The following is a 144179-nucleotide window of genomic DNA, read 5'->3' on the forward strand; positions in this document are numbered from 1 at the left end:
AGGGGGCAGTATTATAGTAGTTATATTCTTGTACATTCATATTCAAACCTTTCAGAATTAATATTATTGTCGGATCCGCTTACCTTAAAAGCAAAACAAAACCTTAAATGTCCTGTACATCACTGCAGAGGTTTTGTTCCTTTCTTTACAGGAAGCCAAGTGTGAATCTTGATCTATATTTGGAAAGCCCCAGCCATGGCAACCAGCGTACGCCGCACAGGCAATGCAATAGCTGTGATACCCAGGTGAGCAGATTTCACCTCAGGTGAGGGCGGGGTTGAGGAAGGGGGCGTGGCCTGGCATTCCTCCCCTGTGCTGTCACTCACATTGGCTCAGTGTGCAGCAGCTGCAGATCAGGGCGATACTGGAAGGAGTTGGCTCTGCTTGCCAGGAATGTATAGTGAGGATTTCTTCAGGAAGACCCCCCTGGATGCAGACTCTGGGGGCATCTGAGGAGTTGCGGGGCCCTGCGGGGAGGGAGGCTCCATAATCTGGATCTCTGCTTGGATTTTGCATATACTTTATTGGAGTAATAACCATGAGCTCCGAGGATTTTAGGAGAGTGGCTTTCAGGAGGAAATCCAACCCCTGCCTGGGAAGTGCAGCTTTAAGGGTGTATCAACCGGTGGACAATGGAGATGAAGGTGGTGAGTACGGCCAAGGGCAAAGCCTAAGCCTATTATATAATGGTGCACACAGCTGTGTATATAGCTGACAACGCCGGTGACAACCACCCTGTGTGTCTCCTATCAACAATATACAACCGCAGCCTATCTGTGTCTGGGAAAGCTGGGTGATCAGAGTTGCATAACCGAAATCTTAAATTATAGTGATAATCTCTCTATCCTGGTATAACTAGTGTGACTTTTCTTATCAGGGCTGTAGGAAAGTTGAGTGACCTATGGGAGGTGAATGGTCACCCAGCTTTCCTGGGCTCTATAGAAGAAGGCGACCCCAGGGCAGGATGTTATACCCGTGTGATCGCTGTAGCTGTGCCCTGTGGACTCACGTCTGACTCACTGTGTCAACTCCGGTGTCATCACAGCTTCACACCAGGCTCAGCCTGCTATATACGGCTGTCACTGCCGTATACTGTATACATCTATACTGTGTGAGGGGGCTGGGGAATGGCGGTATGACCTGTATATTATCCGCTCTGCAATGATGTTGATGAATAATCCACCCGCTGCACTTAATAATAATAATAATTATTATTATTATTATTAGTAGTAGTAGTAGTAGTAGTAGTAGTAGTTGTATTTGTGACCAAGGCTGAAAGGGGTTGTCCACAACTGTATAAAAACATGGCTGTTTTTATCCAGTAACAGCGCCTCCCCTGTCCTTGGGTCACATATGGTATTGCAACTCAGCATTAAAATAAATGTGGAGCTGCAATACCACACACAACCTGCTGACAGGTGTGGCGCTGTTATATAAAGAAAGAAGCCATACTTACGTAATCTTGGACAGCCCCTTCCTGAGCCCCACCAGGATAGTAAACCATGTCCATGATTATGCTGGAGGTGAATATGTAGGTGCTGTAAAAATAAGGAATTACAATTAAAGTGGTATTCCCGCAAATAATTTTGTTCATTCTAATTTTTTTTTTTATTACATTTCTTTAATAAAGTTATATAACTTAGTAATATTACTTTATTATAGAAAATGTAATTTAAAAAAAAAAAAAATTACATCTAATGGTAGCTGTAAGGAGTGACACGACCTCTCTGCTGCCACCAGTGGCTGTGTCAGTAACTGTGTGGCTGCTTAAGCCCTGGTCCTGGCACAGATACATATCGCTAGTGATACCAAGCCTCCCCTGATGTCTATATAATACATATTAACATTAGAATACACATTACATTGGGGGGAGCTGTCTATGTCACTAGTGCTGCAGCCTCCCCTGATGTCTATATAATACATATTAACATTGGAATACACATTACATTGGGGGGAGCTGTCTGTGTCACTAGTGCTGCAGTCTCCCCTGATGTCTATATATTACATGTTACCATTAGAATAGATATTGCACAGGGGAAAGCTGTCTGTGTTAGTAGTGCTGCAGGTGCGGCACAGTGTAGCAGAAGTGATTGACAGTTATCCCCGCTCACACTGTGTTGCAGCTTCCCCAAGTGTAATGTCTATTCTAACACTAACATGTATTATACAGACATCAGGAGAGGCTGCGGTACTAGTTACACAGACAGCTTCCCCAAGTGTAATGTCTATTCCAATACTAGCATGTATTATATAGACATCAGGGGAGGCTTCAGCACTACTGACACAGAGAGCTTCCCCTAGTGTAATGGCAATTCTAATGCTAACATGTAGGGCCACTTCTGCCACGAGGCAAAATTAATTTATTGCTCAGGGCGGCTGCTTTCAGGAGCCACTGAAGGGCGGCAGATTTTATGGAGTGGCCACTGTCTGCTACACACCACTGACTTCATTGACCCCATGACCTACAAATGATAGCTGGACACATACATAGAATGCAAGGAGGTCATGACTGTGCATGACCAGTCTGACGTATGGTGCGGCTAGATTGTGTATGTACTCATAAGACTTAAAATCAGCCCTGCTAACATGTACTATATAGACATCAGGGGAGGCTGCAGCACTAGTGACACAGACAGCTTCCCCAACTGTAATGTCTATTGTAATGGTAACATGTATTATATAAATATCAGGGGAGGCTACAGAACTAGTGACACAGACAGCTTCCCCAAGTTTAATGTCTATTCTAATGAAAACATGTATTGTATAGATATCAGGGGAGACTGCAGCACTAGTGACACAGACAGCTTCCCCCAGTGTAATATCTATTCTAATACTAACATGTATTATATAGGATCAGGGGAGACTGCAGCACTAGTGACACAGACAGCTTCCTCCAGCGTAATGTCTATTCTAGTACTACGATGTATTTTATAGGAAACAGGAAACAAGGGAGGCTCAGTATTACCAGCAATATAAAACTATGCCAGGATCAGAGCTTGAGCAGCCCTGCAGTTTCCGACATAGCCATTGGTGGCAGCAGACTAGCCGTTTCTTCCCTTACTGCTGCCTTTATTGTAACAATACTTAATAAAGTTATAGTACGAAGTTTTATAACTTTATAATATAACTACTTTCCATTCACATATTTGGACCCTTGCCCGGGTGTGGATCTGAGGACTCGAGCAAAGGGCTATCAGTCTAGGTGATCAAAGAAAACTGCATGTATTACACTAGTGTGAACCTGGCTTAGCTAGGAATGGCACCAAGCTATTCTTCTCCTTCTTGCTCTTTAGGACCTTCCAGAGAAGCAGACTATGCTGGTTATGGCTCTATTCCTTTAAAAAAAAAAAAAAACATCAATCATGACTGCTCTTTTCCAGAAACAGCGCCACACTTGTTCATAGGTTGCATCTGGAATTGCAGGTAGTTTTTATTAGAATGAATGAGGCTGAGCTGTAATACCACATATACGCTGTGGACAGGGGTGGCGCTGTTTCTAGAATAAAGCAGCCATGTTTGTCTAATGTTACTTTTCTCCGCTATAGTTCGCTCCAGGTAACTCCTCCATGTTCACACTTTGTTGTTTGTGATGTAAGCAGACAGGAATGGAAGGTGACATCTCCGGCGGTCCCTGTCGCTGCTCCTCATACTTGTTTTGTTGTGACTGTCAGTGCGCGTTATGTCTCTTTATACATTCCTAGGCCTCCGCTTCCAGGCGTGAGAACGATGCAGGTCATGTGCCTTTGTTATATGGCGGAATAAAGTAAATTCACAAGAGTCTAAGACATCCTGGTCTGTGTCTCATGTTTTCGCATTGTTCCTCTGTACCTTTACATTTCGAAAAATAACATGTTAAAGGGGTACTCCCGCAATTTTTTTTTTATTTATTTTTTTTATATCAACTGGTGTCAAAAAGTTATACAGATTTGTATTTACTTCTATTTAAAAATCTCCAGTCTTCCAGTACCTATCAGCCACTGTATGTCCTGCAGGAAGTGGTGTATTCTTCACAGTCTGACATAGTGCTCTCTGCTGCCACCTCTGTCCATGTCAGGAACTGTCCAGAGCAGTAGCAAATCCCTTTACAAAACCTCTCCTGCTCTGGACAGTTCCTAACATGGACAGAGGTGGCAGCAGAGAGCACTGTGTCAGACTGGAAAGAATACACCACTTCCTCAGGACATACAGCAGCTGATAACTACAGGAAGACTGGGGATTTTTTAAATAGAAGTAAATACAAATCTATATAACTTTCTAGTACTAGTTGATTTAAAAGAAAAAAATATTTTTGACGGAGTACCCATTTAAAGGAATTTGGAAACCCCCCCAACAAACGCCCATTTTTGTGGTCTGGCTTCTTGGGTACTTCTGAAATTGGGACTTCCAGCAAATATGGGAACTAAACTGAGAAGAGGGGGATAACACACAATAGTCGCTCAGTAGGAATAATAGAGGGACGTCAAAATCCAAAGTTCTAAGAGATGTTCCAGAACTCCATGAATGTTGGGTCGTTGTCGCAACGTGGTCCCATTCACTTACATGGCAATCTTTGACCACTTTAGATTCCCTCTCGTCTTCCAAACACATGAATTAGTTCAATGTCCTTTTCACAGGACTTTTTATAGCCGACATTGCTGGGCATTGTAGTCCTCCGGGTTAGGTTCTGGAAAGTTTACATTCAGGGAGGGAAATCGACATCTTCAGCCATGGCCGGGACGGGATCGATGTTCTGTCTGCTCGTATAAATTCATGGCCAGGGGACGTGGGCGGTGACTGCTGTTATGTAATGGTTGTAGACTCTCTGCTCAGACACGCTCGCTCACGAACACAGAACTGTGCCATTATACCTGACCTAGATGGAAAAGAAGTATCCACACCCCTCCCGCCCCTCATATCTCCTGTCTCGCTGAATGAAAGTATATTACATTATCATTACATATATTACATGAGAAAAAGAAGTAAGTGAACCCTTCAATTTAATACTGGTCTAGAATCTAAACCCCTTCTGTTGATTGACATTCATGTACAGAACGTCAGGGTGGGCTGTGTGGAGCAGGCACTGGAACTAAGCCTGCTCCATAGCCTACTGTGTTAGATAGGATGCCTGCTCCATAGCCTGCTGTGTTACATAGGATGCCTGCTCCATAGCCTGCTGTGTTACATAGGATGCCTGCTCCATAGCCTGCTGTGTTAGATAGGACGCCTGCTCCATAGCCTGCTGTGTTAGATAGGATGCCTGCTCCATAGCCTACTGTGTTAGATAGGATGCCTGCTCCATAGCCTGCTGTGTTAGATAGGATGCCTGCTCCATAGCCTGCTGTGTTAGATAGGATGCCTGCTCCATAGCCTGCTGTGTTAGGACGCCTGCTCCATAGCCTGCTGTGTTAGATAGGATGCCTGCTCCATAGCCTGCTGTGTTAGATAGGATGCCTGCTCCATAGCCTGCTGTGTTAGATAGGACGCCTGCTCCATAGCCTGCTGTGTTAGATAGGACGCCTGCTCCATAGCCTGCTGTGTTAGATAGGATGCCTGCTCCATAGCGGCTGGCTTTACTCCCCAAAATGGTCGGTGACCTGCCAGGTTGCCATTGGTCCCTTGGGTCCCTTTGCGAGGTTGCCATTGGTCCCTTGTCACGGTAGTCCTGAGTGGCAATTGACCCACCTGGACTATCAGTACTGCCACCAACAGAAAGGGGAAAAGTGACCCGAGGTGTGCAGCTAGTGTGTATGGGTGCTGGTGAGGATAAAGAATGACGGAGTCCCAGTAACATAAAAATTAGAACAGCTTTACTGCCCAGTCTCTTGGCAGTACAATACACTTTGGTAAAATAGATAAATCTTCAAATAAACTTTAGTGCTTTACTCGGTTTCTGCTTGAGGAGGTTCTTGAAGAAGTAGAGAGGTAGTTGTAGAGGTGCTTGAAGAGTTGAAAGTAAAGTAGAGGAGAAGAGTTTGTTGAGGGAGTTCTAACCCAATGTAGCAATGTACTCTGCCGGAACGTAGAGAATATTTGTAGAGTGAAAAGTTACTTGTACCTGTGTATGGACTTTAGTCTGACCACTTTCTGCCCTACAGTGTTTAGTGGCCCGTCCTAATAGGGTGATACAAGCCCCAGTTGTGGTTATCTGGGTGTCGCAGTTACATTCACTGCGAGATAGGATACATAGACCTTCCTTGGTACCTATCCAGGCTAGTTCCTCTTGTGACTCAGGATACTGCCTTGCACTTTTTAGACTGGTTCACAGTGTTGGTCAGATGTTCCTAGACTCTTCTACCTTTGTAGTGTTTAGCACTGCACAGTAGATATAGTAAGAATACTGGAAGAACTGGTTGCCTCTATCCACATCTGTACACGTGTCATAGAATAGACTACACCGGACTGAACTTTTGTCCCGGACAAGGGTCCTGACAGAAGCCAGGCCCTGGCTTGGTTACAACAGGGACACTTGCTCTGTGTGTCTTCTCTCTGTGAGAATCTGGATAATACTGAACTTACTTTCTCCACCAAGTAACTAACTTCCTATAGGGGCTAAGTTATCTACCCTGTGAGTGGTGGGCAGGAGTGTGTGAAGAATAGAGAAGAAATATAAGAGGCTGAGAGTAGAAAGCAACTCCTGTCGGACAATAAGAACACATGGTACATAGAAAACATTAACCCATCTGGACCTTCAGCTGTGCAACTCCTAGAAATACATGTACATATAAAAGATACTGACATCTAGTGGTGAAACTATAGAAATACCTTCATCACTGCTTAACCTGGAGTGAGAAGCTTTTAGAGAGGTGCAAAGGAGAGATACAAACACCTGTGGTGGGACACCACATGGGACACCTGCTCCATAGCCTGCTGTGTTATATAGGACGCCTGCCCCATAGCCTGCTGTGTTATACAGGACACCTGCTGTGTTATATAGGATACCTGCTCCTATATAAGACAGTGACTAGACCCCAATCCCTACTGTTTAAAGGGGTTACCGGGACCTTTTTATTAAAGGCCTCTCCTTAGATCAGACCATCAATATATGATCAGTAGGTTTCAGATATCCGACATCCTCATCGATCAACTACCACAGCCAGTTGGCTAGGTGCCATATATTGGATCCCAACAGTTGAGATATTAATGGCCTATCCTGAGGGTAGTTTATCAATTAAAAAAAGTCTCAGAAATCCCCTTTAACCACTTAGATGCCATGCTCACATCTCTAAATGAAGTGGACAGTTCCACCTGTTTAGGCCCCTGTAATGCAAAGTTAGCATCTAGAGAAGCTGTCATGGCAGAACACGACCTACTGAGGTCCTTCAAGTCTGCCATCTTGGTACCGCTATTACACCGAACCACATGGCTCCCTCTAGTGGTGGTGGCAGGAAGTCAACATGGTGTCTATGTCTGTGCATCATTGTTTGTATTGTCAGTAGTCATGGAATTTTTTTCCCCCTCTATCCCATTGATGTAAAGGTCAGGAAATTTTTGGACTTCCTTTAAGCCAGCAGATCAGCACTATACAGCATGAAATACATATGACAATGCGTAGGGGGGGGGAGTTATTTTTGCTAAAAAGGAACTGTAAATCTGAATTCCTCTTTTGTCAAATATCACCTGTATGTCTCATGATCCACAGGACATCCCTTAGCTGTTTGGTTATTGCCTCATATGTTGTAGCTAAAAAAAAGCTAAAAAAAAAAAAAAAAAAGCTAGAAAAAAAAAAAAAAGATACAGAGCTCCAAAACTTCTCTATAGATATCCTGACTATAAATAGAATTCCAACTGCCTTAAGTGGTTGGAATTCTATTTTCCCTTAAAAAATATCTAAAAAATAAAATAAGACATAACTGGATTGGTGCATTTGTAAAGATCCATAAATAAAAAAAAACAACATAAATTATCCCAATGGGTGAATGCTAAAAAAAAATTATAATTAAAAAAAAATTCATAAGTGTTGTTTTTTGCTTATCCACCTTCCAAAAACAAGAAAGCTAGGCAATCAAAAAATCCTATTAACCTAAAAATTTTATTTTTTTCCCCCCATGTTCCCGAGGAAAAATTAATAAAATGTAATCAATAATTTGTACTTACACCAAAATCGTCAGCAAAAGTGACACCAGTAGATAGAGAAGACAATACGTGAAGCTCGCAGCTCAATCTCCACCTCCCTGTGGATTGACTTTTGATCACAGAGGCCACAGAGCAGGCTTACAAATGTGTCCCATACAAAGAATAGGGTCTAGGATTGTTCATTGTGTGTATGTCCATGAGGTTTTGCCGTAAAGTGTATCACTAAATGCTGTTAAAAAAAAAACAGTTCACTCAAGATGGGTTCTTCCATAACAAAGTACTAAAAACTAATCTAGGTGATACATTTTCTTTGACAAAAAGTTGTATTATGCGAGTGGAATTTAAGAGGTGGATTCTTTAAGAGTTGGATAGCTCTGGCTGGGAGTGTGGCCACATTTTCAGTTCTCATTACGGACCTACTGGAACTTCTACTGGATCCTCTGTTTACACCTGCATTGTTACAGAGCATCACTACACTTGGCATCGGACTTGGACTAACGTAGGAGCCGCGAATCATCTCCACTCCATGAGTCTCCAAGTCTTCCACTGTTCTACTTACCCAGGTATTAGTTTTTCCCCCTGTGACGGTGTTTTTTTCTGGTGGACTTCTTTTTGACTGATGAAGTATCTCTATTTGTGGTCCTCTCGTTTAGTTTTTCTTTTATGTGTTTATTGGATATACCATTATAGATATTTAGATTTATAAGAATAACTCATTGTTGCCCAAAGCAACCAATTTAATTTCAAATTTTAAAAAATTGACAGTTATTCAGTTTTGTTTTTTTAATTTGTGTTTGAGTAGATCTTTTTACATGGCGGCCATTCAACAAAGTAATGAAGTCAGCCTATAATGTAGCCAGAGCTCTGCCGCCGCCTCCTTCTTTATCCAGGAGCTGCAGGCGACTTGTGATAATAAACTTTTTTGTTAGTTCCTTCCAAGTGCTGAGCAGTTCATTGCCAACTAAAACATTCTTAAGGGAATTGCAGTACTAATCTAGCGTATAAACCGGTTGGTCATGTGCCCAGAATTTTGCTTTAATAAAAGCTTTTGTCTCAACCGGTCCATCAGGAATTGTGAGCTGTACGGGAGATTTCTCTCAGTCACTTGGGCATGAATTATAATGGGCAGTAGCTTTCAAATATATAAGAGAGTGCTTGGAAACTACTTATAGCTGGGCCTCCCGAATGGTCTAGAAGGTTCCTTATAACCACAACTGGGTCAGGTCCTAAGTATTTTGGGTTTTCAGGGCCAGAGGTGATTACTGGTACTGCAAGGTGCCCACACAAGTTATACTGAATCAGCCACACCTGCCACCATACTACCGTCGGCCAACTGTCTAAGGCAGCAATGGGGAACCTTCGCCCTCCATCTCTGGAGGCCGAAGGTTCCCCATGCCTGGTCTAAGGTGTATGGTGGCCTCCCGACTGTCCACCAGGTTGGTCGTGTTGGATATTTTCAGAACCTTTTGTTCTCGGAGGTGTACACCATCTCCAGATAACTTCCCATAGACAACACATGAATATTTGTCCATGTCTAATGTTCATTGTATGGCCAGGTTGAGAGAGACAACCATTGGATGAACGAATATTCAGCAAACTATATAAAGCTGGTGAACATTAAAAAAATTCCCAAGCTCAGACAAACCTATACTAGGTCATTAGTTTTGTAAGGCTGGATAACCTTTTTGATAAATTTTTATCGGCTAACGTATTCTGACAATTGACTGCAGTATCCGATAGACTCATACAGCTATCTGCATCCAATGATCATTGAAACCAGTAGAGGATACAGAACTCCTAGAGTACTATATGACAGAGGCCTCGAAAATGGCTTCTGTCTTCTCTTCAGGATATGGGCTCCCAACGTTCAGTTAGGTTTAGGGACCAAGACTGCCCTTGGTAACTATATTACAGGTGGTGCTTAAGTGGTTAATATCAATATGGCTCTCTTTATGGTTTCCAAATGGTTTCACCCAAAACTTTCCCATGCTTACGTATTAGGGATCAATATAACAAAAACTGTGTTGAGTGGGGTTTCTTTGGGATGATTTTAATGACCCACCTTCAATCTTTACGAGACTTGTCTAATTTTAAACCAGTTCTCCAAGAAAAATTATAGCTGACATCTGACACCCATACTTCAGGAAACCCTTGACACCCAGATGTAGACTATGTACAGAATGGTGTTACTGCAGCTCAGATCCCACCGGCGCCATGCCTCTAAAGTCACCTCCAAATGGGGTTGTCTTCTTCTGGACAGTTCGGCCCCTTTTATTGTGTGAAAACCTACAAGATTCTATGGTGGGCAACTTGGCCCTATGTAGATGACAAGTAATGGACAAAAAATGAAGTAGATGACTACATCAACCAACAAGAAGATAGAAGCTTCACCAGTTTGCCACCACTATATAATGAGTCATAACTCAATGTTATATATAACTATTAAAGTACTCGGTAACGTGTCATTATAGACCGATATCTCCACTAGGAACCTCATGGAAGGTCATCATCTCCAAATAATGTACTGCTCCCTTGTTGTTTCTTGGAAGATTAATACCTTCAATCCCTGGATCCACCTTGGGTGTTCCTAAATTCTCCGGGTGTGGTCTATGTTTTTCAAGCCGTGTCGCATCGGAAATTTTACAGAGCTCCAGATCTCCAGGGTTCTTGGCGTCTCGTAGATGCCTGGGTGACAATCTCAAGTTTTTGTTGTATAATTTGGTGATATTGAGCACCATCTTTATGGTCGGTGATGGTGTATTATTATATTTTTATGTTCGGGAACTTGGAATGAAGCCATGTCTTTGGAGGTGATCTGTTCTGGGTGCGGAGCTCTTTCATCCTGTCTGTGTGATAACCCAGGTGAATATTTGATGCAATTTTTTCTATTCTGTTTATCTATATGGAGGATCCAGTTCTTTGGGATCTATACACCTTCAGTAACTGCCAACAGTTCTCTCTCCCATCCTCCCCACACTTATGGATGTTCTACATGGCTGAATGTTCATGTGTTCCCAATGAGGAGGGGTAAGTTACCACAAAGCACCATCTTACCCCCTCCGAGAACAAAAGAGTTGAGTAGTAAAAATCCATCATCTGTCGGAGATGAATCGGGAGGCCCCTATATGCCTTATGCTAGTTCAGCTGACCTAGTATTAACTGTATGACCACCAAAAGGGTCCCTCTTTAAGGCCTCAGATGCCATCTTAGCTGCTTGCCAACCCCACAGGAAGAAAAGGTGGCTATGGGTGATTAGAAGACAGAGGTCACTGTCACCCACTGTCTAGTTGCCATGCTACCACAATTGTTATTGGCTGTGGCATCTAAGGTGCTAAATGGCTGGGATCTGAGATATTTCTGATCCCAGTTCTTCATGGTGGGTGTCAGCTGAAGTAAACAGCCAGCACTCAATATATAAGGAGCAAAGTATGCTCCTGAACATACCCTATGAAACCCAACATGTACACCAAATGATGGTTGTTTGTTTTGCGCTTTGTTCTTAAAGGGATTGTCTAGGTTTAGGCAAACGTGGCAATTTTTTTTCCCAAAAACAGCACTTAAGTTTGGGTGTGAATGGAATCATGTAGTACCACAAAAAAAAAAACTGGCGACAGTGGTGGCGCTGTTTTTGTGTTATTCTAATAAATAATATTAATTTTAAAAAATTTGAAATATAAATCTGCACAAAATTTATTAATACCATATAGTGTTAAAAAAAAAAAAGAAAAAAGTAGATACACGTTTTAACTTTCTTGGTCCTCCTCCTTATTTAAGGGCACCGCTCCAATCTCCTGGCTTGTTTCCACGACTTTGCCGCCTGTTCGTACTTGGTGTTTCCTAATCCTGTGCATATGGTTCAGATAAGAGAGTCATTTATTAATCTGGTCTCAAAGTTCACTCTCAAAGAAATCCATGAGAAGTCAAAACCTCTTATTTCCTGATTAGTTTAATTGCCAAAATTTTAACTTGCCAAAAATTTGAACGTTTTAAAATTTTTCAAAAATGTAACAGTTTCTACAACAGTAACACATAAAAGAGGATGTAGATCATTGGCTGGCCGATATAATTCATATAACTGTATTAATATAAAGGGGATCTGGAGCTCCGGATCAGTTCTGTTTTTTTTTTTTTCCAACCGCTATTAACATAAATTCCAAAATAAATCAGGATAAAATTTTACGCCTATTTTAAGTAAAAAAACGAGAAGGCCGGACGCGGCGTGTGATGTGGTGCAGGGAGACACTTGTAGAACAGAACATTAATAAATTAGAAAGACAGAACTTCCCTTTCTCGAAAAGTGTGAAAAAAAAAAAAATCTATAGAAACCTCTCACGATGGTCGAGACGCAACATTGTATCTGTTTCTTAACCCTCAACTTCTTGACATTGTGGCGCGTCCTAAACTAGTTTCATGTTGATGAGCAATAGCGATATAAAGATGCCTATAGACCAGAGACGGGGAACAGGCAGGCTCAATGAGCAGATCGCCGATCACACTGATCAATGCTATGCCTATGGCATAGCAGTGATAAGTGATAAAAATGAAAGTATTCAATGTACAAGTCCCCCAAAGGGACTTAAAATGTATTTAAAAAAAGTTAAAATCACTAACACACTACCCCAAAGCCCCTCCCCCAATAAAAGTTTAAATCACCCCCCATCCCATTATATAAATAAAAAATATAAAAATAAATAGATAAACATATAATATACCGTAGCGTGCGTAATTGTCCGATCTATTAAAATATAACAAGCGTCATTGTGAACGGTGTAGACGAAAAGAGGGAAAAAAGTGCGCGGATTACCGATTTTATGTTACATTATATATAAAAAAAATTATTAAAATGTGATCAAAACGTGCGATCTTCACAAATATGGTATTAATAAAAACTAGAGATCATGGCGGAAAAAATGACACCCCATACAGCCTCATAGGTAAAAAAATAAAACCGCTATAAGCGTCACAATAGTGCCATTTTATTAATATTTAATTGCCAAAAAAAAGGATTTCATTAAAAAAAAATATATAACATTAGAGAATCTGTGTAACCTGCATATGGTTGTGTTCAGACTGACCTATAGAGTAATAGTATAATGTCGCTTTTACCATATAGTGCATTACGTAGACACAGGAACCCCCCAAACGTTACTATATTGCATTCTTTTTTACGATTTCACCAATTTATTTCTTCATAAATAATATATTTGGAATTCCATCATACATGTTATGGGAGAATGAAAGACGCCATTACACAGTACAACTATTCCTGTAACAAACAAGCACTTACATGGCCTGTAGATAGAAAACTGAAAGTGCTGGAGCTCTTAGAAGGGGGGGAGGGAAAAACGAAAGCGCAGAGATTATAATTTGCGCGGTCCACGGGGTCATTTTGGGCCTGGTCCTCAAAGGGTTAAATCTCTTAGTTATGGTCTGCGTTCACACTATTGTGAAGCCTGTGTCCACTCTATTGGAAGCTCTGACAGATTTGACAGAAAATATTGTGTGGCATATAGGGCTATTGTACCCGTCTGTGATGGGCACCACAACAGAATCTTGGGGTCAGTGGGGCACCACCGGAGTCTGTTGCTTGGCATCATGGTTTCCATTCCATTACAGTGGGTTCCAGATTCCTGTCTGGTTGCCTGAGAATTGTTTTATGGCCGACGATTATTAAAGGTTTATGATACATACAGGAAAAGACAGAGACCGTTACAGCAGGGGGTGTGTATACTGAGGCACCGAAGAACACCTGTCTGGGAGATTAGGGCCAATCTTATATCAACTGAACAGAAATGGATCTGTCTATGATTAGGCAATGATTACACCAAGATCCCAATCCTTTATAGGAATATGCAAAAGAAGAGCCCGTGGAGCCTCATTGAAGAGTCTCAAAACACAGGACTAGCCAGATATCCCTCCAGGAAGGACCCAGCCGAGGGGCGGCTCCTGTTAGGATACTACCAAAACCACCATATTAAGTGGCCCTATAAGTCAATGTAATGACAGGGGAAAAACCAAGGCCAGGTAACCATCCACAGACAGCTGTTTCGGGGTGTTGCCCCTCATCAGTGTGGAGCAGGATTCTGGCTAGGTGGGAGCAATGCCTAGTAGGGCCATAAGAGGGATATCTGGCTAGTCCTGTGTTTTGAGACTCTTCAATAAGGCTCCATGGGCTCCTCTTTTGCATATTCATGTTTCCCAGGGGGAAATGCACCTAGGACTTCACTGCATTGAGCACTTTCATTAGCAGCCGGCAGTGTTGTCGTTTGGCTGGTCTTCCTGAGATCAGCGATCTGTTTCTCTTATAATCCTTTAAAGGGGCAATCCCCCCTGCTGGGATCCTCCATGACCTGTGGTTGAACGTAATTTTCCTGCAGTGCCCCCACAGGAGGAGTTAGGTATTACACAGAACTCATTCAAATCAGTGCACTGTCCATATAATGCAAGGGGCGCGCGGGGTCCTCCAGAGCAGGAGACGCTCTTTGTATATAATGGATTATTCGATTAGGGTCCTGATCAAGTGATCCCCTCTATTTCCCCAGGATTTCCCATGACAGTATGTGTAATAGTGTGTTCTTTTAAGGTCAAATTCACACGTCTTTGCATTGGAAATGACCAAGATGGGATGGCTAGATAGATAGATGGATAGATAGATGGATGGATAGATGGATAGATAGATAGATAGATAGATAGATAGATAGATAGATAGGGAGAGAATTATCAAACATGGTGTAAAGTGAAACTGGCTCAGTCGCCCCTAGCAACCAATCAGATTCCTCATTTCATTCCTCACAGACTCTTTGGAAAATGAAAGGTGGAATCCGATTGGTTGCTAGGGGCAACTGAGCCAGTTTCACTTTACACCATGTTTGATAAATCTCCCTGAACTGTATATTACAGTTTCTCCAGCAGATGGAGCTATAACAGAGTGAATCTTCCTCCATAGAGATGACACACTATATGTTCTGCTCCTAATAGTTTGCACATTGATCAGGTTCCTTTCTGCACTTCATCCCAGAGACATTAAATCTTGCAGCGTTTTATTAATGTGGTAATTGATAACGTCTGCTTAGTGTGAGGACGTTGTGCTGCGGTTGTGGCGGTGGACTCCAGTATAATCGTGGCCCAGTGCCTTATTCATATAAGTAAATCCTCTAGATTCCATGTGATCTATGAGGCTCTCAGTTTGTGGCATGCTGCAATTTGCCAAAGTCAAAAAAAAAACCTGTGTTTCAATATTTTAAAACTTTCCTCAAGCCTATCTTCTGTTCTTAAAGGGACTGACTAGTTTAAACAACGCATTTTCCTATACCCTTATACTCTTTTTCATGGCTGCAAAGAGCGTCTCTCGCACTGGAGGACCTATCCTGTCCCGCAAAACATTGATGTGAATGGACACAGTGTAATACTCCATTTCTCCTGTGGTGGCGCTGTAAGGAAATTGTACAGTCGTCATAAAGTTTGTCTTTTGTTCTTTTGTCCCACAAATGACTCTTAGTATGTGGAGACAGGGTCCTAGAGACCTTCTTTGGCTTCAAAAGGGTTCTCCAGTGAAAATCTTTTTCTTTCAAATCAACCGGTTTCAGAAAGTTATATAGATTTGTAATTTACTTCTATTTAAGAATCTCCAGTCTTCCAGTACTTATCAGCTGCTGTATGTCCTGCAGGAAATGGTGTATTCTTTCCAGTCTGACACAGTGCTCTCTGCTGCCACCTCTGTCCATGTCAGGAACTGTCCAGAGCAGGAGAGGTTTTCTATGGGGATTTGCTGCTGCTCTGGACAGTTCCTGACATGGACAGAGGTGGCAGCAGAGAGCACTGTGTCAGACTGCAAAGAATACACCACTTTTTGGTGGACATACAGCAGCTGATAAGTACTGGAAGATGTGATATTTTAAATAGAAATAAATTGCAAGTCTATATAACAGATCAGGATCAGTGAGTCCATTTTCCGTTCAGAACATATGACATATCATCAATTTGGAAGTAAATCAGAACTTGCAATACCAATTCCAGCCACTGGGGGGGGGGGGGGGGGGGGGCAGCAATGGATTTCCTCTCTGTGCATCCTTGGCAACACTTTTAAACCCTCTTTGCTGGTGGAGTTTTTTTTTGTCTTTTTCACTTGTCCATGGTATTGGGGCATCCCTGGCATACAGATAAACCTACTATGGGGGTTCAAGACCTGTATGGAAGGTGGGCTCATACCTGCAAAGCACCGATTCCTGATAGTATATGCCTAGCAGTGATCTGCAGACCCTTCCCACAAGACTTAGGACCTATCAAAACTTAAAGGGGTACTCCATTATATTTTTCCCCCTTATACAGATTACTTCTACTTAAAAATCCCCAGTCTTTCAGTACTTATCAGCTGCTGTATGTCCTGCAGGAAGTGATGTATTCTTTCCAGTCTGAAACAGTGCTCTCTGCTGCCACCTCTGTCCATGTCAGGAACTGTCCAGAGCAGGAGAAGTTTTCTATGGGGATTTGCTCTGGACAGTTCCTGACATGGACTGAGATGGCAGCAGAGAGCACTGGAAAGAATACACCACTTCCTGCAGGACATACAGCAGCTGATAAGTACTGGAAGACTGGAGATTTTTAAATACAAGTAAATGACATATCTTTCTGGTACCAGCTGATTTAAAAGAAGGAACTGTTTATAATACCAAATCCAGCCACTGGGGGCCACCACAGATTTATCTTCCTGTGCTTTTTCCCCTTTCCCTGGTGTTGGAGGACTGTGGTTACAGCCGTCTTATATAGCTGTAAACAGAATAGGGGGGTATGACATAGTGATCACTATAAGCGGGGCCTCCCTTTAATATTGCCCTTAGTCCTCCTCACTGGGTAATGCCACTCAACTAGGAATCAGCGTCAAGGAGGATTAGGAGGCCCAATTTAGGGGAGATTTATCAAACATGGTGTAACGTGAAACAGGCCCAGTTGCCCCTAGCAACCAATCAGATTCCACCTTTCATTTTCCAAAGAGTCTGTGAGGAATGAAAGGTGGAATCTGATTGGTTGCTAGGGGCAACTGAGACAGTTTCACTTTACACCATGTTTGATAAATCTCCCCTAAATTGGGCCTCCTAATCCTCCTTGACGCTGATTCCTAGATATTGATTTTCCATCCTGAAGTTGGATGAAGTCCCTAAGAAGGTCCTCCGAGAGCTCCCCCTCATATCACTTGTTATTGTGGAGAAAAAGGACTCTCTCGGGCCGAGGCGTGAAATGGAGCCTTCCTTGTATGGCTGAGGCCCAGCGCGTCTCCTATTCATCCCTTGTGCTAATTTACTTTGACAGATGAATGGGACAGGTTGGGTTTCCACAAAAACGGCCATGTAGGTCACGCTGGAGCAATGCATTATGGGAAGAACCACCCCGCGTCTCCCTAATACTAATATAGTGTGGAATCAAGTGGTGCTGAAAAGTTAATGGAAATATAAGACTTCTCTTACATTGATGTTCTTCTTTAACGAGAGTGTGAGATATGGGAATGGTGTGTGTGTGTGAATATATATATATCTATATAGTGTAATATGTGTGTGTATATATATATATATATATATATATATATATATATATATATATATATATATATATATATACATATACGGAGTCTGGTTTGTATTTTAGCACTATAGCTCATCTATATTTAACTGACTAGGGCTGAGCTGCAATACCAGACACGGCCTGTGGATAAGGGTAGTGCTGTTGCTTTAAAAACTCTCTCTAAATAGAAAACAGGATCGGCATACTTGAGAGGGAGGAATGTATATTGCCTTAGGCCCCCTTCACATGTCCGTTGACATTTTCACGGCCAAGAAATGCTTCAAGAAACCATCAGTGTTTCTTGACCATAAAAACAGATAAGATTTAAAAAAAAAAAAAAAAAACATACTCACCTGCTGCAGCGGTCCCCTTGTACAGATTCTTCTTCCCTTTTCTGACTCGCCGTATGCATGAGCGACGTCCCTGGTACTCTGTAACGCTAGGGGGGAAGCAGCGGCCTCTTGTGGCCGGAGGTGTAGTGTTGCCTCCGGCCGCAAGAGTTATTGACAGGGCTGGGAGCCAATGGTCTATCACAGCGCCACATTTAGCTGCATGTGCTCCTGGTTAGGGCCAGCATCAGCACACTGCGGCAGTGGCCCGGGCTGCCACGCAATTTATACAGGATTCTAGATGTGCATCTGGACATGTCCTATATTTTTTCCAGAACTAATTTCTGGCATGGACACCTTTCAGGAAAAATCTTGAAGGGTGTCCCTGCCCAATAGAACCATATGGGTCCGGAAATTTAACCAGAGAAGAAATTCAGGTAAATCTCACGGATGTGTGAAGGAGCCTACGATGGGAAAACATAAATATGTTTGTCCTATTCTATTCAGCGTCCGTCTGTGTGACGTTCACATCTTTGTCGCTGTTATCGTCACTGTAACCTGCTCTTTATCTATTGGATGGCTGTACTCCCTCCTCACCGTGTATTACATAATGGCGTTTGCCCAGTAGAGGATTATTGCAGCACTTACACAGTTAAAGGGAAGCAGAGTTCAGTTAGCGCTCGGAGCTGCGTACGCTATACGGCACAGTCATTTCAAAGTTGCTCGGATCCTTTTTTTTTGTTTGTTTTATGGAAGTTGCTGAAAAAGGGAAACAGCGGCGGGTTGTGAAACTCCTCCGATGACTGTGGCCGTTGCCCTGTGTATAGCAGCTCAGGCCTGGGTAGCAGGACATTGAGATGCATGGGCGTATTCCCATCCCTGCAGAAAGTGAAAGGTCAGCCAGTGTGGTGTGTCTATGGAGGGCGGCAGGAGAGGGTCACACACAGTGGGGATTGTAGGAAGCTTATTGGCTCACATGGCATCCTCCATGATATAACAAGGCTAACATCTTTTCTTAGCACTCAGCTTTGTGCTGTTCCTCAGTTGTTCCTCCTGGTAACATATAAATAAACAAAAACTGGGATGTCTCCGTTTCTTTAGTCAATAGTCCCTACACCATGTGACCGCATCTAATGAGTTACGGATTCTGTCCACTCGTGAAAAGTGACGTCACGACTATGTTGTGTGATGACAACAGTAAGCGGTGAGGAATAGGGTATATGTGCACCTAGCAAACAGTAATATAAAGGCATGCAAAGTATTCACTTAAAAGGGGAACTCCGGAAAAAAAATTTTTTAAATCAACTGGGGTCAGAAAGTTATACATATTTGTAATTCACTTCTATGTAAAAATCTCAAGTCTTCCAGTACTTATTAGCTGCTACATGTCCTGCAGGAAGTGGTGTTCTTTCCAGTCTGACACAGTGCTCTCTGCTGTCCATGTCAGGAACTGTCTAGAGTAGTAGCAAAACCTCTCCTGCTCTGGACAGTTCCTGACATGGACAGAGGTGGCAGCAGAGAGCACTGTGTCAGGCTGGAGAGAAGGATTCATCTCCATTACTACAGACATGCGCGCTCCTCATCTTAAGATTTGCAAACAAAAAGTTCCTTTTCACAAAGACCAGGGAACCTTTCTCCTACAAGAATGAAGTTGACATTTTCCAGCTCTGAGAAATTTCCTGTCATTTAGATAAATTAAGAAATACGACACCGTTTTCACGAGACTTCAGATCTGCCCTTATTCCCCGGAGAGTAAAATACTTTACTAGGGCCAAGTTTTTTGTAAAAAATTTTTTTCAAAAGTTTACTTTGTTGAATATTAAATAACAAAAGTGTTAAAAAAAAATTCTCATTAAAAATTTTGGAAAAACAATGGAAATCATTTGGATCCATCTTGTATCTCGATAGCTAAGAATGTATTTATTTATATGGAGAAGATGGTGGACATTATTCCATGATGGTCCATGATGGAACTCGAGTTCTTCAGGAGAACGTTGTAGATAGTGGGTCGATCCCCCTAAGGGCATCACGCTTTGCATTTATGGTGGTGGTGGGTGACGTGATGATATCGGAGGACTGGCTCTGGCTTGGGATACAATCAGTGTTGTCATGTAGCCATTTCCATCATTTCAAGTGCCCAATAAGGATTTTGGTCTTATGTTATTGGTCGAATTGGACTTTATCTTCTCTCTGTAGGTGGCCATACACCCTCTATAACTTGTTTATTCAGCCGTTAACTCTCCAGTCCTCCTCATACACGGGAAAGTTTACTACGGCCGAGCAGTCCTGTGTTCTCTTTGGGAAGGGGAGGGTTAAGCCACAGCCAGGAGCTCTGGTTGCGGCTTCTCTCTCAGAAAACGAAGGGGGTCAGGCAGTGATTTTCCATCACGTCCCAATCCCTATCTCCCCCTATATCATCTTCGGTACCTATACACCTTATACTGATGACCAAAGTCCCTACAAGTGGTTGTTACAGTATAAGCTATATCGGAACCTTTTAGGGACTATATTGTTAGTTAAAAAGTAACCTACACCACCAAAAATGAGTGGACTATATTACATTTGTGTCATTGAGTAGGTGTCTTCCAGCCAGGATCCATCCTTGGTCCAATTTAAACCCTCTTTTGTTTACTCCTTACACAATCACAAGTAGTCTTCTACCCCTTGCTTCCCCTCGAAATATTCCGGAGCAAACGGTCATTACTTTTTCTCGAAACCCCTCTCGTCTAAGCTCCTTGACCACTGAAAGCCTCCATACTGCCCTGCGCTGAACCTTTCCTTAATGCTCCATGAGGGGTATTTGACCCTATTGCCCAAAGTGCATGGTGTAACCGAGACACATTATTTTGGTGCCTTAGGTAGATATAAGGTAAGATGGTGGCTTGTCTGTCACTCTTCGAGGTGATCAGCAGTGCCAAACCCAACATGACGCCCTGGGCCATTGACTACATCCTACCTTCCCCTAACCATGGTGCATGTTTGTAGTGGTCACACGACCTGTGTACGTTAAGTGGGTTTCGTCAGGTTTCTTGACCATTATATCCTCAACTAAGGTACCATTTCAGTGTTTGTCTACATAGAAAACGGAAGCAAAAACTTGTGGTGTATACCTACCCCCCCCCCCCCCATGGTATTCTACGGAACACTGTACGGATATATTTATCTACTACTGTAGGAAGAATCCACACTCCATACGTAGCGAGGAAGCCGGGAAGGTAAGGGGGAAACTTTGAACAATCCAAAAACGACGAGTCCGAGGGACCGTTTCCTCCTTGTTTTGAAATGCTCTCGCAAGTTTCCTGTGGTTGCAAATTGTTCACAGCTTTACAAAATGTAGAGTATTTCCTATAGAGCCGCCTTCATGTCACCGGAGTGGCCGCCCGGCTCTATCTACTCGTACGGTACTGAAGGAGGATCTGTAGTGGACGGTTGGGCAACTTTTTTGCAGTTTTTCCTGCAGAAATGTAGAGACACCCAACGAGACGCGACTCATGGGGGGGTGTGAGTATGGCCGATTTTTTTCTTTTTTTTTTACTAGAGGCTTCTGGGTCCTAATGCCGGTCACTAGTGTCCTCTTATGTGTACGGGGGATCTTTGGGTCTGGATGCACCTCCAACCTCTCGATAGCTGTGCCCCCCCGGATATATAAGGTTTATCTTTAGCGATATGTACACCCACCAGTTCCTCTTTAGCCTCTGTGGTTTGGCTTTAGTACATGTGCAGACGACTTTGTTTCTTATCGTTCTTGTATTACTATTACGTTGTTGTTGCTTTTTGAGCTATTGGTGTTTTTGGGGTGTCAAAAAACAGATGTTAGAATTTACTTGATAACATAAGAACCGGTATATGTGCTTGGATATATTAGGGGGTGGCGGTATCCTTAAAGGGGTATCCCCACCATAGACATTCACGACATAAGTCGCTGATGGTGCTGCCACCTCTCTTGCCAGTTATAGAAGCGGCTCACAAGTTCCCGTAATACACTTTAAGGATGAGAGCTACGTGTAACTTCCTTTTAATTTTTTGGTCTCTATAGACTACAAAACAAAACCTCCACACTCCTTATATCCCATATATGCAATAACTGTTTATAGTCGGAATACCCCTTTAAATAGTCATGGTCTAGAACCATAGAAGAAGCCCCTACATCTAATATGACTTATATGTCCTCTGTTTGCCATGTTAAAGGGGTACTCCACTCAAACATAACTTTTGATATATTGCTGCCCATGGTGAGACTAGCAATTCCTTCCATTCCTGTTATTATCTATTCAGTCTCCTTCCCCCAGTTCTGAGCTGCTGCTGTCTACTGAAGACACAAAAATCTGTGTGTGAGCTTTTCTCTCTGTCCTCCCCTCCTCCCCCCTCAGAGATGGCTGATGTAAACAAGTCCCTGGCAGGCTGTATCTGCAACATTGTAGCTTCTTTGTAATGCTGGGAGGGTTATTCTGAGGTCGAGTTGCTGATGAATTGACTGTGATTATCCCTTCCAGCATTACAAAAAAGCTACAATGTTGCAAGCCTTGCAGGGACTTGTTTACATCAGCCATCTCAGAAGGGAGGGGGGAGGAGGGGGAGACAGAGAGAAAAGCTCACACACAAATTTTTTGTGTCTTCAGTAGAAAGCAGCAGCTCAGAACTGGGGGAAGGAGACTGAATAGATAATAACAAGTATGGAAGGAATTGTTAGTCTCACCATGGGCAGCAACATATCAAAAGTTTTGTTTAAGTGGAATACCCCTTTCAGTTTTTCTTAGTCTGTTCACATTACTATTAGAGGCAGAAGTTTTGCCGGATTTAACAGTAAATAAAGGACGGTGCGTTGTGATATTCTTCTCTTCCAAACAACGGACACCACAACGGACTCCCAACTAAAAGTCAATGGGTTCGTTTTTTGCCCGTCGTTTTGTGGTTTCCATCTTGATTAGTATTGAGCGAACTCGAACCCCAGCATCCTACAGATTTATACTACCGCCATATAGTGCCGAGGTAATAACAAAATTAGAATAAAAGCAATAAAAAATACTCAAAATGATACTAGTGGCGTCAAACTAGCGGGCTACTAAAGGTGAGAACCACAGAAGCAAACAAAATTTTTATGTTGTGGTATATGACGGTAGTATTTATTGTGCTGTTGTACTGTAGTATTACAAGAAGCTCTATGGCAGTATAGTGTGAGCTCTTAAAGGAAGTATTAAATAGATTATTGTATTATTTTTTTTTTTCAACATTACGTGATGGGTTATATGCGTTGTTATTATCTTGCTGCTATATGTACTATATCATCCAAAATCCTAGTGTGGAAAGAACTTGAGAAAAGTGTCCGTGTTTGGCAATTTTTCCGAACCCCAACGATCTGCATTTGATTCCTGGTGTCTGGACAAGTCTGATGCCATCCTTGGATTTAGAAAAGAGCAGTTTCCTTGAATCTTAATAGAATGTGAACGGAGTATCAGAATTTCAGATTCTATAGTACCACCATATAGCGCTAGATAATAATGGCGCATATAACCATTATGTAGTGTTCAAAAATACAGTAATCCAAATAATAAATTCTTGCCATATAGCATCCACAAAATACTGTACAACAGCACAATAAATACTACCGTCATATACCACTATATAAAAATTGGGAGATTTTGTTTGCTTATGGGGGCCCCACTTTAAAGGGGATGGCCTTAATAGTTCAGTGTACAGTATTAGCAAGTGTACTCACTGTATATACTGACAGCAGCTCCCTGTGTACTCACTGTATATACTGACAGCAGCTCCCTGTGTACTCACTGTATATACTGAGAGCAGCTCCCTGTGTATTCACTGTATATACTGACAGCAGCTCCCTGTGTACTCACTGTATATACTGACAGCAGCTTCCTGTACTCACTGTATATACTGACAGCAGCTCCCTGTGTACCTCATAGAACTAAAATCAGACTCTCCTCCTCCAGGCTGTGCTGTCCTGCTCTGTTTAGTCACAACTGGTAACTAAGTCTGTCTATAAGATGGCCGACATGGAGGAGCATGTGACCATGCCCCGCCCCCAGTGTCCTCCATAGACAAACACAGGCTCAGTGGTAGACACAGGGAGCTGCTGTCAGTATATACAGTGAGTACAGGGAGCTGCTGTCATTATATACAGTGAGTACACAGGGAGCTGCTGTCAGTATATACAGTGAGTACACAGAGAGCTGCTGTCAGTATATACAGTGAGTTCACAGGGAGCTGCTGTCAGTATATACAGTGAGTACACAGGGAGCTGCTGTCAGTATATACAGTGAGTTCACAGGGAGCTGCTGTCAGTATATACAGTGAGTACACAGGGAGCTGCTGTCAGTATATACAGTGAATACAGGAAGCTGCTGTCAGTATATACAGTGAGTACAGGGAGCTGCTGTCAGTATATACAGTGAGTACACAGGGAGCTGCTGTCAGTATATACAGTGAGTACACAGGGAGCTGCTGTCAGTATATACAGTGAGTACACAGGGAGCTGCTGTCAGTATATACAGTGAGTACACAGGGAGCTGCTGTCAGTATATACAGTGAGTACAGGGAGCTGCTGTCAGTATATACAGTGAGTACACAGGGAGCTGCTGTCAGTATATACAGTGAGTACACAGGGAGCTGCTGTCAGTATATACAGTGAGTACACAGGCAGCTGCTGTCAGTATATACAGTGAGTACAGGGAGCTGCTGTCAGTATATACAGTGAGTACACAGGCAGCTGCTGTCAGTATATACAGTGAGTACACAGGGAGCTGCTGTCAGTATATACAGTGAGTACACAGGAAGCTGCTGTCAGTATATACAGTGAGTACAGGGAGCTGCTGTCAGTATATACAGTGAGTACACAGGCAGCTGCTGTCAGTATATACAGTGAGTACACAGGGAGCTGCTGTCAGTATATACAGTGAGTACACAGGGAGCTGCTGTCAGTATATACAGTGAGTACACAGGAAGCTGCTGTCAGTATATACAGTGAGTACACAGGGAGCTGCTGTCAGTATATACAGTGAGTACACAGGTAGCGGCTGTCAGTATATACAGTGAGTACACTTACTAAAACTGTACACAGAACTATTTTACTTCAACCCCTTTAAGTACCCCCCAGTTTGCTGCCACTACTACTGTTTTAATGATTTTTTTTATTGTTTTCTTCTCCTTATGTTGTTACCCTGGCACTATATGGCGGTATCTGTAGGACGTTGTACCTCTGGATCTGCTTAATCTCTTTACTGGGAACAGTCTCTGTTGTTTCTCCAGCTCTTTCTCCGTTGTATAAACCATCAGGGACGTTGATTTATACGGCCTGTAAACTACTGATCCCAGATTACTATCGCTGGGGACTGGGGCCATATTTGGTCCGAGACTCTCTGTAGCTTCTGGGGGCGAGGAGGAGGCCATCGCACCCTGTCAGGGGGGTATTCCATATCTTTACTACGTGTTCTGTAAACGGATACAATACAGGACCAATGGCGGTATGTATGATATATAGCTTCAATGCAAAACCTGCACCTACCATGTGTCTATATAATACCGCATTACTGGTAAGTGACAAGATGGCTATGCATTGATCTAGCAGCAGGGGGCGACACTAAGCGGCCAAGCATTGACTAGAAAGGACTTGATATATCCATACATTATACACACACCTTCGATTTTACTAAACACCATGCAATGCCTCATCTCGCCTGCGGGGGCACTGCAGGAGAATGAAACACTTTCTTTAAGGTTTATAACCGGGGATGATTCTGTGATCAGCTTACATATCTATGAGCAATACCCATTAAAGAGGTTGTTTACTATTTTTCGATCAGATCAACTGGTGTCAGAAAGTTATATATAGATTTGTAATTTACTTCTATAAAAAAAAAAAACTTGTCTTCCAGTACTCATTAGCCGCTGTATGTCCTGCAAGAAGTGGTGTATTCTTTCCAGTCTGCTGCCACCTCTGTCCAAAGAAGTAGCAAATCCCCATAGAAAACCTCTCCTGCTCTGGACAGTTCCTGACATGGACAGAGGTGGCAGCAGAGAGCACTGTGTCAGACTGGAAAAGAATACACCACTTCCTGCAGGACATACATCAGCTGATAAGTACTGTACTATATAACTTTCTGGTACCAGTTGAGTTGAAAGAAAAAAAATTGGGTGAACAACCCCTGAACAACTTCCCTTACATGGAACATGTTCATTTTCTTAAAGGGGAACCTGTTGTCACTTTTTATGCTGCCCGAACTGTGAGTCATCGGGGTCATCCCCGGCAGCTACTATGATATAGACGTTATACTGTGTAAGTGCCCTGTTATTCTTTGTATATACTGTAGCACAATTATAACTCCCAGGCAGTGGTCCTTATATTTACTGTATGAGAAGTAAAGTGAGAAAGGAGAAGTTGTACTGTGCAAGTTTGACACCTGCTACTTGTGAAAGGGAAGTGGCGCTGTGCATTCACTGCAGTACTGTGCAAATATCCCTGCATACATACAAAGAAAAACAAATCTTGAGGGGGACCTGTTTCTCCTTGTGGAGACCACCGGTGTCCTATAGACAAGGCAATGCATCCTGGGAAAGAAATATGCAGATTAGCTCTCCTCCAAGAGGTCTCTCTAGTGCCACCTACTGGAACTAGAACAAAAAATTCAAGATTCTGTGCAATGCTTATGAATCAATATTAAAGGGATGTACACGATTAGAAAATGGCGGTTCCTATGTTATAGAAACAGCGCCACCCCTGTCTGCAGGTTGCGTGTGGTGTTGCAGTTGAACTTCATTCACTTAGAGGGGTTGTTCACTATTTTTTTTTTCTACTTTCAAATCAACTGGTGCCAGAAAGTATCAGAAATTTGTAACTTACTTCTATAAAAAAAAATCTTCCAATTAAGTCTTCCATTACTTATCAGCTGCTGAATGTCACGCAGGAAGTGGTGTATTCTTTCCAGTCTGGAAATCAGGAGATGTTTTCTATGGAAATTTGCTACAGCTCTGGACAGTTCCTGACATGGACAGGGGTGGTAGTAGAGAGCACTGTGCCAGACTGGAGAGAATACACCACTTCCTGCAGGACATACAGCAGGTGATGAGTACGAGAAGACTGGAGATTTTTTAATAGAAGTAAATTACAAATCTCTGACACTAGTTGATTTAAAAGAAACTTTTTTTTTGTGAACTACCCTAAGTTGAGCTGAACTGCAATGCCAGACACAACCCAAGGACAAGGGTGGCGCTGTTTTTGGAAGAAAGCAGCCATGTTTTCTAATCCTGTACACCTCAAAACACATGATCCTAGGGTGTCATGATGCTCAGACAATCGCTGATCACCTATGATTTGCAGCTGTAATCTGTGGGGGAATCTTATCAGAAAGTATTTGATTTCCCTGCAGCGCCCCCGCAGGAGAAACGAAGCATTACACAGAAATCAATATGCTTTATATGTAATACTCTTTGTAATAGATGAAAATCCTCAATTAGGGACCCCTGCGGTAAGTACTTCTCAGCCATAGTCTGAATGGGAAGTTGTACTGAGCATTTTCTACTTGCTTTGTGAGGTCAAGTTGCTGATGAACTCACTGTGATTAACCCTCCCAGCATTACAAAGCAGCTACAGTGTTGCAGATACAGCCTGCCAGGGACTTGTTTACATCATCTGTCTCAGAAGGGGGGGGGGAGGGGGAGACAGAGTGAAAAGCTCACACACAGAAAACAGCAGCTGAGAACTGGGGGAAGGGGACTGAATAGATAACAAGAATGGAAGGAATTGTTAGCCTCACCATGGGCAGCAACATAGCAAAAGTTATGTTTGAGTGGAATGGGAAGTTGTACTGAGCATTTTCTATTTGCTCTCATGCTCTCTCTCATGCTGCGTTTACACGGAGCGATAATTTGCCCAATCGATCGCAATAACGATTTTTCTTACGAACTTTCTAACGATTTTTCTAATTTATTCATCTAAACACTGATCGTTATAAAAAAAAATCGTCGCTTCAAAATCGTTTGGGCAAATTACTCGATCGTTTAACGATTTTGAAGCAACGATTTTTTTTTATAACGATCATTTTTTAGATGAAAAAATCGTTCGAAAAATTGTTAGAAAGTTCGTAAGAAAAATCGTTATTGCGATCGTTTTTAGGAGCTTAAGCCCACCTCACACATAGGGTCCTATTACACGTAGCGATTTTTAACGATTAACGACTAATGTTGGTATCACACAGGCCAATGGGGGCCCGATAATACCTGTAAACGAGCAGCGATCTTGTTTACAGGGCCTATTACACTCCCCGATTATCGTTTAACAAGGGCTGCAAGGACATCGTTACCGTGTGCTCTAGCTTCAGAGCGGCCTGTCAGCTGACAGGCTGATCAGCCAATCACAGGCCAGGACCGCCGCGGCCTGTGATTGGGTGAGCGGCCTGTCAGCTGACAGGCCGCTCTGAAGCTAGAGCACGTGGTACCAGGGGAGAAGCGGACCGCAGAAGCAGCCCTGGAGCGTGGATCGGTAGTGTAGATCGTTAGTCGCCGGCCGCGCACCGCTATTACATGTAGCGATACGCGGTCAGCGCCCGACAAATATAGGCCCTAACCTATTTTAACGATCAACCGATGATTGTTGTCATCGGCTGATTGTTGTATTTATTACACGGAGTGATAATCGTCGAATCGGGCCAATTATCGTTCCGTGTAATAGTGCTCTTATGCTGCGTTTACACGAAACGATAATTGGCCCGATCGTACGAATAACGATTTTGAAGTAACGATTTTTTTTTTTATAACGATCAGCGTTTAGACGGAACGATATATCGTACAGAAAAATTGTTTTGCGATCGCTTAAGCCTATCTTGAACATAGATTAAATTGGTGAACGACTATTTACACGGAACGATCTGCGAATTTTTTGCGACCAATGACGATATGAGAACATGTTCAAAGATCAAAATAAACGTTTTCTCGTTTGTCGCTTGATCGTTCGCTGCGTTTACACGTACGATTATCGTTCGAATTCGATCGTTATTGCGCAAATTCGCACGATAATCGTTCCGTGTAAACGCAGCATTACAATAAATGATCGCAAGCAAGATTTTTTATCGTTAACCTGAATTCGTTCACCATATTACACAGAACAATAATCGTTAGTCACGGACGTTACTACGATCGTTTATTCCTTCTGATCCCAGCAAAACAATGAACAACAAATGCGGAACGAATTTGGAATTACAGCGAACGATTAGCGATAATTTTAGGTTCAGATCTAGATCAACGAAATACGAACGATTTTTCGATTGTTGCCTGCAATTACACAGAACGATTATCGTTTAAATTCGATCGATATAACGATTTTTCGCACGATAATCGTCCCTTGTAATTGGGCCCATAGAGTCAACCTCTGAAAGACTGTTTACACAAAGCGAATTTTTAGCAAACGACACGTTGAAAGATCAAAATGAACGATTTCTTGCTCGTCCCTTGGTCGTTCGCTGTGTTTAGATCGTTATCGCGAAAAATTTGAATCGCAGCATCAGTTAAAAACATCATCCAGGGGCGTTATAATTTTCAGCTGTAATCTGTGGAAAAACCTTTTTAGAAAGTATTCAATTTCCCTGCAGCGCCCCCGCAGGAAAAGTGAAGCATTACACAAAAATGTATATGTTGTCTATGTAACGCACATAGATGCTCTTAGAATCCTGAACTGGTGGTAAGTACTTCTCAGTCATAATCTGAATGGGAAGTTGTACTGAGCATTTTTTTTTGCAGCGCCCCCCATAGGAGAAATAAGGCATTACACAGAATTTGGTATCTATATAAGGGATGGAAACCTTCAGTCCTCCAGCTGTTGCAAAACTACAACTCCCATCATGCCTGGACAGCCTTCGGCTGTCCAGGCATGATGGGAATTGTAGTTTTGCAGCAGCTGGAGGGCCGAAGGTTCCCCCATCCCTGATCTATATAATGCATCCTGATTTAGGGTAAGTATCTCTCAGTCTGAGTGGGAAGTTGTACTGAGCAATTCTCTACATCTTGCATCCATCCCGAATCCAGAAGGAAATGCTCATCCAGAGCCCCCCCCCCCCTGCGACGTCCATGTGTGGTCTGTGAACGGACGGGAGACAATAGTTTGCCGTTTGGCACACGCAATGTTTTGTTCCTCCCTTTGCAGTAGAAATGAAGAAGGAAGAGAGAGAAGAAGAAGAAGAAAAAAAATCCTTCTTGCTGACAGACAAAGTCCTGGCCGCCGCGGCTCGGGGGGTTTCGCTGTCTCGCTCGCCTTCCAGTCTTTTATGCTGGAAAAAAAAATCCGGCACCTGTCGGCCAAGCTGGGCTCTAGCCAGGGGCGGCTCGTCCCTTCATTAAGAAATGTGCAAAGCGCAGGGACAATGAGTGGAGCCGGGAATAAAAAGCCCCAATAGGCAGGAGCGTCGTGCCTCATCCAATGGAGTAAGCTGAGGCCGGTTACCACGGATATCGCCATCTGTTCCCTCCCCACTGGAATGTGGAGCTCGCTGGAGACAAGCTGGGAAGCAGCAGCAATCCACTGAGGGGACGGAGACCTGCAGCCTGGGACTGGCCTCCGACCAGGACCCCATGACGGACCCTGCCGCTGATACCGATCACCCCCAGGTAAGGGATAGATGGTGGCCGACATAATGCAGAGAAGCCCCCCAATCCCTTTGTTGTCTATGACTCTATGACTGACTGATGGTCTACCTGCTGGGGGGTGTGGTAGTGTTCATTGCAGCTATCCCTTATATCCTATCCCCTATATCCCCAATATATCCCCAATATATCCTATCCCCTATATCCTATCCACTATATGTTCCATCCCCTTTATCCTATCCACTATATCCTATATCCTATCCACTATATATCCCATCCCTTATACCCTATCCCCTATATCTTATCCACTATATGTTCCATCTCCTTTATCCTATCCCCAATATATCCTATCCCCAATATATCCTGTATCCTATCCACTATATATCCCATCCCTTATATCCTATCCCCAATATATCCTATCCCCTATATCCTATATCCTGTCCACTATATGTTCCATCCCCTTTATCCTATCACCAATATATCCCATCCACTATATATCCCATCCACTATATATATATGATCCCCTTTATCCCATCCCGTATATATATTATCCCCTTTACCTGTCCCCTATATCCCATCCCCTATATATGCTATCCACTATACATCCCAACCCCTTAATCCTATCCCATGTATATCCTATCCCCTATTTCCCAACCACCATATGTTATCTCCTACATATCCTATCCACTGTATATACTATGCACAATATATCCTATCCCCTATATATCCTATCTGCCATATATCCCATCCCCTATATATATCCCAAACCCTATGTATCCCATCCACTATATCCTATCCCCTATATCCCATCTGCTTTATATACTATCCACTATGTATCCTATCCCCAATATATCATATCTCCTATATACCATCCCCTATGTCCTACCTGCTATATCCTGCCCCCTATATGCTATCCTCTATATCCTGCCCCCTATGTGCCATCCGCTGTATATACTACTCCCTATATGCTATCCGCTGTATATACTATCCGCTGTATATACTATCCCCTATATGCTATCCCCTATATGTTATCTGATGTATATACTATCCTCTATACACTATCCCCTATATCCTATCCCCTATATGTTATCCGCTGTATATACTATCCTCTATACACTATCCGCTGTATATACTATCCTCTATACACTATCCTCTGTATATACTATCCCCTATATGCTATCCACTGTATATACTATCCCCTATATGTTATCTGATGTATATACTATCCTCTATACACTATCCCCTATATCCTATCCCCTATATGTTATCCGCTGTATATACTATCCTCTATACACTATCCACTGTATATACTATCCTCTATATACTATCCCCTATATGGTGTTCTCAATATAATATCCCCTATATGCTACCTTCTATATACTATCCCTTATATCCTACCCCCTATATCCCATCAGCTGTATATACTATCCCCTATATCCTACCCCCTATATCCAATCAGCTGTATATACTATCCCTATATACTCTCCCCTATATGCCATCAGCTGTATATACTATCCCCTATATACAATCCCCTATATGCTATCCTCTGTATATACTATCCCCTATATGCTTTCTGCTGTATATACTATCCTCTATATACTATCCCCTATATACTATCCCCTATATCCTCTTCCCTATATGCCATCAGCTGTATATACTATCCTCTATATGCTATCCTCTGTATATACTATCCCCTATATGCTTTCTGCTGTATATACTATCCCCTATATACTATCCCCTATATCCTCTTCCCTATATGCCATCAGCTGTATATACTATCCCCTATATGCTATCCTCTGTATATACTATCCCCTATATGCTATCCTCTGTATATACTATCCCCTATATGCCATCAGCTGTATATACTACCCCCTATATGCTTTCTGCTGTATATACTATCCCCTATATACTATCCTCTATATCCTCTCCCCTATATGCCATCCCCTATATCCTACCCCCTATATGCCATCCGCTGTAGGCAGGATGAGGTCTTCAGGATTTGGTGCATTATGTGTGGCGAGCCCCCCATTCACAAGTTGTGTGTCTCCTCCCCATGTCTCGGCCTCTTGCCCCCCGGTCGTGGTCGTGTCCCCGTGTAGGCGGCCATTAGAGAGTGAAGCTTTCGGGATAAGGAGTGCATGCCTGGCATATTTCTCCAATGCCGATAACAATTGGGTCCCTTGTTCCGCTCTAATGCAGAGAGATGTATGGCTTCTTAGAGGGGAAGTTCATGCTCCATTGGGTGCCCCCTACTTTACTGGGCACAGTCTATGGATCAAAATGATCAAATCGTACCCCCAAATATACATAGTTTTACCCCCAAATCTGCCATTTGCTTTACCCCATTTATCGAAATCTTTCCAAAAACAGCGCCACCCTGTCCTCAGGTTGTTTGAGGTATTACACCACTCCGTCATTTCAATAGAACTGACCTGCAGTACCGCCCCCAACCTGAGGACAGGGGTGGCGCTGTTTCTGCAAGAAGGCAGCTAATCCTGGATAATTCAGCAGAACGGCTGCTCTAGCGAGGTATCTGATATAGAAGTATATGTATATAACAGGAAAGTTGTGTGATAGGTCCTGGTGTAAATCATGGCTGTCACCCAGCTTTCCCGGATACAGATAGGGGGGCGAGTAAGGTGTTTTAGGAGAGGTTGTTTGCTGGTTCTCTTGGCACTTGCGGCAGCTCGGAGTTGTAGATACTATTTTTGTGTGTATTGCACAACCAGGGTCTTGTGATGTTTTTGGGGATGTGATACTGTTGTGTCAGTGAAGTTACGGAGAACGTGAGCCGGAGTTTACGGTCAACACTGTATATATAGGGGTCTGGGGGGGATTGTAAGATAATATGGGGGTCCCCTATACAGGACTCATCTATGAGGACCATATCAGTGATTTAAAGGGGAAGCGTGCAATACCTTATTTGTCCTGCGGTGTCACTGCAGGAAAGCTAATCACTTCCCCCATCGATCATACAGGTGATCAGTAGCGATCACAATGGTGGGATATAAGCCAAATATACCACAATCTTCAATGAAGTTCCTCCAATCTGGCATCTGATAATCCAAAAACTCTGATAATCCGGCACATAACTGAGACATAATGATCAATGATTAAAGGGGTTCTCCACAAAGAGCGCCACTCTTGTCCTCAGGTTTTTGGTGGTATTACATCTTGACTCTATTCACTTGAATGAAATTGAGCTGCAATACCACACACAACCTGAGGACAAGGGTGGCGCTGTTTGCTGATGAAAGCAGCCACGTTTTTCTAATCTTGGACAATCCCTTTTAATTCATATAATTTTGTTTTTTTTGTGTCGTCCAATAATCCAGCATCTTCTGATCCGGATGCCTTTATGACTATATTCTCATCCCTCTGTGTATACGATCCCCCCCCCAAACTATCCTAGATTATAGGGATAACACATAGGGGGAGATTTATCAAACATGGTGTAAAGTGTTGCCCCTAGCAACCAATCAGATTTCACCTTTCATTTTTCAAAGAGTCTGTGAGGAATGAAAGGTGGAATCTGATTGGTTGCTAGGGGCAACTGGGCCTGTTTCACTTTACACCATGTTTGATAAATCTCCCCCATAGTCTTATTGATCCTTTCTCTGACATCATGCGGAGAGATGAGGTCATCTGACCTATCGTTGCAAAGGGGTTAGTCAGAATTAGAAAAACATGTCCGCCTTCATCCAGGAACAGCGCCACCCCTATCTTCATGTTGTGTGCGGTATTACATCTCGGTTTTATTCACTTCAATGGGAATGAGCTGCAATACCACACACAACCTGAAGACGGGGGTGGCGCTGTTTATGGAAGAAAGAGGCCATGTCTTTTTTTTTTTTTATCCTGGATAACCCCGTCGACTAATTGTACAATGATGGTCTATGTCTAGGGGATAGTCAGTCAATCTGGACACCTATGGATCGATTAAAATAGATTAAATAAGCTCAGAGTGGGGTCTGACCTGAATAGAGAGGGGATGAAGCTTTCCCCGCACAAGGTTCTGGTCTGCTGTTAATACTATTCACTTAAATGGGGCTGTGCTGCAGTTCCCTTCACAACCAGATGACCAAGGAGGCGCTGTGACATGAAAAAAATAGTGAAAGGTATATAGCACTATACTCTGCTCATTCTTATGACTTCAGTAACATCAGAATAAAGCTGATCCACACAATCCCTCAAATTTTTTTTTTTTTAACATAGTACATCTGGGTAGTCACCAGGTTCAGGAGGGGTGACATTTGGGGATGACAAAGCCTTCTGGCCTGTTCTCTGTACCATGGGACGTGTATGGGAACCACCCTGCATTCTGAGTCACCGCAGTGAAGCTTTTTAATTCCGCAGCTCGATGGCCGCTGTTTAATTGTTTCAGAATGTTCGGCGCAGCTGAAGTGTTGGGGGATCTGGCTCCGGCGTCCTGGGTATTCTCCGTCCTTGGAAAAAATCTGTTTAATAATGGATGTGAGGGGATGAAGTCGTAGAGGCGTGAGGCAGAGGGATATGCTGATAATGTAATCTCCACGTGGGCTGAGAACGTCCCGTAACTGAGGTCAGATGGTCAGAATTATATTCCTTTAGTATAATGCAATTGTTCGTCAATGCATAATAAAGGCCGTGTAACACTCTGTACAATCAAGTACTTTGCAGAGAATCATGGGATAGCAATTCACCCCCCTAGTGTGCTATAACATATGGGTCTGCCTGGTAAAAGATGCCATGTGACCGGTTAGTTCCAGTGTGTAGGAGCGCCCCAGTGTGTTGCTGACTGGGTAACATTTCCTAATGCTCGTCCTTTTATAAATGTTGATGCTGACATGACATAACGCAGTCACCTTATGAAGCAAGTCATTAATCTTCTAAATAACACCGTGGTCATGTGATCCGAAATAGGCATTTTTCTTCCTGACTTTGTGCTTTTTTGTGGGGGGGGGGGGGGGGGTATTCTGCAGCATGATGGATACTGGACGTTTCCACTAAAAAAAACAGATGGCAAATAACTACTATAAAACTGCCCCGGATGTACAAGAATGTAACTACTATAATACTGCTCCTATATACAGGAATATAACTACTATAATGTGTATAAGGTAGATGAAGACAGCACTCACCCGGTATAAGACAGCTCAGTTTATTCCATGTATCGCTGGTGGCAGGGAGGGAGAGGTGAGGACGCGCACTGGGACGGCCGTTTCGGGGACACGCCCCCTTTGTCGACCAGGTAATGACGTCATGTGAAAGGAGGTGTGCTATATACACAGGTAACGTGCACGTGATCAATTAGGGGAAAAAAGTTATGTGTTAAACATATAACAAATAACAAAGACATTTACACAAAAACACTGAAATCGTTCCGCTCATTAAGGCCGAGCGGGCCCGTAGCGTTAAGTCGGGAGATCCAGAGGGACTCTTTTCTCAAAAGTGTCTGATGCTTATCAGCTCCCTCTGGTACAGAATTTACTCTTTCTAGTCCGAGAAACTTTAGGTTCTTGGTATCACCGTGATGGACTGTCCGTACATGCTCTATAAGGCGTGGGACGCCTTTGCCCGTCCTCACAGAGTAGGCATGTTCTTTAAACCTTACCCATAGGGGTCTCTTAGTCTTCCCTATATAGTATGACCCACAGCTGCAGATTATCGCGTATACTACGAAGGAAGATTTACAGGTAATAAAGTCTCTAATCAAGCATTCATAGCCTCCCAAGCAAATGAAGGATACATTTAGTAATTGAGTGCAATACTTACACTGGCCACATTTTCTGTTGCCTTGAGGCAGTGTCTTAGACAGCCAGTCAGTATTCTTTATTTTTAAATTGGAGTTACTTAGATGGTCAGCTATTGTTTTATTCCTTCTATAGGAGACACATGGCTTCCTCTCCGCGATTTCTCTGAGGTCAGGATCTGACTCCAGAAGGTGCCAGTGTTTTTTAATGGCCTCCTGTATAGCGAAATTATTCGGGGAGTTCTGAAAAATGAAATTAAATCTCCTATCTAGAGAATTGTGCTTAGCTGTATGTGACAGAAGGTTGTCCCTATTCTGTATACTGGCCCTATGTCGTGCTTCTTTTACTATGGTATCAGGATATCTTCGTTCAGCAAACCTCCTCTCCATCTCCGCAGCCTGTTTATTAAATGAATCATTTGTAGAATTCACCCTGCGCAAGACCGGGAGACCAGACTATTCTGGACCATTAACTCCCTAAGAGCTTACGAAGAAAATAACAGAGTTCCGAGAGGCCTGCGGTCATATAAGATGCCATCCTTATATCAAGATGACCCGGAATTTATCCACGCCTGGCAGATGGCACATCAGAAACATGCCATGCACCTAATGTCTATCACACTCCAGCGACACTGCAAAGAGTATGAGATTATCACCACAGATCTATGCAAGGCTAAGCATGAACTACGCAATAGGGTCTCGGATGAGCAGGCCAACACTTTCTTCGCCAGACTTGAGACCAAGCTTATTGCCCTCCAAAATGAGACAAAAGATAGAAAGAAAGACAAGTTTATGAGGGACAAACTTGATTATGACACCCAGCATGTGTTTGATTGGAGCCAGAAACAAAGAAGAGGTCCTCCTAGACGCAAATACACGAGTGATATATGCACCACGGAGTCGGAATCCAGCGGATCAGACGACTATACCAGCAATATAGAGATGAACCCCGCATCCTCCTCGAATCCATCCCGTGCCGCCCCTTTAGGAGGAAGACCAGAAGGGGGGGCCAGAAGTGGAGGTCAGCGAGGAAGAGGAGACAAGAAGAGAAAGAACGTCTCGTGGAAACGTTAGAACCACCCAATAATGTGATTAACATTTCAGGAACTGATATCCCTCCGGACTGCCTTCAAGTCTTATCCAAGGGACTTAATTTTGGTCTTGTGGAGAATTTTGACCCCATAGGGTTTGAAGTTGACCTTTTTAAAGCTATTAGAAAGGTCAACTTAGTTAAGTATTTCGCTACCAATAAATTTACATCCCAACAGCAGAACCAAGTGTCTAGATGCTCCATAGGGCCCTTAGGGTTCCAAGCACCTATAGGCTTCAATGCTGAGGAGATTGAATGTCTGCGTTTCCTAGCAGACGTCCCTTCTCCCCCTGATACCTCCTCCAATACTGCAGTTTCTAGCTTCACCGGGGGGAAAAAATCTACCTTTACCCCACAGGTGACACCTGGAGGGCCACTTGACCTTTTTCACAAATCCGTACTCAGGGATGTCAAAGCACTTAAATATCCACCCGTTTCCATGAATGTCACGGATAGGGAAAATAGAGCTATCCGCTGGTTGAAGTCACGTCAAGACCTGGTTATACGTAGGGCCGATAAGGGAGGGGCAGCTGTTATAATGTCAAAAGCGTACTACAACACTGAAGCCCAACGCCAATTAGGGGATAGAAACACATACATTGTTTTAAACAAGGACCCTATGATAGGCATACAGGAAGGACTCAGAAAGTTGCTTGCCAAGCATACGAGAGAGGGTGCAGTGGATAGGAAATTAGCAGAAAAACTCCTCCCAGATGCCCCTAGACCGCCCAGGTGGTACTTCTTACCCAAGGTACACAAGTCCCTGGAAGTGCCACCTGGGCGTCCTATAGTGTCAGCCATTAACTCCGTGACTGAAAGCCTGTCCCAATTCCTAGACTGGCTCCTTAACCCGATCCTTAAAAATACTCCAACTTTTTTAAAAGACTCCAGTGACTTTCTCAAAATTCTTGATGACACTACATGGACGGATGAATGTGCTTTGGCCTCGATTGACGTGGAGAGCCTCTACACCCGCATCCCTCATGATGCGGGTGTGGAGGCTGTCAAGTGGTACGTCGCTCGGGGCAACAACCCTACTGTCATGGTCAATTTCATTGGTGAAGCTTTACGTTTTATTCTCACCAACAACGTGTTCCGCTACGAGGACAGTTGGTATCGACAGGAGATCGGTACTGCCATGGGCACGCCGGTCTCCTGTACTTATGCCAACTTGTTTCTCGCCAAGCTGGAACACGATGTTGTTTTCTCCACCACCAACCCCTATATTAAGTTTATTAAATCTTATCATCGCTTTGTCGATGACATTTTTATTGTTTGGCAGGGCACAGAGGCACAATTTTCTGAGTTTATTGAGTTTCTTAATACACATAACCACGTTAATATGTTTTTTACATCCAAATTCGGTGGCAACTCTCTTGAATTCCTGGATGTTCAAGTTAATATCCGCAATAACGAGATCCACACCTCGGTGTACAGGAAACCTACCTCTTGCAACTCTCTTCTCCATTTCGGCAGCTCACACCCTGCGCATGTCAAGAAAGCAATCCCCTATGGCCAGATGCTGCGCTTGCGCAGGGTGAATTCTACAAATGATTCATTTAATAAACAGGCTGCGGAGATGGAGAGGAGGTTTGCTGAACGAGGATATCCTGATACCATAGTAAAAGAAGCACGACATAGGGCCAGTATACAGAATAGGGACAACCTTCTGTCACATACAGCTAAGCACAATTCTCTAGATAGGAGATTTAATTTCATTTTTCAGAACTCCCCGAATAATTTCGCTATACAGGAGGCCATTAAAAAACACTGGCACCTTCTGGAGTCAGATCCTGACCTCAGAGAAATCGCGGAGAGGAAGCCATGTGTCTCCTATAGAAGGAATAAAACAATAGCTGACCATCTAAGTAACTCCAATTTAAAAATAAAGAATACTGACTGGCTGTCTAAGACACTGCCTCAAGGCAACAGAAAATGTGGCCAGTGTAAGTATTGCACTCAATTACTAAATGTATCCTTCATTTGCTTGGGAGGCTATGAATGCTTGATTAGAGACTTTATTACCTGTAAATCTTCCTTCGTAGTATACGCGATAATCTGCAGCTGTGGGTCATACTATATAGGGAAGACTAAGAGACCCCTATGGGTAAGGTTTAAAGAACATGCCTACTCTGTGAGGACGGGCAAAGGCGTCCCACGCCTTATAGAGCATGTACGGACAGTCCATCACAGTGATACCAAGAACCTAAAGTTTCTCGGACTAGAAAGAGTAAATTCTGTACCAGAGGGAGCTGATAAGCATCAGACACTTCTGAGAAAAGAGTCCCTCTGGATCTCCCGACTTAACGCTACGGGCCCGCTCGGCCTTAATGAGCGGAACGATTTCAGTGTTTTTGTGTAAATGTCTTTGTTATTTGTTATATGTTTAACACATAACTTTTTTCCCCTAATTGATCACGTGCACGTTACCTGTGTATATAGCACACCTCCTTTCACATGACGTCATTACCTGGTCGACAAAGGGGGCGTGTCCCCGAAACGGCCGTCCCAGTGCGCGTCCTCACCTCTCCCTCCCTGCCACCAGCGATACATGGAATAAACTGAGCTGTCTTATACCGGGTGAGTGCTGTCTTCATCTACCTTATACACAGCGTATTACTCCCTCATCGTCCTGCACCCCCGGCGCCCAGCCGTTCATATCGCGGTGTATCCTGCATATTCATGTCCGCAGATCCATAGACACTGGATTACTGTTTGGTGGTGCGGGTCAGCTGTTTCTCCTCCTCGCAATAACTACTATAATACTGCTCCTATATACAGGAATATAACTACTATAATACTGCTCCTATATACAAGAATATACCTACTATAATACTGCTCCTATATACAAGAATATAACTATTATAATACTGCTCCTATATACAGGAATATAACTACTATAATACTGCCCCCTATATACAGGTATATAACTACTATAATACTGCTCCTATATACAAAAATATAACTACTATAATACTGCTCCTATATACAAGAATATAACTACTATAATACTGCTCCTATATACAAAAATATAACTACTATAATACTGCTCCTATATACAAGAATATAACTACTATAATACTGCTCCTATATACAGGAATATAACTACTATAATACTGCTCCTATATACAAGAATATAACTACTATAATACTGCTTCTATATACAAGAATATAACTACTATAATACTGCTCCTATATACAGGAATATAACTACTATAATACTGCCTCTATATACAGGAATATAACTACTATAATACTGCTCCTATATACAAGAATATATACTACTAATAAAATTCCCTTTTACAGACTGATATAAGACATTGACTGGGGACAATTTGTCTTTGGTTGCAATGACCTGACTCCCCATCTTCCTGCAGATGTGATCATATACAATACACTAATTTCCAGATAATAGGAATCCATAGAACTTATATTAAGGTCAGACTGAGCTTAGGGGTAGAAGTGGCCTAATACAGAGGGTGATGAGGATGACTCTATGTGTAGACTATAATGGGTGCAGAGGGTCCTTTGTGGAGATGCATTGGGGGATAAGTAATGGCTGCAGACAGGTCAACTCTATGGACTATGTACAGCAGGCCGAAGAATCTGTTGCATGACGGATATAGCGGAGAAAAGGTTCATACAGTGACCCAGCGCTGCCGACAACAATGGCCCTTTGTGTGAGGTAGAAGGTGGTTTAATCTGTAACCTATTTAGGTTTTTCCGGCAGATGAAATCTTTCACATGGAAACTCAATGTGATTGCTATAGTTCAGCCGTTGTGTATTCCTGTACTGTAACAGGGCTGAGGTGGTCTGTGGGTATTTTTAACTATTGTTTAAATATCCCATATGATAATTGTTTTATTTACCTATTCATATATAACTACTATAATACTGCCCCCTATGTACAAGAATATAACTACTATAATACTGCTCCTATATACAAGAATATAACTACTATAATACTGCTCCTATATACAAGAATATAACTACTATAATACTGCCCCCTATATACAGGAATATAACTACTATAATACTGCCCCCTATGTACAGGAATATTCTACTATAATACTGCCCCCTATATACAGGAATATAACTACTATAATACTACCTCCTATATACAAGAATATAACTACTATAATACTGTTCCCTATATACAAGAATATAACTACTATAATACTGCTCCCTATATACAGGAATATAACTACTATAATACTTCTCCTATATACAGGAATATGACTTCTATAATGCTGCTCCTATATACAGGAATATAACTGCTATAATACTGCCCCCTATATACAAGAATATAACTACTATAATACTGTTCCCTATATACAAGAATATAACTACTATATTACTGCTCCTATATACAGGAATATAACTACTATAATACTGCTCCTATATACAAGAATATAACTACTATAATACTGCTCCTATATACAGGAATATAACTACTATAATACTGCTCCTATATACAGGAATATAACTACTATAATACTGCTCCTATATACAGGAATATAACTACTATAATACTGCTCCTATATACAGGAATATAACTACTATAATACTGCTCCTATATACAGGAATATAACTACTATAATACTGCTCCTATATACAGGAATATAACTACTATAATACTGCTCCTATATACAGATATATAACTACTATAATACTGCTCCTATATACAGATATATAACTACTATAATACTGCTCCTATATACAGATATATAACTACTATAATACTACTCCTATATACAAGAATATAAGTACACAGTAAGTGCTGAGGGGTTACACTGGTCTTCTGTATGGACATTTTGTACATCGTTCAGCTGAGAAGAAGTGAAAACCATCCATCTGTCTCTGGACAATTTATTATTTTATCACCCAACTTGATTGGAGACATAAAACAAACATAAAAGTAATTTGCCAAATATATTAACTATAGAGTGAGGAATTGGATTGTACAATACAGTGAGATGATTATATTATTATATGGCAGTATATCTAAGGAGATATAAAACTAGGGTTTTTCGGGAAGTGACATAGCTGTAATGGCAGTCTATGCAGGTATCATGTATACGTGTCCCAATTTTTTGAATCCTCATTGGATGCCGGGTCTAGGGCAGGTACTACATATTTGCCAAAAACAGTACAATAAAAAAATGATGCCATATACTTACCCTAAAAGATAATCTGGGTCTAAGTTTTGTCTCACATGGTATATTCTGATCATCTCTGGTCAATAACCGCTAACCTACCTGATCACTTCAGTGCCTACTATCTGTTCCCTGCACTATCTCCAGTGACCCACAAAGGGATCTACCATGACTTCTCATCAAGTTATCACCTCTTCGTACTGGTCACAGCTTATTACAATCTCTCCCCCTGTAATGTCTCCAGTGTCTACAGGGGGATATATATTATCTTTTCTCCAAATTAACACCCCTTCTTACCAGTTACAGCCTGATACTACCATCTGTTGCTTGCACTACCTCCAGTGACCACAGGGGGACATACCATGACTTTCAAGTTATCACCTCTTCTTACCATTCACAGCTTATTACAGTCCCCCCTCCTGTAATGCCTCCAGTGACCACAGGGGGATATACAGTGACTTTTCATAATGTTATCACCCCCTAACCAGTCACAGCCGTTTACTATCATCTGTTCCCTGCACGACCTCCAGAGACCAAAGGGGGATATATTATCTTTTCTCCATATTATCACCCCTTCTTACCAGTTACAACCTGATACTACCATCTGCTTCCTGCAGTACTTCCAGGGACCACAGAGGGATCACAGAGGGATATATATTATCTTTTCTCTATATTATCACCCCTTTTTACCAGTTACAGCCTGATACTATCATCTGTTCCCTGCACTACCTCCAGTGACCACAGGGGGACATCCATGACTTTTCATCAAGTTATCACTTCTACTTACCGGTCACAGCTTATTACAATCTCTCCCCCTGTAATGCCCCCAGTGTCTACAGGGGGATATACATTATCTTTTCTCATTATTATCACCTCTTCTTACCAGTTACAGCCTGATTCTACCATCTGTTCCCTGCACTACCTCCAGTGACCACAGGGGAACATACCATGACTTTTCATCAAGTTATCACCTCTTCTTACCAGTCACAGTTTGTTATTACAGTCTCTCTTCCTGTAATGCCTCCAGTGACCACAGGGGAATATACAGTGACTTTTCATAATTTTATCACCTTCTAACCAGTCACAGCCTTTTACTATCATCTGTTTCCTGCACTACCTCCAGTGACCACAGGGGGATATATATACTATCTTTTCTCCATATTATCACCCTTTCTTACCAGTTACAGCCTGATACTACCATCTGTTCCCTGCACTACTTTCAGTGACCACAAGGGGATATATATTATCTTTTCTCCGTATTATGACCCCTTCTTACCAGTTACAGCCTGATACTACCATCTGCTCCCTGCACTACCTCCAGTGACCACAGGGGGGATATACAGTGACTTCTCCTTATCACCCCTATACTGTTACTGTTTCCTTTCCCCCTAAATCTGGGATCAATGCCCGCCAACTAATGCCGCCATTGACGTCAGAGATTTTTTTTTCTTACTACTGATAAGCCTTCGACCTTTGGAATTTCTTTCCATTGGTTTGCTAATAGCTGAATAGCTGAATGTAGATTCCAGGTTTTCCTTAGCGAGCACATTTGGCAGCTCTAATAATGTACCTTAGAGCGATAAGATAAGGAATATTGCTATAGAGCGGTATTCAAAGAATTACAAGCTCTGCATACAGGATGTATAGTGTGACTATATGGAGACGTGGAATCGGCCCTTGGTAACGTGTTACAGGTATAGTATGAGGGCATCCAATAATACCCGGGTGAAGAAAAATCATAGGAGGTGTCCAGGATTAGAAAAACATGGCTGCTTCCTTGCAGCAACAGCGCCACACCTGCTTACAGGCTGCGTCTGGTATTGCAGCTCAGTAAAGTTCAGTGAAAGTTAGTAGGATCACTGCAATGGCTTTTAGACTACCCTATTTGGTGTCACCGCTCTATGTAGCACAGCCTCACTTTAAATGCTTGTCGATGGAACAGGAAAGCTTTTACTTCACGGTTTTGTATCCATTAGAGAGATGGGGGGGGGGGGGGCGGAGTCGTAAATGACACCAGCAAGAAAAATCATCATCTGACCCCTTTGTTTTGGGAGAGATAAGCCACAGTCAGAGCTCTGTTGCTGTGCATTACCTCCCCATATAAAAAACAGAAACACTTGGCCGTGTTGAACGTTCCGGTGTACAGGGAGGTCGGGGGCCGGTAACTGATGGCCCAACGATCACTTATTAAAGGTATATGACCATCTTTACTGTCAGCTCTCCTCCCGTACCACCTCCAATGATCCTGAGGTAGGGGGGATACGGAGACTTTCAGAAAGTTATACAGATTTGTAATTTACTTTAATTTATAAATCTCTGTCTTCTTGTACTTATCAGCTGTTGTATGTCCTGCAGGAAGTGGTGTATTCTTTCCAGTCTGACACAGTGCTCTCTGCTGCCACCTCTGTCCATGTCGGGAACTGTTCAGAGCAGGAGAGGTTTTCTATGGGGATTTGCTGCTGCTCACTGAGTTGTTTGCTTTGATCAGTCCTGGTAGCTGTGTGAACTGATGTGCTTACACATATAAGTGACGCATGTGAACCCGGTTGTGTCTCTCAGGCCCGGCCCTCAGGCTGTCAGGTTTTAACATTTTTTATAAAAGGTTATGCTAAAATTGTATGAAGGCGTACATGAGGGTAAAGGGCTGGGTCCCCTTTGGGTTTGGCTTTAGGGTTGTCACTCTCCCATCAGTCAGGACAGTAGAAGACTGTGTACTCTATGGCAGTGCTGCGGATCTCCAGCTGATGCAAAACTACAACTCCCAGCATGCCCTGACAGACTATGCTGAGTAATAGTATTTTTGGGGGTTGGTTCTTTCTGGGCAGTGGCAGGTTAATATTAAGGTCGTGACTTGGGCCGGGTTTTCACAGGTTACCTATCTGTCAAAGAGGGCACCCTGCCAGACCGAACACTGTTTGCTTCTACCGACCTTCTCTATTCCTGCAATGTCAATAAGGAAGAATTACACCCAGTGAATGTCCCGGCGTTGGACAAGCTGCCGTACGCTGTATACTGCTCCTCGATGGTTACACGGGGACCCCGTCACTCAGCTGGTGGACTGGCAAACACTGCCACTAGGTACTACCCTGAATAGGTGAGTGCCACTTTTCTGCTGTAAGTTCCTAGTGCTGTAGGTTGATGTTCGTGTGGGTTCATCCTGAGCTTCCTGGTTCATGAATATTTAGCAAGAACTACCAATTCTTGTGACACATAGGGAGAGATGTAGAAGAGGAGGGGTGGAGGTTACAACGCTGGATAATTATGTGACTATAGACGTGTATACCATTCAGGGGCTGGGGAAAGCGGAGTATACATAGTCTGACTATAAATATTATTTTTTTAACAATTTTTAAAGGGGTTCTCCATGGCTGTGTTCTTGCTTAAGAAACAGCACCACAGTTTGGGTGCGGTATTGCAACTCAGTTCTATTGTAGTAATTGTAATGCCGCACACAACCTGAGGATTGGGGTGGCGCTCTTTTTGCAAGAAAGTTTTTTTCCAATCCTGAATAACCCCTTTAAGGAGAACCTGTTTTAGTAAATGTTAAAGGGGTAGTCTGCATTACCCTAGTCCGCATAGATACGGACAACCTGTATATAAAAACAAATCCTACTAATAAGAGGGATAGTAACGCTCAGTTGTCTATTTAGTTGAAGTAACAGAGGGAGGATAGAAGGAAGACCATAGAACTGCAGGCATTTACTAAAACAAAGAGAGGAGCCAGAAAGCGGAGTACTGCTGCTGCTGCAAAAAAACATCCTTACTAATAATAGGGGTGGTACATGGTGATCGGGGTGTATCCACGGGAATCCAATCTTTTGGCAAGGATTTGCCCCTTACTAGCAGAAAGAGGTTTAGCTTCACTCCCCTTTCTCCTATCCCCAGCATAGACGTAAAGATTTTCTCTACCAGCAGCCACCACTAGGGGGAGCTTATGTCTACAGTACATAAATCATAGTCCAGTGAATCTATGGTGTGTATTGTGCCAAATGTATCAGATTGTGTCACGGATGATCCCATGTACGCGTTAGTTTAGCACGTTTCACGACTCTTCTTAGCCACACCTGTTTCTTGAAGCTTGAGACCCCCCCCCCACTGACTTTTTTTTTAATAACATACATTGTATCATTTGTATTCGGCTTTAGATAGTACCTGGCACTATGCAGCCTTTCACAGTCTCTGGTGCGGAACCTCGATAGAGCGACACACACAGATCAGGTGTTGTAGGGCGGCATTCCTGCACTCTGTCCCTAGGTCGTGTGACATTCCAAGGTCGTGATGTCACTGCCACTTCCTTCAAGGAGCTGTCTGCTGTAAAGCGTGTGATTTTACACCATATCGCAGCCAGTGCAGCTAACAGGACTTTCTGGAGAATTTTTTAAAATAATAATAATACTAATAATGATGATATTATTATTATTATTATTATTATTATTATTAGTTGTTATTATTAGGGATAACCCACACAGTGATGTTACAGTAAGGTATAATACACACAGTGATGTCACAGTACAAGGGAGAATACACACAGTGATGTCACAGTACAGGGATAATACACACAGTGATGTCACAGCACAGGGATAATACACACAGTGATGTCACAGTACAGGGATAATACACACAGTGATGTCACAGTACAGGGATACTACACACAGCGATGTCACAGTACAGGGATATTACACACAGTGATGTCACAGTACACGGATAATACACACAGCGATGTCACAGTACAGGGATATTACACACAGCGATGTCACAGTACAGGGCAGGGGCGTAACTACCACTATAGCAGCCATAGCGGCTGCTATGGGGCCCGCCGCATCAGGGGGCCCCATGGCCTGCTCCTGCAATACACTGGGCCCCCTGAGCCGTCATCATTTGCAGCACCGGGTGGCCCTGCTGGTCTCCTGGGTTTTGCAAATGTCCCTTTAACTGCAAGCACTCCTGACCAGAGCTAGCAGTTATGTAGTTATGACTTCACTTGACCGTTTAGTGGTCAGTCGGGGGGGGGGCCCTTTTAAAAGTTTGCAATGGGGCCCAGCCATTTCTAGTTACGCCCCTGGTACAGGGATATTACACAGTGATGTCACAGTACAGGGATAATACACACAGTGATGTCACAGTACAGGGATAATACACACAGTGATGTCACAGGACAGGGATAATACACACAGTGATGTCACAGTACAGGAATAATACACACAGTGATGTCACAGTACAGGGATAATACACACAGTGATGTCACAGTACAGGGATAATACACACAGTGATGTCACAGTACAGGGATAATACACACAGTGATGTCACAGTACAGGGATAATACACACAGTGATGTCACAGTACACACCGCCATATCATACTACAGGGAGAACACATCCTGTGGACTCCTCTGCTGCCTCCTCTAGCAGTCTCTGCGGACTGTCAGCAGCCATAAACCTCTGGGAATGTAAAGTGTCATTGTGCAGCGAGAGTCTAGTGAGGAGGAAGTAGAGAGACTCCCAGCTGGGAGGAGTGTGCATTGTGTACAGCATAGAGTACAGCAGAATGTGAGCCACCGGCGAGAAGGCAGCATATAGCCAACATTTACCCCTTAAAAAACAATATTCCTGACCGCCAGCATTTCACCGGATCCCTCAGTGAACTCATTCCTGCTTTTCTAACTTCTCCAAAACTTTTAGAGAGACTCTAATCAGTAATGTATCCGACCAGAGGGAAGCAGGCGGCAGGTGAGTGCTTGTGTTTGTGTCGATGTAGCAGAGTCGAGTGTGTTGATTATCCTATGTAGCAGAGCTGATCTAGTTATCAGTAGCACAAAGCTGTCACCTGTCCTCATAGTTTGTTACAGTGTATGTATATGTGTGTGTGTGTGTATGTGTGTATATATATATATATATGTGTGTGTATATTTATTTATTAATTATAGTTGTAGAGCTATGACGACACTGACTTGTTGTCTTGTTGTAGCGGAGCTGAGTTTGTACATTTTACACATTCCGACCATTACAGATTAGCGCTATGAAACTACAACTCCCAGCATGTCCTTAGTTCCTTTACCCTTATCCACCAGGATTACTTTGACCTTGAAGACCTTCTATATCCAGGATGAGGACTTTGTTTTTTTTCCAAGGCACCATACACCGCAGCTTATTCATTAACTTTTATAAAGCCTTGTCACTTTCTCTAGTCTCCGCTTTAAGGTTGTAACTATCATGCTGTTTTGCCTCTCGTATGCAAGTTAGGGGGGTGGTAATATTGTATTTTTGTTAGTTAAAAAGTTTTAATTTGAACCATAAAACATTTTGACTCTCGACCACCATCACAGCAATCCATAGGAATCTGTAGTCACGGTCATAGTTCCCCATTGTTCCTATTGCCTGTGGCATCTAAGGGGCTAAATGGCTGGGATTGGAGATATCTCTGATCCCTATGTATGACATTCTATGCTAATTAGTATCCAAAGATCTGGGTGAATTTATCAGTGATTTATCAGTGATTGTGACACCATGGGTGTCTTGTAAAGCTGATTTACTACCTGCGACTCTTCTACACTTGTCTTCCTGTATGATCTTCTGTAAATGTTCTACGACGCTCGTGAGACTCTTCAATGTTTGTACGTGGCAATGTTGTCGTGACAACCCATAAAAGCTACGGCGTGCTTGTGGTCTACCAAGAGTGGTCAGACTTAAAGGGGCTGTCCAGGTGTCTGTAAAATTCCCCAGATCACCAGCTATATTAAAAAATGTTGTGTGGTAAAACCCCCAAATCCTCTTCCTTCTATATTCTTGGGTCTAGGCAGCTGAGATATGAGGTGCTGTTTGTTCACTTTGGCAGCTCTACAGTGTGTGACTCTGTGCGGGACTCCTTTATGTCTCTGATAAGCAGCACAGTCATATGTTTGCTCGCTGCTTGGAGCGTGGTCCCTTTAAGATGTTTACTCCCCATTACTGCTTGCCTACAGGGAGGAAAGGTCAAGCAGCAAGTGCGAGCTACAGTGTTATGTAAGTGGCGGCCGCCAGACGCTGAAATATTCATGTAATCTCCTTCCTGGTGGTTACAAGTACCAGGATGAGGACCGGGGGCTTACTATGAACATAAAGATCTGGAGTCAAGGCGACCCATTGGTTCGGAATACTCCACTGTTCAGCCAATGGCATTAAAGGGGTACTCTGGTGAAAAACTTTTTTCTTTCAAATCAACTGGTGTCAGAAAGTTACATAGATTTGTAATTTACTTCTATTTAAAAATCTCCAGTCTTATCAGCTGCTGTATGTCATGCAGGAAGTAGTGTATTCTTTCTAGTCTGACACCGTGCTCTCTGCCGTCACCTCTGTCCATGTCAGGAACTGTCCAGAGCAGGAGAGGTTTTCTATGGGGATTTTCTACTGCTCTGGACAGTTCCTGACATGGACAGAGGTGGCAGCAGAGAGCACTGTGTCAGACTGGAAAGAATACATCACTTCCTGTAGGACAGGATGAATGGGGCATGTGGATATGTATAGGATTGCCTGGGGTCCACCCACAAGAGCATAGTCCTAGGTCCCCCGTGTTACGACATGGACCATGAGATAGTGGAATACCGCCCTTTTAATGCTGAATCTAACAACGCCCCCCACGTGTTAACTTATAATGTCTGCGCCCACCATAGATACACTCCCCGACAGGTGCCAGGCCGGTCTTGTCATTCTCGTCTATCACGGTGCTAATACAGCTTTATCATGAAGAGATAAGAAACCGAAGACAGGCTGGTTGCTATGGATGACAACCTTACCCTTGTGTTGCTAGGCAGTATTTCCCTAGCAACCAGTCTTGATGGCCAAACCTAACGATTTTAGCGGGATTGGCTGACTATGTAATGTGTATGGGGGTCTCCCAGCTCTTCCCTGATGAAAGATGACGGGGGGAAAGAAGGATCAGGCAGTTAGATTTTATCATGCCTGATCTTTGTGAATGCGGCAGTCCATAGGCCGCTCTCTGAGTTGTCGGCTCTGTGTATCTGTCCCTTCTCTATGGGAGCCCGGAGCTTCCCACACAGTTGGGTGGAAAAAATGTTTTTATGGACTAAAAATATTCACTTTGAAGCCCGAATGTGTTTACGGAACGTCACAAATAAAAATGGGAATGGTGGTTATTCTCCTCATGCTTCCTTATATACCACTGTGAGTGGCAGATCCTAATGATTGACAGAGTGCCATGTGATGGGCAGTGTAATATTCAGACTATATTCTGTAATGAGCAGAGTGCCTCCATAGTGATAGTGAGACTATTAAATGTGATGGGCAGTGTGCCCCCCATAGTGATAGATTATGTCATGAGATGGGCAGAGTGTCCCTATAGTAAAAGTCAGACTGAGTTGTGATGGGCAGAGTGCTCCCACAGTAACAGTCAGAATATGCCATGTGATGGGCAGAGTGCCCCCATAGTGACAATGAGAATATTTCATGTGATGGACAGAGTCCTTCCATAGTGATAGTAAAACTATGTCATGAAATGGGCGAAGTGCCCCTATAGTGACAATGAGACTATGCCATGTGATGTGCCCCTATGTGCCCTCATAGTGGCAGTAACACTAAATTATGTGGTGGACAGAGTTCCCCCATAGTGACACACTATACTATCTGATGGACAGAGATCTCCTGTAGCGATAATAAGTCCTATGTGATGGATGTGGATGTGGTAGCCTTCCTGGTGATTGTCTACCCCATGGTATAGTGTGACTATGGGGACACTCTGTCCATCACATAGACAGAATCCCTCTGCAATGACAGATATATTGGGTGACTATCACTACGCTGTGTCCATCACATGGTATAGTCTGACTGAGTGTTCCCTTGTCATTACCATGTGACTGACAGAGTTCTCCCATAACCATGTCTATAATGTCTGATCTATATTGGCCAACATTCTGGTAATTATAGCGTTTATCCCAGATAAAACAGAGCCCGGAATGACCAATGGTTTGGGACTGGGGTTAGAGAACCCCCATAACCAAATGTCTAAAAAAAAAGAAAGCTAAACGTCTCCTCGTCAGTCTTTTACTTTGCTACCCGAGTGAGGTAATCCGCCAACAAGCGGCCATGTCACTCCCTGTCCCAAAACCGATGGAACCAGGAGGGTGTAGTTCACCGGAAGGTGCGGTCATTGATCAACGTCTCTGACCCAACTTTGGAGATTGGGCAACTATATTAGTTGCAAAAAATACACTTTTTACAGAGCAAACAATCCGACTCCATTTCTCAAGAGACTGTTTACATCCCAATGTATGAGAGAGTGCAGATCTGCCTCCAGCTGTTACTTGTAGCACCCAGTGCTTGGTAGAGGTGGAGTCTCTGGCACCTAGTCCCCATTTTTCTTCCAGACATCTGGAGCCTCTTGATAATGGTCGAAACAGGAGATGTAAACAGTGTCCGAGCTCCATAGGAATATGCAGAGTTTCCTATAAAAAACTGGGAAAAAAAAATTCAGATCTCGTACACACTCATTATACTATAGGAAGCCAATACAACCAGCAGAGACACCTGTTTACACATGTGCAAAAAACTACAGATGTGTCACACAAAAAAGTGTGCGGCCTATTTCTAGAGGGGTGATGGGTGACACAAACCTTCTCCTCCAGGCCAGAAGACACCTGCAAAGATCCAGGATCGGTGTAGCCCCCCCCAACCTTTGTGGAAGCTTAGGGGGAACCAGAACTGCTCCTGACTAGGCTGCCCATCCCAGTGTCCCCCAAACGTTAAAAATAGTGACCCGGGGTTGTGGAACCCGATGGCTGCACAAACCTCCCCTTGACCTCCAGAAGGAACACCGCACCCTGAAAGATTCTTGTGACAAACACATGTGAAAAGTGAACACACAACCGAAAAAAACAATAATCAAATGTGGACCGTGTCATACAGCTCAGATCTATAAAAAAAAAATTACTCATAATGACCAGCAGCTAGAAGAGCGGGGTCTTAGGGGCATGAGAAGGGTATACGTGTGTGAAATGAGGCATTCCAGAGCTTCTTAAAGGAGAAGTCCGGTGAAAATTTTTATTAAAGTATTGTGTTGCCCCCCAAAAGTTATACAAATCACCAATATACACTTATTACGGGAAATGCTTATAAAGTGCTTTTTTCCTTGCACTTCCTACTGCATCAAGGCTTCACTTCCTGGATAACATGGTGATGTCACTTCCTGGATAATATGGTGATGTCACTTCCTGGATAACGTGGTGATGTCACGACCCGACTCCCAGAGCTGTGCGCGCTGTGGCTGCTGGAGAGAATGATGGCAGGGGGATGCTCAGTGTCCCTCCAGTGCCCTGTGTCCCTCAGTTTCCTGTGTCCCTCAGTGTCCCCCTGCCATCATCCTCTCCAGCAGCCACAGCCCGCACAGCTCTGGGAGTCGGGTCGTGACATCACCATGTTATTCAGGAAGTGACATCACCATGTTATTCAGGAAGTGACATCACCATGTTATTCAGGAAGTGACATTACCATATTATCCAGGAAGTGACATCACCATGTTATCCAGGAAGTGACATCACCATGTTATTCAGGAAGTGACATCACCATGTTATTCAGGAAGTGACATCACCATATTATCCAGGAAGTGACATCACCATGTTATCCAGGAAGTGACATCACCATGTTATCCAGGAAGTGAAGCCTTGATGCAGTAGTAAGTGCAGGGAAAAAGCCCTTTATAAGCATTTCCCATAATAAGTGTATATTGGGGATTTGTATAACTTTTAGAGAGGCAATACAATACTTCAATTCAAGAGGGCTGTAATGTTTCCTCGCTCCCCCTCCTATACCTGTACCTGCCTAAGGGTCAGCTCACACTGAGGAATCGGCACCAAAATTGCGAGGGGAATCCCCGTCATGGACTCCGTTCGGAATTCCGCCTGCCTCAGCACCTCAATGTAAGGTATAGGGCACTGCCGCTCTCCGTGGCCACAGCTGCTCTCCACAGAGAACTTGCAACGGGGATTCCACTCACAATTTCGGCGACGATTTGACCCTAAGATGGAAGCCGAGCCCTGTTTTCATATCTACCTGTGTGCAATTTGTATGTACAGTGAAGGGAAGAGTAACAAAAAAACAGGGCTCGGCTTCCAACTGACTCAATCGAGCTAAAATTGGGATGGGAGAGGGAGCGAGGAGGTGTTGCCCGAACGTCGTCTGAACCTGAATGCTCAGCATGACTCCCGGCGACTGGAGAAGTTGCATGCTGCCCGCCATAGGCTGCGAGAACATAAGAAATAAAGTAGGTCCCATCCGCATTATATTGAGGAGGAACCTGGGGGAAAGATTATGATTTTTTTATGTGTTTATGACCGTCCTGAATATTTCCGAACACAGGGGAATTTTTTGCTTTTGCTCTAAATAAATAAATCGGAACTATTTGCTTACGGCTGAGATTCTGCTTTCCCACGCTCAGAATAAGGAGAAGGGGTACAGGACGTCTTTAGCCATGTTTAGTCCTGGATAAATTTAGATTAGTGGAAATTATTTCTTTTGCTCTGAGGACGGTTTGTGTGTGAACCGATGGATGGAAGTTCAGCGTATTTCTGGTGGCGCGGTATGGTGGCGATTATGTGTCCCCTTGCCGTGCCTAAGGGTCTGACTCTGAAGACCTTCCATAACTTGCCCTCAAAATGAATGGTTTGAGCCTGAAATATACTATATACTTGGGTGTGTATGTGCTACTCTTTGAAGTCTCCACCCTATGAGAGCATAGACATAAGGTCAGCCAGCAGCATATCCAAAGCCACCTGTCTATCCTGCCCATTGCTCCATAATAGAGCATGTCAACCCAGATCTCTCAGGGCCTCTCAAGCCTACTGGGCCCTGGATCTATTCCATCACATAGCGGAGTATCGAGGTACAAGAACTAGCAAGATCTAAACTGAAATGTTTGTCTTTAAAAATAAATAAAAAGGGAAGAAATAAGAAAAGGGAACATAAAAGTATGCAGAAGAGACTGGACTGTTATATGGAAGTTAGGTGACCAGTTCTTCATACATTGTACTACCTCTTTCACATGTTAGGACTTTCAGAATTACTTATTCAAATTACTTACAACTCCAGAGCTGCACTCACTATTCTGCCGGTGGGGTCACTGTGTACATACATTACATTACTGATCCTGAGTTACATCCGGTATTATGCTCCAGAGCTGCACTCACTATTCTGCTGGTGGGTTCACTCTGTACATTACTTATCCTGTACTGATTCTTAGTAACATCCTGTATTATACTCCAGAGCTGCACTCAATATTCTGCTGGTGAGGTCACTGTATACATACATTACATTACTGATCCTGTACTGATCCTGAGTTACCTCCTGTATTATATTCCAGAGCTGCACTCACTATTCTGCTGGTGGGGTCACTGTGTACATACATTACATTACTTATCCTGAGTTACATCCTGTATTATACCCCAGAGCTGCACTCACTATTCTGCTAGTCACACTGGTTGTTAGCTATATAATGCACTTGGTAAATAGTTAACTTTTTTGACAACCAGATGACACACAAGGAGTTAAAGTTCACTATATGAATATAAATAGTCACCGGGGACCGGTGGGAGCGGAAGAAAATATTATTAGACCAAAAATAGGTGGTTTGTGTCGGAAAACCCTATAGATAGTTATGTGCGTACTGTACAGTGTTGTGGGGGTTTTACTTTCAGGTTTACAGTATACAAAAGACTTCTACCACAAAATATATAAGAATAGCTAAAAAGGAGTAATTGGTTCACGTAGGATTGTCAAGACTGGGTCCAATTGCAGCAAACCTTCAGCTGTGACAAGTTATAGGACTGTAGTGATTTAGGAAGTTATGTAGTTTTTTTGTGTTTGATGTGGTGTTGTCTCCAGCTCCCAGCTCCTCCCACTGTGTAGACAATGCATCATCCTTTTTGTCAGTTTTAGAACTGGTGCAGATAGGCTCTGCAGTGTTTTTATCATTATTCATATTTTTTTTACGTTGGAGTGCCCCTTTAAGCTACAACCTAGCGTGGTAAGAAAGGAAGTTGTGTAGTTCTTTTATGTTGAATGTGGTGTTGTCTCCAGCTCCCTGGCTCCTCCCACTTTGTAGACAACACATCATTGATTTTTGTCAGTTTCAGAACTGGTGCAGATAGGCAAGCCATACTATAGGGCTCTACAGTGTTTTTATTATTATTCATATTTGTTACATTGGAGTGCCCCTTTAAGCCACAATCTAGAGTGTTTTTTTTTTTTTTTTCAATCTGATTGACATAATACGGATAATTATTTTTTTCAGGTAGCTGCTGATGAACTGTAAGAAGGAGGAAGCTGCATGTTTCATAGGTTTTTAGAGTCAGAGATATGTTTGGTTCTGGTCCAAGCTAAATAAGGGTGAGGCTGAGACTAAACCCTCCTCCATGATGCGTCCAGGACATGTGATGGGATGGTGGCGGTGGTATGTTTGCTGTGCGTGGGCATCGGCGCCTATCATTATTGTGGTTGTTATTATGGATTTACACACTCTGCCCCTGAATATAGTACTGCTATACACTGTGCCCCCAGAATATAGTACTGCTACACACTGTGACCCCTGAATATAGTACTGCTACACACTGTGCCCCTGAATATAGTACTGCTACACACTGTGCCCCAAGAATATGGTACTGCTACACACTGTGCCCCCAGAATATGGTACTGCTACACACTGTGCCCCCTGAATATAGTACTGCTACACACTGTGCCCCCTGAATATGGTACTGCTACACACTGTGCCCCCTGAGTATGGTACTGCTACACACTGGGCCCCCTGAATATAGTACTGCTACACACTGTGCCCCCTGAATATGGTACTGCTATACACTGTGCCCCCAGAATATAGTACTGCTACACACTGTGCCCCCTGAATATAGTACTGCTACACACTGTGCTCCCTGAATATGGTACTGCTACACACCGTGCCCCCTGAATATGGTACTGCTACACACTGTGCGCCCTGAATATAGTACTGCTACACACTGTGCCCCCTGAATATAGTACTGCTACACACTGTGCCCCCTGAATATAGTACTGCTACACACTGTGCCCCCTGAATATAGTACTGCTACACACTGTGCCCCCTGCATATGGTACTGCTACACACTGTGCCCCCAGAATATAGTACTGCTATACACTGTGCCCCCTGAATATGGTACTGCCACACACTGTGCCCCCTGCATATGGTACTGCTACACACTGTGCCCCCTGAATATGGTACTGCTACACACTGTGCCCCCTGCATATGGTACTGCTACACACTGTGCCCCCTGCATATGGTACTGCTACACACTGTGCCCCCAGAATATAGTACTGCTATACACTGTGCCCCCTGAATATGGTACTGCCACACACCGTGCCCCCTTAATATGGTCCGATTCAGATACCACCGTGAGGGAACATGACAACTACTACTGTTCATATGAGGGGAACACTCCGGTTGGGTGTTGAATTTTGCAGCTCAGTTCCATTAAAGTGAATGGAGGTGAAGTGTAGTACCAAAAACAACCTGAGGACAGGGGTGGCGCTGTTTTTGCAAGAAAGTAGCTGTACATTTCCTAATCCTGGATTTCCCCTATAATCCATGTTGGAGAGTATGTTCCTGAGATGGATGGATCCCTGAGGTGATAGAGATCCGACTGGTCACCATGACAACTAGTCACCAGGGGTGGCGGCAGAGAGCACTAGTGTCTGCGAGGGGTAAAATTATAGTAGTGTACCTTTTAAGATACAGCTTTTATATTAGCAGTAAACCCAGATCAATCGTCTTCTTTGAGTTTTTAATAATTCTCTTCAGCTTTACGTTTTTGGGAAAGGAAGTGACAAGATGGCCGCATTGTCATAGAGGAGAATTTAAAGGGGCTTCCATAAGATTGAAGGTTATAACCTAGGCACAGGTTAGGTGATACGTAGCTGATCACTGGAGGTCTGACCTTGTCCCCTGAGTATATGGAGCTGTATATGACTGACCTCTCTGTGTATTAAGCAGAGCCGAAGCTGCGCTGTATACATAGACCATGACCAATTGGACTAGTCCAGGATCTATAATAAGCTGATGTATAATTCAGGAAGGCGATTTGGAGTTGAGGGGGCCGGACCCTGTGTAAGAGTCCGCAGGAGCCCTCCATTATCTACATACAGTAATATGTTATGGATCCCTCCAGTCTCCTGGGAATAGGGATATACTCATGTCCCCTCTAAGCTCTGTTTCCTGTGTTATATAATGCATGTCTATGCCTGATTACTAATTCATGATGTGGTCGCTATCATCTCATTCATAAAATCTATATACTGGTGTCACCTCTCGCTGTCTGTCATATTAAAAAAAAAAAAATAGCAAAAATTACCAAAAAAAAATGTTTAACATAAAAAACTTGATTTAAACAATTGGTGGTTTTCTGCAGAGACATTCCCTTTAAGGGACGGGAAAAGTATCCTATGAATTTAAAGACCTATGAATTTAAAGGAGAACTCCAGAGAAAGGTTAAAAACCAGGGAGGACAGAGGGTTGTGGGAACATAATAATAAGTATACTTACCCATCCTGGTGCCCCTGCAGCACAGCACCACCGCTCATGGTCACCTATTTTCTCCCACTCCTGTGATGTCATGGGTCCGCTTAGCCAGTCAGTGACTGGTAATTATTGTGTTATCGTGATGAGACAGGAACTGGAAGAAAACAGAGTGTATAGGGTGACAGTGGTGGCGCTGTGCTGCAGGGTACTGAGACAGGTAAGTATAACATCACTATTACGTCCCCACCACCCTCTGCCCTCACTGTTTTTTAACCTTTGCCTGGAGTACGCCTATAAGGGAACACTCCAAGTAAATTGAGACTCTGCTTTATGCCTAATACAGGGCCTTATGCCTAATACTTACCCATCCTGGTGCCGTTGCAGCACAGCACCACCGCTCATGGTAATCTGTTTTCTCCCGGTCTTGTGACTTCATGGGCCCGCTCAGTCAGTCAGTGACTGGAAGTTCCTGTGTTATTGTGATGAGACAGGAACTGGGAGAAAACAAAGTGTAGGGGTGACAGTGGTGGCGCTGTGCTGCAGGGTACTGGGATAGGTAAGTATAACTTCACTATTATGTCCCCACCACCCTCTGCCTTTTCAACCTTTGCCTGGAGTACGCCTATAAGGGAACACTCCAAGTAAACTGAGACTCTGCTTTATGCCTAATACAGGGCCTGAAGTGGTGGAACATGACACCAAAAAGAAATATGGCTGATCCCACCACTGGCTGTGGGTTCAGACGACAGTATAAAGAGTATGGGGCCATGCCATGCTATTCAAGTGTGTGGGGAAGCTGGGATCAAAGGAAAAAAAAAAAAACTAGATCACCTGCCCAATCCCCGGCCACTGCGGCTTTGATAATGCCTGGTCCCCGCTGATCTCCACTCGAAAAATTGGAAGTGCCTACTCAATCAATCCCTTTACAGATTGGTGGCCCACTTGAACCAGTATGCCGAGAGGAGACCAGTAAGTGGAGATCAGCGGAGACCGGGCACCATCAGCTCGGCCTCCTCAGACTCTAGGGCCCGGGTTTGACCTTTTATGTTTCTCGTCTCAGGTTTATAATTAGAAAAGATTTGTGGTTTCTCAAAGACTCGTCGAAAACAACCCCCCGTCCCTGTACCGTAACCATTGTTTTCCCCGGTTTGCTCAGACGTCGGGCTAGACAGGCGGCTTTTTTTTTTTTTTTTTAAGACTCGCAAATAAAAAAAAAACAACAATTTATGTCAATTTAGTAGAAAACAAATGATACAAATGCGAGAGAAGCTTTTCTGGAGAAGGAACAAAAATTTTCCCCGCATGAACATTAGCGCTCGATTACCCGCGATGACTCAGGTTGGGACAGGCTGTCTCTGCTAATTGTACCATGAATGTAGAAGACATAAATAAGAGACATCTGGCTCATAAAAGACGAAGAACGTCTTGGAAAGATTCACGACAAGTCGTTCTCCTACGCCAGGTAGTGACACGTTAGATTTTTTGCCGATTTTGTGGTGGGATCGCCCAACCATCTAGTGCTTGGCTGCTGTCTAGAGATTGTTTACATTTTTGGACATTGTTTACGGTCTTCTCTACATCTCATCCGTTCCTTTTATTGTCTTGTAGGCAACAGCGTTCACTGTCCCCGCATCCTTCCTGTCTGGAAGCCGATCTCCACCAGCACCGACCAGCTTGTAGAGCAGGAGGGAAGCGATAAACACAATGATCATAGCCGGGCTGTAAAAGGTCGGGAGAATCCCCGAACCACTGGGAGAAGTCCAAAGCCAAGAGGTAAGCGGTGATTGCCGTCCTGGTGTTGAGTGTTTAAGTTGTTTGCTTGCCTTACCTTATCTCTTAATGCGTTATTGAGAAGATAGCAATGAAGTGGAGGAGTTACTATAGGCTTTGCAGAGGTAGAATTCCAAAGGAACCCAAAAGCCACAAAGTACTCGGAGGTCCTCTAACACGGTACTTCTCAATTCCAGCCCTCGTGGCCACCAACAGGTCATGTTTTGAGGATTTCCTTAGTATTTCACAGCCCATCTGGTGTTATCTCAGATGTTCTTTGAATGGGATACTCTCAAACATGGTGGTCCATGAGGCGGCTTGAGCCATCGTTGAGCCACTCATTGTTCTGTCGATGACGACGATGATGCTGAAGTTAAGCGCCACGAAAAAGGAGATGTTGGCCTGTTGGGCTAAGAATCGTTCTGTGTAAGAGGGTCCTAAGGCTCAGACCGCTGGGGCCTTCACCATTCCCAGGAGTGGGTTGGTGGCCCCTGTGTCCTCCAAAGAAATTATCCATCTCTATGCTTGCTGTAAAGGTTAGGATGATGGGGCCCTTCGATGGTTCCAACGGTTGGACTCTCAGCTATCCCACCTTACACAGGTCATCAGTAGAAGAGGTGTGGAGAAAATGCTCCTTGAGGGGTTGCGTCAATAGGTAAAGGCCCTTTAGCTTGGGTCCACAGTGGGACTCACTTAGTGACCACCTCACAAGGCTCAATCAATCGTACTGCAGGGCCACACGAATGATCACTTGGCCCTCAGCTTCATCATTCATCATCCTGTCCTTCCAGCAGATTGGGCTGCTTCTTCAATACTTTTACCCTTGCTGCAAAGTCTCAGGTCCCTTGTGGACTGCAGCAGGTTTTCATCCAGTCTCTTTTATAGAAGCACTATTATAGTATAATACCGCCACCACCACCATACTTTATAGTGAAGGTGTTTTTTTTTTCCATAGAACTACCTGGCTGGTTCAGCGTTGGTTTAGGCGTCTCTAGTCTAGATTGTCTAGATTGAGTAGTTATACCTCTGCTTGTCATGTGTACTCTATATACAGTATATACAGCTCTGTCATTCATACCGTGTGACCTTGCGCTGCAGCCTTCTGATGTTTGGCACACAACTTACCACCCATGTGCTCCACCTTAGCTGACTCGGCAGGGTGGAGGAAGGGACAGGTCTGACCTATAAGATGTCATCTGTAGATGGACAGATTGGAATCCCTGAGGAGCCATAGCCACATCCAGCAATACATGTAGACACAGGATGCGCCCCCTGCCCCACCAACGGCAATGTGCGTCTTCAGCTTTGGCTTCCTGGTGTTTGGGTGGGTGGCGGTATACTGTACTTATCTTTATAGGTAGAGGGTAATAATAAAAGTTTAACCATCTAACTGTATTACTGCACAGGCTTTCTGTTGCTGTATGTTTTTTACATTGGTGGTTATAGTCTGGACTCCTAGTTATACATAGTACGGCTGCATTATTAATGTGTACAGTCTGGCAACAGTATTTATGTGTAAGGTATAGGGCCAATAGATATGTGTACTGTATGGCAGCATTATCTATGAGTATTCTATAGTGGCCCTATAGATATTATATTCTCTATAGGGTGGCATTAGATATGGGCACAATATAGCAACGTTATTTTTTGTGCACTGTATTGTTTTATTAGATATGTGTACAGTATGGCAACATTATGTGTGTTATAGGGTGACGTTAGATATGTACACAGTATGGCAACATTATCTATGTGTGATATGGTATTCCTATGATACAGTACACATTCCTATGATATTAGGAATGTGTACTGTATGGCAGCATTATGTATGCTATATGGTGATATTAGGAATGTGTACTGTATGGCAGCATTATGTATGCTATATGGAGACATTAGGAATGTATACTGTATGGTGGCATTACATATGTGTACTGTCTGGCAATGTTCTTCATGTGTACTGTATGTTGGCATTAGTAATATATGTAATATGGCAGTATTATTTATGTGTACTATATGACAGTATTAGTAATGTATACTATATGACATTACGCATTCGTAATGTGAGTAATATTGTAGCATTACTTATGTGTACTGTATGATGGCATTTGTTATGTTTATACTATGGCACCATTATTTATGTGCACTGTATAGTGGCATTAGATACATTATGTACCATATGGCAATGCCATTTATGTGCACTATATGATGGCATTAGTTATGTGTAATATGGCAACGTTATTTATCTATGCTGTATAGAGACTATATATATAAGTTTACAGTATGGCAGTATTATTTATCTCTACTGTATGGTGGTAATAGATATGTTACAGTATAGCAATATATGTACTGTATGAAGGCACTACAATCGATCACTGTATGGCAACATTGTGTGTGTCCTATGGTAGCATTAGGTTTGTGCACATTATGGCAGCATTATTTATGTGTGCTTTATGGTGACATTAGATATGTGCATGTTATGGCAGCGTTATTTATGTGTGCTGTATGATACTATTATATTTATACCATTGCAGCATTATGTACTCTGTATTGTGGCATTAGCCCATATTTGTGTACAGTATGGCAACATTATGTTTGTACACTGTGGTAGCATTAGATATGTGCACAGTATGCCAGCACCGTCTATGTGCACTATATAATGACATTATTTATTAACTCTATAATACTATTCTATATACTATATAGTCTATTAATACGGTCTGAGCTTCCTCTGCATCTACTTATATGTGTATAAACGTATGCAGAGTTTTCTTCTAGTTACAGATCAGTAACCTTTATCTTAACACCTTCTTTACTACGTTCACCAGGCACAAATATTTTTAAATCATTATTCATGCTTGGTCCTGGGCGGGGTGCCATTTCCTCTGACCGCCGTCTGTACAGAGGGCCGCTGCGGCTCGACCTATTTTATTGGCTTGTAAGTTATTCCAGCCTGATGGAGGTGGACGATAAATGTGTCCTCAGGAGCTTATCGAGAGAGGAAACCTGTCCCCAATCACACCGAGACACCGACTGGAGTCTCATCGGGTCGAGCTGAAGATTAGAATGTATGGCCGTCTCCTTGTTATAGATCCATCACCTGCCATTTCTTATCTGTTCTTAGGAAAGTTGGGTTCCTAGTATAAGAGTATAGTATATAGTAGTGATACACTGCCATGCTACTTATTACGGCATTGCTGCTCAGGGTGCTAGAAAAGCTGGGGCACTTGTATTGCGCTATATTTTTACCTCATTGCATTTTTAAATTAAACCTTCTACCGTTTTGTGTTCCTATGGTAACAGACTACAAACAAACCCTGTGCAGTCTGGTCCTTCAGCCATACTCCCAACTCTTTGCTTACTTACCATATGTATATTAGGCAATTGAACAGCGACTAAAGGATATGGGCATTTTAAAGGGCCAACATTTTACCACCCATGTAGTAAACTACATATCATTATGGGGGTTACAGCTCCAGATCCCTGCACCCCCCACCCCCACTAGCTCCCTACATACAGATTTACAAGGCAGAATTAATGTTTAGATTTATCTGTATGCATTGAGCTCCCCCTAGTGGTGGTTGAAGGCAGACAAAATTTTATAGTTAACATTTTTGTTCCCAAAAAACTCCATCGAAAAGGCTAATAATATTATATTTTTTTTCCTATTTCTGACAGTGCCACCAAAGCCTGCAGACTTGCCACCCTCTCCATCACCGTACAAGAACCAATCCCCTAACTGGAGGACCTTTCCTCGGGGCCGTCCCAGGATGGATGAAGGTGGGTTGCCATCGGGGGAGAAGTCGAGCAAGATCTCCGATCTCATCAGCCGGTTTGAAGGCAGCAGGTTAGTATTTTTTTTTGTTATGATAAAAACTGAGCAAAAAGCTGATCTCCTTGTCTTTTTACAATTTAGCGCCTAGTAGCTTTTATAGCCTTAAAGGGATTCTCTTCTTTGGACAGTCCCTACTTGAGATCTTGAGAATAAGAAGATCACAAATTGCCGACTGCCAGGACGACCAGCGATCAGTTGTAACCTGTGGGGAAACCTGGCTATGAGTGCTCCGTTTCCCAACAGCGCCACCACAGGGGAAAGTTAGCATTGCACAGTGTCTATTCAAATGAATAGGATCTTTGTGTAACACAGGACAAGCCAGGTCCTCCAAGCAGAGAGACAGCTGCTCTCTACTCCTGTGAAGATCCTGACCACCAGCTAATAACTCCCCCAATAGGGAATACGTTTTCCTAAACTGGACGACTCCTTTAACACATCAGTTAGCAGATACCAAATATCACTATGACCTAGTTTAACATTTCTATTACAGGTACTATAGTCTGACTTTCCTTAGAATTACTGCACATGTACTGCAAATGTCTAAATTTTATTTAATATTTTTTTAAAAGAAGGTATGACCTGCAATACCCTTTTTTACCACACATTTTCCCATAAACATTAATGCAACAGCGCCACCAGTTATAACAGTTAGTTACGTCCAGATATGTGTCTTTAAACCTGTATAACTCTGGAATTGACCACTACTATACATTTCTAGGCTTCTCTTGTAGATCAGAATGACTACCCCTTTAACATTGTGACGCCACGATAATATTCCGTACAATCTCTTTAACCCTTGCCCTCGTGCTTATGTAACACTCATAATTCAGGGTGATAGGTTACGGTGTCCATTAGCCATTGGCATGATACTCGCTGCACATCCTTGGTCCTTCCTCTCCACATGTGGTGACATCTAGGTGGAGCTGAGGAAGAGCCCGGGCCTTCCTATGTAGCCTTTCCCTTCGGTGGTGTCTTAGCACCTGGACACGGAGCGCTTCCTGTGCAGTAATGCTATTCCTGTGTGTCAGGGCGGGATGAATTATTGTAGAACATGCATGAATATAGGGCTTCGTGCCAAAAGACTTAGCAGGGTTTTTTTTTTTACCGTGCTGTTAGATAACAAAGTCAGTCATTGGCTTTATAGCAGATCTGCTTAAAGCAAGGTGAAAAGCGTTATTAGTATTAAACATGGGCTGTCAGGTAACGCAGTTTATAGCCCTATGTGGTGTCCCACTGCGGGTGTTGCTATCCTTCACACCCCTCGTAAAAGTCTACTTTTTTGTGGTCTTGTCACAGCTATAGTGTTACCAAAGATGACCACTAGATGTCGCTGTATCGTATAACAAAAGTCTAAAGGCTGCACAGCTGAAGTGTCCTAAAGGGTTATTGTTTGTGTAAGTCCCAGATTTCTCCTTTCTTCTCTCCCATTCTCTCTTTTCTATCCTGTTTCTCTATTGCACTCTTTCCACCCAACCACAGCGCACCTTACACACTGGTTAGGAAGTTAGTCCCTTGGGTGAAGGAGGAGTCTTAGCTGAGCTTCGGTGGAGAAAGGACGCAGCTCAGATAGCTCTCCACTGTGGTTCTACCTGGGCCCTTGCCCTCTGCCAGGTTCCCTCTACAAGCGAGTCTTAGTCAGTACCCCGCATGGGTAGGACGCAGAGCTCCAGTACAACCTTCTTTCATAAAGCACCACACAAGCGTGTGTGATGCACTGTTAAGCCGTTCAAGAAAGGACTAGCCAACAGATAACCTCAACCCACGCCGAGGACTAAGAGTAACTACACTGCAGGACAGTATCCATAAGAGAGCCAAAGAGCTAAGAACTCATCCGGGTGGAGCAAAGTTACGTAAAGTCTATGAACTCCATCTCGCAACGCGGGTGTACTTAGGAAATCCTAACCATTCCGCTACAATATCATCCGGGGGCACACCACACTATACTAGCCCTATACATATCCCAGTGTAGCAGACATGCAGCTATAGTGGTTGCAATAGTGACTGGGCCCCTAACCGGAACTAATATTGATACTCCTTTAAAGATTGGGCAGAGTACACCTGAATCGCTTTGCCCGATCATAGAGAAAACTGTGTGTTCTTACATTTATAGCAGAACAGTCCTCTCTACCCCCTCATGTGGCATTCATCTCTATAATCAGTCCACCAAGTATATTGATATTAGCCCCTTCACTTTCCAGTCTGACACAGTGCTCTCTGCTGCCACCTCTGTCCATGTCAGGAACTGTCCAGAGCAGGAGAGCTTTTCTATGGGGATTTGCTGCTTCTTTGGAAAGTTCCTGACAAGGACAGAGGTGGCAGCAGAGAGCACTGTGTCAGACTGGAAAGAATACACCACTTCCTGCAGGACATACAGCAGCTGATAAGTATGGGAAGAGTGGAGATTTTTAAATAGAAGTAAATTACAGATCTATATAACTTTCTGAAACCAGTTGATTTGAAAGAAAAATATTTTTGCCGGAGTACCCTTTTAAATATACAGATTCTCAATGAGGACTGCAACCAGATCTAAACCTTCTAGTCCAGCAATGTCCATCAGGGACAAGGTGCCCTGTATATCTCTACGGGGGATGATATACTAAACTGCATATAATACAACACTTATCCCCCCCGACTTTATAGGAATAGTTGAGCTGTGCCCATGGAACCTTGAAGCAGTTTTCAGTAACCAGTCATTGACACGCATAGTATATTTTTTTGGTAAATTTTAGCATATTTATGGTCTATTTTTGTGTTTCCAGCCCAGCCGAGAACAAGAAAGAAAGTCCAGATCTGAACAATGGTCCCACCCACCCAAGGACTGTCACAAAAGTAGTCCTCCAACCCAGGCCCTTCACCGAGCACCCACTTCTCCATAAACAAAGTGTAAGGGTGGAGGTGACTGAAGAAGAACCAAAACCAAAGCACAACGGCATAGTGGGCCCCGACCCAGAGGAACATATTCACCCCGACACACTACCATCTCCTGGGAATAAGATGGAGACTGAGATCCTCCCCTCTAAACCACAAGTACCTCCAGTGCCAAGTTCTCCTATCCAGGGGCGAAGAGGCCCTCCGCCTCTTCCAAAGTCTCCCAACAGAACACGAAGGCAACCAGATTCACCACCAATGGATACACTAGATTCTTCTCCTGGAATATCAGGACCTTCTACTGAGGAGGCCATGGAGAACCACCTGAATGGAGAAGGTCCTCAAACATCCTGGGACAATCCTTTAGAACCCAATCATAATGGGATTGTCAATGTGGGGTACCAGGAAACGGAACCCCCTAGGAGGCCATCATCTGAGGTGGACGATAGAGAAGGCAGGAACAGTATCAAGTCTACGTCCAGTCAATCTGAAGAAGCTAAGGTAGGTACGATGACCTTGGTATCTGCAGGAGTAGGAGGTCTCAGGGAGATGTAGCAGAGCTGAGATCGTCCTGTATTATAGGATGGTTCATGACTTTATCTCTATGGGAGCAAAGTACTGCTTTTGGCTCTCGTAGTACAAAACTTTGGACCTCCATAATAATTTTGTTATTTTGGGAGAATCCCTTTTAAAGGGGTGCTCCGGCGAAAATATTTTTCTTTTAAATCAACTGGTTTCGAAAAGTTTATATAGATTTGTAATTTACTTCTATTTAAAAAATCTCCAGTTTTCCAGTACTTATCAGCTACTGTATATCCTGCAGGAAGTGGTGTATACTTTCCAGTCTGACACAGCGCTCTCTGCTGCCACCTCTGTCCATGTCATGAACTGTCCAGCGCAGTAGCAAATCACCCATAGAAAACCTGCTCTGGACAGTTCCTGACATGGACTGAGGTGGCAGCAGAGAGCACTGTGTCAGACTGGAATGAAAAGATAATTTTCTGCGGGACTTACAGCAGTACGGGAAGGCTTGAGATTTTTAAATAGGAGTAAATTACACATCTATATAACTTTCTGAAACCAGTTGATTTGAAGGAATCTGATTTTTGTCGGAGTTCCCCTTTAAGCGGTGCTGACGCTGCTGTGTATGTGACCGTCAATGCTCGCTCACTGTTAGTAACTGGTCAGACACTCTATGCCGAAGGCTGTCCAGGCATGATGGAAGTTGTAGTTTTGCAACTTCTGGAGGGTCGAAGGTCCCCCATCCCTGCTCTAGTGTATAGGAGCTATCCAGGCATGATGGAAGTTGTAGTTTTGCAACTTCTGGAGGGTCGAAGGTCCCCCATCCCTGCTCTAGTGTATAGGAGCTGTCCAGGCATGATGGGAGTTGTAGTTTTGCAACTGCTGGAGGGTCGAAGTTTCCCCATCCCTGCTCTATGCAAACAGCACAGCCGTCCACTTAAGTTTCTTGAAAGGTGAAGTCCCCATGAAACTAACTGGGGGATTATATGTCATCCTGAAGCTGCTAAACAGGGATGCAGACCTCCTGCTCAGGGGCCCACCAATGGGTAGGGCCCACCGGGGGATTCCCCTGCTTCCCTGTGGGCCAGTCCCAGCCTGCCTATACATATCCTAGGGTAGCAGTGGTGTAGCTATAAGGGTAGCAGTGGTAGTAACTGTGACTGGGCCCCTAAACCACACTAATACTAATACTCCCTTTAAAGATTGGGCAGAGTACACCTAAATCGCTCTACCCGATCATAGAGAAAACTGTGGAGGAGATTTATCAAACATGGTGTAAAGTGAAACTGGCTCAGTTGCCCCTAGCAACCAATCAGATTCCACCTTTCATTCCTCACAGACTCTTTGGAAAATGAAAGGTGGAATCTGATTGGTTGCTAGGGGCAACTGGGCCAGTTTCACTTTACTCCATGTTTGATAAATCTCCTCCATTGAGTAGTATTAGGCCTGTAGCTATCTTATTGTGGGTGTTTGGTTATTAGCCCTGGCCTAGCAGCGCCCCCTGCAGGTAATGGCGCCTCAATGTGCTATGGGAGGAACGGCTTCTTATTCTCCCTGTAAATGTCATCGGCCGTATCTAGGCCATGCAGAGCCGCTATGTATCGGCCGTGAGCGCTGTGCCGCAGTCGCTCTATAGAGATTCATTATCTCTGTGATCCTTTGTCTCGGCTGTCAAGAACCGTAACACGAGGGAAGAAAAGCAAATCATATCTCGGTATTTTAGGCTGTATGGTGTGATTTTTCTTCTGTTAATGAATGTCTTAGATGAGGTAGACAGGCGCTGCAATGCGGTACACGTATCGGTTAGTGGGATGCAGCGGCGCTGAGTTTGTTATGAAGAAGCGGGCACATTCAGCTCTGCTACATCTGTGCGCCCACCGCCTAAAATCCAGCCATAATGTTAGGGGGGGGAACTTCTAGTATATTGGCGGTAATAAAACGATAGCCATAAAGGATTGGTCAAGGAGTCCTATACAGAATTGCTGGGATAAAGTGGAGGTAAAAGAAATGGCAGATAACAGAGAACAATAGATTATATTCCCATGCAGAATGTAGAGCTTAGAATTAGGGCCCTATTCCACGGATAATCGTTAACGATAAACGATCGCTATTGTGAACGACCTGAAATCGTTCACCCAATTACACGGGACGATGATCATTACTTATGATCGTTCTTCCGGTTCGTCTTGTCGTCGCTATTGCTACTGCGAACGTCCGAACTAGCAACGATAAAAATAGGTCCAGGTCTCATTAAGCGATCCACGATTTCTCGTTCGTTGTTTAATCGTCAACTGCTATTCAGTCGAATGATTAGCTCTTCGTTCCGAACGATTTAACGATTAGCCGAACAATCATAATCATACCCTTAGGGTACTATTACACCAAGCGATATTTTGACGACTAACGATAAACGATCTCAAACCAATCATTCGCCTAATTACGATGATCGTTACTTATGATGGTTCTTGCGTACGTTTTGTCGTCGCCATTGCGTACCTTTCAGCTATGACTTCTTATTACACCAAATGATGTGCGAACAATCAAACGATAATTATAGGTCAAAATTATAGGTCAAAAGGGAGTAAATATTGTCACTACATAATGCCACTATATAGTGCAGTAATAATGCCACCACATAGAGTATACACAATGGTATCATATACAGCATAAATACTACTGCCATATAGTCCCTAGAATATGGTGCCATAATGCGCCTAAATTATGTGCTACACAGTAATGCTGCCATATAGACATTAAATAATGCTGCCATAGAGTGAGGAAGTAATGTGGCAGTATAGAGCCTACATAATACCTCCATATAGTGCCGAAATAATGGTGCCATATACAGCATCAATTATGACACCACACAGAGCAAATATAAGGCTGCATAAATAATAGGGAGCAAACATAATACCACAATATAGAGCAGAAATACTCCTGCCATATACTGCCTACATTATGGTACCATATGATGCCTAAACAAGCTGACAGAGTACCTAAAAAATACTGCCATATAAAGCCTACATAATGCTGCCATATAGTTCTTAAATAATAGCTTATTATAGTGCCACCATATAGTACCTAAATAATAGCTTAATATAGTGTCATCATATAGTTCCTAAATAATAGCTTAATATAGTGCCACCATATAGTACCTAAATAATGCTGCCATATAAAGCCTAAATGGTGCTTAAATAGTGCCGCCATATAGATGTGGTTGTCTTTAGGAGTGAAAAGAAGCCGAGACAAATTAGAATAGATGAATAGAACTTTTAGCAACTTAGCAAGTGCGGATGAGTCAGGGTCCTCCATTACTGGTGGTGGTGGGTGTTGTTGTGGATGGAGACGGCCTTTACGTTTCATGATTCATGGTTGTAGCACCAGACGCTACATCAGTGTAATAATCTCCGCCTGGATAGCAGCACAGTAATAAACAATGCGAATTCCTGCGGTTTGTGGATTATCATTAGACGAGCCAGGGAAATGTCAGCTGACCTCCTGAGTGGGAAGCTAGTCTCAGATGTTGCAATGACTTTTGTGTCCTGCTGCTATAGAGAAGCCCAGGATCTCATTACTGCCGACCGCGCCACCTATCACTTCATAAAACCCGACTTTCCATCATTCTAGGAGACAAATGAGCAGAAACTTCATAACATCGCCAATGAACTTCTTCAGACGGAACGAGCGTATGTCAGCAGGCTGGAACTTCTGCAGGTAATGATATTCTATGTGTTATGTACAAGAATATAACTACTATAATACTGCTCCTACATACAGAGCTATAACTACTATAATACTACCCCTATATACAAGAATATAACTACTATAATACTGCTCCTATGTACAGGAATATAACTACTATAATACTGCCTCTATATACAGGAATATAACTACTATAATACTGCTCCTATATACAGAGATATAACTACTATAATACTGCTCCTATATACAGGAATATAACTACTATAATACTGCTCCTATATACAGAGATATAACTACTATAATACTGCTCCCTATATACAGGAATATAACTACTATAATACTGCTCCTATATACAGGAATATAACTACTATAATACTACCCCTTTATACAAAAATATACTACTATAATACTGCCCCCTATATACAGGGATATTACTACTATAATACTGCCCCTATATACAAGAATATAACTACTATATTACTGCCCCCTATATACAAGAATATAACTACTATATTACTGCCCCCTATATACAAGAATATAACTACTATAATACTGCCCCCTATATACAAGAATATAACTACTATAATACTGCTCCTATATACAGGGATATAACTACTATAATACTGCCCTCCTATATACAGGAATATAACTACTATAATACTGCTCCTATATACAGGGATATAACTACTATAATACTGCCCCCTATATACAAGAATATAACTACTATAATACTGCTCCTATATACAGGGATATAACTACTATAATACTGCCCTCCTATATACAGGAATATAACTACTATAATACTGCTCCTATATACAGGGATATAACTACTATAATACTGCTTCTGTTTATTTCAGAGTTTTAACAAAGCCCTTGATACTGAAGCCAAGAAGGGCTCTTTCCCGGTGGACGTCCCTTGCAAAATATTCTCCAACATTGTGTCCATCTATAGTTTCCACTCCTCCTTCCTGCTGCCGGAGCTGGAGAACAGAATGAATGAATGGTAAGAAGTGAATAAGAACAAGACGGCAGCGGGGAGACTAATTCCTGATGCTGAATAAGGAGGGAGTACTGGGAAATGTCAGCTCTGAAGCTTGCAGAATTATGAATGCATCTCTGGAGTATAATACAGGATTAAAGATCAGTAATGTATGTACACAGTGACCCCACCAACAGAATAGTGAGTGCAGTTCTGGAGTATAATACAGGATCAGTAATGTAATGTATGTACACAGTGACCCCACCAGCAGAATAGTGAGTGCAGTTCTGGAGTATAATACAGGATCAGTAATGTAATGTATGTACACAGTGACCCCACCAGCAGAATAGTGAGTGCAGTTCTGGAGTATAATACAGGATCAGTAATGTAATGTATGTACACAGTGACCCCACCAGCAGAATAGTGAGTGCAGCTCTGGAGTATAATACAGGATATAACTCAGGATCAGTAATGTAATGTATGTACACAGTGACCCCACCAGCAGAATAGTGAGCGCAGCTCTGGGGTATAATACAGGATGTAACTCAGGATCAGTAATGTAATGTATATACACAGTGACACATCTTTATATGTATCCTGTAGTAGTGGTTGTATATTATGTACTGTTTTATATGTTCTGCATTGAGATCGCAGCTCTGCAATGTGTCCTGATTAATTCTGCTTGTCCGGCCCTCCTCTGTGCTGTGTGACATTAGGGATGTGGACTGGGTGGAGGTGCGATCTGTTTCCTGGGCTCAACTGATGGAGTCATGTGTCCTCAGCCTGAGAGAGGAGGAACTAGTGAGAGTACAGCAGAGGGCGGCCCAATGCGAGAGTACAGCAGAGGGCGGCCCAATGCGAGAGTACAGCAGAGGGCGGCCCAATGCGAGAGTACAGCAGAGGGCGGCCCAATGCGAGAGTACAGCAGAGGGCGGCCCAATGCGAGAGTACAGCAGAGGGCGGCCCAATGCGAGAGTACAGCAGAGGGCGGCCCAATGCGAGAGTACAGCAGAGGGCGGCCCAATGCGAGAGTACAGCAGAGGGCGGCCCAATGCGAGAGTACAGCAGAGGGCGGCCCAATGCGAGAGTACAGCAGAGGGCGGCCCAATGCGAGAGTACAGCAGAGGGCGGCCCAATGCGAGAGTACAGCAGAGGGCGGCCCAATGCGAGAGTACAGCAGAGGGCGGCCCAATGCGAGAGTACAGCAGAGGGCGGCCCAATGCGAGAGTACAGCAGAGGGCGGCCCAATGCGAGAGTACAGCAGAGGGCGGCCCAATGCGAGAGTACAGCAGAGGGCGGCCCAATGCGAGAGTACAGCAGAGGGCGGCCCAATGCGAGAGTACAGCAGAGGGCGGCCCAATGCGAGAGTACAGCAGAGCGTGGCACCTTACCCTGTGCCAGAGTACAGCAGAGCGTGGCACCTTACCCTGTGCCCTGTAACCAATGCCAGAGACCATTGCCAGAAGAGAGCTCCCATACCCAGTGCCAGAGACTGCACCCATAACCAGTGCCAGAGCAAAACCCCTCCATAGAGAGTAGTATCAAGAAAACCGCCCTGATATAAAGTCTTCACCGTAAATACACTGACCGCCATTTCCCTCTGACAGGTCGGTGAACCCCAGGATCGGAGATATTTTACAGAAATTGACGCCCTTCCTAAAGATGTATGCTGAATATGTCAGGAACTTTGACAACGCCATGGAGACTGTGAAAACGTGGCTGGATCGCTCAACGCAGTTTAAACACGTGGTAGAAGAAATCCAGGTGAGTCCATAGACCAGAGCCAGTGCCTTATATTCCATCCAGTGATGCAGTGTACACATAGCGACATCTAGTGGTGAAGCTGAAATATGCAGCCACCAAGTATCACTAAAACAAGTGGTTATCCTAAGGTTAAAATATTATTCTATATACACAGAATACACAGACCATAGTCACCTGACTGAATACAGAGACAGTGCACGTATCTGACCGCCACCCCGTTTACTCCCTATGTGACTTTATGTTAAGAATAAAGTGAATAAAGTCTACAATACAAATCAGGGGTACTCAAACTCAACAACTTTTAGTGCAGGTCCACTTACAGGGGTCTATTGTCAGATGAAGGTCCGAGCTGAACATGAGAAGGAAACGTGTTTTGTTAACATTACACAAACGTCGTTGAACTATTTACATACAGAATTGATTCTTATTAGTGGAAAAACTGGCATTTTTTTCCCTCTATCACCAGCCCTTATATAGCCCCCCTGTGCGCTCCCCCAGTAGTATATAGCCCCCCTGTGCGCTCCCCCAGTAGTATATAGCCCCCTGTGCGCTCCCTCAAGAGTATATAGCCCACCTGTGCGCTCCCCTTGTTGTATATAGACCCCTGTGTGCTCCCTCAGTAGTATATAGCCCCTCTGTGCGCTCCCCCAGTAGTATATAGTCCCTCTGTGCACTCCCCCAGTAGTATATAGCCCACCTGTGCGCTCCCCCAGTAGTATATAGCCCCTCTGTGCGCTCCCCCAGTAGTATATAGCCCCTCTGTGCGCTCCCCCAGTAGTATATAGCCCACCTGTGCGCTCTCCCCAGTAGTATATAGCCTCCCTGTGCGCTCCCCCAGTAGTATATAGCCCCCCTGGGCACTCCCCAAGTAGTATATAGCCCCCCTGGGCACTCCCCCAGTAGTATATAGCCCCTCTGTGCTCCCCCTCCCATATAGCATACAACATAAAAAAAAAAAAAAAACACTTACACCATGCGCTCCCCCAGTAGTATATAGACCCCTGTGTGCTCCCCTCGTTTGTATAGAGGCCCCCTGTGTGCTCCCCCCTTTTATAAAGACCCCTGTTATGTGCTCCCCATTAGTATATAGCCCCCCCTGTGCTCCCCCTCCCATATAGCATACAACATTAAAAAAAAAACACTTATACTCACCTGGGTCCGGTCGTCTCCTCTTCTCTTCACTCTTGTGGCCGCACTGCAGCAATCACTAGAGGCTGCTCTCCCCTTGTCCTGGCGCCGGCGCCAAAACCCCTTGTCGCGCCAAAACCAGAGACAGAGAGTGGCCTCTTGTGACAGCTGCAGCCACAAGAGTGACTGACAGGGAGGGAGCGCCCTCTCTGTCAGTGCTGCTGCATGGTAACTATGAGCGCTCGTCACGAGCGATCATAGTTACTGTGCAAAGGGAAGCAGCGCAGCTCAGTATACAGGTATACTGAGCTGCAGCCGGGGTCCGGACAGCTGGCCTCTGCGGTCCGCCAGTTGAGGACCCCTGATATAAATCTTCTATGTATTTTCTTGTTGCAGAGGGAAGGAAAGTGCGGCAGCCTGACACTGCAGCATCACATGCTGGAACCGGTGCAGCGGATACCGCGATACGAGATGCTCTTAAAGGACTATCTCCGCAAACTGCCTGAAGATTCGCTCGATCGGAAGGATGCAGAAAGTAAGAACATATCCACTGTATGGTTTAGTCTATCATTGGTCCCGACGTGTTTCTCACTGCTCATATTCCTGACTTCATCAGGGAATCTTGCAACACACGATAAATGGTGCTACTGAAATAAATAAGGGAGACCTAAACTAAAACTGTAGAAAGTGTTCAGCTCCTCTGCAGCACCCCCACAGGGCATATTAGGTATTGCACGGCCACCAGAAGTAACTAGCGGTCAGGTGATAACATGGAACCCTCCTTAGGTGACGGCTACTTTGTTGTCAACTTCCTGCAATGATCTATAGTTCTCTTATTCATAAGATGGATACATCCCATAAGTCTGTTCATCGTTTCTCTTGTAATCATTGAGTCCTTTCCTTTTTTTATTCCAGAATCCCTTGAAATTATTTCAACGGCAGCGAGCCACTCGAATACCGCCATCAGGAAAATGGTGAGTTATCGTCTCTGGGGCTTATATATCACATAGTTATACATGATAGGATCCATGTAATGGCGCCACATGGTGCACAAACAATGGGGGGAGTCTGTGAGGAATGAAAGGTGGAATCTGATTGGTTGCTAGGGGCAACTGAGCCAGTCTCACTTTACACCATGTTTGATAAATCTCCCCCAATACGTTATTACATTGGGCATTACTCATATAACTACAGGCATTGCACACCATGGCGATATGTCATGGAAAGGGCCTCCAAATTATTTCTATCCCAAGCTGTTATGGATAGGAGATGATATCCATCTCATCCTCAGATATCATGAATGATACGGTCAGTGTCATGTGATCTTTATTATATTGGTCTGATCTCTTCCTCTCCTTTCCCTATAATGTGTAATAATGGCTCCTTATATTGGGTGGTACTTAACCTTTTCTATGTATGGGCTGTTACTTTCCGTATCACTAACCACTATGGATTTCGGCAGGAGAGTCTGAAGAAGCTGCTGATGGTGTATGAAATGCTGGGAGAAGAAGAGGACATTGTCCACCCCTCCAATGAGTTCATAAAGGAGGGACAGATCCTTAAACTGGCCGCCCGTAACACCTCAGCTCAGGAGCGACATCTCTTTCTGGTATGTACGTGAAGGATAGTAACTAGACATTGTATCACCAAAATCTTGCAAAACTACAACTCCCATCATGCCTAGACAGCCAAAGCTAAAGCTTTGGCTGTCTAGGCATGATGGGAGTTGTAGTTTAGCATCAGCTGGAGAGCCAAGGGTTCCCTACCCCCCTGGGTTAGGAGATATGTAGCTGATTGGTGTCCACAGCCAATCCGTTGTCATGGTAACGCAAGGCCTTTTGCTAGGCCTCTAGAGCTGCTGCCATAACTTGGCTATTGATACAGCAGGCTGTAGCAATAGAGCACAGATCTAATAGATCAATGCACATATACACATTTACTGCATTGATCTGTATAAGCAATTTATCATACCTCATAGTGTACCCATCACCAGAAATCCAGCTTCCCCCAGAAGTTTGGGTGTCCATGGAGATGATCATGCCAGTACTGCGCGACCCCCTATCTGATTCAATTGGGCTTGCGCGCATTTCCGACCCGGTGTCTCCATGGATACCTAAACTTCTGGCCTTAGCTGGATCCAGATTGGTACATTTTGATTGGAATTTTTTTTTAGGGTTTGTTATTTACTTCTTTTTAAAATTTCCAGTATTCCAGGCCTTATCCGCTGCTGCATGTCCTGCAGGAAGTGTTGTATTCTTTCCAATCTGACACAGTGCTCTCTGCTGCCACCTCTGTCCATGTCAGGAACTGTCCAGTAGCAAATCCTCTCCTGCTCTGGACATTTCCTGACATGGACAGAGGTGGCAGCAGACAGCACTGTGTCAGACTGGAATACACCACTTCCTGTAGGACATACAGCAGCTGATAAGTACTGGAAGACTGGAGATTTTTAAATAGAAGTAAATTACAGATCTATATAACTTTCTGATACCAGCTGATTAAAAAAAAAAGAAAATTCTCTGGAGTTCCCCTTTAAGTCATACTAGCAGGATATGTCAGCAATCTTCCCTAGTACAGCAGAATTTCTCCAACGTTCAGACTTGTGATTGTACAACCTCTCTTTCAGTTCAACAACATGTTGCTGTACTGTGTGCCCAAGTTCAGTCTGGTGGGGGCGAAGTACTCTGTGCGAACGAAGATCGGGCTGGACGGTATGAAAGTGGAGGAGACGCAGAACGATGACTATCCGCACACCTTCCAGATCTCCGGCAAAGAACGAACGCTGGAGTTACAGGCCAGGTAAGGCCTCCTCTTCGGGGATCTGTTATACGGTGCGGCCAGTGTCCATAGTCTCCTGTTTTCTTATATGTCATTTATCTTTTATTTCAGCTCCGAACAAATCAAACAAGAATGGATCAAGGTACGTGACTGAAACCGGTGGTTATATGGGACTGCGGGCAGCCGACATGTAACAGGATAAGGAGCTAGTCAGTACGGACCTGTGTCTGTGGAAGCGAATGTTGTACTGAGACAGCCCCTTTAAGGAGCATATAATGACGTCTACTTCATCTCTTCCTTACAGGCTCTGAATGCGGCGATTGTAGAATTTCAGCAGCGGAATGAAACTTTCTTAATCGCAACTGCAAAAAAAATGGAGGAGGCGCAGCAGGAAGTTCCTGTAAGTGTTCACCAATTCACTTGCCAAAAATATCATGACAAACACTGCGCTTTGACAATGCCTCTTTTTTTGACAGTTTGTGTTAATGGTTAATGTCAGTAACAATGATTATTCCTGCTTTATACTCCAGAGCTGCACTCACTATTCTGCTGGTGGGGTCACTGTGTACATACATTACATTACTGATCCTGAGTTACATCCTGTATTATACTCCAGAGCTGCACTCACTATTCTGCTGGTGGTGTCACTGTGTATATACATTAATGATCCTGAGTTACATCCTGTATTATACTCCAGAGCTGCACTCACTATTCTGCTGGTGGGCTCACTGTGTACATACATTACATTACTGATCCTTTACTGATCCTGAGTTACATCCTGTATTATACCCCAGAGCCGCACTCACTATTCTGCTAGTGGGGTCACTGTGTACATACATTACATTACTGATCCTGAGTTACATCTTATATTATACTCCAGAGCTGTCTTGACTATTCTGCTGGTGAGGTCACTATGTACATACATTACTGATCCTGAGTTACATCCTGTATTATACTCCAGAGCTGCACTGACTATTCTGCTGGTGAGGTCACTGTGTACATACATTAAATTACTTATCCTGAGTTACATCCTGTATTATACTCCAGAGCCGCACTCACTATTCTGCTGGTGGGGTCACTGTGTACATTACTGATCCTGTACTGATCCTGAGTTACATCCTGTATTATACCCCAGAGCTGCACTCACTATTCTGCTGGTGAGGTCACTGTGTACATACATTACATTACTGATCCTGTACTGATCCTGAGTTACATCCTGTATTATACTCCAGAGCTGCACTCACTATTCTGCTAGTGGGGTCACTGTGTACATACATTACTGATCCTGAGTTACATCCTGTATTATACTCCAGAGCTGCACTGACTATTCTGCTGGTGAGGTCACTGTGTACATACATTAAATTACTTATCCTGAGTTACATCCTGTATTATACTCCAGAGCCGCACTCACTATTCTGCTGGTGGGGTCACTGTGTACATTACTGATCCTGTACTGATCCTGAGTTACATCCTGTATTATATCCCAGAGCTGCACTCACTATTCTGCTGGTGGGGTCACTGTGTACATACATTACATTACTTATCCTGTACTGATCCTGAGTTACATCCTGTATTATACCCCAGAGCTGCACTCACTATTCTGCTAGTGGGGTCACTGTGTACATACAATACTGATCCTGTACTGATCCTGAGTTCCATCCTGTATTATACCGCAGAGCTGCACTCACTATTCTGCTGGTGGATTCCCTCTGTACATACATTACATTACTGATCCTGAGTTCCATCCTGTATTATACTCCAGAGCTGCACTCACTATTCTGCTGGTGGGGTCACTGTGTACATCTTAATAATTTATATATCTGTCTATCTGTCTCTGTTTCAGAGTGCTGAATTAGGACTTCGGGCCCCAAAGTGGATCCGAGACAATGATGTGACCATGTGCATGAAATGCAAAGAACAATTTAATGCTCTGACCAGGAGGCGGCACCATTGCCGGGCGTGCGGATGTGTAAGTCTAACATGGATGACATAGATTTGGATGCTTGGGTTGCTTTATTCCGGGTAGTTTATGATTTTACGGCTGTATATTCGGTTGTATCATCTCCTCCAAGAAGCTCATTGCTCCAACGGCCCAATAGTATATTGTGAAGTTGTATGAAATTCTGTGCAGTCCAGGCTCTCCCCTGTACATAGCACAGTCTAAGCCCCACCCCCACTGTGTTCCACCTTGGTCTGTCTGCTGCCTGAGACAGACTAGGCCTAACAACAGGCAGTGGGCAGCAGTTAGCAAGCAAGTGAGACACCTAGTGGCCAACAATTTAGAGCTTTCTTCTGGAGTAAAGTGTTCTTTTTGGTGATCTACAAATATGTTATCAATCACATCATGGGGAGTTGTAGCACAAGTGACCACATTAATAATACAACTAATACAAAGCCCAATCACATCTAAAATCAGACTCCTGACGAGACCAGATCTTAGACCAGACCCTCAAACTTACTGAGACCCCATAACCGATCATTAAAATGAAGTAAAACTCCAGACTAGGGGGGAGATTTATCAAACATGGTGTAAAGTGAAACTGGCTCAGTTGCCCCTAGCAACCAATCAGATTCCATCTTTCATTCCTCACAGACTCTTTGGAAAATGAAAGGTGGAATCTGATTGGTTTCCGGGGGGCGACTGAGCCAGTTTCACTTTACTCCATGTTTGATAAATCTCCCCCTAGATCCTTAAAATAAAATCAGACACCAGACCAGATCCTTAACATTTATTTTAAAAAGTTTTGATCGGTCCAGATTTAAAGGGGTACTCCGGGGGGGGGGGCATTTTTTTCCTTGGACCGGGGAGGAGGTGGCTGAGGGAAACGACGTCCACTCACCTCCCCGTTTCCAGCAGCGGGTCCTGCATCGCGGCGCTCCGGTCCCCGGCCGCTTCCTGGTGTCTGGCGCCGGCCCGAGACGATACGTCTCAGTCAGTGACAGAGGCGGGATCTGAGCGGACTTGAAACGGATCCCACCTCAGTCACTGACTGGCTGAGCGGACCTGAGACGTCACGTCTTGGGCCCGCGTCAGACACCAGGATGCGGCCGGGAACCGGAGCGCCGCGATGAGGCACCAGTCGCTGGAACCGGGGAGGTGAGTGGACGTCGTTTCCCTCAGCCACCTCCTCCCCGGTCCCAGGAAAAAAATGCCCCCCCCCCCCTTAAAATGTTCTGACCTATACTGCAGCGTATCTGCTACCCTCTGTGTTAGAAAAAAAACATGCTCCAGACTTACATTATGAGCACGTCTTTTTCCTACCACAGAGCAAGAGTGAACCGCGCTGCTGCAGTCTTCTCCCCGCTCATTTTGTTTTTTTTTCAAAACAAGTTAATTTTAAAAATTAAATAAGTCCAGTGAAAATTTGTTATTAAAGTATTGTATTGCCCCCCAAAAGTTATACAAATCCCCAATATACACTTATTACGGAAAATGCACAGAAAGTACTCTGTTCCCTGCACTTTCTACTGCATCAAGGCTTCACTTCCTGGATAACATGGTGATGTCACTTCCTGGGTAACATGGTCATGTCACTTTGTGGATAAAATGGTGATGTGACGAACCGACTCACAGAGCTGTGCGGGCTGTGGATGCTGGAGAGGATGATGGCAGGGCAGGGCCGGGACAAGAAGTTTTGGTGCCCTAGGCAGAGAAGGCAAATGGCGCCCCCCCCCCCCCCCCCCCCCCCCCCCCCCCGAACCCGGTCCGCGGAGGCCAGCTAACCGGACCGTCCCGGGGAAGTTAGGAGGTCCCGCTCCCCACCACACTGCCTCCCGCCCCATAGGCGTACTGTCCTTAGTGTACAGACCTCAGTGTACGCTGCCGGCCTGAACTTCCCGGAAGTACAGGCCGGCGGCGTACACTGAGGTGACTGGTGCGCGCTCTGCTGGGGAATCCCCGGGACATCCCCAGAGAGCGCGTATCAGCCGGGGGCCGGACCAGGAGAGGAGAAGAAGACAGGCGCGGCGGGGAGCGAGGTGATAGGTGAGTTGTGGTTGGTTTTTTTTTTTTTTACTGGGGGCCATCTATAAGGGGAGAGCGCACAGGGGGGGCTATATACTACAGGGGGCACCTCACAGGGGGGCTATATACTACTGGGGGGAGCTCACAGGGGGGCAATATACTACTGGGGGGAGCTCACAGGGGCTATATACTACTGGGGGGAGCTCACCGGGGGCTATATACTACAGGGGGAGAGCACAGGGGGGCTATATACTACTGCGGGGACCTCACAGGGAGCTATATACTACAGGGGGAGAGCACGGGGGCTATATACTACTGGCCGGAGCTCACAGAGGGCTATATACACTACAGGGGGGCTACATACTACTGGGGGGAGCTCACAGGGGGCTATATTCTACGGGGGGAGAGCGCACGGGGTGGCTATATACTACACGGGGAGAGCACAGGGGGGCTATATACTACTGGGGGAAGCTCACAGGGGGCTATATACTAAAAGGGGAGAGCACAGGGGGCTATATACTACTGGGGGGAGCTCCCAGGGGGCTATATACTACAGGGGGAGAGCACAGGGGGCTAGATACTACCGGGGGGAGCTCACATGGGGGCTATATACTACAGGGGGAGAGCACAGGGGGCTATATATTACTGGTGGGAGCTCACAGGGGGGCTATATACTACTGGGGGGAGCTCACAGGGGGCTATATACTGCAGGGGGAGAGCACAGGGGGGCTATATACTACTGGTGGGAGATCACAGGGGACTATATACTACTGGGGGGAGCTCACAGGGGACTATATACTACTGGGGGGAGCTCACAGGGGACTATATACTACAGGGGTAGAGCACATGGGGGGCTATATACTACAGGGGGAGAGCACAGGGGGCTATATACTACTGGGGGGAGCACATAGGGGGGCTATATACTACTGGGGGAGAGCTCACAGGGGGGCTATATACTACTGGGGGGAGCTCACAGGGGGGCTATATACTACTGGGGGAAGATCGCAGGGGGCTATATACTACTGGGGGACAGCGCACAGGGGGCTATATACTACAGGGGGTGAGCGCACAGGGGGGCTATATACTACAGGGGGTGAGCGCACAGGGGGGCTATATACTACTGGGGGAGAGCGCACAGGGGGGCTATATACTACTGGGGGAGAGCGCACAGGGGGGCTATACACTACTGGGGGAGCAACAGGGGGACTATACACTACTGGGGGAGCAACAGGGGGGCTATATACTACCAGAACAGTCACCCCCTTTGTACCCAATATCAAAGGGCTGGTAAAAGAGAAAAAATGCCAGTTTTCCCACTAATAAGCAGCAATTCTATATGTAAATAGTTGAACGTTTGTGAAAAGTAACAAAACACGTTTCCTACTGATGTTCAGCTCGGACCTTCACCTGACAATAGACCCCGGTAAGCGGACCTTCACTAAAAGTTGTTGAGTACCCCTGGTATATACAGTAATATAGGTGACTATGCTATTGTATATAAAGTGTATATACAATAGCATAGTCACCTATGCTACTGTATATACACTAGCATAGTCACCTATATTACTGTATATACAATAGCAGTCACCTATATTTCTGTATATACAATAGCATAGTCACCTATATTACTGTATATACAATAGCAGTCACCTATATTTCTGTATATACAATAGCATAGTCCCCTATATTACTGTATATACACTAGCATAGTCACCTATATTACTGTATATACAATAGCAGTCACCTATATTTCTGTATATACAATAGCAGTCACCTATATTACTGTATATACAATAGCAGTCACCTATATTTCTGTATATACAATAGCATAGTCACCTATATTACTGTATATACAATAGCATAGTCACCTATATTACTGTATATACAATAGCATAGTCACCTACGCTTTTCTATTCAAACTGTGAAACATGAACACAAAATGCAGTGTGAACCTGAGCTTATATATACCTTCCAGTAATATACATAGACAAAAAACTACATACTGTATACAGACATGTTTATGTATATACACACAGACACACATTTATGTATACACACTTATGTATGCGAATACATTTATGCATATACATACACTTTTATGTACAGTATATATACACACAGGCACACATATGTATACAGACAGGCAGTATATATACATGTATACAGGCACACACACACACACAGATACACACATTTATGTACATATATATATATATACACACACACACAAAACAGCTACCTCCCATCTTGGTGTGTGGCGCTTGCACCTTCTTTCCATTCTGGGACTGTCATGGAGGGGTCTGCTGGTGATGAAGACAACAATGCAGATGAGAGGCCCAGGACAGACAGAGCTGCAGACACTTCCTGGTCACCATGTGCTGTGTCTGCAGGCTGCCATTCTTCACCTCCTCCTCTCTGGCCCGACAGCTGAGCAGCTCCCACAGGCAGATGTGCAGCAGGGGATGAGTAATGCTGCACATTCCCCCATGCTGCCGTCCTGCACCAAGTCAGACGCCTCCTGGGAGTGGGAGCTCAGCCACAGCAGTGTCCTCAGCAGGAGGCCGCCCCAGCCACAGCAGTGTCCTCAGCAGGAGGCCGCCCCAGCCACAGCAGTGTCCTCAGCAGGAGGCCGCCCCAGCCACAGCAGTGTCCTCAGCAGGAGGCCGCCCCTCCTATGTACAGCAGCAGCTGAAGACTCACAAGCTGTGAATCTCCCGACATGGGGCTGATGTAATCAGCTCCTGTATACTGCTTCCGGGTTCGGCCTGGTGGCGCCCCCTGCTGTTTGGCGCCCTAGACCATCGCCTACCCCCGCCTACTCTTTGTCCCGGCCCTGTGGCTGGGGGACACAGGGCACTGGAGGGAAACTGAGCATCCCCCTGCCATCATCCTCTCCAGCAGCCACAGCCCGCACAGCTCTGGGAGTCGGTTCGTGACATCATCATTTTATCCACTAAGTGACATCACCATGTTATCCAGGAAGTGACATCACCATGTTATCTAGGAAGTGACATCACCATGTTATCCAGGAAGTGACATCACCATGTTATCCAGGAAGTTACTTGAATACCAATTCATACAATGGTGTTACTACAGCAGGGTTGGGCCTTAAAGAGGATATCCAGGACTAGAGAAAACACAAAATAAATATAGAACTGAGCTGCCATACCTCACCCAAACTGAGGACAAGAGTGGTGCTTTTTCTGGAAGAAAGCGGCCATGTTTTTATAAGCCTAGAAAAACCCCCTTTATTTAGTGGTAAATATTGTTCTGCACAGGACTAATATTTGATATACATATATCTTGTATTTTGCAGGTGGTTTGTTGGAAATGTTCTGAATATAAAGCTCCCCTCGAATATGATGGCGGCAAAATGAATAAAGTGTGTAAAGATTGTTACCATATATTACGAGGAAGTAATGACAGCGAGGAGAAGGAGAAGAAGAGGGGCATACTGGAGGTGAGACATTTGTAATCCATTAGCAGCATGTGACACCTGGGACTTAAAGGGGTATTTAAAGGAACCATTTTTTTTTATTTCTTTAATAGTTATATAAGTTTATGAAAGAAATGTAAAAATCAGCCTTTTTTTATACATTTCTTTTATTTTTTCTTTATGTTTCTCTCGCCTTTGTCAGATCGAAGCTGCAGAAGTCTCAGGAAACAGCGTCATCTGTAGTTTCCTCCAGTATAATGAAAAGTCAAAGCCTTGGCAGAAGGTCTGGTGCGTCATACCGAAACACGAGGCTCTTGTGTTATACATGTATGGAGCTCCACAGGTGAGACAGAAGTTCTTATACAGATGAGCGCAAAGAAAGTCGGGACCTTTCTTCTTGGGATTGCGTTTGGTCCCAGTGGTCAGACCTCTGTGACCGTACACCTGACAACCCCTCTATGAAGAAAGAGGTGTTTTTTTTCTTCTTATAATCAGTTTTTTGTAAAAAGGGTGTCCCAAAAATAAACTGATCAGCAAATATGGCAGCAAGTGTTCAATTTACCCTATAGCACCACCTGCAGGAGAAATGAAGAAAACCATTGATGATGGGTATGCTGGGTGTTGTTCTCTGCACTGGCTAATGGTCCTAATACACCAGGTGATTATTGGCTCAACAGGCCGATATGACCGTGTTATGAGGCTAGTAATCAGTTCCAGCAAAAATCATCGGCTGTCAGCTTCACATCTCCCTGTCTAATAGGGCTCAGTTTGTCGGCAGTCAGCTCCACATCTCCTTTGTTAGAGGGCTCAGTTCATGATCAGTTCGTAGGCTGTCAGCCTCACATCTCCCTGTGTAATAGGGCTCAGTAATGGTGCGTTTACACGAAACGATAATTGGCCCGATCGTACGATTAACGATGTCGGAGTAACGATTTTTTTTCATAACGATCAGCATTTAGATGGTACGATATATCGTACGGAAAAATCGTTTTGCGATCGCGCGCCCGCAGCCCGGCCCTCCGCTCATCCGCAGGGCGGCCTCACTGTCAACCGCAGCCCTCTGCGCCTCCCCGCTCGCCGCCGCGATCTAGACCCCCCCCCCCCCCCCGCCCCGAGCACACGTTACCTGCTCCGCGTAGCAGTCTTCGAAATCCCGGACTCCCCTCTTCAGTGCAAATTTTTTATGAACGTCGATTTGATAACATGTTGAAAGATCAAAATGAACGATTTCTCGTTCGTCGTTTGATCGTTTCGCGCGTACGATTATCGTTTGAATTCGATGGTTATCGCGCAAATTTGCACGATAATCGTTACGTGCAAACGCACCATTAGTGATCAGTTTGTCGGCTGTCAGCCTCACATCTACCTGTGTAAGAGAGCTCAGTTAGAGAGTGATCAGTTTGTCAGCCTCACATCTCCCTGTGTAAGGGTGGGTTCACACTACGGAATCCGCGCAAATAAATTTTCTGCAGATTCCGTCACTCGTACCCGCTCATGCCATGCACCTCTCCGTCCGTTACATAGACACCATTCTATGGCCGGGTGTATTCCACCTTCTAACGAAAGAACTGACATGTCTATTCTTTCGGTGGAATTGGCCCGGCCATAGAATTGTGTCTAATGAGCCGGCCATAGATTGGTGTCTATGGAGCTGGCGGAGAGGCGCGTGCCGTGAGCGGGTACGAGTGTCGTAATCCACCGGATTCCGTAGTGTGAACCCACCCTAATAGGGGATGTGCAGCTGACAACTGATTGCAACAACAGTCGCTCAAATAATCCAGTGATCAAACCATAAACAGAGCTTTGGCTGCGGCTTATCTCTCCCAGAACAAAGGGGTCAGGTGGTAATTTTCCATCACACCTGACCCCTATCTCCACCGGCATCATCTGACAATCAGGAAAGCCCCATACATCTTATACCGATGGCTGAACCCACCGCTTTATTTCTTAGTGGTCCCAAATTATGACCGCCTACATATGTTGGATTGTAATAAAACTGTTTAACTAGTTAAGCGTATACTATTCAGGATCACCTTTAAAACAAAAGTGTAGGCAATATAGTCAATGTTTTTTGTTTTTTTTTTCTTTTAGGACGTCAAAGCTCAAGCCACCATTCCCCTTCTGGGTTACGTCGTTGAGGAATCACCGCGCCTAATAGACTTGCCCTATAGCTTCAAACTTTCTCAGTCTAAATCCGTTCACAACTTCTCGGCTGACAGTGAAGAACTCAAGCAGAGGTGGCTTAAAGTTATCAACCTGGCGGTAAAAGGGGAGACCATAGAGGACCAAGATGAAATGGGTGCTGTAGACGGACATTCGGAACCTTCTCTGTAGTGGCTTCTTGGAATCATAGATGAAATATGAACATAAGACTAATAAAGTCGAGAAAAAGGAGGAGCCAAGATCTGACTACTGACCTGGGATGGAATCTAACTTCGCTTCCAGGTCATAACTCTTGTTCAGTGCCATGAGAATCCAGATAATCCATAAACATGGCGGCATGGATATCTGGGTGGTGAGAATACTTGGTGGACGTGTAGTTTTGACTACTGGTTTGGGTCAAGCTTTCACCAAAAGGAAGTATCACTACATGGTGCCATTTACGGACCTTCATGAACAACTTGTTTAGCCTCCATAGCAGTATAAGGGGAACCCTACAATCAATACGAGGGGCGACCACCCCTAAGGACTTTCATTTAACGTTATAGGATCTCAGTTATTTTATCAAAAAAATTGCACAATCAGCGATAACACAAAATTGTCAGATTAAGTCGTTGAGCTACGAACGCGGAAATGCAAAAGGCACAATGGTTGAGAAGAGAAAGCACATGGAGGTCCACCGACTGTCCCGATCCTTTAAAGAAAAAAAATTATGTAAATTGAGAAGTAATTGATTTCTGTACTTTTTATTTGCACTCAGATTTTATTTATTAATTAAATATTGTCCTTTGTAATAGAACATGGCGCCTGTCCTGCTGACGTTATAAGGAATGCCCTTCTGTCTCTGAGCTCTCGCCACTTGAGGCTATGTTCACACTACGTATATTTCAGTCAGTATTGTGGTCCTCATATTGCAACCCAAACCAGGAGTGGTTTAAAAACACAGAAAGGCTCTGTTCACACAATGTTGAAATTGAGTGGATGGCCGCCATTTAATGGCAAATATTTGCTGTTATTTTAAAACAACGGCCGTTATATCGAAATAATGGCCGTTATTTACTGTTATATGGCGGCCATCCACTCAATTTCACCATTGTGTGAACAGAGCCTTTCTGTGTTTTTAATCCACTCCTGGTTTGGGTTGCAATACTGACTGACATATACTGACTGTAATATACATAGTGCGAACATAGCCTAAAGGGGTAATTCCTTATCCACAGCATAGAGGATAACTAGGGGGTCTGACTGTTGGGACCGCCACCAATGAGGAACATGGTGCCCAATGGTCGGTCACTGCTGGTTGACGAGCACCAAATTCCAAATGATTGAAAGCCCCATAGAGAGTGAATAGAGCTCCGTACCTTTGGGGACAATTGACCTTCATTGTGATCAGTGGGGGGTGGGGGGTCAGACACCTTATCAAATTACCTATCCTTTTACTCTTGGGATAACCCCTTTAAGTGGTTTGAGTACTCCTTTATTAAGGTAATCTTGAATCCTAGCTCACAGACCCAACCAATATTCAAGGAAAATCAGTGGAATCCTTTATTTTTTTTTTCCATTTTCCTCTGCATTATGTTTTTTATATTTTGTTCCTTCAATCAGATGCCTCCATTTATTGTACCGTTCACACGTTGGGGTGTAGATTTTGTTCGCTTAAGTGCCTTAGTGATATTAGTGGGCCTTTGTCTTGCTTACAGAATAACCAGTGACTCCTCATTGTAGTGGTTGTCAATTTTCGATCCCGACACAGCTGATACTTTGTGCTGTGACTAGCTTAGGCTCCGCGGGGGCGGGGCCTAACACAGATTCAAGAGAATACTAGAAACCCTGAGCAGGACTCTACAGTGGGGTAAGGACTAGTCCGATAGATAGAAAAGGCCAGCACACACCATATCCTGCCTTGGGTGTTAAAACACAGCACCATTATGAGGGGGCCATCTTAGTCATGAATAGGGGGCCAAAGCTCTATGATTATTACAGTTTATTTTATAACAAATCACTTATTACATGTAATGGCACAGAACTAATTTATTTTAATTATGTAAATGAGTTGAAACAGAGTCCATGTATCAGAATACTGTAAAGTGGGGGCGGTACCAGATGCGGTCTGGGTGGAGCCTAGTTATTACATGCAGTACAGTAGAAAAAGTAAAGCGCACTCACCGCACTGGCTGCAGATATGATCCTTTATTTTATGCAAAGTCCATGTGTTCATAGGGGAGAGAGTGAAGTGCAGGACGGCGTCCAAACAACGAAAGACCATTTTCGCGTCACCTGATGCTTCTTCCGGTTGTGGTCCACAACAGGAAGAAGCGTCAGGTGACGCAAAAGCGGTGCACCCCATGGCATGCCCTGATCCGCAAAGCTTTTACTGTCTAAAGACTCAGCTCCTAGCTTGTAGTACCCCAGTTTTGAGTTACTAGTGTGGTGCCGGCCCTATTTGTCTTCAGCTGGTATTAGTTATTACATGACTGACTGTGTGCCTAGGGGGTGTTTCTGTGTTATCTTGTTAGTCCCTGAGGAATGAGGAGATGGGAATACCCCTTTAACATAGACAGCCTACTACAATGTAGAAACCATACTGTAACAGGACATTCAGGAAGCATTTGTATATTTCACTATTGCTCTTGGGAAACAAGTCTGATCCAGTGTAAACACTACATTACCCACAATGCACTGAAGCAGACACTGAACGAGCAGGAGTCAGCCATCATCCACACATGCTTCTCTTATTTGTTGATGGGTCAAAATGACCCTGGGTAATAATCAGCCCCTCTTCCAGAAAAGACATCAGCAATAAAAATATTATATGGCACATGGTAGGTGGGGGCGCTGTTACGGCCTTATTACACCAAACAATTATTAGCCGTACTGGTTACCGTTTCCTCCGCTCAATCGTGTAATACGGCCCCTACATATACTGCATTGGGGGCCCAAGATCCTAAAGTTTTACACCTCTCCCTAAAGTTCAGCTTCTTGTTACTGTTCCCCCTCACTTTACGGACTCTCTTAGCAGATCTGTAATGACTCAAACGGCTTATGGATGTGGTCGGTGGAAAGCGGTTTGGCAGGGAAACTAAGTAAATCCCAGAAAATGGATAAAACCTGTGCTTGGGTGTGTTCACATTGCATCCCCTCTCCTTTATCCATTTACACATTGGGTATGAGGGCAATGGGTTTACAGCTCCTCGGTCATCTTAAAGGAGAAGTGCAGCGAAAATTTTTATCAAAATATTGTATTGCCCCCCAAAACTTATACAAATCCCCAATATACACTTATTACGGGAAATGCACATAAAGTGCTTTTTTCCCTGCACTTACTACTGCATCAAGGCTTCACTTCCTGGATAAAATGGTGATGTCACGACCCGACTCCCAGAGCTGTGCGGGTTGTGGCTGCTGGAGAGGAGGATGGCAGGGGGACACTGAGCATCCCTCTGCTATAATCCTTTCCAGCAGCCACAGCCCGAACAGCTCTGGGAGACTGGTCATGACATCACCATGTTATCCAGGAAGTGACATCACCTTGTTATCCAGGAAGTGACATCACCTTGTTATCCAGGAAGTGAAGCCTTGATGCAGAAGTAAGTGCAGGGAAAAAAAGCACTTTATAAGCATTTCCTGTAATAAGTGTATATTGGGGATTTGTATAACTTTACTTTAATAAAAATTTTCAGCAGACTTCTTTAACCATTCCTTAAGGTGTATCTGTCACTTTAAAATAACTTCTCACTTTTCAAAAGTTTTTATTGATCAGTCGAACTTGTCACATGGTATGAAGCTGACACAGAACACTAAGGGTGAGTTCACACTACGGAATCCGTGCAGAGGATTTCCCAGCGGATTCCGCAGCTAGCCCCCACCATAGACTCCATTCTATGCTTGGGCAGATTCCACTGTCCATTCCAATGTCAATTCTTTGGGTGGACGGCAGAATCTGGTCGCGCATAGAATGGCGTCTATGGCACAGGCGGTGATTCAAGCGGGGGTAAGCGGCGGAACGGATTCCGTGTGAACGCGCCCTAAGCACATGCACTTCTGATTTATCCTAACAATCAGTTGGGATCAAAACACCCATTTTTTTAAAGTGACAATGACTATTTAAAGCTGAAGACATAGGGGCAATAGTGGTTGCTAAGGGGCCCATAATGCTCAGGGGCCCAGGTATACCCTTAGGGGGAGATTTATCAAACATGGTGTAAAGTGAAACTGGGTCAGTTGCCCCTAGCAACCAATCAGATTCCACCTTTCATTCCTCACAGACTCTTTGGAAAATGAAAGGTGGAATCTGATTGGTTGCTAGGGGCAACTGAGCCAGTTTCACTTTCCACCATGTTTGATAAATCTCCCCCTTAGTCTATACCTGGTAGTAGTTGCCTTTTGAATTGGTTTTATACCTGAATAAAATGCTATGAAAAACCTTTCTGATGTAATGGGAGCGTATCCCAGTGACTATATCTAGAGGACTGTACGGGGTACTACTGAGTAGAATGCTATACCTGCTCCTAGAGCGGTCCTAAATGACTATACAACGTACGTTATAACCTAAACAATAAGGCAGCATTGCCTTTGTGTATACAGCTCCTATGCGTCTCCATGGTTAGATACCACTATATCCGCGGCCCATCCATTCTATAGGGCTATACGTAACAGTGCCAATACGAAACAACCGCACGATGACCTCGTCGTCCCTTGTTTTCTAGATCCTATCCATCCTCCATTTGGTTTTACAGGGTTTGCCGCTTATGGTGCCTTAGTTATTATTGTGTCCTTTGCGATAAACCATTGGTTAATGGAAGCAATGTAACTAATACTGTGAGCCCAGCGTCGGTCTGCAGCCGGAAAGCCGGGTCATTATAGACGGACTGGTTTCTGAGGATAAATTGCCAATAGGAAACTAGCAACCGCTCTCATATTAGAGGAGTGAGGAGACGTGGTAGCACCCAGACTAGTCTCTTCTCTCATCCCTTAGGGTGGTATTACACAGGCCGATGGGGGCCCGATAATACCTGTAAACGAGCGCCGATCTGCTAAATCGGCGCTCGTTTACTGGGCCTATTACGCGGCCCGATAATCGTTTAACAACGGTTCGTTACCGATGCCCTTGCTTTAACTATATACATTACCTATCCATGCTCCAGGGCTGCTCCTGCGGTCCACTTCTCCCTGGGTCCCGTGTGCTCTAGCTTCAAAGCGGCCTGTCTGAGCTGACAGGCCGGGACCGCCGTGGCCTGTGATTGGCTGAGCGGCCTGTCAGCTGACAGGCCGCTCTGAAGCTAGAGAGCGCGGGACCCGGGAAGAAGACCGCAGAAGCAGCCCTGGAGCATGGATAGGTAATGTATATCGTCCGCCGCACAGATATTACACGTACAGTAGCGATGCGCGGTCGGCCCCCAACAATTATAGGTTCTAACCTATATCAACGATCAGCCGATGGTCATTGTCATCGGCTGATCGTTGTATTTATTACACAGAGCGATAATCGTCCGATTATTGTTCCGTGTAATAGTACACTTAGTGAACTTTTTTTTTTTCCCATCTTCATTCTATCTCGGGTCATTCCTTGTTTCTTAGACTGAGCTTACCTAGAGTATTGCCACATGTAACACGGCTAGCGATCAGCTGATCTGCTGAAAAGTCACAAACTGTCGGCTGCACATCTCCCCGTGTAATAGGGGGTGTGGCCACAGGATCGGGCCCATAGACAGATATTTATAGTCTTTACCCCCTTGACAACCAGAGCACAATAAATCTAATCTTTAACCCCTAAAGTGAATGTCTTACATCACGGTTTGGACCCCCGACCTCGGCAAATACTAGAAGAGTATCGTACAATGTTGTCAGTGTGAATGAATGATCCCCCTCCCCCTCTCTTCATTTTTAACCCTGAAGATGTTGTAAATATGGGCTGTAATATATGTATATTTGGCATTGAGGAGCAGGGGAGCTGATGTACAAGAAACGACAAGCACTTTACTTACTGTTAAATAGCTGAAAAATTTGTATTCTGTAAAAAGTCCGATAATCTTCAGATCACGTGAATATTGTATCTGTAAAGACTATGACGAGAAATAAAATCCCTAAAGCTGGTCACCTCCGTGTCTTGTTTCTTCTCTCTGCGTTATTATATATGGGGTTTTTTTTGGGGGGGGGGGGAGCGGGGGATTATTACAGTTTAGATGGGAGAAATTTCTAGAAACGATGAATGGTTTCTAGTCATATCTGACCTGGAATGACCCCCAATGATTGGCAGATGGGTGGGAGGTAAGTATGGCTTCACCATGATGGATCAGATTGAGATGTGAGGTAGCTGAGATGTGAGGTAGCTGGAGGACCAGTCACCACCGTGATCTTTTTGTCCTGAACAATGTCGTCTGCAGTGCGGCCCCCGGGGCATTATCCTGCGGATAGAGGCCGCTGCCATTAGGGGGTCTGGCGCTTGGTGAGTACAATGGTTAGGTAGGTGATACGTGTCACAGTAACATCCACATGATGTCAGGACACAAGGTCTCCCAGCAGGACATCACAGCCCCCCCACGTACTCTCCCCCATCACAGCCCAGCCCCCCCCCCCATGTACTCTCCCCCATCACAGCCCCCAGTGTACTCTCCCCCATCATAGCCCCCCGTGTTTTCTCCCCCATCACAGCCCCCCGTGTACTCTCCCCCATCACAGCCCCCCGTGTACTCTCCCCCATCATAGCCCCCCATGTACTCCCCTTTTTCAGTATACTCACAGCCCCCCGTGTACTCTCCCCTTTTTCAGTATACTCACAGCCCCCCGTGTACTCTCCCCTTTTTCAGTATACTCACAGCCCCCCGTGTACTCTTCCCCATCACAGCCCCCCATGTACTCTCCCCTTTTTCAGTCTACTCACAACCCCCCGTTTACTCTCCCCCATCACAGCCCCCCGTTTACTCTCCCCCATCACAGCCCCCCATATACTCTCCCCTTCCCCATTCTTATCACAACCACCCATGTACTCTCTCCATCACACCCACCACATGTACTGCCCACCTCCTGCAATAGACACCTGGAAACCGCCCTCATACAATGACTGTGTCCCGCACCTCTGCTGCCCCCTATTTCCTCCCCAGAGAAGGTGCTCATTTAGAATTTACCATTTTGCCCCAAATCCAAACTATAAATGACCAAAAGGGCAAATTAATCAAACGAATCAATAAATCACCTTCCTTTCGATTGCGGCCCCAGTCCTAGCCGGTCAGGAGCACAGAAGGAAGAGTGACAGAACATCCCCTGACTAGAGCCCCTGTAGTGAGGATGCAGCATACCAACAGTACAGCGACATCTAGTGGTGAGGATGCAGCATACCTACAGTACAGCGACATCTAGTGGTGAGGATGCAGCATACCTACAGTATAGCGACATCTAGTGGTGAGGATGCAGCATACCCACGGCGACATCTAGTGGTGAGGATGCAGCATACCCACAGCGACATCTAGTGGTGAGGATGCAGCATACCCACGGCGACATCTAGTGGTGAGGATGTAGCATACCCACAGCGACATCTAGTGGTGAGGAATCGGATGCAGCATACCCACAGCGATATCTAGTGGTGAGGATGCAGCATACCCACAGCGACATCTAGTGGTGAGGATGTAGCATACCCACAGCGACATCTAGTGGTGAGGATGCAGCATACCTACAGTATAGCGACATCTAGTGGTGAGGATGCAGCATACCCACAGCGACATCTAGTGGTGAAGGGAAAATATGCAGCACTCTTAGCACTGAATAGGCTTAGATATGCTGACTGAGAATATAGTATCACACAGGATAGGCTTAGATACAATAAGCAGATAGCATCACACTGTATAGGCTTATATACACTGGCTGAGACGATAGTATCACACAGAATGACCTTAGGTACGCTGACGGGACAGATGGTATCACACCGGGATGGGATACTTCTCTCCTGGACATGATGAGGCGGCGTATCCCGGAAATGTCTTAGCTTTATTACTAAAGAAAATGGCGACTTGTTGTATTATAGTACCGTCCACTGCTGTGTGACTCCTACAGCCGCCAAATCTGTAATAATACTGCCCGGCGCCACCTGCCCCACCATGTATCCAAGCCACGCAATGTATCCAAGCGCCACCATGTTACAAGCATCACCGACCGGACTCAGCATCCCGCACAGCCACAAAGGCTTGGATACACTGAGCAGGAGGCACACAGGATAGGCTTGGATACACTGAGCAGGCAGTATCACACGGGATAGGCTTGGATACACTAAGCAGATGGTTTCATGAAGGAAAAGCTTGGATACACTGAGCATATAGTAACCTGAATGATAGGTTTGGATACTCTGAGAAAATAGTACCACGAAGCATATGTTTGGATACAGTATGGTCAAACAGTATCAGACAGGATAGAGTTGGATACACTGAGCAGATAGTACCTTAAAGGGTAGGCTTAGCTACACCGGCTGGGCAGTATCAAACAGGATAGGCTTGGATACGCTGAGCATGAAGGATAGGCTTGGATACACTGAGCAGATAGTATCACACAAGACAGGCTTGGATACACCCAGCATATAGTACCACACAGGACAAGCTTGGATACACCCAGCATATAGTACCACACAGGACAAGCTTGGATACACCCAGCATATAGTACCACACAGGACAATCTTGGATACACCCAGCATATAGTACCACACAGGACAAGCTTGGATACACCCAGCATATAGTATCACACAGGATAGGCTTGGATACACCCAGCATATAGTATCACACAGGGTAGGGTTGGATACACCCAGCATATAGTATCACACAGGGTAGGGTTGGATACACCCAGCATATAGTATCACACAGGATAGGCTTTGATACACCCAGCATATAGCATCACACAGGGTAGGGTTGGATACACCCAGCATATAGCATCACACAGGACAAGCTTGGATACACCCAGCATATAGTATCACACAGGGTAGGCTTGGATACACTGAGCAGATAGTATCACACAGGATAGGCTTGGATACACCCAGCATATAGCATCACACAGGACAAGCTTGGATACACCCAGCATATAGTATCACACAGGGTAGGCTTGGATACACCCAGCATATAGTATCACACAGGGTAGGCTTGGATACACCCAGCATATAGTATCACACAGGGTAGGCTTGTATACACCCAGCATATAGTATCACACAGGGTAGGGTTGGATACACCCAGCATATAGTATCACACAGGATAGGCTTGGATACAGTGTCAGAGCAGCGGTCTCTAATTTGCATAGACCCCGCCCCTTTGGTCCAGCTTCCAGGCTTTTCCCGCCAGAATCGGGTCTGTCAGTCAGCAGGCGCCCTGGTCACCTGCTGCTGATACTTCCAGCTATCTCTGAGTGTTATAGTATCTGTGAGGGATAACACCGGCAGCAGCTCAGAGAGGAAGCTGTGGGCAGCCCCCGCTATCTGCCGGCCTCTCTCATCTCCCAATGTCACCGTCAGGGACCTTTCAAACCAGCTTCCGGTTTCTCCTGTGACGCACTTCCTGTCTTCTCCTACTTCCTTCATCGCCATATTTGTTGTGGTAAAACGCCTGTACTTCCAGCCAACAGGATTACAACACAGACAGCGCGTCGTCTTTACCCGCCTTTATATTTGTTAACCGTTTACGCGTTCACCAGAGAAAGCGAGCTAATTTACTATACACACCGTGTATACAGCGCTTTAGGATTCAAGACTACAAATCCCAGCGTGCTTTGCGGTCCTGCGCAAGCGCACTCAGATTTTATTTTTGTGCCGCGCCCCTCCCTGCCGCAAAGGCCTGTGGGCCGGGTCAATGGTTGCTTAGCGGTGGTGCCGGCTAGTGGAGAGCAGTGGCCGCCCCCCTGTCTCCTGTCCCCTCCATTCATCGCCCGTCACAGGCCTGAGACATGGAGGCGCTCATCCCCGTGATCAACAAGCTGCAGGATGTCTTCAACACGGTGGGGGCTGACGTCATCCAGCTGCCGCAGATCGTGGTGGTGGGGACCCAGGTGAGAGCGGGGGCACCCGGTAACGGGCGAGACCAAGGGGGGGGGGGGAGTAATTGGGTGAGACCAAAGGGGAGATGATAGGGGGGGGGAGTTATTGGAAGAGTCCAAGGATGAGATGACAGGGGGCGTCAATTGGGGGGGATGATGGTATGGTCCATATTATGACATGGTGAATATATATATATATTATAACATAGGATTCAATGGGAGAATCAGTCACTTGACTGACAATTGACTACAGTGTCCCCAACCTGTGACTACAACTCCCATCATGCCTTATAGTGATGCTGTACTTGTCACTCACCAGACTACAACTCCCATCATGCCTTATGGCAAGGATGTGGAACCTTTGGCCCTTCTGCTGTTAAAAAACTACAATTCCCATCATGCCTGGACAGCCGAAGCTAAAGCTTCGGCTGTCCAGGCATGATGGGAATTGTAGTTTTTTAACAGCCGGAGGGCCAAAGGTTCCCCATCCCTGCCTTATAGTGACAGTGTAGTTCTGTCACTCACCAAACTACAACTCCCATCATGCCCTGGGTGTCCATCGGTGATAAAACTCCAGCTACATTGTGCTTTATAGAGCTGGTTTTGAAACTACGCCTCCCATCATACCCCGAGTGCCCAAAGCCATGTTCCCCATAGAGCTGTGACTCTACCATTTCTATAGTAGCCTTCCCTGAGAAATGGCTCTCTAAATTTGTTCCTAAACTACAACTCCTATCATGCCCTGGGTGCCCTAAAGCCCTGTGGCTCAGTGCTTCTGCTGCCGAATAACAATCCCCATCATGCCCTGGGTGCCCTATAGCTGTGGCTCTCTATTGATTCATGTAAAACTACAACTCCCATCATGCCTTGGTTGCGCTGACATAGGGTACCCAGAGCACGATGGGCATTGTAGTTTAATAGCTGTCTTGGAGAACATTGCTATTGGGCGCCCAGGGCTTGATGGGTATTGTAGTTTAATAACTGACGAAAAGCCACTGCTTGGAGAACATCTCTATTGAGTACCCAGAGCATGATGGGTATTGTAGTTTAATAACTGACGGCCACACTGGAGCATTATGGGTACATTGGCGTAGCTTCATAGTCAGTGTGCTGATCTGTGTAGACATGGAACATAATCCAAGGTGTCGTGTTTATAGGATATATATATATATATATATATATATATACGCATTGTATTATGGTATGTATATATGTGTGTGTGTGTGTGTGTGTGTGTGTGTGTGTGTGTGTATATATATATATATATATATATATATATATATATATAGAGAGAGAGAGAGAGCTCTCCTCCCATATGTATATAGTATAGCTGGTCACCGTTTGGTTTCATAGAATATTGCAAGGGTCTGATCACCTTTATCTTGTTTTCTGTCAATACCTGATTAATAATGGCCCCTGGGACTCCAATACTGAATAGTGATTCCATCCCCCATCCCCCAGCCCTCCCATCCCATTCATTTCAACCATCTGGGACTCAAATCATCCAGGTGATGTTTGAAATGCCCCCCCCCCCCCCCCCCATCCATCTATATTGAGATACTCCTTAAAGGGGACCTAATACCATAAAAATATTATCTAAGCTAACGCCATCATGTTATAGAACAGGAGGAGCTGAGAAGATTGATATATATTATATCTTTATGGGAAAAGATTCAGGATAACTTGTCATTTATTGTTTTGAAATCACAGCTTAAAGAGTCCAGGGGGAGGTGCTATCACTAAGTGACACTATATTTTCCCAGAAACATATATATCAGTCTAATCAGCTTCTCCCGCTGTATAACATAAGGCCTATAGCTTAAATTACATTGTCTTGGTGACCGGTTCACCTTAAAGGGGCTTGATGATAAGTGGAAGATTGATCAAACATGGTGTAAAGTGAAACTGGCTCAGTTGCCCCTAGCAACCAATCAGATTCCACCTTATATTTTCCAAAGAGTCTGTGAGGAATGAAAGGTGGAATCTGATTGGTTGCTAGGGGCGACTGAGCCAGTTTCACTTTACACCATGTTTGATCAATCTCCCTCATAGTTATCATATGTTATATCAGATGTTGAGAAACTACAACTCCCAGCATGCTGTCTAGGTTAGGCCTGTCACAGAAATAGGAGCAGTTGCCATAGCAACTCAATGGGATGAAATCGGGAACCTGATCGGTTGCAACTGCTGGGCCAATATGGCCACATGAAACGCGTATGCTGGGTTGTAATTGTGTCCCCATAGAAGAGAGTGGAACCACCATAGATATGAGCGGGCTTTAGGCAGCATGGTCGCCATGGTACTGCCCGAACCAGTGATAGATGCCTGCACTTCATCAGGTGCCCTGAGGGGGGCGATACTTGATGCAAACCTCAGAGGTTTGTAGTGCAGACCGGTGTTTACATAGTACGCATAGGAGGTTGGGGGTCTGTTTGACAGCGTGTGACCCCTATGATGGTTTTAGGTCAGGGTCAGGCCAGGACATCACATGACAGAGACCATGCTGGGCACTAGACTAGACAAGACTGCAGCCATAGGAGGATGGACATGTCAGACCTGGTATATATGAGAAGCCCACCCTGTTCTGACTAATTGCAGGAATCCTTAAAGGGATTTCTTGTGATCATAAAGGGACTGTATCCCCTTTAAGTTTCTCTCCCGCACAACTAAAGTCCCTGTGGACTGCTATATTACAGTTATGGGACCGCTATATATCTGCTGTTCTGTGATCGGTAGATGAGGAGCGGTGACGTGACACGTTTTGTGAGCGGCCGTTCCTCATGGCATCCGGAGCTCCTGACCCTCACAAGGTTACTGCCGGCCGCCGTGTCACTAATAGAGTGGACTTATTAATAGATTAGTAATGGAGTCTGTGGATATGACTGTATATCGCTCATCTATCTCTCTCTATGATAGAATATGTCAGGGCTTCGAGGGATTTTCTGTGATTGACAATCCCTCACCTCTCAGTAATGTCCTATATGTTGACGAGGACTGTGCGCCTCTAAATTTAGTCCCTTCAAGGGGGCTCTTAAAGTGGGGAATAGCTAGCTTGTCGTGGTAGTCAAACCCTAGTGATCGTCAGATAGAATTTTCTATAATCTCCCCCTCCTCCTTCGCAGCATTGCATTGTGTGACATCACTCACCTGCCCGCCATTGTTCTTCTGTCACTGGGTCAGAGGTTGCCCGCCACATGTATTGTCAGAGCCGCCCAAAGCTGTATACAGGCCTGGTATTCACTCCTATACATTGTTATTACACTCGGATTAACTCTATGTGAACGAGGACTAAAGCTGGTTTGTCACAGTTGTTCCTCGTGTCTTCTATTAGCAAAGTTCACGAGCAGCTGCACAATTTTTTTTCTTCTGATCTTTTGTTACAGTGTTATGATCTGGAGTTCACGCTGTTTAGCTAGACTCGATACGATTGTAGCAAACCCTCAGCTGTGAAAAGCATCAAAGTGTTACTGTCAAAAGTTTTCATTAGTCAAGGTCTCGGTGCTGAGACCCCATCATGTTCACTAGATATAGACAAGGTGTGGGTGAAACTACTGTAAGGCCACATTTAGATCTGCTAAAGAAAATTAGTATAATGCTGTTTTATCTGGTAAGATATATTTATTTTGTCTGGTAAGGTATATTTATGCAGCAGGTTTTTAGCTCTTTATCAGAAAAATGAAACTGCGACTGCTATACAGAGACACCATGTGAGGATTTGATATCTTCTTCTCCAGCGTTCCCTGGTGACTCATACTGTTGTATTCTTATGGGAGCCATATCCAGCCTCATTGTACTAAGTGTCTTGTTTTTTCTCTACAGAGCAGTGGAAAAAGCTCTGTCCTAGAAAGCTTAGTTGGCCGGGATCTGCTCCCTCGAGGGACAGGGATAGTGACAAGAAGACCCCTGATCCTACAGCTGGTTCACGTATCCTCCGACGATCGGCGCAAAACCTCCGGAGAGGAAAATGGTAATAAATGTTTATCTGTTACACGTGATCGTTAGGATCTAATGAACAGTGCCACACCTGTCCTCAGGGCATGTGTGGTATTACAACTTGGCAAACCAAGGAAATGAGTTATATACCATAACAAGCTTATGGGGGGTCCTGCTGATCACAAGATCAGGGGAGGTATGCACTCCATTGATTCCAGGGCCGTTCTTATGATTTCCAGTGGTTAGATTCCTACCCTCAACCCCCTTTCCTATAGATAAGGGGGTAACTTATTTAGCTGGGAATACCACTTCAAATGGCTTATTCAGGATTAGAAAAAGCACAGCTACTTTCTTACAAAAACAGCCTCACCCCTGTCTTCAGGTTGCGTGTGGTATTACAACTTGGCTCCATTCACTTAAGTGGAGCTGAGATGCAAAACCTGCACCCAAACTGAGGACAGGAGTGGCGCTGTTTCTGGAAGAAAGCGGCCATATTTTTCTAAGCCTGGTCGACCCCTTTATCAGTATCAGCCACACAAGCGTCTATCTGACGGCCCTCTATAGTGTAGTCTGTCTCGATCTCGACACCATGATGAACCAAAGGGACGTTGGCCACGTCAGTGATGGATCCCAGCGTCAGGATTTAATGTTTTTGTTCCATTAGTAATGGATTGGAGAGTTATAAATGCATCAGCCTGGGGTTAAAGTTGCAGGAAGACGCTTCTTTTTTTTTTTTTTCCAGTAAAAGCTTCTTTGTGGTCTGCATGGAAAATCATCATTCAGTAATGGAGGGCTGCTAATTCAGTATGGTGTCACGTGAGGAGCAGGCCTGTGCCAGGACACAGATGTCTATGGACGCGGAGGGGGTCTCGCTGTTCACAGCTGACCCCATTCCTATTAGGGCCCTATTCCACTGGACGATTATCGTTCAGATTATCGTTAAATCGTTCGAATCTAAACGATAATCGTTCGGTTGAAATGCAGTTAAGGATTAACGACCGAGCGAGAAATCGTTGATCGCTTTATAAGACCTGGACCTATTTTTATCGTTGCTCGTTCGCAAAACGTTCACATTGAATAAGACATCGTTCGGTCATTTGCAATAGATACGAAAGCAATAGCGAAGAAATAGCGAAGAAAAAACGATCGCACTTACGATCATAAGTAACGATTATCGTTCCATGGAAATGAGTGAGCGTTTTTAGGTCTTTCGCAATAGCTGTCGTTAATCGGTAACGATAATGCAAACGATAATCGTCCAGTGGAATAGGGCCCTTAGAGACTAGGGGTAAATATAGGGGAGGCAACTGGATCAGAATAGTAATAAAACATTACTGAGGAAAGAGTATGTCCCGGTGCATCATGGGAATCGTCTGTGTCCTCCTGTTCAATGCCGACATGTGTTAGTGTGTTTATAGATCGGATGTGATGACATGGACATGGTCGTGGCCTATTACTTCACGTTACAGTAACGTTTCTTTAATCCGGCATCTGATAAACCAGAAGAGCAAAGATCTTCAATATAATGGAGGCCGATCTGTTGCCCATAGCAACCGATCACAGCAATTCTTTCAGAGTATGAAGTAAAAGCTGCGTCGGTATTGGTTGCTATGGGCAACAACAATTAATATTCTTAATTTTTTTGTTTTTGTTTAGGGGCCGTATGTCTCAAAACTGCAATGGTTGCCCATAGCAACCAATCAGAGAGTAGCTTTCATTTCTGAAGCAGTTCTGGTAAAGTGAAAGCCGAGCGCTGATTGGTTGCTGTGAGCAGCAGGGACAGGTTCGCTTGTTTCAGTAAGGACCGTTTCCCTTAGCAACCAATCAGCAGTCACCTTGGATGAGAGAAAAACCATATAGTTGCCCATAGCAACCAATCGCAGCGCTGCTTTCATTTTACCAAATGCAGTTTAAAAATGAAATCTGGTTGCTATGGGCAACAGTAGATACATGAGGCCCATAATAAAACCGTCTAAACATAAAAATGGTAATGGCAACCAATCACTACTTTCGTAAAATGAAAGCTGAGTGCTGATTGGTTGCTATGGGCAACTATATAGTTTTTTTTTTTTTTGTTTTTTTTCTTATCTACTTTTTTCGCTCCATAATCCGGCACATATCGGGGCCAGTCAATGCCGGATTAGTAAATACATTGGGGAAAATTTATCAAACATGGTGTAAAGTGAAACTGGCTCAGTTGCCCCTAGCAACCAATCAGATTCCACCTTTCATTCCTCACAGACTCTTTGGAAAATGAAAGGTGGAATCTGATTGGTTGCTAGGGGCAACTGAGCCAGTTTCACTTTACACCATGTTTGATAAATCTCCCCCATTGACTTGAAACAGATGGGTCATACAATGTTTAATACAACTGGCGGCCATATTGGTGGCATGTAAGCGGTTGGATAATCTGCTGGATGTGAACAGAGCCCTGTGCGGTAGCCGGGCCACTAACAATTGTCTCTGCCTCTCTTGTCTTCTTTTTACACGTCTCCCTATTGATTCCAGACCTGGACGCCTGGAAAAATCCAAGACAGTTATCCAAAGGTTTCCAGTTTCCTCCTCCTCCTCCTCCTCCTTCCTGCATGAGCTGTAGATGTCTCCACGGCGCCCCCTATAGATCACTGGCTGTATCAGCACCTCCTTCCTCATTGCTATGGCGCAGCGTTCTATCACTTTTATTTGCTTATTTTATCTCCTTTTTTTTTTTTTTTTTTTTTATGTCACGTCTTTAATATCCTATTAAGCTGTTTCCAGGCCTGGCCTCCATTCTTCCGAGTGATATATATATATATATATATATATATATATATATATATATATATATGCACAGCTCAGAGGAACAACTATTAAATGGCTGTATAGGATTTTAATGACTTGAAAGACGCAGGTGACACATATACATGGGCCGCAAAATATATTTAAAGCAAGGATGGGGAACCTTCCGCCCTCCAGCTGTTGCAAAACTACAATTCCCATCATGCTTCGCTTTGGCTGTCCAGGCATGATGGGAATTATAGTTTTGCAACAGCTGGAGGGTGGAAGGTTCCCCATCCCTGATTTAAAGGGACGTTCTTATTTCATCTTGGTGGTACAGTTGCCGAGGTAACCATAGGACACCCGTGCCCCTCTTACAGGGCTTCACTTCGTCACCGTAGGCCTTGGGCTTCACACGCCTCAGTAACTGTGCCAGCCATGTCTCTTGCCATCATGTTAAACTTTGGGCAGGAGAGGAGATAAAATGAAAGCTGTCCCTTTAAGTGTGGGGGAGGGGTGGGGCCGCTCTCATTTCGAAGCCTCTCTGTACGGCCGCGTTCACACGAGCGTATCGATAGATGCCTGAAATACGGATGTATCATAGCTTAAATGGCTTTAGTGTTAATAAAGGGCCGTCTTTAGGCAGAAAATTCACAACGCATCCGCAGTCATTCTGATTCAATAGGCATCCCTTCTGGAAGCATCTGATTTTTAAAGGGGTTTTAGAAAAAGAGAAACAGCACCTCTCCTGTCCTCACTTCATGTTTAGTATTGCATTTCAGTCCCATTGAAGTGAACGTAGGTGAATTGTAATACCACACACAACCTGAGGACAGGGGTGGCGCTGTTTTTGCGCAAAAGTAGCTGTGCCAGATAACCCCTTCAGATAATACATCCATAAAATAGCCCCTTATCTGCGTATTACAGTCCTTAAAGGAATACAGAGGCAAGATACGCTCGTGTGACAGCGGCCGCTATCTGGCACGCTGGGAGTTGTATCAGACGCTACTTTTTGCATGGGTGGTTTTCGTGTAGTAGACGTGACTTGTGTTCTGCTTTTTACTGGTATTGATGTCATTGTGTGCCGGGGTGGCAGGGTCAGAAGTGGCCGCTGCAATTTTTACTTCTGCTTCCTGTTTCCTGCTGAACTAGCTTGTATATTAAAAATAAAAATGAAAGTACAATACTCACAATAGAATAGATGCAAAGTTTCATGGTGGAGCCTTTTGGGTCGTCCTCGTCCCTTAATAAAGTGTAGTTTTTACATTACATACTCCATATACTTCAATACAGTCCATAGGCTTTTAGATATAGTGCGCCTCCTGCTGGACAATTCATTGGAATTACACCTGATTCGTGACGTCACGGTTTTTGAGAGAATTTGAAGTCCCCATGATCTACTAAATTAAGGGAAATAGCCCCATATGTGCATTTCCCATAATTAATGTACATTAGGAATTTGTTTAACTTTCTAAAAGTAATAACATATAAAAAAAAATACTTTTGGCTGAACTTCTCCTTTAAAGTGACACTGTCACCCCCTTTGTGCATTCTGACTTCTCTACACAGGTGTAAAGGGTAAATTTAGCGTTTTTCATACCTTATTTCATATCATACGTCTGCTTGTTCAAGTAAAAAGTGTCCTTTTATCAACTGCAGATTGTATTAAGTGGGCGTGGCATCGCGGCATTAGCGCCACTTAGCCCCGCCCACAACAGCACCGTTAGTCCCTAGGTCTAGACCTTTCGGCCAGCCTGTTCCAATGGCCGACGAGGGGGCGGGACCAACGTTGGAGTTGTGGGCGGGGCTGCAGTTGATAAAAGATGACTTTTTACTTTAACAAGCACCATGACGTATGATATAAAATAAGGTATGAAAACTGTTACATTTACCCTCTACACCTGTGTAGAGATGTCAGAATGCACAAAGGAGGTGACAGTGTCACTTTAAATGCAAACACAGGCACATCAGAATATAATACACATGATACCTGCACAGTTATAAAATCATGTTTTTCTTCTAAGCTCAAGAGTCATAGAGGCGGTGCTTAGTTGCAGCATGCATGGGTCTTCCCTCCCCCATCTCTGTGTCTGGCTTCCAGCTCCAAGCCCTGTATGCTGATCATTCGCAGTAGAGAGGAGTGGGGAAGATGGTGTGCATATTGCTGCTCAACAAGTTGAAGGGTCATAGAGGCAGGGCTAAGCTCCAGTATACGGCCCTCCTCCTTCCCCCATACTTCTCTGCCTTAATTGATTGACAATAAGGCTCACAGTGCTAGAAGCCAAGCAGAGAGGTGGGGGAGGAGGTATGCATTCTGTAGCTCAGCCCAGCCTCTATGACACTTGAGCTTAGAAGGATAAACATGATTTTATAACTTCAGCTCTCCAGCTCTGAGCATCATATACAGCTGACAAACTCCCGTTAAATTGTTAGGAATCCCGTCTAGTAGGGAATGATGAAAATCGGATAGACAACCAATATGGCCTTAAAAATCAGGGTGAGTCGCCCCAAGTGGTGGACTTGTGTAACAACCGGTAACCTCTGGCCTGATGACTATGCGCACAGGACTGATCCCAGTATTATATAGGATTTATGAGGACATTGTGTACTTCTGAGCCGGCTGCTGTCTACTCTCTCGGTGTCTTGCACCCTGTTTACATCACACAGTAGACTCGCTGCACACATGAGTAATAGTTTGTTTTCTGAGGACTCTGATAAAGTCCACGCAAACAGTAATAAGCCATCATGCGCCTCACTGCTCCGAGCGTTAGTGAGTTTTCTTATTTCCAGTTTACGTACTGGGTTTTGACTGTAAAGATGTAGCCGAGCTGTTTTTTTTCCTCTTAGAGTATCTGTTGTATTGGTACGGCTCAGTGCTGCCCTCTACTGGAAACAAAATTTAAGCCTAACTAGCCACATCCACAAAGGGTGTCTCCAAGGACAACGTGTTCTTAATGTAGGTTAGGGGCTTGTTAAATAAAAAAAAAAAAAAAATGGCTATACTCACCTTCCCTGATCTCCCACTCGTGACGCCTCCCAGTCATCGCTTCTTACTGGTTCCCTTGACACATTATCACCACAATTGGTACTCTGAGGTGGGTTATGCTGTGGCAAATGATTGTCTTAGTGGGCAATACCTGCTGAGATAATGCAGGGACTGGGGGATGTTAGACCGGGAGCTGGGGTGGGGGTAGGTGAGTATAGCTGCTTTTGTATAGTTAACGTGCCAACAGCAAAATATAAAAGAATCCTGCTCCCAGACAACCCCTTTAAGATTGCACTATCTCTCCTAGTTAGAAGGGCCTCCCAATAAGACAGGGGTGGGGTACCTTCAGCCCTCCAGCTGTTGCAAAACTACAATTCCCATCATGCCTGGACAGCCAAAGCGAAGCTTTGGCTGTCCAGGCATGATGGGAATTGTAGTTTAGCAACACCTGGAGGGCCGAAGGTTCCCCATTCCTACAAGAAGATGTTGATCACAGTGATCGGCTCTAAACTAGTGTTTAGTTTCCCTGCAGTGCCACCGCAGGAGAGATGAAGTATTACACATGAATACACCTACTTCATATAGTCACTATCCAATCTTGAATTACTCTCTATTAAGGTATTTTATAGGATTCCTAATTCAGACAGCCTCTTTAACATATCGCGGAGCTGTTCAGTCTCCTGTTTGTATACTGACTAATGGATCATTGGTTTAAAAGGCTCATTGCAAAACTGCAGGAGGGTGTAAGGTCAGGCAGTAGTATCCAGTGCTGGGGTGACCTCTAAATCCCTGATCTCGATGAGGACTGTATAGAGTCTCGGCACACAGATATTCCTCGTGGCCTTTTACAGTCTCGCTCCGTGTGCATGTGACTCCGTAGGGAGAAGACGCCTGTGGGTTCTGGAATGGAAATCGTGACTCACTGTTCTCCCGGCATAAATAATTCTGCATACGATGTGCCTGGAATATCTTATAATGTGGAGCTCAGGCCGATGACTATTCTTGATAGTGTACTTACTTGCTGGTGTAATAGTGGCCCATCCTGGACACCGTACTATAGGCCATCCTGATCACATGGGGTATGACTCCCAACACCGCCAGACACAGCGCCGTGCTCTTGACAGTGGCTGTTCCCGGTATTACAGAAAGTTGTATAACTTCAAGGGCAGTTTGTTTTACCCTTTGTGTTTTATTTTTTTGTTCCAGGGGTGGATGCTGAGGAATGGGGCAAATTTCTTCACACAAAGAACAAGGTAGGATTTTTTTTTTTTTAATTGTAATTAACCCCTTTAATAAGCATACAAAAACATAGCTGCTTCCTTCTAAAAACAGCGCCACCCCTCTCTCCTCAGGTTGTGTATGGTATCGCAACTTGGCTCCATTCACTTTAATTGAACTGAGCTGCAATACTGCTTCCAAACTGAGAACAATAGTGGCGCTGTTTGTGGAAGAAAGCAACCATGGATAAATGCTTTAAGCCTGTAGGGCAGTGACAGTACGGCTATTAATCTACTGGACAAACAGTAGATGACGTGTTTTAAGGGGTTATTCCCATCTTAAGACATGTCCGCAAGATATGCTATAGATGTCCGATTAGATGATAACCCACCTCTGAGACCTGCATCTACCACTAGGAAATCACACCTGATCAGGTTTTATTGTGATCATTATAAAATCAATGGTTTGTTCTACACCATTGCCACAGAAGCAAATGGGGGGGGGGCATTTGCAGATCCCACCTTAGCCCCCCCCCCCCCCCATATTCTGTATAAATATGTGAGATGAAAATACCCCTTTAAGCATAGTTCCTCCCCCTCAGACATTTTCTTTATAGAAATTTTAAGTTATTAGTAGTTTCTTGGCAACAGACTACAAAGTTTCAGCTTTGTAGTCTGTTGCTAAGGTGTAACTGTCTTCATTGTATCACAAGACAGAGCTTCTTGTTCCTGCCCTGTTGCTTTTTTTTCCGTCTGTGTTGATGCTCTATTGTAAAAAATACATTGATATTTCATTATTTTTCCCCCCAGATTTACACAGATTTTGATGAAATTCGTCAAGAAATCGAGAATGAAACAGAAAGGATTTCCGGCAATAATAAAGTAAGTGTGACAGTGTGATTGGGGACTTACAAGCGAGTTTAATCCTAAGTATTGTCTTGAGAGTTCTTTATAGGGTATCCACAGAAAAAGCCACATGTGTATCGTTTTAATTTCTCCAGCTGCTGCAAAACTACAACTACAGCCTTTGGAGAGTTGTAGTTTTGCAGCAGCTGAAGGACCACAAGTTAAGGATCACTACCTTTTAAAGGGGTTGTTCACCAAAACAAAACAAAAAATCGTTCAAATCAACTGTTGCCAGAAAGTGCCAGATATTTGTAATTTACTTATATTAAAAAATCTCCAGTCTTCCAGTACTTATCAGCTGCTGAATGTCTTGCAGGAAGTGGTGTATTCTTTCCAGTCTGACACAGTGCTCTCTGCTGCCACCTCTGTCCATGTCAGGAACTGGCCAGAGCAGTAGCAAATCCCCATAGGAAACCTCACCTGCTCTCTAGTTTAAAAAAAAATACCACTTCCTGTAGAACATACAGCAGCTGATAAGTACTGGAGGACTTGCGATTTTTTAATAGAAGCAAGTTACAAATCCCTGGCACCAGTTGATTTGAAAGAAAAATACATTTTGGGTGAACTCCCCCTTTTAAAATGAAGCAGCCACTTAGTGTCGATTAAAAAAAAATCTCCTCCTCCTGGTTTGCGTATACAGCTCCTATGCAGACCTATGAGTCTTTGCGGTTACAGATTAGAAATAAACATTTATGGTTACTCCACTAGTGCCCCTTCTTCTTGATACTGTACAAACAGGAAGAAGGAAGTAAAACGTCACTATAACATCTGACTACACTATGTTTTGTTTGTAGTCTGTTACCATGGAGACACAGCTCTACATAAGAGCAGAATATTTGTAAATAAATTAACTTAATTTTTGTATCATAGTAAGGGGGGATAAGAAAGTTGACTTCCCCTTTAATTTACTAATCAGAAGCAGCCGCTAATGAAGGGGCCATACTGCGGGCACGTCCTGTTCCCGATCCTCCGGAGACGGCGCGTACTGCGGCACTTCTGTTGTGTCTACATTACTAGCTGCCTGCAGTCATTATGGAGGATTATCCCTTGGAGAGGAGCCTAATTCATCCTGTAAATTTTTCATGTGTCCTCATTGCACCTCCATGATTTCCCAGCATATGGAGCAGCAGCGTCCCCGGCTTCCTGCTCTGCTGCCATCCTAATGTAATTTGGCGCGGCGGACAACTCATCTGCTATGGTTTTCTTCAAGGAAATGTGATTTTTCTTTAAAAAAAAAATAATAATAAATTTACTTTTATCATTTACTTCATATGCGTTTTGCTTCTGATTTGAGATGAGAAAATTATTAAAGTGTCACTGTCGTTTTTTTTTTTTAATTATTATTTTTGCAGAAATCAATAGTCCAGACGATTTTAAGAAACTTTGTAATTGGGTTTATTAGGCAAATCTGCCATTATCTGCATTCAAAAAAGACTTTCCCCAGCCCCCCCCCCCCCTCCTCTCTCTCATCCACTGCTCATTATCAGGAAATCTCAAATATTTTACATCATTCGGGCCCTGTGTAACCTATGGAGAGGGGAGGAGGGAGATGAGTCGGAGAGCAGAGAACAAAGGATTATACAGCGGGACCTGTGTGAAAGCCGGTAATCAGAGGTCAGAGAGGTCAGTGCTGATGTAGCTGTAAATTAACTCTTTGTTGTCCTGTTTTGGTGCCTCATCTCCCTCCACCCCTCCCCTCTCCATAGAGAACAATGAAGACAGGGGGGATGGCTTCAAACTGCTTTTTCATGATAAAAATGAATCTTTCAGCTAATAAACCCAATTAAAAAGTTTCTTAAAATCGCCTGGACTATTGATTTCTGCAAAAAAAAAAAAAAAAAATTTGTAAACGACAGTGACACTTCTTCTCTGCTTCTTTTTTGGGGAATAAAAGCGCCACCCTTGTCCTCAGGTTGGGTGTGGTATTGCAGCTCCATTCCATTTGAAGTGAATGGAGCTGACATGTAATACCACACACAACCTGAGGACAGAGGTGGTGCTGTTTTTGTATTAAAGTAGCTATGTTTGGTCTAATCCTAAATAACCCCTTTAAGGAAAACTTCTGACAGATGGTTTGATTAGATTGGGTGAGGTTAATGTGATTGGGCCATGGGCCATCTGACTCCTGTGTCCTTCATTCCAGGGTATTAGTCCGGAACCCATCCACTTGAAGATTTTCTCTCCCAACGTGGTGAACCTGACGCTGGTGGATTTACCGGGGATGACAAAGGTAAGGAGGACATGACAGACGTTGGTCCTCACACAATGAACGGACGTGTATAAGCCGTATGGATATATTTGCTTTTCCACCTAATAAGGTACCAGTAGGCGACCAGCCCAAAGACATAGAAATTCAGATCAGGGAGCTCATCCTGCGGTATATCAGTAACCCCAATTCCATCATCCTGGCTGTCACCGCCGCCAACACAGACATGGCCACATCCGAGGCGCTAAAGATCGCCCGGGAGAGTGATCCTGATGGTGAGTAATGGGGGCCCGTCCTCTATTTCTATATATGTATACACTGTTAGGGCATATTGATATCATGTAGTGAAGGTCTGATATCCATGTAGTACTGCATTTGTCCAGCAGTGGCCGCTGCAGCAGGAGGATTGCACAGCTATTAAACTTGTTGGGATGCCATTTACTAGCGCTTAGAAGTAGGTTATCGTCTCTGACTTTCTTAAATTTTGCGTCTGGCAGGACGGAGAACGCTCGCAGTCATCACCAAGCTGGATCTTATGGATGCCGGTACAGATGCAATGGACGTTCTACTGGGGAGGGTCATTCCTGTGAAGCTGGGCATCATTGGAGTGGTCAACAGGTAAGTACACTTCTCTGTCAGCCCAATGGGATACCATTATAGTGGTAAGAGGTACTATTTTCTGTAAGAGCGTACATACTGGTAGCCTGCACTGCATAATGTTGATAAATCATAAACTTGAATGCAGTGAGCTCCCTCTAGTGGCGACTGTAGGTGGTGAGAAAATTGCATGTTTTGATTTTACAGACGTTGATTTTACAGATGCACTTTAACCTTTTTTTTTTGTTTGTTTGTTTTATAGGAGTCAGTTAGATATTAATAACAAGAAGAGTGTGGCCGACTCTATCCGGGATGAGTACGCCTTTCTACAGAAGAAATACCCATCTCTAGCCAATAGGAATGGAACCAAGTACCTGGCCCGGACACTGAACAGGTAAGACTTGAGGTGCGGACCGGAGTATGTGCTGGTAGTGATCCTCAAATGATCAGTATAAACGGGGATTTGTAATTTACTTCCAGTACATATCAGCTGCTGTATGTCCTGCATGAAGTGGTACTCTTTCCAGTCTGGAGAGCTGGAGATTGGGGATTTGCTACCGATCTAGACAGTTCCTGACATGGACAGAGGTAGCAGCAGAGAGCACTGTGTCAGACTGAAGAGAATACACCACTTCCTGCAAGGACATACAGCAGCTGATAAGTACTGGAAGACTGGAGAGTTTTTTTTTTGTTTTTTTTTAAAGAAGTGAATTACTAATCTCTGGCACCAGTTGATTTGAACAACACAGGATTCCTGTGTTGTTCCTGTCTAGGGTGCCACACTATATACCCACATTTATTGGTTGGTGTCATGGGATGTACATGTGACTCTCCTGCCTGTTCCAGCACATTCCACACTGTGTATTTTATGAGTCATTTTTATGCTGTGATTATAATTGTGGCTTTATAAGCTTTTTTTTATTTTTATTTGTTCCTATTTTTGTAAGTTTCGTTCTGGGAATTTCTGGGGATTATTAATGTAGCGCAGGCTCCTTGTTATAGCTGTTAGTTGTGTTTATCACGTGTGTGTTCTCTCATTCCATAGGTTGCTGATGCATCACATCAGAGACTGTTTGCCGGAGCTGAAGACCAGGATCAACGTCCTGGCGGCTCAGTATCAGTCTCTGCTGAACAGCTACGGCGAGCCGGTGGACGACAAGAGCGCCACCCTGCTCCAGCTCATTACCAAGTTCGCTACGGAGTATTGTAACACCATCGAGGGGACCGCGAAATACATCGAGACCTCAGAGCTGTAAGTAGACTTGGACTTACTGCAACAAGTCTGAGTGGGTAAATGCTGTGGACTCCTTGTAGCCTTTACCCCTGCAATGGTGCAAGTGGTGAAAATCCACAACAGTCTCTGCATCATGTGAGTGAGATGTGTAACATCTCATCCACTCCGCTGCTGCTACTGCCGTCCGTTGTGGATCCTACGTGGCAACTGGCTGTTGTGTCATGTGACTCCATCCCATAGAATAAAATTGAGCAGCGACCAGGTCTTGGATGGCTTGGATGGCGATTAATCGAATTAATTAATTCACTTAGATTTTGAGAATCGATTTCAATTCCTTTGAAAATCCCAAATTCGGTTTTCAAAGAAAAGAAAAAAATGCCCTCCAACCTGCAGGGGGAGCAGCGGCGCTTCGGGCAAACTGCTCCTCCTGCAAGTCAGAGCGGGACCGCACGCCAGCACCTGGAGAACCGCAAAAGCTCCCCGCTTACCTACATACACGTTCGCCCCCAGCCTGCACCTGGACAACCGACGCCGTCCACCCCACCCACCTATAAGATTACCGCTAACCTGCACCCGGAGGACCGCTGCCCGCCCCCAGCACGCACACTGAGTTCCCCCGCCCACCCCCATCCACCTGTAAGATCGCTGCCCGCCGCCACCCACTAAGATGTCCGCACGCACCCACAAAATGGGGAGCGGCTCCTCCGAGCACCAGAGGTATAGGAGGTATTTATTAGGTATATGATGTGTATATATTAGGTATAATACTGCTCTACTGCTACCCCCAATACTGCTCTACTACTGCCCCCAATACTACTCCTAATACTGCTCTATTATTACCCCCAATACTGCTCTACTACTACCCCCAATACTGCTCAACTACTAACCCCAATACTACTCCTAATACCGCTCAACTACTAACCCCAATACTGCTCAACTACTAACCCCAATACTGCTCAACTACTAACCCCAATACTGCTCAACTACTAACCCCAATACTGCTCTACTACTAACCCCAATACTGCTCTACTACTACCCCCAATACTGCTCAACTACTAACCCCAATACTACTCCTAATACCGCTCTACTACTACCCCCAATACTGCTCAACTACTAACCCCAATACTGCTCTACTACTAACCCCAATACTGCTCTACTACTACCCCCAATACTGCTCAACTTCTACCCCCAATACTGCTCAACTACTACCCCCAATACTGCTCAACTACTAACCCCAATACTGCTCAACTACTACCCCCAATACTGCTCAACTACTAACCCCAATACTACTCCTAATACCGCTCTACTACTACCCCCAATACTGCTCAACTACTAACCCCAATACTGCTCTACTACTAACCCCAATACTGCTCTACTACTACCCCCAATACTGCTCAACTACTACCCCCAATACTGCTCAACTACTACCCCCAATACTGCTCAACTACTAACCCCAATACTGCTCAACTACTAACCCCAATACTGCTCAACTACTAACCCCAATACTGCTCAACTACTAACCCCAATACTGCTCAACTACTACCCCCAATACTGCTCTACTACTACCCCCAATACTGCTCAACTACTAACCCCAATACTGCTCCTAATACCGCTCTACTACTACCCTCAATACTGCTCTACTACTGCCCCCAATACTACTCCTAATACTGCTCTATTATTACCCCCAATACTGCTCTACTACTACCCCCAGTACTGCTCTACTACTAACCCCAATACTACCCCCAATACTGCTCTACTACTACCCCCAATACTGCTCAACTACTACCCCCAATACTGCTCTACTACTACCCCCAATACTGCTCAACTACTACCCCCAATACTGCTCTACTACTACCCCCAATACTGCTCTACTACTAACCCCAATACTACTCCTAATACCGCTCTACTACTACCCCCAGTACTGCTCTACTACTACCCCCAGTACTGCTCTACTACTAACCCCAATACTACTCCTAATACTGCTCTACTACTACCCCCAATACTGCTCTACTACTACCCTCAATACTGCTCTACTACTACCCCCAGTACTGCTCTACTACTACCCTCAATACTCCTAATACCGCTCTACTACTACCCTCAATACTACTAATACTGCTCTACTAATACCCCTAATACTGCTCCCACTCCACACATTGCGACTATTACCTCCACTCTATACTACTACTCCCAAAACTGCTACTCCCCTTATCTACTACGACACCCCTCATCTTCTATGCTTCTACTGTTACTACACCCCTTATCCACTATGCCTCTACTACTACACCCATCATAATTAGCAACAAATACATTTTTGAAAAATTGAGATTTAAATCAAAGAAAAAAAAACACAGATTTTTTTTGTTGCCTATATCGCCCTGCCCTACTTTCAGGTGACGGTAGTCTTGCAGTTCTTGGTCCAACCCCATTCACTCTTATTAGTTGTGATGCAACACTGCATGGCATGGTGTGTTATGGCCAAAGTAGCCACGTAGCTGTTTGTTTCTCGAAAAGCTGGTAACGTTCTTATAGCGACATTGGTTGTCGCTAGAGATGAGCCAACGTACAGTAAATTTGTCCGAACCTGAACCTGATCACTCGGCCGTTGATTGATTTTGGCTGTAGCCTGGCAAAGGGTGACAGTCCCAGGTCTCCACTTATATCCATCTCTTCCAGGTAGCGTTATTCAACGGCCGAGCCATGGCTTTCAGGTTCGGCCGTACTTGCTGTAAGTTGTCGCCTGTGACGGTTATCCTGTGAAATATCCGTCTCACCTTCTTCTCTTCGTCTAGGTGCGGCGGTGCTCGAATCTGCTACATTTTCCACGAGACGTTCGGCAGGACGTTGGAGTCTGTCGATCCTTTGGGCGGACTGACTACCATCGACATCCTCACCGCTATCAGAAATGCAACCGTGAGTAATATAAGGGGTTTGAAGGAGACGGTAAATCACCTATCGATCAGTCTCCTATTCTGTCGTGTCCTCCATTGACACATCTTTGTCCTCCAGGGACCCCGGCCGGCCTTGTTCGTTCCGGAAGTCTCCTTTGAGCTCCTTGTAAAGCGTCAGGTGAAGCGATTGGAGGAGCCAAGTTTACGCTGCGTGGAGCTGGTCCACGAGGAGATGCAGAGGATTATCCAGCACTGCAGTAACTATAGCACACAGGTATGGCGCCCCTCCCAGGTTGACACCAGTCATAATACACAGGGGACAGTGTGACGCCGCCATGATTACAGCTCTGGAGCGGTCATAATAATAGGCCAGGTTAGCCTTAATGATAGAGTACTGGTGAAGAAGATACAGCACATATATTGGCCGTGGTAGAGTAACATTCCTCTCATCCAATAGATCATAGGTATAATGTACATCCTAGCCCAGGGGGTCTCAGCCAATACAGACCCCAAAATGGAGCCGGCTACAGGCCAGGGAACTTTTCCTCATCTTCCAATTGAATTTTATATTCCGATATATTATTTACTGTAATCCAGTTACATTGTATGATGGGATCCCATAAAAGACCTCACATGATTCGATGATGGCAGGGAAGCTGAATTTACTATGTATTGGAAGATTTTAAAGTGTCACTGTTGTTTCAATTTTATTTTTTTTTGCAGAAAGTACAGGCGATGTTAAGAAACTTCGTAATTGGGTTTATTAGCCGAAAAATGCTTTTTTTTATCATGAGAAAACAGTTTGAAGCTTTCCCCCCTGTCTTCATGGTTTTCTATGGAGAAAGGAGGGGTGGAGGGAGATGAGGCACCAAAACAGGACAATAAAGAGTAAATTTACAGCTACATCACCAGGCTATCTCCTCTGAAGTCAGCACTGACCTCTCTGACCTCTGAATACCAGCTTTCACACAGGTCCCGCTGTGTAATCCTTTGTTCTCTGCTCTCTGTTGGTGACTAATCTCCCCCCTCTCCAGATAGGGCACGACTGATGTAAGAGAGTTGAGATTTCCTGATAATGAGCAGTAAATGAGAGAGGGGATGGAGGGGGGCCTGGGGAAAGTCTTTTTGAATGCAGATAATGGCAGATTTGGCCAATAACCCCAATTACAAAGTTTCTTAAAATCGCCTGGACTATTGATTTCTGCAAAAAAAAAACAACAACAACAACACGATAGTGACACTTTAACATTTAGGCAGAAATGTTCTCTACACGTCTTCATCCTCCGGTATCTGCTGCTTCTAGTTCTACTTTCTGACCAAAACCAGAATAGAGAGTGAGAGATCTGAAGAATAGTAATAAATCTGGAGAACTATCTGCAGCAACGTCTAACTAGTCGGTGGAGCGGCCACCTTGCCGCAACAAGTTACAGTGTCATGGCTGACGTAGGAGCAGTCTGGCTTGTCAGTAATTCCTATCGGTACCCAATTGCACGTCAAAAATTGCGATCTAAAGTATTTGGCAGATTTTGGCAATGTATCAAAGCTTTGTAGAAATGACAGCCATTTATTTATATTTCCTCATCTTCCAGGAGCTCCTGAGGTTTCCTAAGCTGCATGACGCCATTGTGGAAGTGGTGACGTGTCTTCTGCGGAAACGGCTGCCGGTGACCAATGAGATGGTAAGAAGCCCACTGACATCTCAGCTTATCTTTTCTAAGGGGCCTATTCCACCGAGCGATAATCGGCCGATTTTCGCTCCGTGGAATAGAGACAACGATCAGCCGATGATCGTGTCATTGGCTGATCGTTTATTTAGGTTCAAACCTAAAATCATCAGGCATCACTGCGTGGAATAGCGATGCGCAGCAGGCGAGCGACGATATCACAAGCACCATACATTACCTAAGCATGTTCCAGGGCTTCTCCTGCGCTCCTTCTTCCTCCCGGTCCCGCGCAGCAGCAGCTTTGGTGCGGCCTGTCAACTGACAGACCACTCAGCCAATCACTGGCCGCGTTCAGTGATTGGCTGAGCGGCCGTCAGCTCAAACAGGCCGCACCGCAGCTGCTGCGCGCGCGACCGGGAGGAAGAAGGAGCGCAGGAGAAGCCCTGGAACATGCTAAGGTAATGTATGGTGTTTAAACAAGGGCTGCAAGGACATCAGTAACAATGTCCCTGCAGCCCTCGGGCCGTGTAATAGGCGCAGTAAACGAGCCGGGGAGTCCAACTCCCATTCACATGAACTGGACTAAGCTGTATTGAACTGCAGTACCAGGCACGGCCACTAGTAACAGTGCAGAGCTGTGCCTGGTGGACAATGCAGGGAACATGGCGCTCAGTGCAGTGACCCATCATAAGGATAGCCCCTCTGTTTTACAGAACCAACGGACCCCTCTCTTTTACTAATTACTTGTATTTCCTGTGACATAACAATGCCCGGACCATAGCTGTTCCACCCTGCAAATACGAAGAACTCAACAACTGTTTCTCTCGCAGTATAATCGGTACTGACACTGTTGGCCAATGTAGGGACACTCCCTATTGACGAGGGGGAATTGTACCTCCTAGTTGTCAGTGTATTCCTACATTTTCCCGAGGAGTAACAAAGGAACGGTACAATACAAAGAAGGGATTTTGTCTTTGTTGTTTCCTGGGGAATACAAGTAGTGCGCGCCCTGTGAGGTCATAAGGACATCTTGGAGGGAGAGTAGCTGCTTCTGGACTGTGTAATACCATATTTCCCCTATAGAGGCCACTGCACTTCTCCTATATCTTCTAATACAGAGATGGCAATCTCCGGCTCTCCAGCTGTTGCAAAACTACAATTCCCATCATGCCAAGCTAAATCTTTGGCTGTCCAGGCTTGTTAGCAATCATAGTTTTACATTAGCTCGAGGGCCGTGAGTTCGACCATGGATGACTATGCTGTTTCTCTTCCCATCCAGGTGCACAACTTAGTGGCCATAGAACTGGCGTACATCAACACCAAACACCCAGACTTCGCCGACGCCTGCGGAGTGATGAACAACAACATAGAGGTGAGGAGAGCGCCGCGCCCGTTCCTGTACTATGGGAGAGCGCCCATGTGATCAGTAATGTCCCTTCTTATTTTTGTCTATGCAGGAACAGAGGCGGAATAGGATAGCCAGAGATTTGCCCCCTCCCGCAGCGCCCAGAGATAAGGTGATCCATCATTGTGGGGATGGTAGAGCCCGGCGACACCATGTGGGGGGTGGAGGGGGGAATGTATATGTCATCAGTGCTGCAGTCACTCCGTCTCCTGGCTCTGCTCGGCTTTCTATATTTAAGGTTGGATGAGCTGGATGTTTTATGTAGGGGTCCTTTTACACAGACAGATTTATCTGACAGGTTTTTGAAGCCAAAGCCAGGAATGGATTTGAAAAGAGGCGAAATCTCAGTCTTTTCTTTTATGACCTGTTCCCTGTTTATAGTTTGTTCCTGCTTTGGCTTCAAAAATCTGTTAGATAAATCTGTCTGTGTAAAAGGACTCTTAAGTCATTGGGGGCCACATTGTTATAACGCAAGAGCGAGGTAAAGGACCTGCAGTCCTATGTAAGTACCTGCAGTCCTATGTAAGACCTCATATAGACACACATAGAGGTGACAATCCCGGCTCTGCTACATCTGTTTATACTAACACATCTGTGCAGGGTGACTGCTGTAGGCACCACGCCCCTTGTCCATCCACAATTTCTATATATATTTATTTTATTTTTTCCCTCTGCCATCACATAACGCTTAAATCCTCTGCTCTGCTGCTCATGATGCCGTGGCCGTGCATGGATTTTCCAGAATGTTTGGACTGGATCTATAGATCATAAGAAATATCATGTAAATGATGAGTTCACACATGTCGGTCCCCCCCTGGCTGTTAGAGAACTACAACTCCCAGCATACTACCATAGCGGCTATGATAGCACAGTGCAGCCCTGTGATCTGCAGCCTCTGGCTCTCCAGATGATGCAGAACTACAACTCCCAGCATTGCAGGGCTCTTGCTATAACCCAGGTGTGAGCAGAGCCTTCTCCAGGCCGCGCTCCTCCTCTTCCTCCCTGCCGTCTCCGCATGCTGCTCCGCCGGTTTTCTTACTGCTGGTGTTGATGTCTCCTGGTTAATTCTGCATCTGGTTCTCTTTTCTTCCTTTAGTCCACTAAAGCTCCAGGGCCCCTGGCCCCCGCCGCTCTGGAGCCTCCCCCTGCCGCTTCAGCTGATACTGATGGCAAGGTCTGTGCCCAGTGCTAAGAGCGCACTGCATGTTCATTCTCATCCGCATGAACGGACACGTGTAGTCACCAGCGGCATGATGGTTGTGGCCGTGGTTCCTTGTTGCATGCTTTCCATCGTTCATGCCTGTATCTGCTTAACATACAACAACACTGGCGTATATTAAAGAGAGTCTATCCACGTCTATATCACGCTCATGAGAAATAAAACGGTGGCTGTTTGCAAAGTTATAAAATCATGTTTTCCTTCCAAGCTAAGCTAGGCAGCAGTATGCACGCCTCCTCCTACCCCCACCCTTTCTATGGCATGCTGGAAGCTGTACAGGGTGGGGTGGGGGGAAGGCGTGCATGCTACAGCTCAGCCCCATGTCTATGACACTTGATTTTTTTACTTTGCAAACAGCCATTGACTTACATACTGGTCTCTTGCCCATGTCTACACCTCTGAGCATCTTATACAGCGGACAGCTTCCCTTTAAGGTTACAGCACCAAGACCGCCATTCTCTCTTCTTCAGAACAGAAAGTAGATCCGTATAGTATTCGGTTCTGTAGAAGCACATGTGAGGGCCCGGGTCTTGTGAACATATTAAGACTGTCAGCAAAGTGGTCTTTGTGACTGTCCATGGGATTAGGAGCAGATGTCCCCCCCCCCCCCCCCCCGCAAACACTGTAGAGGGTCTGGATATGGCTGCCTGTGTGGCTCGATAGGTGGCTTGCATGTGATATATAGAGTGATGCCTGAGTCGGCCACTTAAAGGAGTTGTCCAGGCTTAAAGTGTCACAATCTTGTTGTTTGTGTTTTTTTTTTTTTTTTTTGCAGGAATCAACGGGCGATTTTAAGAAACTTTATAATTGGATTTATTAGGCAAATCTGCCATTATCTGCATTCAAAAAGATCCCCCCCCCCCTCTCTCTCTCTCTCTCTCTCTCTCTCATTCACTGCTCATTATCAGGATACATCAGGTTTTACATTAGTCGGGCCCTGTGTAACCTATGGAGAGGGGAGGAGGGAGATTAGTCGCCAGCAAAGGACAAAGGATTACACAGCGGGAGCTGTGTGAAAGCCGGTATTCAGAAATCAGAGAGGTCAGTGCTGACTTCAGAGGAGATAGCCCGATGTAGCCTCATCTCCCTCCACCCCTCTCCTCTCCATAAGAGAACAATGAAGACAGGGGGGAGAGCTTCAAACTGCTTTTTCATGATAAAAATGCTTTTTTCGGCTAATAAACCCAATTACAAAGTTTCTTAACATCGCCTGTACTATTGATTTCTGCAAAAAAATGTAAGCGACAGTGACACTTAAAAAAAAAAAAAAAAAAAAAAGGCAGCTTTCTTTTAGAAACAGCGCCACTCTTGTGCACAGTTTGGGTGTGGTATTGTGGCTCTGTTCCATTGAAGAAAAATAGCTGATTTGTAATACACTGAGGACAGGGGTGGTGCTGTTTTTTTTTTTTCTCTCCTTCTAGATAACCCCTTTAAAACCTAGCATTCTAGTAGTCATAGGATGTTTCATCAGAGGATCATTTGGTCTCGGGTTGTTTGAATGTCTCTGATTTCCAGGATCTGCTTTAATAAAGTGTAATATGGCTCCTCTGCTGCCCCCAATGGCTGTCTTAGGAACTGCAGGACTGCTCAAGCCCTGGTCCTGGCACAGTTACATATAGCTAGTGCTACAGCCTCCCCTGATGTCTACATAGTACATCTTACCATTAGAATAGACATTACACTGGGTGAGCTGTCTGTGTCACTAGTGATGCAGCCTCCCCTGATGTCTATATAATACATGTTACCATTAGAATACACATTACACATGGGGGAGCTGTCTGTGTCACTAGTGCTACAGCCTCCCCTGATGTCTATATAATACATGTTAGTATTAGAATAGACATTACATTGGGGAAGCTGTCTGTGTCACTAGTGCTACAGCCTCCCCTGATGTCTGTATATTAAATGTTAGCATTAGAATAGACATTACACTGGGGGAAGCTGTCTGTGTCACTAGTGCTGTAGCCTCCCCTGATATCTATATAATACATGTTACCATTAGAATAGACATTACACTGGGTGAGCTGTCTGTGTCAGTTGTGCTGAGACATGGCGAGGTGTAGCAGCGCGAGTAGGGATAACTGTCAATCATCACCTGCTCTGTTACACTCTGCACTACTGTCACAGACAGCTTCCCCCAGTGTAATGTCTATTCTGATGACTTATGCAGTTCCCAGCACAGCCATTGGTGGTCTCATACCCAGAACGTGGAAAGCTCTGAATGTAAGAGGTGCTGTCACTTTCTGGATGTTACAGAGGGTCTCACTTTACAGCTTATTGGGGGGGGCATGTTTGGCAAGACTTGTTATCTATAGTGTTCCACTGCATTGAAGAGGTTATCCCAAGTTTCCCAGCATGAAGGAGGTGACCGAGGACCCCTGATGACACCATCAGTCGGACCCCCACTCCCCACCTATCCCGTAATCTTGGGAGAACCCCTTTTCTTCATCCTGCTCCGTACTGTGCTGTCATTCCAGGCTGTTCCAGCAGGTGGCGCCAGTGAGAACGTCCCAGACGCAGGGACCGGTAACTGGAGGGGGATGTTAAAGGCGAAAGGAGACGACCCATTACTGGAGGAGAAGTTCAAGTCGGTCCCTGTCCTCCCTGCCAGTCCCCAGAGGGGCCACGCTGTTAATCTGCTGGATGTGGTGAGTCCGCTGCTCTACTAATCCGCTTATGGACGGCATAGAGCTCATATAGTATCCCCCCCCCCCCTATTATATAGTCCTGAGGACCCCCCCAATCCCCCAGAATATTACACCGTTCTTCTTTACCCCCGCACCATCTTGTCTTGATGTGATTCTTTCCTCTCTCCCCCCAGCCTGTGCCCGTTGCCAGAAAACTCTCCGCTCGCGAGCAACGCGACTGCGAAGTGATCGAGCGACTAATCAAATCTTATTTCCTGATAGTGAGGAAGAATATTCAGGACAGGTGAGTGGTGGAGGGGCAGCAGGACATCCATGAGCGGGGAGGGGGGCAGCAGGACATCCATGAGAGGGGGAGGGGGGCAGCAGGACATCCATGAGAGGGGAGAGGGGGGAACAGGACATCCATGAGAGGGGAGGGGGGGAACAGGACATCCATGAGCGGGGAGGGGGGCAGCAGGACATCCATGAGAGGGGAGGGGGGGAACAGGACATCCATTAAAGGGGAGGGGGGGATCAGGACATCCATGAGAGGGGAGGGGGGGAACAGGACATCCATGAGAGGGGGAGGGGGCAGCAGGACATCCATGAGAGGGGAGGGGGGCAGCAGGACATCCATGAGAGGGGGAGGGGGGGAACAGGACATCCATGAGAGGGGAGGGGGGGAACAGGACATCCATGAGAGGGGAGGGGGGGAACAGGACATCCATGAGAGGGGAGGGGGCAGCAGGACATCCATGAGAGGGGGAGGGGGGCAGCAGGACATCCATGAGAGGGGGAGGGGGGGAACAGGACATCCATGAGAGGGGAGGGGGGGAACAAAACATCCATGAGAGGGGAGGGGGGCAGCAGGACATCCATGAGAGGGGAGGGGGGCAGCAGGACATCCATGAGAGGGGAGGGGGGCAGCAGGACATCCATGAGAGGAGAGGGGGGCAGCAGGACATCCATGAGAGGGGAGGGGGGCAGCCGGGCGTCCATGAGCGGGGAGGGGGGCAGCAGGACATCCATGAGAGGGGAGGGGGGGAACAGGACATCCATGAGCGGGGAGGGGGGCAGCCGGGCGTCCATGAGCGGGGAGGGGGGCAGCCGGGCGTCCATGAGCGGGGAGGGGGGCAGCCGGGCGTCCATGAGCGGGGAGGGGGGCAGCAGGACCTCCATGAGAGGGGAGGGGGGGGAACAGGACATCCATGAGAGGGGGAGGGGGGCAGCAGGACATTCATGAGAGGGGAGGGGGGGAGTGAGGCGTCCATCAGCGAGGTAGAGGGGCAGAGGAGCATCCATCAGAGAGGGGAGGGGGGCAGCCGGGCGTCCATGAGAGGGGAGGGGGGCAGCCGGGCATCCATGAGAGGGGAGGGGGGCAGCGAGCCATCCATGAGAGGGAAGGGGGGGCATCCATGAGAGGGGAGGGGGGCATCAGGGCGTCCATTAGAGGGGAGGGGGCAGTGAGGCATCCATCAGAAGGAAGGGGGGAGCAGCGGGGCGTCCATCGGGGGGGGAGCAGCGGGGCGTCCATCAGAGGGAAGGGGGGAGCAGCAGGGCGCCCATCACCTGACTCCAGCCCATAATGGCGGCCTCCTCTCTCCTCAGTGTGCCAAAGGCTGTGATGCATTTCCTGGTGAACCACGTGAAGGACACGTTACAGAGCGAGCTGGTGGGGCAGCTGTATAAGTCCATGCTGCTGGAGGATCTGCTGACTGAGTCTGAGGACATGGCGCAGCGCAGGAAGGAGGCCGCCGACATGTTAAAGGTACTTGTGGTGCTCCAGTCCTGTTATCGAACCCCACTCCAGCTGATCCCTAATGTCTTCCCTATCATCATCCCTCCAGGCTTTACAGCGAGCCAGCCAGATCATTGCCGAGATTCGGGAGACGCATCTCTGGTGACCAGGAGGTCCGATGGTCCCATCATCACAGATGGAAGAGAAGTCACATGACTCATAGAGAAGCTCGGCCGTCTGCATAAGTTAGAATTCATAAGGAAGCGCTAACCATACACCATGGGGGGAGGGGTGGACGACCACTGGAGAACCTCTTATAGTTATACAATTCACTCATTCAATATTGCGTCAAGTATCACCCCCCCTCCCCCCACCCAGACACAGTCTTACTGTCGTGATTCGAGCTGACAAACTGTGGTGACTATGGAGCAAAGCATGCTGGGAAGCCCCTCCCCCCTCCGCTCACATGACCGTTCCATGGGTTTAGTTTTAGGTGATTGTTTGTTTTATACAGTTCTCTGGAATTGTGTGAACATTTAGCATTTTATTGTTTGATATCGCACTGACACGATGTCCGTCATCCAATAAAATTCTCCGGAACATTCAGGAGAAATCTACTCTCTCTCGATATACGGAGTCGGTGGTGAATGTTCCTTATTTGCTGAAATTACTAGCCCCGCCCACTAAATGGGTGGAGTTACTGACATGGAGGTACTTATGGAAGGGTTACACTCGTTGGCACTAAGGACTTTTATTATAGCGGTTGTGCGCTGTGTCTGGCATCCAGGTGGGAGGAGCCAACTGGTACCAGCCAATCAGCATTGCCGGGTGAAGCTGATTGGCTGCTCACAGTGATGTCATTTCCTGCTGGAGGCCCGGTGCAGGTTACAGCACCTCAATAGGTCTTAGCTCAGTGGTGGGGAACCTGCGGCCCTCCAGCTGTTGCAGAACTACAACTCCCATCATGCCTGGACAGCCAAAGCTAAAGCTTTGGCTGTCCAGGCGTGGTGGGAATTGTAGTTCTGCAACAGCTGGAGGGCCGCAGGATTAACCAATAGAGGAGGAGGAGCAAAGGGCCTGTATTCCTCATACAGAGATAGGGAGTGTCAGTATAAGAAGATATAATGTTACATATCCTGCTCTAGCGCCCCCTATGGATGTTGGCCAATCCCAGTTTTATGTTTTGTGTCATTGATTTAAAAAAAAAAAAAAAAAGTTATCACCGCCCCTGTGGTCATTCTGTGTTGTACATGCCTTATTTTCTGCTGCCTCCCGGGGGTCTTGTTTGAGAGACGTTAAAAGGGACCTGCACCGGATTGGGGACGGAACCCGCCGCGCCCTGTGTGATGGGGGGGGGGGGTTCGTCATCCTCAGCTGCCGCGTCTCCGCCCTGACACCTTGTTTGTTCTGATATATCTGTGCTTATCGTTGTAAATAAACTGGTCCTGCAGAAAGTTCACGTCTCATGTCGCTCACCAGTCTTTCCGTTTTCCATTGTTAGTCCTTATGTGTATCTTAAAGGGATACTCTTGGAAAAAAAAAAAAAAAAACATTGCTTACCTGTCTGTCATTAAGAATCCATTTGTTTGTGGGTATGTAATACTCTCCCCTACCATATCCTTTTACTACCGTTGCTCAGTACTACAATTCCCAGAATTCATTGCTCTCTCCTCAGCTCTCTATCACAGTCCTCCCACAGCACTCATGCCAGTTTCTCACTTGCAGAACATTTCAGTACACTGCATAATATTGCTTTGTAGTCTGCACGTGCTGTATTCATTCCCCACCTGCTACTCTGCCTGTGGCATTGTACAGCACAAGGCAGCATGTTGTAATGCGTAGAGGTGAGCGAATCCTGTTGGCATGAAAGATCTCGCACTCTCCAGCGTTTATTTCTGCTCTCATGGAGGTATTCTAACAAGAGGAAGGGAGACAGATGCCAGTCGCAATCATGGTGGGTAGTCCCGCACATGAAAATACCACGTTGGTATCGTTCTTCTTCTGGTACTTGCACCCTCATGTCTGGGAAGGTGTGCAGTACAGAAAAGTCCTGTTCCTTTTACATTCCCTTTTAATATTCCGCTTCACATATCCTTCTTACCCTGTGTCTCCACACATGGCGCTCTCCTCCAGAAGCAACATTCATTGCCCCTTTGGTCTATGTTAGAACATTTTTAAATTTAGTCTGTAATATCCTCTCAGACCTGTAGATGGCGCCTGAGGCAATAATAAGAATTTGTACTATACATGCCTGATAGATGTTACTGGCAACTGATTTTTTTTTTTTTTTTTTTTTTAATCAAATTTTATGAATAGCCCCTTTAAAAAAAAAAAAAAAAAAAAAAAGTGTGAGGTGTAGCCCTGGTGCTCATCTAACAAGAAAGTGGCAGGGAGCATGTGCTATAGTTAGTTTTCTGGGGCTGTACCTACCTCCCTTGAAGGGATTATTCAGGCTTAAAAAAACATGGCTGTTTTTTTTTTCCCCTCAGAAACTTCACAACTCTTGTCTCCAGTTTGGGATTTATAGCTCAGCTCCATTAAAGTAATGGAGCTGAATTGTAATACCACACATAACCTGGAGCCTGGGGTGGTGCTTTTTCTAATTCTGAATAACCTGTGGCGTCCTCCGGTAATATCTATCTATGTTGTGCCTACATGTACCATAACCATGCAGGCCCCATATTCTATTTTTAATGTAACAAGTGTGCCAAGACTCACACAGAAAGCCTGAGAGTCCTGCTAACCCCGCCCACACACAGTGATTGACAGCTGTTCTGTGTCTGTAAAGGTGTGTGGGTGTGTAGAAATGGGTTTGCCAAAATCTGGGCCGGCGTATTTCGCTATCCGCAGAAAGAAGTGACACGTCACTTCTTTTGGCGGATAGCAGAATACGCCGGCCCATAGAATGGTGTCTATGGAGCCGGCGGAAAGGCATGCGGCCATTGTCCGCAAGAATTCTGTAATATGAACCCACCCTTTCTCTATAAGCAGGTGGGAGGATCAGGACTCACAGGCTTCCTCTATGAATGGATGAGAACAGGACTCACATGCTTTCCTAGGAGTGCATAGGGATAGCAGGACTCAGGCTTTCTCTATGAGCGGGTGGGAGGATCAGGACTCACATGCTCTTTCTATGAGAGTGGAAGCAGGACTCACAGACAGAGTCCAGGCAGTTGTAAAAACACTTTTTAATTTGACTGGAGAAATATACCCCGTAGCCGGTCTATCCTATATCTCTATACAGACTCGACCAATCGCTCTGATCTTAGTTTGTGCCTCTGTAGCCTCAGGCTCTTCCGTTGCAGATGGCGTCAGCGGATGACATCTATATCACGGCAATAGTTTATAATCCTCTTAGAGGTCGCACATTCACCACCGATTCCTCCTGAGGTGCGGGATATGAAAACCTTTCCAATTAAAAGGGAATTATCATAAAATTAGATTATTATCCGAGGTGCGGCCTAAAAGCCCGAAAGCCAGATTTAGGCTACAAGAGATTAAAGGGCAAAGAGAAAGTATGAAAAAACACTTTATAATAGTAGCAGGGCCCTTGTTCTTCTCGATAAACAATCAAATTTAAAAAGTCTACAGTTACTGTGTAACCTACTCTTATGTGTCTCCATGGTAACAGACTACAAACACAAAGTCATTGCCTGCAGTCTGATCCCCTTCTTTTTAACTTGCATTTACATCACATCATGGTTACACATCAGGAGTATTAGCGATTGCATAACAATACATACATTAGCCACCGGCCACAATGATTATATATATATTTTTTTTGCAGTAGCCCAATGTATAGGAATGTGCAGTTTTCAACACCAGGCCCTTTAAGCCTGGCAGGTCAAACTTACAATCAAAAGACAGGCCCACTTTGATCTTAGTTACAAGACTCCTTTCTTCCATACATTTATATTAACCAACACTGGGGCATTTAAGCCCCACCCACAAGGAACATTCTAAAAAAAAAAAATGTCCACTTTTGGGCAGAGTTTCACTATTCTTAACACTTTTTGCAGCCTGGCTTGCTCTCCTGTCCTGGATGGAGAATACCAGGACAGGCCCATTTTGATCTTTGCTATGGGGCATATTAACCAACATTTGAAAGGGAAACTAACATAAGGTTAGAAAAATCAGACCTGCTGTTAGCCCATAAGACCAGGAAAAATACTTTTCTTACCTTCATCCTCAGCACTTTTCCCATGAGTCTCTGGCCTCATAGGAGCATAATATTAGACTAGGTTCTTTTAACTTGTCAGTTCCCTTTAAGCTGCTAAGATTGGCCATTCAGGCTCCACCCCCGAGGAACCACTCACAAAATATTAAAAGGGAACCCATCGCCATGAAAATGCTACCTAAGCTATCGGCATCTTGTTATAGAGCAGGAGGAGCTGAGCGGAATTATGTATCTCTTTATGGGAAAAGATTCAGTATAACTTGTAATTTATTGAGTCCAGTCCATTGACACGCCCACTGGACTCCTTAACATAGAATCATCAGGGTTAAGTTATACTGAGTCTTTTCCCACAAAGTTATACATCAATATGCTCAGCTTTTCCTGTTCTATAACATGATGCCAATAGATCTGACAGCATTGTGACAGGTTAATTTTAAGCTGTCATAAATAGTCATAATCCCACCCCTTTTGCAGCCTAGTTCGCAGAACTATTCCAACAATTCAGAAACCTTTGACTTCTATGGGTATGTAACAGTCTACTAGGATCCTCTAATATGAGGGTTAATTTTTTTTTCTCTTCAAAATTCTTCCATCCATGTGTACGTGTTTAAAAAAAAAAAAAAAAGGGCAAATGTATCATCACTGACATCAGCCATTATGGATAGATATAGAACTATTTTTATTTTTTAAAATAAAAAATGTAAAGCAACATCAACTTTACAATTTTATTACAGACTTTTTAAGAAAAACAAATTCTGTTGAAAAAAAAAGAAAAGAAACCACCAACACTTTTTATTCCCATAATTCTCCACTACAAAAAACAGTAACGGGTCAGATGAAATGGTTTCTATATCACCAACCAATCACAGCACAGCTTTTAATTAGCATTCTGCCATTGAAAAATTAAAGCTGTGTTCTGATTGGTTGCTTTTAGAAATGGACAGTTTGTCACCTATAGCAACATATCTGAACACAATTTGAATTTTTTGAAAGGGGATATAAAGTGAAAGCTGCACCGTGATTGGTTGCTTTGAGCAACAGACAGTGTAGCTTTCACTTTCTACTTTACTCTTGACCATGAATGCTGCATTCTGATTGGCTGCTATGCCGAACTATGTGAAATGTATTTTTTTTTTTTTTTTTTCAAATCCACAATGGTAAGAACATGCCCTTAAAATAATTTGCCCCCCCCCCCCCAATCTTTAAAATCATAAAAATTCCATAGAAATCTTGTTAATAATAATGTATGACCATAAAAATATATAGAGATTTATTTTTCTATTTTTGTACGGTAGTTACTTAGTAAATAAAACTGTAAAAGCAGCAATTCAGAAACTAAAAAAAAAAAAAGGGGGAAAAAAAAATAAATAAATCTGTAGGGCGGTGATGTCCAGTCTGTGGCTGGCCAGCACATGCTGGGAGTTGTAGTGCTTGAAAGCCACAGACTGTAGACCACTGTTCTAAAGGACAATAAGAAAACAAGTTATTGGCATTCGTGAAGTCTATAGGATTCCCTTTACAATATTTGGTAATGCCCCATTGTGCAGAAAAATATTTAAAAAAAAATTAATTGGGGAGGAGCATAAAACATTTCCAGTGGAAGGCTAGTGGCTATATACATAAAATATGTGAGCCCTACAGCATTACAGGGCTATCGCTTTGAACAGAAGTCAATTGTGGAAAAAAAAATCCTCCTAGAAGAATAAAAAACTAAACAAATGAAATTATAAATACATAAAAGTCCTTTGTATTTGTTTTAAACAATGATTTTAGCCATTTCCTAGTTCATTCAAAAGTGTAACGTTTCTACTTAAGGAGACTTATAGGCTGCTGGGAATTCTGGGAATGAGGATATGCAAATCAGCTCTCTGATGCCATGACAATGCGTCTATCTGTTGCCAGCCAGCAACCTGTTCTGTACTGATGAAGGGTAAGAAGCACAAAACAGTTGTGTAACACCCCCCCCCCCCTTTTTTTTTTTTACTTGCCCTTTTGTTCAGGGAGGAGAATTGGGGCAACTTTTTTGATTCTGACCATTTAAACTTCACATTTGATCTTAGGTTTGACTCCCTGTGGGTCCTACTTCAAACTTTGCCTAAGGAGACCCCACTAACTTTAAAATGGATTTGAATAACCATCCTTTTTTTTTTTTTTTTTTTAAAGAAACAGCACCACTCTTGCCCTCAGGTTGGGTGTGGTATTTTGCAGCTCAACACTGTTGAAGTGAATGTAGCTGAACTGTAATACCACACACAACCTAAAGACAAGTGTGGTGCTGTTTTTTGAAAGAAAGCATGTTTTTCTAATCCTGGATAACCCCTTTAATATGGCCCAGTTCTTCACTCAACATAGGGCCTAGATCTTATTTAGCCGACCAAGGGGCACAAATCCTGAAACAGTCTACAGATTGGTGATTGGTTCGAGATGGGTTAGACAGAGACTTACTGGGTAACTACCTATAGGTGTCACTAGAGAGACAGTTTTCTTCCTTTTGGTGGAGAGCTAATTTGCATATTTTTTACCCATGGTTCACGCACACAGCTGAATCTCCTCAATAAAAAGCAGCACTTCCTACAGCCAGGTATGTAACTATACAAGCTTTTTTTTTTTTAATAGACATCTAATCTGGATGAGAAGGAACAATGGTTAACGTCTAGTCATGAATCTACGGACATAAAAAGAAATAATATTGCTGCCTCATGTGAAAAAAAAAAGGTGCTTGTTTAACTTATATACGGAAGCAACTCCAAATATCCCTGAGAGGAAAAAAAAATAATAAAACGTAATAACTAAATTCCGAACAGTGCATTTTCATGAATATTCTTAGACTTGGACATTATAATCATTATTATTTACGATTTAAAAAAACAAGATTAAAAAAAAACAAAAACGATTATTATTGTGTAAGCGTTAAAAATGTCTAAATAACCCCCAGATGTTACATCAGCCCGTTATCAAAACAAAATTTGATTCTAGATAATTTCACCAATACGTAAAAAAAAAAAAAAAAACACGGGAATTTATAAATAATTCCTCCAAAAATATTCCACCAAAAGTCAACAAGGTCCAGTACCCTGGATCACGGTATACCATGCTGTTGGCGTCTTTTCCTGTAGGTTTTGTAGTGTACAATTATTTTTTTTTTATTAAAAGAAAAAAATTCTTAGAATTTTAAAAAGTACCTTAAAAATATATACAATTTTTCGGCGGCATTTACGATAAATTTTAAATATAGATTTCTGTTTTTTTCTTGGGTTAGGAAGCCGGAAAAATAAAATTTCAAATCTGAATCCCATGGGGTAATCCGGGGCTGTTCATGGCATCTAGGTGCCACCTCCTCCGATTCGGACCACCGATACCGAATCGGTAAAATCCAAAGTGGTCCAATCCAAGTTGTCGGGAAACGTGACTGGCATAAAAAGGGATGGCAGTGAGTACCAACAGTAGATTCAGACAGTCATGTGAATATTGCAATTAAAAAAAAAAAAAAAAAAATTGTTAAAATTTTAAAAAAATTGACCATGTACCTCCTGCTCCGGTCTCGTATCTTCTTGGCTGTGATATGGTACCATGTCTATAGAGGATTTCACTGCTGTCCTAACCTGAGATGTGTAAAGTATTGCTGGATTATCTAGAAATTTTTGACCAATGTTTCTCCTCATAAAAAAATAAATCGAATGCAAAAGGAAAAGAAAAAAAAAAAAATCTAAAATTTTCTTCATTTTGTAAATAACACAAGACGGAAGACGACTGATGACAGAACGGTGTAGTGTTGACGCTCTTTGGCGTAAACATTTGTAGAAGGCACGGAACTCGTTTTTTGAGGTGGTAAAGTGTGTGGGGGGGGGGGATCTCTGTATACTGTACATAGCCTTGTTCCCGTTCAAACAGGAAGAGTGCACCCTGAAAACATGGCCGCCGGGCCTCAGTACATGTCCTTGTATATCTCTTGCAGTAACGGATGGAGGGAAGCGTCTGTTTCAGTCTTTTTAATGGTTTGGACTAGCAGGGCGTGCTCCGTCACCAGCTGCCGCAGGTCAGCCATTTTCTGCAGGAGCTTGGGGAAGAGGAAGCTGTCGTCCGGGTGGTTGGACTGCAGGTGAAGCTTCAGGACGTGCACAATGTTTTCCTGCATCTTCTCTATACTCGGTACATTCAGCAATCCTGGTCGGTCTGTAACAGGACAAGCAACACGATTATTACAGAAGAGTACCATACTGCAGCCACCCTCCCCATAGACTTCAATGGATAGCATGTAACCTGATCCCTCCTTGATTACCCTTAAGCGAACTTGCCGAAAGTTTGGGTTCATCCAGGAACTTCACTTTATTCCAGAAACAGGGCTGCTTTTTTTTATTTTATTTTATTTTTTACTTTTTTTTTTTTTATAATTTCAGTATTTTCCATAGTAAATTGATTTAATTGTTGTTTAATTTTTTTTCTTCTTTTATTTAACTTTAATAGCTCATATGATCACTCCTAGAACACACTGCCATAATTTTATATAGCCATGTAGGACTGAGTGTCAGAGTTGTACTGTCAGACAATTTATTAGAGTCCTTTCATGCTGCCTGCGGAAAATCAGCCCATGTAAAAGGGCCTTTTGTCTGTGGCTAGTCCGAGAACACATGCCAGACACATGCTGACACCCCCCTTTGCCTCATTGACACGGCCTGATCATGTCACAAGGAGCACTGATGGGTTACCGTGCCTGCAATCGAGCGCCAGTGAGCCAGTTTGGGGCTTGTTTGCAGTGCCTTTACATGGACAATCCCTGTATTGTTTGTACGTCCGTGGAAACTGACAGCACAGGTTTCCATATATCCGTTCTGTCAGCTTCCAGATCAGACATGCAGTGCATACTTACCTTCTGTGCTCCTGTGTGATCCAGCATCCTGTTCTCTGGCTCTCTCGTCCTGCCTCCTGTCCTGATGGGATACACAGCAGCACTGAGGGTAAGTATACACTGTTTGTGTGATCTGGAAACTGACAGCACACACATATGCATATCAATGCTTTCAGTTTCCCTATGCTATCGGCCGCATATCTCCCCTCATTAAAGATGTGATCAGTCAAGGATCAAGCGATAATGGGCCTCGGGCTTAAAGGGCAAGAATGGCCTAAATTTTACTGATTAGAGTCTGATACTAAAACTTGTTCTTTTATACCAATCTGTTTCTATTTTTTTTAATGTAATTTTTATTTATATTTAAAATTTTGTACATTGCTTTGGGGGCAGCCACCTTGCCTCAGCTGTTCTGTTTTTAACAGCATTTAGTGCCGTGCTTTACAACAAGACTCATGGACATAGACAACAATAGGCAGACTCTGTCCCTTATGAATGTGAAACATTACTGCGCGCTCTGTGATCTCTAAAGAGGTCATTGCACAGGGAGCTGCTATTGTCTCCTCTATCTACTGGAGTCACATGACACACTTTACAGCAGTCTCCTCTACAGACACAACAGGAAGTCTCAGCTTAGTTTTAGCCCCAGTGGTGAGAATGAAAAACTGCAAGATATCAGGATTCATTTATAATAAAAATGGAAAATTAGAAAAAATGTCAACAAAAATTGTTTTGAAAAATACATTTAACATTATTTATACAAAAAGTCACACTCTGATGACACTGTCCCTTTAAGGAGTCCAGAAGTAGCACCGATACCAGCCTCACAATGTTTCTTGGGAGAAACTTTGCAAACTAGCTTTCCTCCAGAAGAAAAAAATAATAATAATTTACATTTTTGCAGAACTCCAGACGGAAAACCCCTTTAAGGGAAACATACGTACTTACATACGAACCTGCTGATATGTACCTGTTGCCGCAGAACTCCTCCAGCACCGGTCTTCTTATTTCCTGCGGCGGCAATGTTTAGGAAGGATTTGTCCTGTTCTGTCTGGTGCGGCGGGGGTGTTCACCGCACTGCCAGCCGACTCAGACATGTACACCTACCTATGTATGTAGGAAGGGAGCTATGGGCAGGATGGTGCACTGAGGGGCTGAGTAAGCCCCCCGGTGCCCCAAACAGAACAGAACTAATTCCCTCCTAAACAGCCTGGGAAATAAGAAGACCGGTGCTGGAGGAGTTCTGCGTCAACAGGTACAAACTTGCTGACAGTTTCCCTTTAATAAATTATATATCAGAAAAAAAATAATAATAAATAAAATAATTTTTCTGTTAAATCATTATGATATTAAAGTCATTAATCCCGGTGTTTCTGTTTTCTTTTCCGTTTATGCCGTTCGCCGTGCGGGAACAATAACGTTATATTTTAATAGATCGGACAATTCCGCACGCTACGATATGTAATATGTTTATTTATTTTTTTATATTTTTATTTTTATAATGGGCAAGAGGGTGTATTAAATTTTCATTGGAAGGGGTAGAAGCGTTTTTTTATACTTTTAAAAACTTTTTTTTTATTACACTTTTTATCACAGTAAAACATGCAATCATTAGATTGCATATACTGATCTATGCTATACCATCAGTGTTATTGGCGATCTATGTAGAGAGCCTGCCTGAGAGCAGACTCTACGCATGGATCGCCGATCTGACAGGACGGAGGTAAGTGACTTACCCCCCGCCTGTCGGCACAAGCGATCGGGACCCCCGCAGCATGACTGCGGGAGTCCCGATCACTCAGTGACAGAAGCTTGTTCTGTCACGGAGTACCTTAAATGCCGCGATTGCTATAGATGGCAGCGTTTAAGGGGTTAATGAGACGTAGCTGCCTCTCATCACCTCCGGCCCAGACACACTGATGTGTGCGGGACCGCTCTCACTGCAGCGGTCCCGCACACATCAGAAGCCCCTGAAGTCAGGAACGTATATATATACATTACTACTGCACAGGGTATGTGCAGTAGGAACGTATATATACTGATTACTGACGGGAAGGGGTCAACCATGGCATCTTAAGGGTACGTTCACACTTACCGGATACGCAGCAGATTTCATTTGAATAACTGAACACAGCATCAAATCTGCACCATCAAATCTGCTGCGGATCCTGTAGGTGTGAACAGGTGTTTTCCAGAATAAGAAAAAAATAAAATAACACACTGCTTTCTTGCAAAAACAGCATCATCCCTGTCCTCGTTCACTTCAACAGAACTAAGTTACAATACTGCACCCAAACTGAAGACAAGGGTGGCGCTATCTCTGAAAGAAAGCGAGACGAACATATAAAGTGTATGAAGAGCCTTGTACCTCCGCAGCAGATGAGGGCAGCGACAAAGAGCGAGATATCACTATCATCCAGTTCCAATGCGTTGAACTTCATGGCGAACTCGAATTTCGGTTCCATCATGTCGCCTATGGGCTTCCGTAGGCTCTTCAGGAACTCCCTGGTGATGAACCCGTTCCCATAGGCCACCAGCATCCCGTCTTTGTTCATGACCGAAGCCAGCATGGCAAACATGGCCTCGTAGACTCCGTATTTTAACAAGGTGACCTGATCGTTCAGGTCCAGTTCGGTAAATCCCGGGATGGATTTGGCAAATTCCGTAAGTTCAGTCACAGTCTCCACCGACGTGCACTGGCAGCAATGGAAGATGCGCACCTCCGCCTCCTTGTTCTGTATACCGTTGGCCACCAGCTTGGCTACTAACGTCTTTTCCGCCATACACAAAGTTTCCATGTCGTGTATAACAAAAGGCTGTGGGGGCAAAAATAAAAAATTCAAATTTTAAATAGGGTTATCCAAAATGCAAAAACACCTGTCCTCAGGTGGTATTACAATTTAGCTCCATTCACATCAATAGAACTGAGCTGCAATAACACACAGCAACCCAAGGACACAAGAGTGGCGCTTTTTCTGGAAGAAAGAGGCCATGTTTTTTTGTCAAATTTCCCAGAAACATCACTATATTAGAACCCAGAATTGTGCGGCTCCTCTGTTATTCCTCCTGGAAATGTACGACTAAAATGACAACACAGTTTTACCCTTGCGCCCAGTTGTCAAATTATTTATTCAATTCCAGGAGGAGTAACAGAGGAATGTATTTCCTACTAAACTAGGATGGCACAATGGTGATCTTCCATCAAGAAGTGATGTCAGGGAAAGTTGACCATTCGAATATAGGGGTGGCAAACACTGCCCCTTCAACTGTTGCAAAACTACAATTCCCATCATACCTGGACAGCCAAAGCTAAAGCTTTGGCTGTTCAGGCATGATGGGAATTGTAGTTCTGCAACATCTGAAGGGCCACCAGTAGGTGCACCACTGTTATAGAGTGATGCCAAATTTTGATCAGCAAGGGTGTGCCAAAACATTTAAAGTGTCACTGTCGTTTAAATTATTTTTCCAGAAATCAATAGTACAGGCGATTTTAAGAAACTTTGGAATTGGGTTTATTAGCCGAAAAATACATTTTTATCATGAAAAAGCAGTTCGAAGCTCTCCCCCCTGTCTTCATGGTTCTCTATGGAGAGGAGAGGGGTGGAGGGAGATGAGGCACCAAAACAGGACAACAAAGAGTTAATTTACAGCTACATCACTGGGCTATCTCCTCTGAAGTCAGCACGGACCTCTAAATAGAGGCTTTCACACAGGTCCCGCTGTGTAATCCATTGTTCTCTGCTGCCGACTAATCTCCCTCCTCCCCCCTCCCCTCTCCATAGATTACACAGGGCTCGACTGATGTAAAAGTCGAGATTTCCTGATAATGAGCAGTGGATGAGAGAGGAGGGGGGGGGGAAGGCTTTCTGAATGCAGATAATGGCAGATTTGCCTAATAAACCCAATTACAAAGTTTCTTAAAATCGCCTGGACTATTGATTTCTGACAGTGACAGTATCCATTAAGAGAATAGTGACAAACCTGGGAGGGGCCATAGTCCCGTATTATCCAGCTCCCGTTTCCATGGACATCTAACACAAATGTGTAAGTAATCAATATACTGATAAATGTGGACACTTTATCAGTATATTGATTACTTATACATTTGTGTTCGATGTCCCCGGAAACAGGAGCTGGATAATACGGGACTATGGAGAAACACGTTGGTCAGGCGTGCTCGCCCTCTGCACACTTGTACTTTGTATATTGACAGTGTACTGATTAACCAGCTATAAGCTATACTAGGGCTTCGGAGCTTAACTCTTAACGAATCCGATCACTGTCCTCACGCACAGTGACTCACGCCAATGTATAACAAATAAGGCAGGTTCACACGGTTCATTCCTGCAAAGTCATACAATCTAAAGGTTACGCGGCAAACGGTAGCCGTGAGTCAGCCAACTAGGGCTCTCAGAGGGGGGTGGGGGGGTGGAAAGAAGTCAAGGATCGGCATTGCTTTCTAAGATGGGAAAACCCCCTTTAAATATGAATAGAAAGACATGGCTGATTTCTACCAAAAACAGCACCACTTCACCACTTCAGTGTACAGGTTGTATCTGGTAGTGCAGCTCCTGCAGTACCACTCACAGCCTGTAGATAGATGTGGCGCTAATTCTACAAAGAAGCAGCCATGTTTTGGGGGTATTCAGCCTTAGGAGGAGACTTACGGAGTTGCTGCCTTTGCCGGTGAGGATGGCTCTAGCTTTGACTTTGTTCATGTTGAAGTTTTTCTGGTAGGCCTCGTAGATGAGCTTGGCCAGGGACAGGAGGTCGGCCATTTGGGAGTCCTTGACGTCTTGTTCGCATGTGAGGATCTCGGCGGTGAGCTTAGCTTTCTCCGAACGCGGCATTCTTCCAAAGCGAATTGCTGAGGAGGCAGCGACAGAGAAACGTGAACAATGAACTATAGAAATACGGAAGATGTTGTAGTATTAAATAACTAAAGGGTGCTCCCCCCACTGGCCTATCTGCAGCGGGAGCCTCCCCCCGCTCTATGCCTTTTCTGTAGCAGAAGCTTCCCCCTCTCTGGCCTATCTGTAGCAGGAGCCTCCCCTCTCCCCCCCCCCCACTCTACGCCCTATCTGCAGCAGGAGCTTCCCCCCTCTGGCCTATCTGCAGCAGGAGCTTCCCCCCTCTGGCCTATCTGCAGCAGGAGCTTCCCCCCTCTGGCCTATCTGCAGCAGGAGCTTCCCCCCTCTGGCCTATCTGCAGCAGGAGCTTCCCCCCTCTGGCCTATCTGCAGCAGGAGCTTCCCCCCTCTGGCCTATCTGCAGCAGGAGCTTCCCCCCTCTGGCCTATCTGCAGCAGGAGCTTCCCCCCTCTGGCCTATCTGCAGCAGGAGCTTCCCCCCTCTGGCCTATCTGCAGCAGGAGCTTCCCCCCTCTGGCCTATCTGCAGCAGGAGCTTCCCCCCTCTGGCCTATCTGCAGCAGGAGCTTCCCCCCTCTGGCCTATCTGCAGCAGGAGCTTCCCCCCTCTGGCCTATCTGCAGCAGGAGCTTCCCCCCTCTGGCCTATCTGCAGCAGGAGCTTCCCCTTTTCTGGCCTATCTGCAGCAGGAGCTTCCCCTTTTCTGGCCTATCTGCAGCAGGAGCTTCCCCCCTCTGGCCTATCTGCAGCAGGAGCTTCCCCTTTTCTGGCCTATCTGCAGCAGCCTCCCCCCGCTCTATGCCCTGTCTGCAGCAGGAGTCTCCTCCCTCTGGCCTATCTGCAGCAGGAGCCTCCCCCGCTCTATGCCCTATCTGCAGCAGGAGCTTCCCCCCTCTGGCTTATCTGCAGCAGGAGCTTCCCCTTTTCTGGCCTATCTGCACAGCCTCCCCCCGCTCTATGCCCTGTCTGCAGCAGGAGCCTCCTCCCTCTGGCCTATCTGCAGCAGGAGCCTCCTCCCTCTGGCCTATCTGCCGCAGGAGCCTCCTCCCTCTGGACTATCTGCCGTAGGAGCCTCCTCCCTCTGGACTATCTGCCGCAGGAGCCTCCTCCCTCTGGACTATCTGCAGCAGAAGCTTCCCCTTCTCTGGCCTATCTGCAGCAGGAGCTTCCCCTTCTCTGGCCTATCTGCAGCAGGAGCCTCCCCCCACTGGCCTATCTGCAGCAGGAGCTTCCCCTTCTCTGGCCTATCTGCAGCAGGAGCTTCCCCTTCTCTGGCCTATCTGCAGCAGGAGCTTCTCCCCACTTCGCTTTATTCATCAACAATCAACAGGATAGCTGCTTTCTTCCAGAAAAAGCACATCTCCTGTGCTCAGTTTGGCTGTGGTATTGCAGCGGTCACTCACCATTATGAGACATTCCTACACTAAGGCACTTTTCGAACCGGCAATATTGGCACTTGTTCCGATTCTTCTTCTGGATTTTACAAAGCCGCTCACACCTGTCGTACACCAGCTTTAGCCGTATTGTCCTTCTGAAAAAACCCTAATAGAATAAATACAAGAATTAATAATAATCATAAAAATAACCCCACAGCCCGCCCACAGCAACACCGTTGGGTCGACTTAGATGGGGTGGGGCCTAGACCTTTAGGCCAGCCTGTTCCAATGGTCATCGAGGGGTGGGGCCTATGACGCCATGGACGGGGCAGGGCCAACGGTGGGCGGTCCTAAGTGACGCGGTTGCATTGAAGCCCCGCCCACTATGCACAATCTGCAGTTGATAAAAGATCACTTGTTACTTGAACAAGCAGCATGACGTATGATTATAAAATAAGGTGTGAAACCGCTAAATTTACCCATTACACCTGTGTAGAGAAGTCAGAAAGCAAAAAGGGGGGGGGGGGGGACAGTGTCACTTTAAAGGGGTTATCCAGGATTACAAAATATTGTACAAACAGCGCCACCCCTCTCCTCAGGTTGTGTGTGGTATTACAATCTAGCTCCATTGACTTCAATGGAACCAGAACTGAAATTGCGCACTTAAACTGAGGCCAAGACTGGTGCTGTTTCTGAAAGAAGACGAACGTGTCCTTTAATGCAGTGATGGGGAACCTTCAGCCCTCCAGCTGTTGCAAAACTACAATTCCCATCATGCCTGGACAGGCATGATGGGGATTGTAGTTTTGCAACAGCTGGATGGTTACACCCTGACGCTTTACCTTGCAGCCTTCACACGCGTGGACTCCGTAATGGAAACCTGACGCCTTGTCACCGCACACCCGACATTCGAGGTTCAGCTGTTTGTTAGCTTGATCGTCTGTGCCGCCAGCCGGTGCGGGGAAGGTGATTGAGGACGGACTGGATGCTGGCGACAGGGTGTCTACAACAGGAACAAAAAATAACAATGTCACATAACAGGGCAGATGAGACAGAATAGCGCCCCCCACAGACTGACACTGAACCAGGATTCCCATGAAAGAAACTCAAACTCAGGAGCGGGAACTTACCAGCTGCTGTATGTCCTGCAGGAAGTGATGTATTCCTTCCAGTCTGACACAGTGTTCTCTGCTGCCACCTCTGTCCATGTCAGGAACTGTCCAGAGCAGTAGCAAATCCCCATAGAAAACCTCTCCTGTTCTCCAGACTGGAAAAAATACACCACTTCCTGCAGGACATTCAGCAGCTGATAAGTACTGGAAGGCTTGAGATTTTTTTTAAAGAAAAGAAGATTACAAATCTCTGGCCCTTTCTGCCATCCTCCGTATGGGTGTCTACTCTCATTCACCTGTTAAATCTGTGCTGACCGATCCATTGGACCCAGGACTGTTCCCCAGATAGGTGTACTCGGCTGTGCTGAAGGAGGCGGACCCGTTCTCCCTGATGGTTTGGGAGACGTCCTGGATGTCTCCGATGTCCTGGAGGAACTCCCCGGACAGCGGGCTCCCGAGGTCATCGTCCTCCAAGGGGGTGAGGGAGCAGAACTCTCCATCGGTGTCTACCATGATGGCGGACATTGCAGATTGTGTCTGTGATCATTACACTGCGGGGAAAGAGAGTGTAGCCATATAGGTTACTGTTGATGTGGATGGTAACTCAACCTGTGACTCTCTAGCTGCTGCAAAACTTCGGCTGTCAGGGCATGCTGGGCATTGTAGTTTTGCAGCAGGTTGGAAAACACCAACATAAACACTTTATCACACCAGAAACAGCGCCACCCCTGCCCAAGGCTGTATGTGGTACTGCACCAATACTAGACACAACCATGTTTTTCCATATATCCCCTTCCTACAATAACACACCTGTCATCTGAGATTACGCACACACCCACATTATAGCGGCTCTATCCCAAGGTTACGCCCGCCCTGTAACACAAGACGGTCACTGCCACGTGCCCGGAGAGACAGCGGCGTGTAACACTGTACAGAACTGCACTGCCTCTCAGCTCCTATCGCTTTCCAAAGAGATAGGGGGCGCCGTATGTGTATTACAGCCGCTTATCTCTAAGCAGAGTAAGTGACTGGTCGATATGGATGAAAGTTAGGAGGTGGATGTGATGCAAACGTAACATATGTGGGCAGGGGCGTAGCTAATGTCTCCTGGGCCCTGGTGCGAGAGGCCAACTTGGGCCCCCCCCCCCTCCTTTCACGACCAAGTGATGCTATTGTTGTGTGTGTGTATATATATATATATATATATATATATATATATATATATATATATATATATATATATATATATATATACACACAGTGGTGCCTTGGATTATGAGCATAATTCGTTCCAGGACCGTGCTTGTAATCCAAATCCACTCTTAAACCAAAGCAAATTTTCCTATAAGAAATCATGTAAATGCAGACAATTGGTTCCACACCCCAAATATATTTATTATTCTGTACTGTACAGTAATGGAGAGGATGGGAAACACAAGGGCTGACAGAGACTGCAGGGAGCATGAAGGAATGAGCAGGACAGATGTGGGCACATACATGCAGCACTCTCTGTCCGGGGAGAGAGGGGTTACAGCTATGGAGAGATTACCCCCCCCCAGTCCTGTCCCCTGATGTAAGCCCCAGCCTGAAGGGGATCTGCTATGATTTGGAAGGTGTTTAGAGTACAGTGCTGTAGACCCCGCTATGCAGGCCATGCCCCTTCTCCACTCGCGCTCCCACCCAATACAGGAAGTTCTTAAACCAAAGCAATGCTCTTAAACCAAGTCACAATTTTGAAAAACTGTGAGCTCTTAAACCAAAACGCTCCTAAACGAAGTTACTCTTAAACCAAGGTACCACTGTATATATATATATATATATATATATATATATATATATATATATATATATATATATATATATATATATATATATATATATACATATATACACACACCAAGACAGATATTACCTATTACCGCCATACTGTTACCGACCAAATCCTGTATACTGAGACCAATATTACCAGTAATACCAGTATATAGGAAGGAAATATTACTGCCACACCACAACCATCACCACCATATTGTTACTGACCAAATCCAGTATACTAAATCACCTCATCCAGTCATATAGAGGTGGCCCCAGCTCTACACAGGCTCTATACACCATATACATTACAGTGCAGTTATATCAGGTGACTCACAGGGGGAAGTCTTTTCTGATCGGAGTTCTTTCCTTTTCATCATCTTCTCCATCCGTCCTGGGCCGTTATGAGAACTTCTCCGAGCCATGAATCCACAGAATCTGCCAGACAGACATATTAGGCTCCACACTCTGACACCATCTCCATCTCTCTACACACTGCACATCTGTACTGTCCCCTTTACACCCTCATTTAGTGGGTAGCCCTGACTCTATGTGACCCCCTAATAATATATGCCCCCCTCTGTGTATTCCCTCTCCCCCTATGTTGCCCCCCCCCCAAATAGATGGCCCCCTCCCTTATAGATGGCCCCCTCTACCCCCTCCCTTATAGATGGCCCCCTCTCTCCTCACCCTCCCTTATGGATGGTCCCCTCTCCCCCCACCCTCCCTTATAGATGGCCCCCTCTCCCCCCACCCTCCCTTATAGATGGTCCCCTTCCCCCCCCCCTCCCTTATAGATGGTCCCCTTCCCCCCCTCCCTTATAGATGGTCCCCTTCCCCCCCCCCTCCCTTATAGATGGTCCCCTTCCCCCCCTCCCTTATAGATGGTCCCCTTCCCCCCCCTCCCTTATAGATGGTCCCCTTTCCCCCCCTTTATAGATAGTCCCCTTCCTCCCTCCCTTATAGATGGTCCCCTTTCCCCCCCCCCCACCCTCATAGATGGCCCCCTCTTTCCCCCCACCCTCATAGATGGCCCCCTCCTTCCCCCCACCCTCATAGATGGCCCCCTCCTTCCCCCCACCCTCATAGATGGCCCCCCTCTTTCCCCCCACCCTCATAGATGCCCCCCTCCTTCCCCCCCACCCTCATAGATGCCCCCCTCCTTCCCCCCCACCCTCATAGATGGCCCCCTCCTTCCCCCCCCACCCTCATAGATGGCCCCCTCTTTCCCCCCACCCTCATAGATGGCCCCCTCCTTCCCCCCCACCCTCATAGATGGCCCCCTCTTTCCCCCCACCCTCATAGATGGCCCCCTCTTTCCCCCCACCCTCATAGATGGCCCCCTCTTTCCCCCCACCCTCATAGATGGTCCCCTTCACCCCCCCTCCTCCCTTATAGATGGCCCCCTTCACCCCCCCTCCTCCCTTATAGATGGCCCCCTTCACCCCCCCTCCTCCCTTATAGATGGCCCCCTCTTTCCCCCCACCCTCATAGATGGCCCCCTCTTTCCCCCCCACCCTCATAGATGGGCCCCCTCTTTCCCCCCACCCTCATAGATGGTCCCCTTCACCCCCCCTCCTCCCTTATAGATGGCCCCCTTCACCCCCCCTCCTCCCTTATAGATGGCCCCCTCTTTCCCCCCACCCTCATAGATGGCCCCCTCTTTCCCCCCACCCTCATAGATGGTCCCCTTCA

The 144179-nt window shown here is 44.8% G+C and overlaps 3 protein-coding genes across 8 annotated transcripts in view; 2 read left to right on the forward strand and 1 right to left on the reverse strand.

Annotated features, from left to right (window-relative positions):
* Positions 1-347: 347 nt before the first annotated feature.
* Positions 348-87720, forward strand: FGD4 (FYVE, RhoGEF and PH domain containing 4). 3 transcript variants are annotated; one of them, XM_069967773.1, is made up of 17 exons: positions 348-647; positions 59630-59794; positions 63464-63632; positions 66380-66989; positions 70638-70724; positions 71570-71715; positions 73299-73455; positions 74980-75118; positions 75499-75557; positions 76046-76192; positions 77210-77382; positions 77473-77503; positions 77666-77761; positions 79205-79330; positions 84642-84785; positions 84964-85104; positions 86853-87720. In XM_069967773.1, the coding sequence occupies exons 1-17, from the start codon at positions 539-541 to the stop codon at positions 87093-87095; spliced, it is 2742 nt and encodes a 913-aa protein (XP_069823874.1). In that variant the 5' UTR covers positions 348-538; the 3' UTR covers positions 87096-87720. The 3 variants fall into 3 exon arrangements, with proteins under 3 accessions (XP_069823874.1, XP_069823882.1, XP_069823889.1); XM_069967781.1 differs by lacking the exon at positions 348-647 and adding an exon at positions 10731-10914; XM_069967788.1 differs by lacking the exon at positions 348-647 and adding an exon at positions 48020-48225.
* Positions 87721-96472: 8752 nt separating this feature from the next.
* DNM1L (dynamin 1 like) lies at positions 96473-125004 on the forward strand. The gene is given in 21 exon segments (XM_069967798.1): positions 96473-96932; positions 100740-100887; positions 103362-103400; positions 107803-107849; positions 108624-108695; positions 110863-110949; positions 111038-111200; positions 111423-111543; positions 111785-111916; positions 112568-112774; positions 115546-115666; positions 115763-115918; positions 117234-117323; positions 118588-118680; positions 118766-118825; positions 119810-119914; positions 121406-121424; positions 122420-122580; positions 122754-122863; positions 124168-124327; positions 124407-125004. Coding segments are annotated over 21 exon segments (2250 nt in total). The 5' UTR covers positions 96473-96830; the 3' UTR covers positions 124464-125004.
* A 5031-nt stretch (positions 125005-130035) lies between these two features.
* Positions 130036-144179, reverse strand: part of PPARA (peroxisome proliferator activated receptor alpha) — a 35406-nt gene continuing 21262 nt past the window's right edge. For all 4 annotated transcript variants that reach the window (XM_069967823.1, XM_069967817.1, XM_069967813.1 and 1 more), the window contains exons 3-8: positions 140972-141226; positions 140406-140566; positions 139591-139729; positions 137988-138187; positions 135689-136136; positions 130036-132647 (exon numbers count right to left, since the gene is read on the reverse strand). In XM_069967823.1, the coding sequence (XP_069823924.1) occupies positions 132400-132647; positions 135689-136136; positions 137988-138187; positions 139591-139729; positions 140406-140566; positions 140972-141200 (1425 nt within the window). In that variant the 5' untranslated portion in view covers positions 141201-141226 and the 3' untranslated portion in view covers positions 130036-132399. The remainder of the gene's footprint in view (positions 132648-135688; positions 136137-137987; positions 138188-139590; positions 139730-140405; positions 140567-140971; positions 141227-144179) is intronic.

Source organism: Dendropsophus ebraccatus, chromosome 1, assembly GCF_027789765.1.
Source record: "Dendropsophus ebraccatus isolate aDenEbr1 chromosome 1, aDenEbr1.pat, whole genome shotgun sequence".
NCBI classification, from domain to species: Eukaryota; Metazoa; Chordata; class Amphibia; order Anura; family Hylidae; genus Dendropsophus; species Dendropsophus ebraccatus.

Bases quoted from the DNA above. Each gene is read 5' to 3' on its own strand.
- FGD4 (XM_069967773.1), top strand. From the start codon at position 539: ATGAGCTCCGAGGATTTTAGGAGAGTGGCTTTCAGGAGGAAATCCAAC. The intron at 63,633-66,379 runs GTTAGTATTTTT...TTGTGTTTCCAG, and splicing joins AGCCGGTTTGAAGGCAGCAG to CCCAGCCGAGAACAAGAAAG. The intron at 85,105-86,852 runs GTGAGACAGAAG...TTTTTCTTTTAG, and splicing joins ACATGTATGGAGCTCCACAG to GACGTCAAAGCTCAAGCCAC.